At 41.6% G+C, this 144,179-nt stretch overlaps 4 protein-coding genes and 1 long non-coding RNA gene across 9 annotated transcripts; 4 read left to right on the top strand and 1 right to left on the bottom strand.

Moving 5' to 3' along the window:
- The first annotated feature begins 12,338 nt into the window (after positions 1 to 12,338).
- LOC102082537 (uncharacterized) lies at positions 12,339 to 16,163 on the top strand. The gene is made up of 3 exons (XM_013272205.3): positions 12,339 to 12,605; positions 13,702 to 13,977; positions 14,135 to 16,163. Exons 1-3 carry the CDS (start codon positions 12,476 to 12,478, stop codon positions 14,806 to 14,808), a joined length of 1,080 nt encoding a protein of 359 aa, XP_013127659.1. The 5' UTR covers positions 12,339 to 12,475; the 3' UTR covers positions 14,809 to 16,163.
- A 1,070-nt stretch (positions 16,164 to 17,233) lies between these two features.
- Positions 17,234 to 59,714, top strand: pex7 (peroxisomal biogenesis factor 7). 3 transcript variants are annotated; one of them, XM_003446676.5, is made up of 11 exons: positions 17,234 to 17,367; positions 17,870 to 18,003; positions 18,375 to 18,432; positions 19,217 to 19,367; positions 19,443 to 19,520; positions 19,597 to 19,705; positions 31,332 to 31,438; positions 31,789 to 31,902; positions 36,059 to 36,114; positions 46,397 to 46,496; positions 58,245 to 59,714. In XM_003446676.5, the coding sequence occupies exons 2-11, from the start codon at positions 17,892 to 17,894 to the stop codon at positions 58,326 to 58,328; spliced, it is 969 nt and encodes a 322-aa protein (XP_003446724.1). In that variant the 5' UTR covers positions 17,234 to 17,367; positions 17,870 to 17,891; the 3' UTR covers positions 58,329 to 59,714. The 3 variants fall into 3 exon arrangements, with proteins under 3 accessions (XP_003446724.1, XP_025754959.1, XP_005452507.1); XM_025899174.1 differs by lacking the exon at positions 36,059 to 36,114 and having other exon boundaries at positions 58,245 to 59,712; XM_005452450.4 differs by lacking the exons at positions 46,397 to 46,496; positions 58,245 to 59,714 and adding an exon at positions 37,186 to 39,442.
- LOC112842490 (uncharacterized) lies at positions 24,603 to 28,457 on the top strand. The gene is made up of 2 exons (XR_003214274.1): positions 24,603 to 25,220; positions 28,361 to 28,457. It is a non-coding gene; the product is annotated as an uncharacterized LOC112842490 (long non-coding RNA).
- A 3,583-nt stretch (positions 59,715 to 63,297) lies between the features above and the next one.
- On the top strand, positions 63,298 to 71,633 carry slc35d3 (solute carrier family 35 member D3). Its single transcript, XM_003446677.4, has 4 exons — positions 63,298 to 63,903; positions 65,647 to 65,857; positions 69,963 to 70,120; positions 70,201 to 71,633. The coding sequence occupies exons 1-4, from the start codon at positions 63,679 to 63,681 to the stop codon at positions 70,930 to 70,932; spliced, it is 1,326 nt and encodes a 441-aa protein (XP_003446725.1). The 5' UTR covers positions 63,298 to 63,678; the 3' UTR covers positions 70,933 to 71,633.
- Positions 71,634 to 98,091: 26,458 nt separating this feature from the next.
- On the bottom strand, positions 98,092 to 107,976 carry txlnba (taxilin beta a). 3 transcript variants are annotated; one of them, XM_005452451.3, is made up of 12 exons: positions 107,836 to 107,972; positions 105,209 to 105,231; positions 104,897 to 105,125; positions 104,695 to 104,776; positions 103,924 to 104,009; positions 103,646 to 103,816; positions 103,161 to 103,355; positions 102,766 to 102,885; positions 101,897 to 101,971; positions 101,208 to 101,300; positions 100,967 to 101,062; positions 98,092 to 99,708 (listed from the first exon to the last, which is right to left on the bottom strand). In XM_005452451.3, the coding sequence occupies exons 3-12, from the start codon at positions 105,107 to 105,109 to the stop codon at positions 98,455 to 98,457; spliced, it is 2,385 nt and encodes a 794-aa protein (XP_005452508.1). In that variant the 5' UTR covers positions 105,110 to 105,125; positions 105,209 to 105,231; positions 107,836 to 107,972; the 3' UTR covers positions 98,092 to 98,454. The 3 variants fall into 3 exon arrangements, with proteins under 3 accessions (XP_005452508.1, XP_005452509.1, XP_003446726.1); XM_005452452.4 differs by lacking the exon at positions 101,897 to 101,971 and adding an exon at positions 102,021 to 102,095; XM_003446678.5 differs by lacking the exon at positions 105,209 to 105,231 and having other exon boundaries at positions 107,836 to 107,976.
- Positions 107,977 to 144,179: the final 36,203 nt, after the last annotated feature.

A 144,179-nucleotide genomic window follows, 5' to 3' on the forward strand; every position in this document is an offset into this window, starting at 1 on the left:
GAAGGCTGGGGAGTCACGTCTCAAAGTATGATTCAGTGCTGATATTTCCAAATATCAGCGCCGACTTGCTCGTCTATTTTTTGAGAAAAACCTTGAAGTCACCACAGGCTGACCGTCCCTGCTGCACGGCCAATGTAACAGCATCACGTTTGATGGTTTCAGTAACATTAGATTATGTGCTGCGCATTGTTTATATTCACCATCCATTCCAATCGCATCCTTCAAGGCCTGATTTAGATTCTGAGGTGAACTTGTTGAAAGCAGTGAGTCACAGTCGTGTAGAGTAAACACATCCATCACCGACTCGTCAGCCAAGCTGTAATAAAATGTTTCATCAAACTAACACAAACTACAACTAAGGACATTTCCTCTGTTTATTTTATTTCAGTTTTTCAAGTTCACAGAATCGTTTCAATTGGCTGAAATTTTTGATTTTAGTAAGTTAAAATGTTTTTTATGTTGTTGTTTTTTATGTTCCCTGAGGTGTCGGACAACAATTCAATTCAATTCAATTTTATTTATACAGGACCAAATCAGAACAACAGTCATCTCAAGGTGCTTTATATTGTAAGGTAGACCCTGCAATAAGTATCATTACTGCTAAAGGAGGCTGAGGAGTAACTAAACATCTGACACAATGAGCAGGAAAGTGCAGGGGGGACAGGTGAAGGGGCCATGCTGCTAGTGAGTCGGCTAAGAGCTAAGCTAAGCTAGCAAATAAAGACAATAATGACACGGTGTGTGAATACTTTGACTATAAATTAGCGAGTGAGTACATGGAAAGTGTGCTTCGGATGAAGTACGTGAGGATTACACTGTGAAATAAGAATTTCTCTAAAAGTTTTTAATTAAATTGCTAGAAAAACAGCACTGTGTGTTGGAACAGGAAGTGATACTCTACTGCAGAAAGAGCGAACACCAATTGACAGTGCCACATTTGTCAGTCCTTATACTGAACTTATGATTACTTTAATTAACTGACATATGTATTGTTATTTCCTAAATGAAAACATAGCCAGAAATGCACAGGAGGAATCAATGGTACGGAACAGGCCAGTCAGAGGCAGCGTTGACCTGACGTGTAGGTGCTTTTCTGAAGCATAAATCCCCAGTTAGGCCCCAGCCTCATGGGATTACATACCTGACTCCACAGTAACCACCGGGCTATGCAGAAAAATGTATTTCTGTCAGCTGGCACCGCGTATGAAACACTGGGATACGACCACACGGTAAATATCACATAATGCACCAGCTCGAGCATTAACGCCAGCATCGTATCAGCTACTTATGTATGTTACATACACACGTATGCAACGTGTTTTAAATCAAGTCAATAACACCAGCAACCACACAACACGAGGTGCTGTAAGCGGAGATTAAGCCAACCACTCCTTTTTTTCAGCCACTTTGTAAACACTGTAATGACCGTGGACCAAACTGGACTTGGAAGCAGGGATCAAAACAACAAACTGAAGTCCAGCATTTTTAGTTCAATAAGCAAACAGTGAGTCGACACGCACGCAGGCAGCCGGGGAAGCAAAGGACAGAATCCAAAAATACACAATGCATTACAAGTCAAGCTGCAGACAACATCAGGGGTCAAGAATGAGCAGTAGCCATACACAAATAACCCCTGGAAGCACGAGCGAAGGCTGGAACATTTGGAGCAATCTGGTGTCTGAACTCGAGTCACATCTGGATTGTTTGGTTTAAAATCCTGCGGTGGTGTACGGAGGCAGAATTACAAAAATGGTTTGGTTATACAAATACGTTTGGAGCTGACTGCAAGTTTCCTTCATGTTCTGTTTAGTCTCAATCAGATTTCTGAGACCAAGTGTACAAATAAAACATCAACAAACCTTGAGGCAGATTTTAGGAAAAAGCTTTTTAATTCTGCAGATTCCTTTTACTGGACCAGGCCAAACAACAAAAAACACAAACCTGGAATTTTATATAATGGTTCGGATGTTTTGGGCTATTACAGACGATAAATGAACAGATAAGGACACAGCGACTAGATGGGCTTGATCTCTCTGCAGTTTCCTGTCGAATCCGGGAGATAATCTTGGATAAGCCTCCTCCGGCAGCTCGTGGATGTCAGGTCTGAGGGAGACTATCGGGATGTGTGATCTCTGATGACCGGTCCCACTTGTAAACTCCACTAAACAATGACCGCCTCTCAGCAGCACCAAAGAATAACAGTCTTTCACTGCAGGGACACACAATTATCCTTTTCTCTCTTCATCCACCGCACTCGCTCCCTCAAACTCTCTCAGTCTTTCTTTCGTCGGTCAAGATGTTAATTCACTTAAAGAACAACTTTTCGCACAAAGAAACCTCCTCTGTCCTCTCTGTGAGTGTTAGTCACCATCAAAGCTGTTCTCATGTTCAGTATTTATAGAAATGGATGGGAAAAAGGAAGAAATGGGCCGTTTTCTAATGCAAAAGTTCTTTTTTGTTGTTCTTTCTTTCTCAGAAGAGCTTTTTCTCTCGCCGAGTTCCAAACTAGAAGCTAAACGCATGTTGCAAAACCCAAGGCTGCCAATTTTACATATTTATAATGTAATTAATAATTCAAACTGACAAAATAGAATTTAATGAAATATTACAATACTTCCTACAGAGGTTTCTGAAGTACTGTAAGCAGAAAGGAGCCAGAGCTGCATTGTATCATATATTCAGGATATCATCACTTAATCTAACGTTGCTAATCGTTTCTGATGAGTTGCTGATGACATCATCAATAATAACCCATCATCACAACGCAAGCAAGCTGAACCTTGGTTAGCTGTTAGCATTAGCCTGTTAGTAACCTTGCTAATATACAGCAGCTCGCTCATCCAGGTCGCAGGTAAAGTACACCTCACTTTCAAATATCCTCCATGACTGATGGAGGTTTCAGTCTGAGTAAACTAGCCCGTCATTCATTCTTATTTAGCAGGTGTTATTCAGCTCGCTGTAAAACGTACTTGTGGCTTCTGATCAGTGATCTTGACACTTTGAATTCAGTCTTTTAAGTCTGACGTCATTAGCTGTTTCTGGGCCCAAACTCCGCTTCAGGTCCCAAAGTCAAAAGAACACTGCGGCATCACTGAGAGTTACGGACTGTCTAAATTCTTTCATCTTTAATAAATAATCAGTGTGGCTGCTCTACCAGGTGTAATAATTAAGTTTAACATCCAGGCATCCATGAAAAGAGAATTTATGAAGTTTAACGGAATTCGAAGTTAGCAGAGAGTTAGCTCACTAGTTTCCATCTAACGATGATATACCATGTTTTGACTGAGGGATTTCTGAAAAATTTAAACGTACAGCTCTGCTATCACTTCTGACATAAATGAAGACAAAACTAAACAGTAATGACATTTGTAGGGTTACTGAAGTTGGGCTAGGTGGTCTATAATGATGTGCTATGTGGAGGCTAGCTACACAGCTATAGTTAGCATAATATAAACACAGTGAAGCTGGAGGATGAACGCTAACTTTTTTCCACTTGATAAAAGTTAATGTGAGGGTTCCCGATGGTCAGGGACAAATGCAATCGCATGGCAGGATGCTAAATGGACCAAACTTCAGTCAGGACAACAACTGAGATAATCCAGCCATAATACGAGGTTAGTCATTAATATACTGCTGCATGGGCTGGGCTGTAGTTACATCGTAAGGTTTTAAAAACTGAACTTGAATGAAATGAATGAAAATGAATAGTGGTAATAAAAACCGAGAGAGGCCAACAGTGATAACTGACTTTTTTTAGGGGCTTGTTCAGATTAAATGGAACAAGATACAAAGAATTAAAACATGTTTAAAAAACAACAACTTTGATAAACGCAGAGTAGGAAGCAGGGTTCATACATCATCAGTTAACAACCGGATACTGATGATTGTGGAAAAGCTCTGATAAAAGCCTGATTCCAAAGCCTGATGATTTTTCACTCAAATGATCCATTTCTACGTACTGCAGAGTGATTTGATTGGATGAAGCTGATGATGTTGAATTCTTCTCAACTTTCAAACCAAAGCAGCAGATTTATAGTTCAGAGTGAGTGATTCTTCCTGGGGTCACAAATCTTTACATGTCGACCCTGCAGTAAAACAACATATACATACATATAAAATAATAATAAAATAATAATAAACAGCTCCAGACACCACAAATTAGCTCCATACCGCGATAAGCATTAATAACATAATTACTACAGCTCACACACAGTGATCCAAGTTCATATTAATAATTTATACCTGTGAACGGAAGTTATGAAAATGTAAAATAATGGAATAAAATGGAAGTTATAAAACATAGGAAATAAAATCACCAGAAAGACTTTCAGAATAAAATACTTCTACAGTTAGAATTTTTACCGAATTAGAAAGAATTTCAAACATGAATGCAGATGATGTTTCTGAGAATCTGCTCACATTAAAATATTATTGTAGACGAGGGGACTTTCCCAGCAGCTCTGCTCCGAGGCAACACACACACACACACACACACACACACACACACACACACACACACACACAGATAAAGTGCTGGGAGAGTTGGGGGAGTCAGGGATCAGCTGACCATGTGTGAGAGTGTGTGCGTCCTGGACAGTCTGAGATGGGCGAGCAGGTCTTTCCCAGACCCACTTTCTCTCTTTAGAAAGTGCCACAAATGTCAAAACATGCACACACACACACACACACACAGAGCGCGCCCAATTTCAGTGGAACGTGTGGGGTCGGGAGGTCACGCTGAGCTGGGTCACGTTCCTGAAGAGGAGAATGTCTGCCAGCAGCTGAACCAGAACACCAACAAACTGATCTGAGGTCTGCAGCTGAAAACACAACAAATTGAAATATTAAAGAATATTCATATTCACGGAACATGCAAACATGCTACATGCAACAAACATGCAATAAAATAAAGAGTAGTCGAAATGAACCCAGGCAGCAGCTGTGTTGTAGAGTTTTGAGACACTGAGAAAATTCAGCCTCTTTAGTGCAAACTCCACATTTCAGCTGTGACAAACACTGGGGGAGAGCAGTGGTGCTGGGATAGAGAAAGCGAAGCTTCAGTCGGTCAGCTCTGAAAGGCTCCACAGGTAAAGTGAATGCAGGAGGGCCGTCACACCTCACTCTGCACATCACTGCAGACACAAAAGTTTCTAATACTGTTATCAATTTGATCACAGTCAAGCAAACGGAGCTGAACTGGCATAAAAGCTTTGGTCATTTTTAAAAACAGGCTTTGTTACTATACTAGTCTGCGCACGTGGCGTGTACGCTGCATGACCATGTGACCACACCCGTTTACCAGCGTGTGCTCGCAGGTTGCACGCTGCATTCTTCTTCTGTTCTCCTCAAGTTTGCTGCATTTCAAGTATAAAGGACACACACAGCACTGCAGCTACAATGGCCTTTGCTCTGAACCACTTCCCACTGTTGTTGTAGGCGATGGCCACAACGATAGGTCTGCCACACACACACACACACACATACAGCAGCGATATGCTTTAACCCCTCCACCCTTGTTAAACACTATCAAGATAAGAAAGCACTGCCGTGTTTCCCACCATCACACACACACTCACACACATCCTCGACAGTCTGCAGACACTGCTACACCCTGCCGCACACACACACACACACGCTCACGCATATTTAAGATGCATTTACAAAGAGCACACACACACACACACCCTTCCTCTCAGGCCTCTGTGGTGACTGAAGGGAAAAACCAGCAGAACAGAGTCACACACTGCTAAAGTGAACACACACTCGTCCTCACCTGGATCACTGCACACACGGTGTGATGAGGTGTTGTGTTAAACTTCACTCTGACTTCATGAATGTAAAGATGGGCATGAGAGGAAAGCCCACAAGGCTGTCATGACTAATGGTTTACAGCCTTTGTGCAATACTTTAGATACTCTGATATTAAAATGTTTGTCCCGTTATTCGAGAATGATTTTGACTTTTATTGATTATCCTCTGTCACCATGCTTGGTTTAGTGAAAGCTAGTTTGAAAAGTCAAAGAAGAAGAAAAAACTAAAGTTGCCCCTGTTTTGTCACTCATACAAACATTTTGGTTGCAAATAAAATCACCAGCTTCAGATAGAAACCTCCAAAAGTTCCTCGGTTGTTTGCATAAGACTGAACAAATACCAGCAACTTTCCAGCAGTGACATTATCGTATAAAAGACCGACATTTCCGTTTGCAGCCATTTTAATTTGGCACAATAGCGGTTTGCTCTGGCACCTCTCCGTTAGTCCATGTGCGCACATAGAAATCAGTGGTGGGTAAAACAGAAGGAAGACCCCCTGAGAGGCACCAGCAACCGAGTCAGAGCCTGCATGAAAAGGAGGAGCTAGAGTGGAGTGGGTTGCAAAGCAGCTTGCACACATGTAGTAGCTGTACGAAGCTAAAATTTTGCACTTGAAATTAGAGTTGCTGTTTGGAGCTGTACAGAAGGGGTTCAGCTGTAACATCACATGATTCGCTGTGACTGTGACTGAGCTTGACTTTGTAACCCACTGAAAGTAACAGCATCCATTTCATAACCGACACCCCAAACTAAAGCAGTGGGAAGAGGACAGTCACTAGAGTTCAGTGTGGAATTCTTTAGCAGAGGTCACATGGACAAACAGATGATAAGACGCTTTTCTCCAGGAAAACTGCTCGCTTAAAAACATTTATGGGCTCGCAGGTTTTCATTGTTTCTCGGAATAACTGCCCAGTTCCACCCAGGGGGACGGTTCCCATTATTTACCTTTACTGCACCTTTATTTATTTGTGCTGGTATTTTCCTGTGTTGTAGCTGACGACTAAACCCTGAGCCGTGTCAGGCAGCATGACTGCAAAGACAAGAAGGCCATCGGTGCCCTGGATTAATAAAATTTGGAGAAAAACAAGTTGAGCGCCAGAGAGTGAGCAATCCTCCAGTTTACTCCAGAACAATGAGAGCAGGAGGAGGAGGAGGAGGGTCATCTGAAATGCCACAGAAGAAGGAGGGAAGTCGGAGAAAAGGAGGAAGAGAGTGAAGGACTCGTAGAAAGAAAGACTGCCCGTCGTGTTGTGACTGTTGGTGATTTATTGGTAATTAATCAGAGAGCGAGAGGCCGAGAAGCTGGGATCGAGGGCACTGCGAGGATGCTGGAGGGGCAGAAAGCGAGGAAGTGGTGCACGGCGGCTGGAGTGTGTTTGTGTTCATGCGCTGCCGTTGGCGTGTTTGTTGACTCAGGCAGCGAGCGGCTCGATATTAATTGTTTTTTTCAGTCCCTGAAGTCAAATTCTCAGGCTCAGAGTCCCAAAGTGCTTTAAATACACGCAGAGAGGCTCGACTTCTGATTGGTTTACCGACTGAAACACAGACGAAAGAGTCACACGCTGCATCCATCTTTGATATACAGTCTGTAGATGTTTCAGGATGTTTCTGTTCAATGTTTGTCACACACACACGCACACACACACACACACACACACACACACACATAGGCTGACGTATCCACTGTAGACTGTCACCTGCCACATTCCCGGCGTTCCTCACGTTCCCTGCTGTTAATCTCTGTGGGACAGTCATGTGGACACCTGACTGTGTGCGTGAGTGTGTGTCCAGTCAGCACTGCGAGTGTGTGAGTGTGTCGACTTGTCTTTCATCGCCACTTTGATCTCTTTAATTAACCTTAAAGTACATTTTAACACTTTCCTTTCTCACCTCTTTGGTCTCCTCTGGAACTTCTGGGTGAGGAACCATATTTAGTAACTTAAATAGACCCCAGATTTGGCCTCCGCGTGACTCACTGTGAGGGTGAAGAACCAGCCAATCAGCAAAGATCAGCTTACATGACATTATTGCATCTGAAGACTCAATAATAGTCCACATCATTCTAAGAATTCCAGAATTTGTAGGAGGTTTTTAGATTTTTTGCCTTTACCCACTGTTACACCTGTGCTCATAACATCAACACTCAATTTAATCAGCAGTCATGAGCTGATGAAACTCGTACATTATATACATCAGTGTTTAAGCTAACAACAGTATAAAGTATATTGGATGTATCACTACGGGCTATTAATAGTGAAATATGTGATTTTATTTTTGTTATGTCATGATAGCGTTTATTAGACTTAAATTACATATTGTTTATTTTTACTGTTAGAATTTATTGAGTAATTTCATAAATATAATGTATTTAGTTTTTATTTACATATAAGGGTAATCACCAGTAGTTACAACGCAGTTTTTAATTGTTGCTTTCTGTAGTTGTACAGCACGTGTTCATGTCTCAGTGGGTCAAAGACTCGCTGTAATGTAAATAAACCTCAGTGGGAAATGTCCCGCCTGAAGGATCGACTTTCTTCTGCTGTTCTTTGAAGAAACGTCATTGATCAAGTTGTTAAAACTCAGAGAGTTCAGAGTCCATCAGATGTTTCAGGTGTCTCTGTGTCATCCTGTTTTCGTTCAACTGTCTTCACTTTCAATTCACTTCAGTTTCACCTTCAGCCTGTTATTATAATCATGTGATTTAATTAGTAACGTGCAAACAGTTAAGCCAATACTTATAAAATCTTAAAACCATGAGCCACCACCGTCTGTGGGGAACACGGACGACTATGGGACACAAACCGGCTCTGGCATCCGCTTCGACTCTCTGCTCCAACCTGATGCAATGATTGGAACAAACAGGTCACTGGTCTCTTAACCTTTACCCCTGTAATGCTGCATCCACGTTCTCTGTAAATCACACAGCTGATTCACACAGCATGCATGTGAGTCACAGGGCATGTTACTGCAGAGTGTGGACTTTTCCTCAAGTGTTGTAAATATGCAGTATTTTGTCTTCTAAAGGAAGTAACCCTTTAAAAGAATACTACACATACTGTGTGTGTGTGTGTGTGTGTGTGTCGGTGTGTGTGTCGGTGTAATCACATCTCTTCTGGCAAAAGGTGACCCATTTCTCAGCCTTGTCTGGGGCTGCGTTACATACAGGTGTGTGCGTCTGCTCCCACTTCCTCATCACCTTACTCCCGGGACACTGCCAACATCCTGGGTTGCTCACATCACACACACACGTCGCACACACACACACACACACACACACACATATGTTCAGGCGGAAGCCTAATTGTTAGCAGTTAAAATATTTTTTTCCCTTTGTCGATAAAATAAAATTCACTGGCAGGTTTTTTTTTTGGGGGGGGGGGGGGGGGGGGGGACTATAAAAAGAGTTCAGCGTGAGTCTTTAAAGGTTCTGGTTCTATTTTTATTTCCACTTCTTTATTTAATTCTAAATAACTTCTCACTGAGGAATCATATTTCTCCTTTTAACAGCTTAAAATGAATCTTGGCCTCTCACGCCTGCTCTGCTGCCTGCTCGCTGCACCTCTGCTCACCGATCTCAGCTCAGTCATCGCTGACTCTACATCCCTGTGTTTGTCCGTGTTTTCGGGATTTCCTGCTGCTACCCAGTTTGCCTCTGTGACCTCTGGAGGCTCTATTTTTAGTCCTTGGTCACCTTTGACCCCTGCTGCTTTATTTAACAGTCTGAGAAACTGATAGGGATTTCCCCAGCTCACTGTGTGTGCTACGCTGTCTGTAACCCGAGCATAACTTCAGTTGGTGATTTTATGCTTTTCTGTGGGTGCAGCGTGCAAGCTTCTCATAGGAAACAAAAGCACACATACAGAACACTGAAGCTATCGTCCACTGTGAGGGAATACGCTGCTGACCTTTAAATATAAAGGTTGATTTTGGCCTGATCATGTTCATACAGCTGCTCATACAGCTTAAAAGTCGATTACCAGCTGGGAAAATCACTGACTTCTGGGGTCACGGGTGGTCTGCAGCCTGCTTTGTTCTGTTTCTGTGATTTATCATTATTAACACAGAATTTAACCATCTGTGAACTTACTGTTCATGAGATCATGATAGTCTCCAGATCAGAGAAAAATCTGGGTCTAACTGGGCTGCTTTTGGTACTCACAGCTCATTTATGGCCCCTGTAAAGTGTTCTGAGGGCCACATGTGTTTGGCCCTATTATCACCCACATCTGGCTGAGTTTGGCTGCACATGGCAGGTGTGTTGTTCTCTTCATGGAGGGCTGGAGGACATTCTAGCGGACACGGAGCTAATAGTATCGATGTAATAGTGTAGCATCTTATCCGAGGTCTTCTCTAAATCAAGGCACACAGACCAAATCTGGCCCGTTGCAAAATCATAACACAGCTCACATAGAACTTCAGAATTTCATTTACTTATAAATATTAATTAATTAATCTACTCTTAGTAAATTTTGGCCTCCTGGCTTTGCTCTGTCCAAACTGAACAGAACAACATGAGAGACAAAAAAAGTTCATGCTGAAGACGGACAGTTTAAAGGGACGTGGGTCCATTTTTCACGAGGACACTCTCATAAAGTACTTTCCTCTTTGTAATGAAACCTTTGAATTGTTGTGTTCATGTGGACAAGAATAAGAACAAAACACAATATTCTTTATTTTAAATGAAACTTTCTACAATGATCCGTCAGACCAAGAGCTGTGAGTCGCCTCTGTCGCAGTGTTAGAATAAGAAAACATTATTCTGCTGGACTGTTTAAGAGGCCAAACATGTTGTATGTTAACTTTGCGTCACATGGAACATGTGATGCTTCGGTAAACTCTGATGTTATGGAATCAGAATGATGTCTGGGTCTTGATGAGTACAGGGCTTCAATTTGGGAGGGATGCTGCCTCCTGGAGGCACATGTCGGTCTAACTGCAGTGATGATGACGCTTTCTGTTGTGGTCAAAGAAACAAAATCATCTAACAGGAAACAGACGGCAGATCTCCTGCTTGGGGTCAAGCTGCAGGAGGACTCAGAGCTCGCTTTTGCGTCCTGCTGCTTCTCGCAGCTCTGCAGCCGACTGTGCGAGCGGGAGACTTGTTTAAACGTACGCCACGACTCACGCAAACAACACACGAACAAAAGCTGTCAGGTTGTCAGTCAAAGCCTTACATGTAACTACAGAGATATATGCCTCTATACAGAGACACACCCTGCCTCTCTGTATCTGCTGCATCTTCAAAGGACTCTTTCATGTTTTATTCACTGACCACCAGCACTCACAATGCAAGTGCAGTCACACAGCTTTATTGTACAAATGACTTTTACTTTCCAGCTCACATGATGCTTCAGGGTTATCTTTGAAAGTGATCGTATTTCTAGTAAAAACAATTCAAGTTTAATATGATTTCTCTTCAGCAGCTCACCAAAGAAACCAAAGGAGGACACGTCAAGCTAGAAAGACTGTGGAAGGCGAAGCCGTGATGTTGACTCCGTGTCCTGTAGCTCGAGGACTGAAGGCTTTGTTTCTCATTATTAACACCAACTTGGTGTTGCAGTGGATCTGTTCCTGATCAGCAGCCAAACATGTGACTCTCCCTTCCTTTAAGTCCAGAAAAATCATGACTGTAAGTTAAAATTATGAAGATACATAGACAGAAGACAGAGACTGTCATGTGATGTATATGATTATGTGATCATGAGATGTATGTGCAGATGAAATATATGTTTTCTTTCTCACACAGAGAACTGCTAAAGATGGCACTTTTGTGTTTTGTGGCAACTGCCTGAAAATCACCTATTAACTAATAATCTCAGGTTATATACCTGATTATCTGTTGCTGTCTACATACACAGATATTCACATTAACCGCTTTCATTCACAGTCCAGCCAGAAACTCATAGACCTGAAACTGAAATTCCCTCACAAACAACACTGATGCTCAGCAGCCTCCTTTGATACAGGACTCAAACTATAATGTGGCCGTTGGCAACCAGTTGAGTGGAGTCCCCTACTTTAGAGAGATAAGTTGCAGATGAGCTGCACTTGTCTGAAGTGCTCCACTGTGTTGGAAATCTGTCTGCGTTTGTAAGTGGTAAGGATTATTTGCAAACCTTTGCCAATCAACCTGCAACTTTGTGGAGACAGGTTGCCTCCCATCCAGCAACGTAACGAGCTGGTCACTGCAACTAATTCCAATCGGTCCCTAAATGAGAAAAAAACTCACCGTGCCGTCACCGAGCTACCAGTTTCTTTTAGGTCGTTGTCCCATTTGTGAGCCAAATGGCTCCTAACGAGGACGCTGTAGGTTTTCTTTTCTTTCAGTGATTTCACATCAGGCGCCATGCTGGCTGTAGACAGGTGTGTGACACACACTCAAGGGCAGGCTGGCCAAAGAAGTATGTCAGTAAACAAACAAACAAAAACTCATTGTTTCTAAAATGTTTGAAGACAAGTTGGGACAACTATCAGTTTAAGAAGAAACTATTTATCCTGTTTAATGTGATTTTCTTTGATGGAGTGAACAAAGGACTGAAATCTGGTCACTTTTTATGCAAATGAGCTGTGACGCACCGGAAACGGAAGTAGTGTTTCCCCCCATTCGTTCTTTTATTTTCTTTCCAGCTCGGCTCCGCTCCGCCAGAGTTTTAAACACAGGAGAATGGAATACAAGCTCATCATGGCGGTCTCTGGCTTCCCGAGTCTCTACGACATGAACTCTCCGACCTATCGGGACCTGAACATGCGGAGCGACGCGTGGCGGCAGGTGGCAGAGATCGTCGGAGTCCCCGGTGAGTTTCAGCACAGCGCCGAGACCCCGGCCCGAACTTCAGCTCTCACACGGGAGCACTTTCGATGTGGGCGAGACGGAAAACTTTCAAAACATGTTAAACATTCAGATTTTCATCAAAGAGAAAAGTTCAAAACAAATACGGTCCGACCTTTATTATGTTCCGACCCTCGTCGCCTCTCGACTCCAGCACAATGGTTCCTCTTCAGAACAATCAGCACAGATTTATGAAAGTTTTACAATACTGTAAGAAAATATACGACAACTTTAATCAGCGGTTTTTACTCATATATTGTATTTACTGGGAATTAACTGGTCTTAGTGGATTTTTTTAGTAATCAGAACTGGGGGAAAAAAGGTGATGACGACCAAATATGTAAGAGTGTGTGTAAAATAAGTATGTAAGGTTTTACTCATGTAGACAGTCTTTGTTAACTGAACCTAAAATTTTTCGAATACAGTAAATTATGGTTCCCTGAAGAAAAGAAAGGAAAATAAAATACAAGAATATAGAATAAAGGAACTGTTTATACGCTTTTGTTATTTATGGGTTTATATGTTTTAACATATAAACTTAATAATAACATGATAGAAATTACTGATTTTTTAAATTTAAATTTAAAAGCCTTTAAAATAAAATTCCATGGAATTTTTATTATTTGCATTTTTTTTAAAAAACAAACAGCCTAATATAATTAATCATAAATGTATGGAAGGTTTGGTTAATTTGGTTAAAAGTCACACAGGAGTTTGGAGCTGTGAGTATTTTCACATGTGAATAATACTGTTTGTTATTTTCAGTATTTTCAGTCAAGTCAGTTGCTTCAAATGTTGAATATTGTCCAAACACAAGTTAGCTGTGAAATATGACCAAGGAAACAAAAATAGTTTGGTTGTTTGAGAGTTTGTTTTAGTTTTTGCAGAATAAACTAAATTAGAGCAAAGATTAGTTTTAGTTTTTGTATGCAGGTGAAAATAAAGCATTTAATGTGACTCTCTGTGTGTGTCTCTGGTTGTGGACACAGCAGGATGGTTTTACTGTTGGATTTTATGGTTTTATGGTTTAATTAAAGCAAACTTGTGGTTTTCCACATTAGAGTCGGAGTGCAGAAGGAAGTGGAAGACGCTGAGAGACCAGCACAGGAGGGAGAGGCAGCGCGAGAAGGAGCGGCGCGAGAGCGGCATCGGGCTCTTTAACTACCGGCCATGGAGGTACTCGTCCATTCTGTCTTTTCTGAATCCATTCATCGACGCCCGGGCAGCCGGCACCAACGGCTGGGCCCTGGACCCACAGCCCTCTCAGGTCCAGGTGGCCGAAATGGTCGGCTGCAGCACGACCACGGAGACACGGAGTGACGACGACGAGAGCTACGGTTCGTACCGACGCTTCCTTCTGATTGGCCAGCCTGCAGTAGTTCCTCATCAGCTTTTCAATGTGCAGTCCGAGCACCCGGATCTCTGACGGCCTCTGATTAATATTTTCTCGTGATTCGACATCGATTTAGTTCTGATTGTTTTGTCTGTTTTCAGGGTTCGCCGTAGCTGACGCGACCACGACGACCTCCTCGTCCTCATCCTCAGAGTTCCCGCAGAGGAAGCGGCCGCCCTCTGTTGGCTTGGACCCTTCCAGGCCCAAAGAAGCAAAGGTTGAGGTGAACTCGGGTGCCGCAGCCACTGACGATGGCGTGCAGACGCAGCAGCACGCCAACATGAAGGAGCTGTTTGAGATGATGATGCACTCGGTGACATCTCTTGCTGCGACCTTAGCTTCATCACACTCTTCCTCGCAGACCCCTCTTTTGCAGCAGGATCCGCAGAGTCATCATCGCAGCCTTCCGCCATCCTGGACGGCGGCGCGGCTGAACCAGCTGAAGACAGAAGAGCCGGAAGGTGACGTGGACGAGCTGCTCGTCCAAACGGACGATGAGGAGGAGGTGGAGGAAGAGCGCCGCCCCGCCTCTCCCAGGCCGCTCCGGCCAAAGAGGAAGAGCGTCGACGGCCTGCTGGAGGAATTCCTGAGGAAAACAGAAGCCAGGGATGCGCAGAGGGAGCGTGACATGGAGCAGAGGGACGACGTGACGCTGTTCCTGCTGAGCCTGGCTCCGGCTATGAGGAGGCTGACAGCAGAGAAACAGTCGTGGGTCAGAACCAAGATGCAGCAGTTTCTGCATGAGGCCGAGTTTGGTGCCACAAAGTTCCAGTGAGCCCACAAACGTTTTGATGGAAGCTCATTCGAAGGGGAAGCACTGAATCTTCCCTGCAGACTCCACAGGTGCTGACTCTTCTTACAGCTGCTTCAGGTAGCTCCAGATTTGATGGTCTGTCCCTGACCGATGACTCCAGATCCCGGGTTTCTGTTTTCATCGATGACTAAATGGATGTCTGCACAAAGCAGGACTTCGGGCACATCAGGGTCACTGCAGGGTTAACGCCACGCTTCAGTGTTGATGTCTGATTACTTAATGCGGACTTAAACTTCTGCACAGAGGACTCTGTGCACCTGCACATCCGTGTTCAGCTAGCAGGAGACTTTCTAAAGTTTAGATTTAGAAAGCAGTTTTTCATGACCAACTTTATTCCTGCAAGATGGCCGTCTGCAGATTTAAAACAGCTTCGTCGGCTTGTAACTCTCAAAGTGGTGATTTGATGCTAAAGTGTCTAAAATTTGAACCTTTGTAGATGAAGCCTACATCTGAATTAAGAATATTTATTCTGTCGTCTTTCTCAGACGGTCAAACAGCGCAACGGAGGACAGTAAGCAGACGCCTCTCTGACAGTCTGCGTTTGTCCACCTGTCAGTTGATCACAGAGCTAAGACGTGATTGTGATCGGGCACCATCACCGTTCATACTCACTAAAGCATTCAGAGCACACACTTTAATACTTCACTACTGTACAGCACACTGTTACACACACACAGACATGAATGGGTGCAGCTTGTATCATGTGTTTAATAAGCTGCAGGCGCCGCCTCCTTCATGTGTCCATGTAGCCTGAATCTTGATGCAAGCAGGTAAAGTGATAAAGATCTGCTCTTAAGATCTTTGTAGCACATTAATTATTGTGTTGTTAAGTTTGTGGTCCTAAAGTGTCACACGCTACGTCAGGGCAGATGGTGCACTCCAGCAGTGCAGACCCACTTTTCCTCCTCTTCTCTGTCCCTGACCTAAAATACTTCTTTACCCGACGTGAACGAGGATCTTTTATGACTTGAATGAAGCGAAGCTCAAACAGAGAGATGTTGGTTCACGTTCCTCTGAGATCATCTCAGACTGTTAAAACCACTCAATGTATTTTATGTACTTTTATTTTGAAAGGCCAGTCACACTGAGACCAAAGTGTGATCTTTGCTTTACTAATGTTAACCTCTCCTCTGAATCAGGAGTTCAGTGATGATCAATGAAATTGTAAATAATATTTGTACCTATTACCAGTAACCAGTTGCAGCTTTCTCCTGGTTTCCATGGTGATGCAGTATTTATGGAGCTGTGGTTGCAATCAAAGTTTCCTCCTGGCTGTGAGAGTGTGAGGCCACAGCGTCTTTGGTTATGTTATCTGAGCTGAACGCTCCATGTGTGATGCAGAAAAGCACATTTTGTATTACAGAAAAGTTTCTGTCTGTAATTCTAAACAATCATAAGAGCGTGATTTTTCCCAGATAGCACTGAACGCTTCAGCGAAGGATTCCTGTCACTCTGGTTAGTGTGCACGACTCAGGCTGCTCTCCCATGTTATTCAGTCCTGAGTTGGAACATTTTTTATGTTTCAGAATCCTGCAGCTGATTTTATTTTTCTGTGTTTGTGCTGTTTTTGTTCTTTGTTTAAAAAAAAAAAAAAAAACTCTTCTTGCAGTCATTTGTGTTTTTATTTCAAAGTGAATCCTGACAGCTGAGTGATGCTTAGAGTGAACTTCATATGCAAACACCTGAGCAGACTGCTGCAAATATTATTCCACCATTCATAAAGTGAGCTTCAGGAGGAGCCGATTAAAACCTGATTACTGACTGAAAAGAGCTCTTAGTGTGCTGCTGTGAGTATTTCACCTTAATGTGAAGTTTTCATGCTCATGCTGTGACCCAGATTCAGCAGGAAATTGCCGCTGTAAGGATGTTTTCTTACATATACAAACTATCATTTTCTGGTCTCTGGAATAACATGTGGATTACTGAACGTACACAGACTCTGAACAAAGTTGGAAGTCAGTTTCCATAAAATTGTTGTTTTAAAAATAAAAATAATCTTTGGTCATTTCTGAGGAAATGAAAACTAATATTTTAACTGCACGAAGCACAAAAGCACTGTGACCACTACTCCTTCCGTGAACGTGCAAATGCTCCATTTCGTTAGAAAATAATGCAAAAATCTAATTTAATAGGAAATTATAATTAATAAAATATGAAGATTTTCCTAGTTATTTATAAATCTTTCCTTAAATTTAAAAATGAAAATAGATTTTTACAAATGTAAATAACATTTCCTGTATAGCTTCATTTACCTGAATGTCGTGTTTTTAAGTAATTTATCTAGAACAATTTCTAATAAGCGCACTTGTTGGTTTTAAGGTAAAGAAATGTCGCCACCAGGTGGCGAACTGTACAACTACAAGTGTAGCACGTTCAGTCCGGAGTCAGCTGATCAAAACACGGAAGTGGAGGAGCAGTGAGTGGAGTGAGAGGAGCAGCAGGAGCAGCGGGAGCTTCTTCTGTGGGTTTCTGAAGCTTTGAAGCTTTTTTCTCTCGATTCCACGAGACGACCTGGTTTCTGTGAGTCACGTGACAGCCATGTTCAATTTAAATGTGATCAGGGTCCGTGAAGTCACTCTGTCACCTGCAGACCACACGAGAGCAGGTGCTGATCGGACACGGTCTGAGTCATAAAACGGGATTTTAGTCCTGCGGACTTCTTACGTGTGAACAGATTAACAAACTCAGCAGAGCTTCGCATCTCTGAACCCCACGGATTATTTGTAAAAACACAACAGGGCGGGTTCACAGCCTTTTACAAGTTTTGTGCACATTAATTGTCACATTTTCTAAAATATTTCGCTTGAGAGTCATAAAAAAAGCTTCAAAATAACAGTACAAGCTGAACTCTTCTTGTAATGATGATGAAGCTGTGGATAGATTTCAAGCTTCTTCTTAGTCATGTAATACTTCATGGTTTGAGTGCCAGTGTTTATTTTGTTATTGTTGTATGTTTTGAGTTGCTTATCAGTAAATAGTCAGTGTCATCTTTCCAGTCACTTTAAACCCTTCTGTCTAACAGGGTTTCCTTGTATGTGACGATAATGACGGTGAAGGTGTTTCGCAGTCCGGCCCGTCACGGCTATGCAGTGGAAGTGTCTCCGTATATCCCCAGCAGAGTGGCCTGTGCTGCTTCACAGTACTACGGGATAGCAGGTCAGTAGAGTTCAAGAGGTCACAGTGTGGAGAACACACCTGTATGAGGTTTCCACATGATAAAGAATGAATTACACAGGGTGAAGGAAAACCCCCTGGTTTCGGCTCACTGCTGGAGCCTCCTGTGGACATTAGAGGAACTCCAGTTTCTGGCTCTTCATCACTTCTAGTTTCCTGACTTTTGATCCATATAAATAATATGAAATAAAATAGTACGTGCTGTTTGTTTCTGGACGTTGACCTTGTGTTGATGGAGGAACCTCAGCAAGCTGAACAGACCCTGATGAAGACGAGCATCACGTGGTTTTTAAAGAGTCAGACAGCTTTCTCATTTCCATTCACTCTGTGTGTGTGTGTGTGTGTGTGTACAGGCTGCGGCACACTGCTGGTCCTGGATCAAACCGAGACTGGGCTCACCTTAGTGAGAAGGTAACATCTGTTTCCTCATCTCTCTCTCTCTAACATCTGTTTTTGTCCTTTATGCTTACAAATGATGGTTATAAGAAGTTGCAGGAGGTTTAGGGCTCGTTTTCATCTAATTTCGGCACAGATCAGATTATTATTGGACTGCGAGGGAAACAGAAACCCCTGCTTTTATGTGACTTTACCTTAATTTTACTAGGAGTTCCATTGAGAGAGCGACATGGCCTAAAAACTCAGAAAATAATAAAAATGCAGATGATATGTACAAATCAGTAGGAGTCACATTCCTCCTCGACTGCATTCTGAGTGATGACGTATGTGTGATTATTCTGTAGATATGAGATCTTTGTGTGAAGTGTGCCATGTCTGAGGTTGTTAACTCCACATCTGGGGAAGATTGAAACACAGAGAGGGGGCAAAACCAAAACCAGCATCGCTGGTCGTCCTGTGAGGCGTCAGTGATGATGGACCCAAAAATCATGGATGTTTGTCTCCCTCTGTTCTATCAGTTAAAGTCGCCGTTTCAGAAGAAAAGGCTTCGGGCTGACGGAGAGGACTCTGTGGCAAAATGAAAAGGAGTGAGAATAGTCTAGCTGTTTTTCAGGAAGTTTATTTTTCTGCTCTTCCTGTTGGAAGCTGCGTAGCTACGAACTGCAGGCGACTGCTTCACACCACCGTTAAAAATCCCTGAAATAAACCTTTAAAGTTGAATAAAAGAAACAAGAAATCAGTCAAGGGTCAAAACTCCAAAGTTTTTTATGTAGTCTCCGTGTGTGTGTGTGTGTCTCAGCTGGGAGTGGGGTGACGGCCTGTTCGACGTGGCATGGAGTGAAGGTAACGAGCACGTATTGGTGGCAGGCGGCGGAGATGGCAGCCTCCAGCTGTGGGATACAGCCAATCACAGCGCTCCACTGAGGGTGGCTAAAGAACACACACAGGAGGTAACGCACACATGCGTGCGTGCACACACAGACATACACGCACACACAGGTGTTCTGACTGTGACGTGTGTGCAGGTGTACGCTGTGGACTGGAGTCAGACTCGAGGAGAAAGCCTGATAGTTTCTGGATCCTGGGATCAAACGGTGAAAGTGGTAAGATGAAAGTCTCTCATTTCTTTCCCTCTCCGTCTGCGTTCTGTCTCCCTAATGTTAGTTTTATCTCCGTCAGTGGGACCCTGCTCTCAGTCCATCGCTGACCACCCTCAGAGGTCATGAAGGGGTCATCTACAGCACCATTTGGTCACCTCACATCCCAGGATGCTTTGCGTCTGCCTCAGGTGAGTCAGCCGGCCTGTTAGAGGGTTTAAAGTGGCTGCTTTCACCACTAGATGGCGTTGTTGTGATGGTTTTTGGAAGCAGGCCTGAAGATGTTTTGAACTTTGCTTCAGGCTGCTCAGATTCAGCTTCACTTTGGATTTAAAGCTACAAAGGAGGAAATGTTTGATGTCATGAAGCTTTTTCTCAGTGTCTGTCTGCGAGCACGAGTGCACCTTGAGCTCTGGAGGTTTTCGTGGTAATCACTCATGTTGTTTGTTGGAGGTTTTCCTCATCGTGTGCAGTGTAGGAAGTGAGGTGAGTCTGCATGATGGCAGTAAATATACTACTGAAGGTTTTAGTCTTAGTAGAAATTCATAGTTAGGAACGTAAATCTGTAATTTAAACACGACATGTGGAAAGCACTGTGCTTTAATAATGTAATATTTAATGTAATATTCTTGATATTTATAATTGAGCGATTTGTATATTATTGCTATTTCTTAAATTTGTAAATTCTGTAACATATTGTATTATTTAATTAGTTTAGTCTGTTACTGTTGCTGTCTTGGAGCAACTGTAACCCACATAATTTCCTTAGGGTTAGTATTCTGATTCTGATGATTCTGATTTAAACCTGTTTGGTGCTGATGCAGACACAGGGGTGTAGTTTGTAGCAGGAGGCGTGTCTCTGTCACTGTGATGTCATCGCTGGGTGCCCCAGTGATTTTTCTCTGTCGTTGTGCTTGATTGTTGAGTGGTGGGATCTTTAAAGCCGTCCTCCTGGCTCTGTCTGCTGTAGTGGTGCGCTCCACAGTGACGTCAGACTGCTGCACGTCTCATTGGGTCGTGCTGGAGACATCGCCATCCTCTGTCAGAGCAAGACTTGACAGATTCTCAGAGACTCTGCAACAGCTTGAAACTTAACTTCCTGCTCTCAGACCTACAGATGTTTGGGGTCAGTGACAGTAGAAGTGCCCCTGAAGTCTATAAAACTGCGGTGCCCCTGAAGTCTATAAAACATGTCCCACACCAGCATAAATCAAAGGCATCATCTTTGAAGGATAGGTCGAAGGTGCTGCGGTGCAGGGCTTAAAGAGTTGGTTCCTGGTTGGGTGGAGACTGTGTGGGCCTTACATGTTTCCTCCAGCAGACGTGCACTTTATGTTAACTGGCTGTGAGTGTGGATGAAGAGTGGTCAGTAAGACCAGAGAAGCATGTAAAAGTCTGAAGTGTGAGTGAGTTTGTAGCCGGAGGGAGCATTTGGATGATCTCCTGGGAGCGTGTTTAAACTTCATACAGGGGCAGCGATGCATCATCCGATCTACAGCAGCTGCCTTCAGGTTGGGCTCGGTTTGGGAGGCGCTGTCTCATGCGTCTTGGCCGATGAGTTTGGGTTAATTGGTTTGTGAGCGAGTGGAGGCCTCTGATGAGATTCTCAAAGCAGGAAGATGTTAACCCCTCGCTGCTCACAGGGTAGTCCAGGTCCAGCCATTTGACCTTAAATGAGTTTTTATTTTTGATTGAGTGTATACAGAACACACAGCTGGGACAAATAACTGTTGAATCCTGGGTTTGTGTGCTATAAAAGTTCTGTTCAGGTTGGGTTCAGTTATTAGGAGTGTGCTGCAGTGGACTCATGCATGCACCAGCAGTCCTCAGATGAGATTTTTAAGGAAGTTCTGGATGTTTTTCATCTGATTTTTGAACAAATTTCTGAGAATTTATTCTTCACGATGGCTGTGCTGAATTAAAACAAGAAAAATATTGTGTTTGTGTTCAGATCTGAGTTCTGACTATGTGTCAGTGATCCCTGTGACAGATGTGTGATTAATGGCTCCTTGAGGTTGGTTTTAACGGACCATACGATGACCGGCGCCACAGATGAATTTGGAGGCTGTAATTCTGGGGTTTGTCGTTGTGGTTGATGCTTCATATTTGTTTTCAATTGATTTGATTTTTGATTTCTCTGCTTTTTTTATTGACCTGTTTCTCAACTCGGTGAACTCATTCAATTTTCTGGTCTGTAAAATATCAGGTTATGGCTTCAAACTGCCCAGGACAGTGTCCCGCAGTCCTTTAATAACAGCTCTGCAGCTAAATGCTTTACTGAGAGCACATCTCCATAAAGAAACCTTCAGAGTGTCTGTGTCCGCCCCTTACAGCGGTTCACCTCCATGTTGGTCTTGTACATCAGCTCAACCGAACACACTGCATTTGATATTCTGCCAGTGAACTCGCCGCACGCTCACACTTAGTAAAAACACAGTGTTTCTCTTAATGTGGTCCTAAAACACATAAAAGGCTCTGCTTTTACCTACAAGACGTCCATTAGACAACAGATGGTTTGCATGTGACAGACTTTCCGTTATTAGTGTCGATATGTGAGAGAGCAGCTTTATTCTGCTCTCACTTCTTATAGGTTCATGTTATTATGATCTCTGTGAGGTTCAGCAATGCAGCAGCTCTGCTCTATAAAGACCAACATCATATTTGTGAGTCTCTGCAAAGAACCAGCCATCACTGACTCCTACAGGGGGTCCTACAGGAGGTCATAACATAGCTCCCTAAAACGTTCCAGCTCCTGCTATAGGAAACAGTCTGTAATCCCTGCAGCAGCACTGTGGCTTCAAGCTGCTGGAGCTGGAAGAGGAAACACACTTTTTACGGCACAGGGATGAGGATGTAAAGCGCTTGTCTTATCGGTCCTCCTCTGCGGTGCTGAGTGGTGTCCTCTCACCAAGAGTTAAGCTCAGAGATTTGAATGAGGACGCTCGGGCTCTTTGAAAAAGTGTCTTGATCCGAGCACATCTGCGCCAGGACCTCTCAGTCGTGCGTCTGCTGCTGAAAAGACAAAGCCGACGATACCGGCTCAAACACAGAGCCGAACACGTGCAGCTGTACCCCCTATGGTAGAAACAGTCAGTGAAGGCGCCGCTATGGTTCCTTGGTGGGCGATGCTTTTTGTCTTTACCTTTGAGCCGGAGGTCACCTGCTGATCTCAGAACTCTGAGCGAGGTGCATGGACTCCATTCTTCACGTTCAGACTTGCCTGTGAAACCCACGCTGAAAATCTGCAGCATTACTGAGCTGTGCTATCAGCATACAGCAGGCTACAGTAAAGGAGCCAGTGCAGTATTTATTTTGGCCTCAGGGTCTCATGAAGCTCTAAATGCTAAACACCTTGTCTGTACTTTTGTGTGTGCAGCTCTGCCTCCCAGAACCGAAGCAAGTATTTTAATGAAACATGTTGAACTTCAGTGCTTTTTTTAGGCTTTTTAAAGCTAATTGTGTTGGATGTGTTGCACGCATGCACAAAACCGGCAGAGAAATGTGAAGCCAAACCTGAAAGTGGCCTGAAAGCGAGAGGAGAGCAGCTTGTGTTAAAGCTTTATTTAATGCGTCCAGTTGCCAGTTTGTTTACGGCAGCAGCCGGAGGTGAAGCTCTGCTGCGCTCCGCTTTCTGACCTGCAGCAGGAGCGATAAAACTCGGCATCAAATTAGCCTCTGCGTTTATCTCTGTGTGCTCCTGCACCTGCTTCCAGCCGGCGCACTCACGCTCGATCCGGGTTTCTCGGCGTTCTGCTCGTCCTTTTTTCTTTTCTTTAACTTAAAGGCTTGGTCACAGCTCACTCCTGCGATCAGGATGTGAGGTGGGCGGTCAGTTGTGGGTTTAATGAGGAAATAATGAGCAGAACTTTGCTGCAGTTTTAAGCTTGGTTGTGTAGTTATGTAAAATACTAGTGATGAGACGACATTTTGAATGTTCGTTTAAATTAGAAATGTTAAAGTTTAGGCTGCTGTCAAAGGCTTTTGGAAGATGGTGATCCACAGGAGATGGGTGATGATTGATGCTGGATGGGTGCGGTTTATACAACCTTTATTTCCCCAAATAGTGTTGGCATCACCGTGAGCCTGGCGGGGTCCCTGTGGGGGCTCGTGAGCACTGGGCTGCTGCAGACTTTGCACAACTCATTGATCATGAAACAGGCAAGAAGGCTCTAATAGCTACAGTAAGTTATTGAAGAGACATCTGACATGCACAGGCATCAAAGACCAAAAACAACAAGGCTGTAAAGACTCATGGGCCCTTCTAGGTCACAGCAGCATGTTACCTGAACAGTCTGAGTCCTTAAAGTAAGACTGTGTGTGATGTGATGCCTCAGAGGGGAGTTTTCTTCATGCATCCATGTTGCCCACTTCCTGAAAATAATAGTCCAGCTGAGGGATCACCGTGTTTACACACTGGAGGAGATCCAGCATCCTTTGTAGAGGCACAAGTAAAACAGGCGAGCTAAAAGCTGTCTAGAGGTGCCCGAAAAGATGATCGTGAAGTTGAAATCATCATTTTTTTTGTGGACGTCTTCTCAGAAGGTTATGATCATGCCTGTACCCTCAGCACACTCTTAGCAGAGCTTGGAGCATGAAAAGGAGTCAGAATGGAAGCACTGATAAAACCTGCAAGCTCACCGCAGTTTAGGAATCAAATATCAAATCTGACATCACATTTTAAGTTCTGTCAGACGCCTTCAATGTTGGAATAAAGGTTATTAAAAACGGCCGGTGAGAGGTGAAGGAGGTGTTTAAACTCCAGGCCTCAAGGGCCGGTGTCCTGCAGGTTTTATTATAAATTACCTCCTCAACATGTCTTGAAGTTGTCCAGAGGCCTGGTAATGAACTAATCATTTGATTCAGGTGTGCTGACCCAGGGTGATATCGAAAACCTGCAGGACACCGGCCATTGAGGCCTGGAGTTCCCCATCCCCGCTTTAAAGCGTTAAAGCTGCTTCTGCTTCACATTAATCTTTACACACATGATTTTTATCCACATTTTCATTTCTGCTTCCCAATAACAGATTTCTGAGAATTTATGGTTGATTTCAGTGAGATTCATGTGTAATCACTGATGTGCCGCTGAGCCTCAGTGTTCTCCATCACTCCTCACAGAGTCACCGCTGTGCTCTCATGTTTTGTTCTCCAGCCAAATGATGTTTGGTGCAGGACGCTGAAACACACACACACACACACACGGTTTCATACTGCTCAGTGTGTGTGTGTTTGTGTGTGTTGGACTTTGTGAGCAGGTAGTGTCTGTTTAAATAACTGATAGCAGGTGTCCACCAGATACAGCAGGCTCTCTGCTGCACGCACACACACACACACACACACACACACGTGCGCGCTGAGCGGTGTTTGGTAGGTCCTGGCCTCAGGGAAACTTTGGCCACACTCGTTCTCTGTATCTGCAAACCTACATTAGGGGTTATGAGCTGTGATAACAGGCACACACACAGACAGACAGAGAGAGACACACACACACGCACACACACACCGGCTGGTGTCGATGGAGGCGTCACGTCTCGCTTCAGAGAGCGCTGCTGCAGGCCTGGTCACAACTGTAATGAGACGATGGCAACGATCAATGGCGAGAGAGGAGCGCTTGTTGTGATAACAGCATCGTTTTTTTCTGAGTCAGTAAGCTGTGAAGTTCCTGTCGCACATGCTCAGTGTGTCCTCTCTCTATTTGGGTTTACTCAGGTGAGAAAAGAGACGCGGCGTTACCGAGGTTGGAAACCCAGAGGTCTGCTCACGGTCATGTTTATGATGAGAGCAGAGGACAGATTACTCATTTTGTCATGTTTGTAACTGAACAGTGTTTGTCTGAGAGTTTCAGTCATCTCAGAAACATCTGAAGAGAAAAGGTGTGTTTGAATAAACTCTGGAGTTTGGAGCTCAACACAGTTTATTGATGGTGTGTGATGGTGTAATTGCCAGGCTGGTGGAGGAGGGCTGAAGTGGGTCCCAGTGGTGTTTCTCAATGGGTGATCTGACCTTTTACTAGTGTACTTGTGTTCCTGTGACGTCAGCGGTCTCTGTGGAGCTGGCCTGTACACACACAGAGGCTGAGCGGCAGTTTGGAGTTTTTTGTTTTTTGCTGAAGTCATAAAAATACTGTAGTTTTTTCAGTATTTGAGACTTTACAGTGTTGAAGAACTGTGTTTGTAAAATATTTTAATGGTGCTGATGTTGAAGCAAGAGAAGACTCTGCTCGTTCTCCAAAGTGTTTAAACAGACTGGTGGATGTCAGCACCCTGCCTTCATGGTGAATCACTGGTGGAGTGCTGGATGCTCATAGATCAGTGACCTGTCAGTCAGAAGCTCTGCTGTTTTTTTTAAAAGGACTTTAAACTCAACATTGAGACCATCCAACCTGCTGTTTGCAGGGATAACTAATTGAAAGACAGCTGCCTTAAAGGGGGGAGGAGCTAATACCACTTATTTGAGACAGAGGATGAACTGAGGAAAGGCAGTATGAGATCAATATGGATTATTTTGACCTGTGAATCATGCAAAGCTACCCTACAGCAGGTCGCCTTGGATCATGCTCTCTGGGCATTGTTGTTATTATTATTATTATTATTGTTGTTATTAGTATTAGTTTTTTTTATTATTATATAGTTATCATTACTTGTTATTAGGGGTTTAAATCAAGATCCATGTTTTTGTATTTTCTGTTATGACTTATGAGTCGGATAATAACTGAGAGGGATGAGTGGATGGTTGGATGGATGAGTTTTCAAGCACAGCTACCTATGATTAGTGTATGGTGGAGATTTGCCTCCTTATCTCCATGTTACGGCTTCCCCTCTGGTGGCACTTAGCGTTAGCTTGAGAGGCTACAGCCACTCATGACTTTGAAGAGAAAGGAAGTGAGAAACCGGGAGAAGCAGAGATACGGGGAAGGCGTGGTGCAGATGGCGTCTCATTCCGATAAGCTTATCTGGGTTTCCATGCTCCTCACTGCTTCTCTCGCTTGCCTCCTCTTGCCTCCTCTTTTGTTCCTTGCCTCCTCCTCATCCCTCTCCTTTCTCTTTCCACTTAGCTCGATTCAGTGGCAGACAAAGATCCCCACCTCCAGCCTGAGAACCAGATGAGGGTCTGTGTCTGTTTGTTAGGCTTCGATCTGCCCTCCAGGTCTCCTCTAGTGTCTGCAGTGCTGGTTAGTCGCTCTGAGCTCTCAGTGAATCAAAGCTTCAGTAATCAGCAGTTAAACTCTGACCTTTCAATGAACTGTGTTTAACTCAGGCTCCACCTACACGTGTCATTCCTGTTTCCTGTATTTAAAAAAAGGCCCAGAATGACTGAGGATTAATAAACAATGGTCACGTTCTGTCCATCATTTTGACAGAAAGCCTGTAAAATTACAGGTGCGATCAAAAAGTTCAGCCCTTAAAAATAGAAACTGGATTTAAACTTTGTCCGTTCGCTCCTGCTGGTGCACGCTGGATCTACTCCAGTGTATCGAACCAGTGATCCTAGAATATGAACAATTAAGTTTTTTGGGAAATGAATGAAATTGCAAATCAGTGTGCAAATGGATAATTATCTCAGCGATAAAGTAACCAATGGTTGATAACAACTTACCAATCAAGGCAATTCTTCCTTCAGTTTATTTCCTGGTTATTGCATTAAAGCTTTAGAGGTTCATATCAGCACTGAGTGCTCACGCTCACATCTCTGCCACTTTTAAACTGGATGTGCATCCAGGGAGCAGCTACCCGGACCCATCGTTACCAGAAAGGAGAGTATATCCTGTTTTCAGTGCACGCTCTGGGTCATGTCCTTCAGATGCTTCAGGATGTTAAAGTAGACCTCTGTGCTAACAGTCTGACCTGGGGAAGGAAGCCATGGTGCACAACCCTGCGAGTGCTCCTGTTATGTTCCTCACCTGATGATCCACCTTCAGGCAGCTGGCTGGATGTTTGATCTCTGCAAGTGTGAAGTCTGTGCTGAAATCCCAAAATGAATGAGTAATGGACCAAATTCAAACCAGGTGTGGTAGATTTTATGGGCTCAATCCACAAACTTGTTGAACTCTGTGCGGCATCCTTCATTTTAATGATCTGATTACATTTGATGGTTTTTACTGGAGACAAAGCTGCTGAGATACTTGGATTTGTGAGTCAGTGAAGCCCACATTTATTTGTGTATGTTGAAGGCTTTACATTCATCTAGCAGCCACCTCTCTTTGTTTTCTCCTGCACACGAGCACAGCTGTGATGAAAAGTAATCTCAGAATATAAAGAAGCTGTTCGTCTGCGTGTAATTCCTCTGCTTGTTTGCTGCTCTGCCAGCTCGCTCTGATCAAAGACGCGATGAAACTGCGCGCGTGCTCGTTTGCACCAGTGGTCGTGGTGCTGCAGATAAGCTCTGGAGGTGGTTGATCTCTGTCTGCCACTGAAAACAATCATGTAAATCTTTGTGTTTGCAGCTCTTTGGCTTCTTGTTTGAACCCTCTTTGCTACAGTCTCCCACACGCTCGCTGTGATCACATTTAGCCTGGACTCTGGAAATTCAAGTGAAACGAGAAAAAAGGTTTTTAAATGCAAATAGTAAGGCGTGAAGAGAGAGCAGCGCTCCCCCGTCCAGAGGAGGTTTAGCCAGCAGAGATGCCATCAGCAGCTGGAGCCAGTTTGGAATCAGACGGCTCTTTTTGACCTTTTTTTAAGCGAGGTTTAGATGTGAGACTTTTTGGTCCCACATCTTGTTTTGGTGTCGTTTCTTGATGCGTTTTAACCACATATTTATATTATGTGTATAATCATGCTTATATTAGTGTTGACAGGGGTGTATTCAAAAAACAGTACATGATGACTTTGTGTGTGTGTGGATCACAGGGATGTAACCACACTGGTCCACACACAGAAAAAGAAACTCTGGTGTTGAAACAAAGACTTTCCTGATGCACTGTAAAGTCTTTAAGTGAGATGAGCAGAGGAAAAAACCCCGCTTTGCTGATAAGCAGGTGAGTGTGGATGGACCAAACTCTTCAAGCTTTTATCAGCTGTTGGAGGTCCTGGCTCCTTGTTTCTTTTCTGCAGCCACAGCAGCTTTCTCTCTCTCTCTCTCTCTCTCTCTCTCTCTCTCTCCCTCAGTTGAAAAGCTGAAATTTCATCATTATAAACTATCTGTGTGCCGATAATGCGTAAATGAAACGTGGGAGTGAATGCTGATAGGTGGAGGTTTGCTGTGGTTGGAATCAAACACAGAAATCTGTTTCTCATTTATGTATTTGTGTAAATGATCCTCTGTGGTTATTCGTATGCTACGATCACTTTTGTTACATAATACGAGCTTAAAGCGCAGACTCTCTGCATTCGTGTCCAAACTGGAGGAAGGGTTTAGGAATTGTGACTCTTATATAATTATACATACCCCCCTTTTTACAAAGAGCAAACATAATTGGACAGTTGACTCCAAAAAAAAAACAGAAAAAAAAGCTTATAGAAGGTGTTAGACGCTAAAACGTGGCTGCAGGTGTGTGTCTGTGTGTATTAGCTGAACCTGCTGATACAGCAGCGATTCCAGGTGTAATAAACCGAGACCCTTTTACAGAAGTCAGCACTGCAGAACACACACACACACACACACACACACACACACATGGCTCAGAGTGTGAATGAGAAAAAGAACCAGAGAGGAAGAGGAAGATAAGGGTTAAAGGGTTAAAACGTTACTCAAAGAATCGATGAAGAGCCGTGTGGAGGGATGCTGGGGGAGGGTGTACACCCATCGCTGGGATTAAAGAGGAGGTGCAAGGAGTGAAGAAGATGTGCTGGTCAGCAAACAGGAGGTGAAGCCTGGGAGAAGCGGCTCCCCTCGGCCTGCTCTTTAATCTGTCCTGGAGCTGATTGTTCAGCCTGTCGGCCTCCGACAAGCTTCAGGTGGCGTTGTTTCAGGAGAGCCACTCACACAATCCTGTTAGCCACATTTATTCTGTTCCCAGATACGTGGCCCCAAATTTAACCCCCGTCCTTATTCTTTGGCTCTCTGACGTTATTACAAATTTAAATAAAGCTCTGCCAGAATAAATGTCGACCGAGTTTATTCCCAAGCTTCTAAAGCTTGAAACCATCACAGCTGAGAGCCAAACCCTAACCGAACTCTGACTTCACGCCTCAGTACTTCCATCATTACAGTGACTCAGGAACATGCAGACAACATGTGTGACTTCCATCACTTGTGCTGTCTGCATGTTCCTGATAAAGCTGCAGTCCTTCATCTCATGCTGGTCTGGTTGCACCTCTCAGTTCATCCTCTGTCTGAAACAAGCGTTAGGATGCAGCGTTCTTCTGATTGGACGATCCTCACAAACGGGTGGATGGCCATCATGACCAGGTTAAGGACGCCCACCCTCCTTGACATCACTCAGAGCCAACAGTGGAACACGCGGTGTGCAAACTGACTGAAACAGTAGATCTACTGTACACGACAGAAATAAGGACTCAAGCTTTCAGACTTGACTCACGGACCATCAGCACAGGGAGCCAGGATGTAGTCATAGAATTAAAACTGGTATTTCAGGGGTGAAGCTTTGTGAATGGGAGTCGGTTGGAGGTTTTAGCTCCGTCAGTTTTATTTGGAGGTTTTTCTGCTGTGGCTTCAGCCTTAGTCTGTGGCAGTGGCTGTTTCACTTACAGTCAACTTTTTTTTAAGACAGAAGTTAAAAATCTGCTGCCAGGTCGGCATGAAGCACACTGAGGTCTTCACTGCAGTTTGAATAAACCTCTGAATGAAGAGGAGGAAGAGGAGGAAGAGTAGGAGGAGGAGGAGGAGGAGGGGGGGTGTAAAAGTTCTGCTTGATGATTGTCGCAGTGTGTTGGCAAACCCTCAACCTCTGCCCAGAAACTCACACACACACATTTCTGTATGTGTGTGAGTTGACCAGTAGGAACATTCTGGTCAGTCTGAGTTTATCATGTTGGGACAGAAGTTCAGATTTAAAATCAGCTTTTAATTTGGAATTCGCATTTTGTGGAATTTTGTCAGACTGACACATACAAACACAAACACACACACACACACACACACACACACACACACACACACACACACACACACACACACACACACACAGTTGGGTGGATGCCATAATGAGTGGTCCCTGAAATGAGTCCCATAACTCATGAGAGACGATGAAATGAAGGAGCTCACGCGCTAAAATAAAAGCTGACGTCAGCAGGAACTCGAAACACTGGCAGCAGTGTTCCCCTCAATTAACCTCCTTTTTCTTTCTGTCTCCACCTGACTTCTTTTACATTTCTCTTCACGTCCTTCTCTTAAATTCTTCATCTCAGAAGTTTATTTCACTTCATAGATGATGGCGAGTGAGTTGGGATCAGAACGTGATCGATAATGGGACAAATGTAAATCCAGCAGAAGGTCATATATAAGCCCTAAATTTCCATAGTTTGTCTTCATCATTGAGCGTTTTTCAGTAGTATGTGAAGTTTCTGCCTAAATCTCAGCTGTCTGGACGCCTTTTCCTTCGTTTTCTGCAGGAAATGTGTTTTCAGTCGTTTTCAGGCGTCCTGAATTGATTTTTTTCCCCGTGTCAGCAGATATGATAAGAGAATCTCTCAGAAACTCCTGCAGGTTGAGCTGCTCTAACCAAACACTTTTATTGCTGACTCTCAAACAAATAAAGATACATTGAATTGACTGTGTGTGAAATAAAATAGAACAAATACTGAGCGAGGTAAGGCGATAAAACTGAGGAAACAGAAAAAAACAAGGCATATTTACACAAAAACACCTGAAAATATTATATAAACTCGAATACTCTTCTCTCTCTATTTGCATTCTCAGGTGATGGGACGCTCAGAATTTGGGATGTGAAGGGTGCGGTGTGCAGATTGGCCATCCCAGCGCACAAGGCAGAGATCCTCAGCTGTGATTGGTGCAAATATGACCAGGTACAGGCCCTCCAGTTGTTCAGTTGGTTAAAAGGTGCCATATTAACCCCCCCATAATAAACATTTGGCTTTATTTATTGCTATATTAATAATTTGTAAGTGTAAGTGTAAATTAAAAATGCTGTTAAAGTTAAAGTACAGATGTTTAACTGGGATTTAGTTTGGGTTAAAAGATACTTAAAAACAAACAAACAATACATTTAAAAACTTCTATGCCAGCCTTCATTTATACAGAGAAGTGTGTTTGTTTAAATGCATTTTAGTGTCTGCATCAAACACTAAAATTACATCTGATTTAGTGACCTTTGACCCGGTTAGCTTTGTAAAGATTAGCGTGTGTCTGTCTGCAGAATGTTGTGGCCACAGGTTCAGTGGACTGTACTGTGTGTGTGTGGGACCTGAGGAACATCCGGCAGCCTGTCAATCAACTGCTGGGACACACCTACGCCATCCGCAGACTCAAGGTACACACACACACACACACACACACACACACACACACACACACACACACACACACACACACACACACACACACACACACACAAGCGTGTATTCATATCTTTGTGGGGACCAAAAATTGGAAGTTTACTATATTTGTGGGGACCAACAGCCATTATGGGGACCAAAATCCTGGTCCCCACAAGTTTGGAGGCATTTTTAAGACTCAAAATGTGGTTTTAGCGACAGGGTTACAATTGGGTTATGAATTGAGGACTAGGGTTAGGCATACAGTTTTCATGGTTAGGGGTGGGGGTAAGGGGCTAGGGAAAGCTTTATGTCAATTAGATGTCTCCACAAGATATGAAAACCCAACACGTGTGTGTGTGTGTGTGTGTGTGTGTGTGTGTGTGTGTGTGCGCGCACACACACACACATCTGTACTGTACTGTACTTTGTCGTTGTCCACAAAGACTGACATACAAGTACACCTGGCCAAACTTCTTTCACATGTTTAAGTAGAAAGCTACCTTCAGCTGCTCCCTTCCTCACTGCAGGTAGCGCCGCATGTTGATTTGATTTTTCATACTGGGTGGCCGACCTGACTGAAGCAGGAATCTTAAAGCACTGCACTGTGGAACCACTGGCCCTTCGTTGAAGAATCTGAAGATAAGGCCATGTCCACACTAATACGTTTTCGTTTGAAAACGCATCTTTTTCTCTCTGTTTTGGCCTTCCGTCCACACTGAGAGGGCGTTTTTGGTCAAGGAAAACTGAGCTTTTTGAAACCGCTCTCCAAAGTGGATACATTTGAAAACGCAGTTTTTGCACCACAGTGTAGACTGCATAAATGGAGACTTTCGGAAACAATGACGTATTCTAGTCATATGATGCAGTCACGTGACCAGTTAAACTAAGATAGCGGAGGGAATTATACAGCAGATGTTTTGTTTGCTCTCAATTTTGAAGCCGTATTAAAGATTAATATCAGTCTGTACATGCTCCAGATAGCTTTTCTTCAAATTCTTTAATTCTCACTCGCTTTTGAAACTTTGTACTTTTGTGTTACTCACAGCAACAACTCCTCCTCATTGTCAGTCCATTTAAAAAACTTGGTGTTTTTCCTTGACATTTTGCCGCGACGTTTCAAAGAGCAGGAAAGTAAATAAACGGCAGACAGAAATAACGCAGGTCGAAACGTCTTAAGTTTCATGCATGCGCAATGCAGGAACGTAAGCGTTTCAGCCGTTTCAGTGTGGATGAACAGCTGTTCTGAAACGGTTGAAAAGGATAGTGTGGACGCGGAGCATTTTTATATGACAACGCCGTTTTCAAATTTATCCGGATTAGTGTAGACGTAGCCTAAGTGTGTGCCGCTGAAGCATATTCACTGTAATCAGTGCAGTGTACTCCAAGTGTGTGAGTGTGTGTGTGTGTGTGTGTGCTGGTCGAGATGTAGTGTGAAGTCTGACAGCGTCAAAACACCCACCCAAATGGTGCTAATAAGACCTCAGTCTCGTGCTAGACTCTGTGTGTGTGTGTGTGTGTGTGTGTGTGTGTGTGTGTGTGTGTGCAGTGACGTGTGCGCTGAGTAATTTGAGTAACAGGGTTCACTTCTACAGCTATCTGCTCTCTCTTGCTCTCTCTCACTCACACACACACACACTCACACACACTCTCTTGGAGGACATCACACTGATGCAGATTTCGTGCAAACTTATTGTGGCATCGTAGCTACGTCGTAACCACAGACCTCTCTAAAACACTACACCGTACCCTGACGTGCGCTTCCCTGAAACATAACCACATGTCGTGTCAACGATTGCGACTGGCCTCTTCACTACCGTCGATTCTGCCACCTTTTCTCTGTGGGTTTTACCTTTATCAGTGAGAGAACAACAATCCCTGTTTCAGTAAAAGGAAAAATAATTATAGCATCAAAATGAGGACTCACCGATGTCATCAGATTGGGTGGAATGGGCATGAGGGAATGTACGAAGAAGTGGAAAAACTAGACGGAGAGCCATTCTCCATAATAAAGCATGCATAACACACACCGGGTCACCATATCTCAAACTGAACACTGACTAAAGAATGGGATAAAAAGCAACATGCTGAGATAAAGTCTGAGAATTTCATATCTAACTAAGCAAACAGAAGCACTGCAGGTTACAGGTTAGCATGTTCACAGTATAATAACCATATACATTCTGCATTTAATCATGCGGAGTCTGCTTAGACTCATTCATTCCCAGTAACTGTGATCCTCATTAGGGATACACTAATATATTGGCCAAACATGGATATCGGCTGATATCATTCCTGTTGACTGTTGGCACATTCATGAAATTTAAATGTTCAAGAGTCAAGAAAAAAAACACAATGACCTCATCGGATCAGCCAGGCTGTTATTTTAAACGTTGGTATAAAGGTTCAGCCTGTCGAGCTGGTGCTGTGGGCTCTTTTTCAGCACAGGTGTACCCCATCGATCGTGGAGACTTGCTCTGAAACTGCTTGTCATCGTTTGCAAGTCTGTCGGCTTGTATTGATTCACTGCAGGGCGCACAAACAAGGTGATCGGCAGCAGGAGCGTAGCGAGATAAAAATAAAGCAACGAACAGAGGCGGACTGCGGTGCTTCTGTTCGGCTGTCACATCAAAAATTCACGGTGAGCAAGCGAGGTTTTTACAGACGAGTGATCAGCACATAATGAACTTCTGAGAAAAGAGGAATCCCTGTCTCTTAAGTACACAAGTCAGAGCGTGCTCAGTCCGTTTTGCGTACTGCTCTGGCTTTACAGGTGGAAGGCTCCTCACCCAACTCCGGCCAAACCAAACCTGGGGTAAACTATCGATGGATATTTCACTGTGACCTCACTCACTGGTTTGTTGAGTCCTCATTCGAAGCCTTGATTTTTATCTTGTTTTTCACTACATTGTCCCGGTTGGTCCTTAATTGGGCGCATAAAGTGTAGTCTGAACGAGATAATGAGAGAATATAAACCCAACAGACACACACATCTGCTAACTGGTGCTAAATAACAGATCAGATGGTGGAATTTCAAGCTACACCCACCTGTGTCGACTTCCACCTGTCAGGTAAAGCGGCCCCACCTCGATCTTTAAGCCATTCTACGAGGACCGACTCACTGCTGCCGGCAGCTTTAAGTGGACGTCATAGGAACTGCGGTTTTTGGTGCTTCTGTGATGCCTTTACTTTCCAGCCCTGCCAGCTGCTGCTCGGTTAGCAGTTTCTGAGCAGCTTACCTGCAAACCAAACATTTCTGCTGCATCGTCACAGCTGCCTGGGTTTTACTTTGGTAATAAATGTGTTTGCAAGTAAAGCAGCGTTAAATGAACGTGAAGTGCAGTAAAGAGAAGGATGTTAAATGAGGCCAGGACTCGATATGAAAGGTGAAACTGTCAGACGCAGAGAGAGGAACAAATGAGCGAATAAATTAATTTGGGAGTGCTTCGTCGGTGAAATCGCTCTCTGTGGACTCCTCGCAGGCTCTCCGTGTCTCTGCACAAACTGCTGAGCAGAGAAATGCTGCAAACTCTGCTCAGCCTGCCGGAAGCTGTTTTTCATTCATGATGGAGATGAAAATGTAGTTTTTTTTGTTTGGTTTATTTGAATATGGGGACAAACTGGAGCTCAGCATCAGAAACAGTGGAATGTGCATGAAGCACAAACTGAGCAGCATCTTCTGTTGTTCTGCATGTTTTGAAAGGAAAACTGCAGTTATTACTGACTTATTTGCAAAACCACACACAGTAATTGTTACTTTAAAAGCCTAAAACATTTCAGAACTTTTTAACGTTGTGGTTATTATCTTGTGTGTGCACGGCGGAGCCCGAAGTTCTGACGACACATTTTAAAATGTGTCATTTTTTTTTAATTTAAACCTGGAAACTGTCAAACATGCCCTACCTCCTCCACCTCCACCCTGATTGAAGGTTAAAGAGGTCTGCAGCATGTCCCTCTGGAGGGTTTTTGACTCCCCTTCACATTATTTCACAGAGTTAAATATTATTGTTTCTTTGTAATCATATTTTGAATATGTGAGGAAAGCAGCAGGTGTTCGTGATGGAGATTAAAGTATAACTTGGTATTCTTCATTTCATCCTTTGGAAACACAAGCTCAGTAAACCGTTTTCCATTTTGTTCCTCTTCCTGCAGTTTTCTCCCTTTGATAAGACGGTGCTGGCGTCCTGCTCGTACGACTTCACTGTCAGGTAAGATCACCTGTGGCGTTTCTCTCTTTTCCACCTGGTCACGAAGCAGCAACTGAGCTTTGTTTGTTTAAGGATCTTTAAACGAGGTTCTCTGCAGCTCAGTGCTGGTAGAACGTTAGGAGCGCTAACAGGCGAGCAAGCATGTGGAACTCATTTTGTTCCACATCATTCTGTGAAGGCCGCTCTACAAGTTTAATGTGTTTGCACAGAGACATGGAGAGAAAACATTAGAGCAAAGCAAAGCGTGAACCCCACTGAGCTCATTCTCACGTTAAACAAAGAAAATAAAGATGTGAACAAAGTTCAAGATGTTCAAAAATGATGGACCTGACGTCGCTTTGCTCTTTAGTTATTCAGCTCCAGAGATTAATGCAGAACATTATTCCCAACAGACGTATTTAGAAATGATTCATGCTGTGAGCTGCAGTGGATGCCAGAAATCGAAAGTTTAATCTGAAATTTGAAACATCTCGAAAAAATCAGACTTAAATAAATGAAGAGATCACCTGAGTTTGACGTTTGCTTAAGCTTCAACTTCACTTCAGACAAAATAGACAAAAACATGAGCAAACTCCAACCGTCTTCACAGCTTCTTGTGGTTTCCGCTCGTTTTTACCCCCCAGCTGAAAGCCCTGCGTACCAAAGGATGAGTGTGAACTTTGGATGCTGCGAACTTGCTGGATTGGTGTCTCCACACTAGCACAAATATTTTTGATTTCACATTGTCACAGAAAAAGTCCAAATTCTCAGTGAGCCAGTACATCATCTGGAAGAACAAGCATCTACTCTGGACAAATAAACTCCGAGGTCGGCTTTAAGTTACAAAGATGAATCCAGGTGCCAGCAGTTATTTCAGGGCTGGGGCATGCAGCATGTGCACGGTGTGGGTGACCTACACCTACAGAGTAATGTTAACATTTCTGCAGAAATGAGTCTCCTCTCTGGGTCTTTAAGATAACCTGACAAGTTTTTGTCATGCAAATTGGATTCTTTGAAAGGAACTTTCTTTCGAGGTTAAAGGAGCGGCGATGTGACGTGGCCTGCACAGTATTTCTGCTCCTTTCCTTTCAGTTACCACCAAAGTGAATGGATGGTGTCATCCTGGCAGAAGCAACGAGTCAGGACACTGAGGGATAATTTGCGGTAAAGTTAACCAGTGTGTGAGATCGAGGGACCGACACAGAGGAAGGATGAACTGCTCCTTTATTGAGCCGCAGAGGATGAGTTAATAAAATGTGTAATTTCAAGGGAGACTGCCTCTGTGTTTCTCATGAGAATATATCTGATCTGTCCGCTTTGGAGTCCTCTCTGTCCGCTCGGCTCTTTAAAACCACAGAGGAATCGATGTTGTTCTGCGCGTCTGTCAGGCTGTGCGGGCAGATGATGGATAAACAGATACAGTTAGATGGATGAAGGGTGAGGTTGTCCTGTTGTCCAGCCTGGAGCAAGACATTGTTGTTTAACAGTGATTAATCAGTGAAAGGGAAACGAATGAGGAAGCAGTCTGGCAGTTGATGAGTCTTTTAAGTCACTCAGTAGTTAAACATTTGATCTTTTTGGGCTTTTTTCTTCTCTAATGTGAGGAATGTGTTTGTTTTGGGGACTGTTGCTCTGACAAAATAACTCATTTGAAGATGTTGCTTCAACCTCTGAGAAATTCACCAAGTGGTTCCCAGAGCTGGCCCCAGATGCAATCTCTTTCGAATCAGGCGCATCACTCTGCCCCGAGATGACCACTTTAGGGTTACGCCCTCTCTGTGACATCATACAGTGCACCGGGTCAGATACAACTGGTTGACTTGAGTGTTTGGAGCAACCGGAAAGCTGAGGGAGTGTTTAGTTTGTAGGGATGATGTTTTAAGAAGATCCAACGTTGTAACAGTGGATGTAAGATGGAAAATGAGTGACAGCGGGTCTCTGCTAATGTTCAGAAAGTGCTTGGCTCGATGCATCTCTGTGCTGCACACGCTTAAGAAACTAACAAAAAGCATTCAAACTCTAAGTTTATCTTTAGTAAAGAGATGACGTGAGGCTTACATGTTAATTATGCAGAGCTGCCAGATGGAAGATGATCTAAAATAACTGATTTTTTAAGAGACCCAGGCTTCTTTCAGATGCTTTGCTAACAGTGTTAGCATTACATTATGACAGCCAGTGGAGAAGGTGCTGACGTGAGATCCGGTATCTCCATCCGACCAGCCGTCCCTGCAGAAGCGATGCTGCTGTGTGGCCTCCACTTATTTTCTCTTCCCTCTGTAGTTTGTGGACAACCTCAGATATGATTATAATAAATACAATGAGGATGTTGAGAGGTACAGATGCTCTTTTTGGGCCAGAACGTTGTTCTCGAGAATTTTTTTACGTCTCTGTCTGATTTTGAGTCGGAGTTTCTGCCTAATAGATAAAATCTGAAAGTATTTAAAGTGCTTGTACTGCATGGTATAATTTCACACATTGTGTTGAAGTGCTGCTGCCTGTTTGTTTTCAGAAAACCTTTCTTCCGTATACAAAGTGTTTTTCAGAATTTATTGTCCTGAATTATTTGTATTCGTCACTTTTATGCCAGAAATCTTTCTGTGCAGCCTCGGGGCTTCATTGTAAAGGACGCCAACAATAAAAACGTTTGTTTGGTGGTTTCTTAGTGTTTCTGTGGATTATTACTGCAGATGCTGACGAGCTCACAGCCGCAAGCAAAAATCTGCTGGAATCTGGCAGGTGGTAAAATCTGTGTGCGTGTGTCAGGGCAGCCCAGCACTCTAAATAGAGTATCTGAGCCAATTAAAGCTCGGATCAATAAAACAATAAAACACGGGGTCTGACACAGAGCCAGCTATTGGCACATCCTCCTTTGAGCCGTCCGTCTTCCCTTTGGCGTTTTAGCTTTTTTCCCTCAGTTTGTTTGGCATCTTAAATGTCTGCTGTTTATTTCAGCGGGCTCCCTCTTTCAGCTCGCCACCAATCTTTCCTTTCATCCTTTGTTTGGTGTCTTGTCAGCTGCAGGAGGAATTGAGTCATGCAGAGAAACGTAATTCACCAAATCGCGCAGAGCTTAAGATGAAAACACGGCGAAACCAGCAGAACGGGTCAGCTCTGAAACTGACTTAATACCTGCATGTAATAGGAAAGCAGCTGTTTGTAATCATAAACCCACAAAGAGTGATGAACGGCTCAGCAGCACAGAGCTTTTAAGCCTGTTTTAGTTTGTAGTTTTGGTATCAGGTCCTTTTTGCAACAGCAGCAGGAAGCAACTGATTGATATCACCCTAGAGCCGATTGATTGACCAAACAGGTGTGTGTGTGTGTGTCTGTGTATGTGTGTGAACGTGCATTCATATCTCTGTGGGGACCAAAAATTGGAAGTTTATTATACTTGTGGGGACCAAAATCCTGGTCCCCACAAGTTTGAAGACATTTTTGAGATTCAAAATGTGGTTTTAGTGACAGGGTTACATTTGGGTTATGGTTAGGTTTAGGCTGAGGGTTAGGGTTAGGCATTTATGTTTCATGGTCATGGTTAGGGTTAGGAGAAGGGGCTAGGGAAAGCATTATGTCAATTAAATAATAATAATAATAATAATAATAAAGGATTGGATTTATTTAGCGCTTTTCAAGGCATCCAAAGCGCTTTACAATGCCACTATTCATTCACTCTCACATTCACACACTGGTGGAGGCAAGCTACTGTTGTAGCCACAGCTGCCCTGGGGCAGACTGACAGAGTCGAGGCTGCCATATCGCGCCATTGGCCCCTCTGGCCAACACCAGTAGGCGGTAGGGTAAAGTGTCTTGCCCAAGGACACAACGACCAGGACAGAGAGCCCGGGGATCGAACCGGCGACCTTCCAGTAGCAGATACGCTTCCCAACCCCCTGAGCCACGGTCGCCCACAAGATATGAATATCCGATGTGTGCGTGTTTGTGTGTGTGTGCTTCTTCAATAGCAACGTGATGCATGTTTGGTTTGTGTTGAGTAATCCAAACACAGGATATGAAGACAATTATCACCCATTGTCAGCTGTGTGTGTGTGTGTGTGTGTGTGTGTGTGTGTGTGTGTGTGTGTGTGTGTGTGTGTGTGTGTGTGTAAGCATCCCTCAGATGTGACAGTTGTGGGCTCTAATCACCCCATTAGGAAGAAACGCCCCTCTTCACATTCAGGTCCACGAGCTCTCACACACACATCAGGGAGTGATTTTCCTCACCTGTTGGGGTCACAGTAGAACATCTGTTAGCATTGTTGCTAATGCTCGCTGCGAGACTCTTTTAGGACACAGTAAAGTGATCCCAGCCAGAAAACAAGTGTTCCAGTTTGTGTTTTTTGTGTTTTTGTGGGGTTTTTTTCTCTTCTTTGGTTCTTCAGTTGTATTTTAAAGATTCAGGGACAGGGGCAGGTTAGCTGAGAGTAAGTGCTATGCTACATTCATATCGCTCTACACATTAATGTCAAATATATTAGATTAAAGATTTGCAAGCTTAGCAAAATTAAGGCTATAAATGATCCATAATGCAGCTCTGCATTTCAAACCTGTCAGAGAACAATCGCGGTACATTTAATACATGTAATTAATCGTCTTTTCCTTTCTTTTTTAGGCTTGCTTTATATATTATACTTCATATTAAAGACTGACTTCAGCACCACAATCCAAAATATATGACTTTTAATTAAGCCTTTCTTCTCTGCGGGCTCTTTTGAAACACACAGAGTTGGTGTTTAGTTTGAAACGGAGACTCTGAGATCATGTTTTCCTTTTATAACATCTCGTGTTTGCTTTAGATAACACAATCTGCCGTGTGTGTGTGTGTGTGTGAGACCCTTAACATTAATTTCCTGTTTAAATTAAACGGATCAGAGTCATGAGCTCACCGAATAATGGGCACGCTCTCTTTACATTTCTGTCTCATTGTCATCTTATCTTTAATGTTGTTGTGTACACGTTCTGTTATTTTTACAGCCTTTGCCCTTTATTTTCGCCCTCATGACCCCCCTCCTCCACCCCTCTGCTGTGAGTTAATGAGTTTTATAGTAATGCACAAAGCTGACAGGTGAATGGATAGTTCTATAGAATGAAACACAAAAGCGGCTAAATAATCATCCATGGAAAATGCTGACAAAAGACGGCCAAGCTTCATTTCTCCAAATAACATGTTGTGTTTGTCTAAGCGAGACAGTCACTGGGTCTCACGTATGTTCACACAAACACGCAAACGCATGACCTGCTGTCATCTATAACATAATCTGAAGATCCCACTTCCTCTTCCTCACATTTAATCTGATTACTGCTGGTGTCTCGTTTTTGTTGCAGTGATGATCGATTGATTAGTAAGAATGTGCAACTTTATGATTGGATCCCAAACAAACCAGTCATCACATACAATACTGTGTAAAAGTCTTGAGCCACCCATTATTCTGTATGTCTTGCCAGGTGTATGGATGATTTATTGAAACATACATGGATATACAGCATATACAGTAAAAACAGAGCTTGTACTATTTTAATGAGCTCCAGAGTGAATATTAAGTATGAGTGCCTTTATTCTTCATCTCTCTGTCAGCTCTGTGGGGATCTTCAGGATCAGTTCTCCAGGGTTCATGAGCTCTTCTTTGGATGTTTCTGCCTTTTGTTCTGTTCTCTGTCAGGATGATCTCACAGAGATCTGGCTCTGGGGAGGCCCATCCATCACTGATAGTGTTCCCCTTAGGGCTGGGCGGTATGGCCTAAAATCCATATCACGGTATAATTTGAAGCATGTGCGGTAACGATATATATCACGATATATTCTTTCTTCTGTATAACATATTTTACACACTATAAGGCACACTAAGATCCTTTAATTTTCTCAAAAATCAACAGTGTGCCTTATGTATGAATTCTGGTTGTGCTTACTGACCTCAAACCGATTTTATGTAGTACACGGCGCGCAGAAATCTGTCAAAAAATGTTTTAGTACGACTTTGGTAAGCTATGAAGCCAAACCGCTTGATGGATTGCCGAAGCATTATGGCTGCCGTAGTCAGGAGCCTTACGGAGTAATCTGGGTCCAAAACTCCATCTGCTTCAGGTCCCAAAGTCAAACGAACACTGCGGCATTACTTTGAGTTAAAAACTGTCTAAATTTTTTCCTCTGTAATAAAATGATCGGCGTTGCTGCTTTACCAGGTGTAACAATTAAGTTTAACATCCAGGCATCGATGAAAACAGAATTTATTAAATTCAACGGAGTTAGAAGTTAGCAGGAAGTTAGCTCGCTAGTTTCCACCTAAACATGATACTGAATATATTAGTTTTCTGAAAAAATTAAAAACGTACAGCTCTGCTATCACTTCCAACATAAATGAAGACAGAAAACTAAACAGCAGTGACTTTTGTAGGGTTACTGAAGTTGGACTAGCTGGGATATAATGATGTGCTATGTGATCGCTAGCAAAACAGCTACGTTAGCATAACATTGGCACAGTGAAGCTGAAGGATGAACGCTAACTTTTTTCCACTCAGTAAAAGTTAACGTGAGGGTTTCTGGTGGTTAGGGACAAATGCAATTGCATGGCAGGATGCTGTAAACGGACCAAACTTCAGTCAGGAGAACAACTGAGATAATCCATCCACAATACGAGGTTAGTCATTAATATACTGCAACAACATGGGAATAGAGCAGCTGCGAGAGAATTCAGCATTAATGAACAATGGTACGGAAGTGGAGGAAGCGCAGTTTTTGGCTTTCCCCATATTCCAAAACTGCTTCGTCTCTTTGCTATTACTGTCGCCCAGCATAATTTGCAGATGATGTTGTTTGCAGCCGCTGTGATGCTTTCGACCAAAACAGGCGCAGCTTGATGACGCCATCAACATGCGCTATTGCGGTAGAGCGGTATAGTCAAAATCTCTACCGTTGGCCAAATTTATATCGTTTCTACCATGTCCCGTTTATACCGCCCACCCCTAGTTCCCCTATATGTTCTTCTATCCAGGTATGCTTTAATTATTATGAGATGCATTCCAGATGGTGGATCAAACTGATTGTATTTTTCTTCCTTAATAATTCATCAGTTTATCAAAGATCTCCAACATCACAGACTAACCTGCAGCTGAAACCATGACAAAGCAATCTGTCTGAGAGACTGCAGTCAGACCAAATTGGGCTGCAACTGTTTGGAGACGGGTTGCCTCCCACCAGACAATCTGCGCAGTTGCTCTGCAATCAAAAGTGGTCACTCAGAGGCTGAGGGTGTTACACACTCAACATGTGGACCTTTAGTTGGTTTAGTTGGTTGCTGGAACTACTTGCATTTTGTCATCAAGGAAAAAAGAAAATTCAGTATAATCACAGGACAACCACAGATTTATCTTTCCCTTGTCACAAGGAGGTTGTCATCCTATTTTTACTCTAGTTCAGGGGTGGGGAACTCTAAATTGCGTCCTCAACATGTCTTCAAGTTCTCCAGAGGCCTGGTAATGAACTGATCATTTGATTCTGGTGTGTTGACCCAGGGTGATATCTGAAACCTCCAGGAGACGGGGCCTTGAGGCTGGAGTTCCCCACCCCTGCTCTAGTCCAATAAGATAAAAGCTAGCTTGGCTTGTACTAACTGCTATTGGAAGTTGTTTTAGTAAATATAACCCCCAAACATCCGGCATCAAAGCAACACCAATGTGTGAATCCTCCCTGACAGAGGTAACTCTGGGCAGTGTTCAACTCCCCCAAGACAGAGAAGAGCAAGATTGTCTCTGATGTTCATCCATGCAACATTGCGTTTTTATGCTGTTTACCATTCAAAAGTGAAGGATAAACAGTTATATTAGCAGTTAGTGATAAAGTCCATGAAACATCAGTTCACTAATATCTGTATGTTTTCATTCATTTTTCATAACCGCAGTGAAACTTGAGCTTTCTGTGCTCAAACAGATTTATTCCCCCACAGTGCTTCATAGCACAGTTCTGTCACAAAGGTCCCATTCAGTCCATTAAGAGGGAGAATAATTATCCAGCAGCTATGAGCTGCTGGACAACTTGACTGGCTCCATAAGATGAGAAATAGCAGAGTTACCGGTGACTGCAGTGGCTCATGCTTTTAGACATCGATAGTGTGGAAAATGTAGAAATAAAGGTGAATTTGGTTTTTTCCCAATATTTGAGCATTAAATCATTAGATAATAATAAGAAAAATCTCATTTAACTGAGACTTTTTATTTCAGAAAGTCTCAAGTTTCGAAAAGGTCACACAATGTTTTCAAAGGATAACTAGCTCAGCACCAGTGTCCAGATGTGTCAGTTTTTTCCTGATGATGGATGAGTGTTGGGATGTTGGTTTTTCATTGAAAACAGGGTTAATAGGTTGAAGCAGCAGCAGTCCTCCTCTGCTTCATGCAGGAGTCTCTGGAAGAGATCATTGATCCTTCATTTGAAATATAAAGGCACTGGTCGCGGTTCACTGATATATAGGTACGAATTGTTTTTACTTTCCACATGAAATAATCAAAATCTCAAAATCTCGGGCGCTGGTTTAGCCCAGCGTGTTGAGCGGGCGCCCGCATGCCATGTGGCAGAACGGCCAGCCCAGGTTCAAGTCTGACCTGTCTTCCCCCTTCTCTCTCTGCCCCTGCTTTTCTGTTGTTTCTTCACTGATCTATCTAATAAAGCTGAAAAAGGCACAAAAAAAATCTCAAAATCTCTTGACTAATCTTGAGTGTTGTAAATTTAAAAGCTTGTTTTGAAAGTGCTGTTGTGTTGTTTATTTCAGGTCCTCAGAAGAGTTTTTATCTTCATGAGTTTGAATTATCAAAAAACTCTTGTTAAGCTCGTTAAGTAAATTAGTGTGTATGAGAACACACACACACACACACACACACACACACACACACACACACACACACACACACACACACACAGAAACATGTACAAGTGCAAGAAATTGAGCATGAACAGTGATTTACACCAACACACTCAGCACATAATATCACTAAATGCTTGACTGTCCCCAGACACCTATCACTCAGTGTGTGTGCGTGTGTGTGTGTCTGGCCTCTGTATTAATATGGGCCTAATGGAGCCCAGTGAGAGCTGCAGTGTTCCCTCTGAAAATGATTTAATTACATTTGCAAAGTGGATGAGTCTGGAGGGAGTGTTTGCTGCGTCAGGGCTTAAACACACACACACACACACACACACACACACACACACACACACACACACACACAGTTAAAACCAGAAAGAGAAGCAGTCTTTCAATTAGAGTGATTGGCCGCCGTGCCGGGGTCTGGATACTGTGTTTTATTTGCACTTACCTCGCTCGCTCTTTCATGTCTTTATTTTTCATAACCTCATTTTGGAGATTGCTCTCTCGCTCACATCTCCTCCTATTTAAGCCTTTAAAGCATCGACTCTGGTTCTTCCTTTTCTTTTGCTCATTGTATAATAGGATTTTAGAATCAGTGCACAATAATGATGAAGTGAACTTTGAGTTGGTTTCCGGCATTCTGTCTGCAGAGCGCATGCTGTCGGGATGCTTCTTGATCTGAGACCTGGCATTGCAAAAAACCCATTGCAAAAAAGTGCAACTGTGAGAGGATCCTCTGTGGTCATTAAGCACCTTCGTTATGCAATATGCATCTTACTGTTTTGTTTGTGTGTTATGGATGACGTCTTTCGCTGCCATGTCCACATAAGAATCACTGACTTTGGGGGCCCACTTTGGTTGTACTGTGTGGTTTCTCCTCACATCCATCCATCCATCCATCCATCCATTCATTCATTCATTCATTCATTCATCCATTCATTGATTGATTGAGTGTCTCTGTCTCTTCAAGGCCTTATGTTCACATTAAACATGACAATGGGTTTTTCCCACAGTTCGCTCTGTGTGATGTCATTGAGAGTGGACATCTTTACATTGTCATCTAACCGTATATCTGCTGTGAAGGGAGGGTGGCCTCATAAATAACAATTATTTTGAACTGTGAATCTTGCAATGCCTCTCTAGTCGCACCTGAATAATAATCATAGGTGTGTAGTGTATGGCAGAAACATGAATGAATGATGATGAAATAATGATGCACCATATCTTTCGCTATAAACAGCACAGAGAACACTTGGGGTCGTCGTTTTGGTCCCACTCTGTTACCTAAACTTCTGACATCTTTTTCTCTTTGTCCCTCTCCTCCTCCTCAGCAGTTTGTCATTGCATTATATGGAAAAATAGCAAGCTCTTAGTTTCCTTGTCTTTGACATGCTACAGCTTGAAAATGATCAAATATTTGTGTGTGTGTGTGTTTGTGTGTTTGTTTGTAGGTTTTGGGATTACAGCCAACACCAGCCTCTCCTGGATACCGTAGAGCATCATTCAGAGTTTGTCTGTGGATTAGACTTCAACCTGCATATCCCCAACCAGGTAACACCCACCCACCTGTGCTGTTTGTAATGAGCCAGCTGACTTACTGAGGTAACACTCAAAGGATGAAAGCACCGATGTTTTGTGTGTATGGCTATATGTGGGTGTTCCTGTGTCAGCATCTGCTGAACAGGTTTTAGTTCTCAGACCAAAACACGCTCCCAGACTCATATTTGTATCCTCATTCATAAATAAATGTGTACACTCAGCTGGTTTTCCAAAGGTCTCCATTTTAGAAGTTTTCATGCAAATTTCTCCCAAACTTTGAGTAATCCAGCTAAAGATAAACCAAAAGAATAATATAACCTTCCTGAGTGTACGTCAGCCTTCTTACCACCATATAAACATAAAAGTACTCCAAAATGTCTTTTAGCAGAGGTTCTGGGGATGGTCTGTGTCCCCAGAACTTAGTTTTAGCATTGTGACTCTCACACACAGGTTTAAACATTACCAGCGACGCCTGCTGAGAGTAATTAGATGCAAAGAGCGTCGAACCGAGTCGGGTTGGCCTTTAAACTTCTGCCATGAAACTGTGACTCTGGAAAAATGAATTCACTGGATTAAACTTGATTAAAATGGCAAAGAGTGAAACTTACTAACATTTTATTAATCAATTTGATTTCCATTATTCTCTGAATTTGGTATTTTTAATAGATGAAAATGTACCATCTGGATCATTCCTTATTCAGTTATTCCTGCTGACTTCCATATTCAGGCATATTCCTTCGTCCGTTCTCGCCTCACTGTGCCCACTCCGTGTTTCTGTTAGTTTTGAATTGGGGCCATAAATCAATCTGTCCGCTCGAGGCTAAGTTTTACCCACACCGTAACGCTCAGCCCAGCCCGGCATCACTGTGTGGGGTGCTCTGATGTGTCGGGGTAAGAAAGCAGTGAATTGAAAAGGCCACCAGTGTCCAGTCCTGTTTTTGGACTCATTTTGACAGGAGCTGCACCGCGTGGCTCTCAAACTGAAGGAAACATGTGACATCCAGCAGACTCCAGCGTAATGCTGCCGGATGAGTGCGTGGGGAATCCTGACAAAAGCCATATTGGGATTCTCATCAGCTGAGGTTATCACTCCTACATCAGTGCGCCATGTTGAAAGTATTCTAAAAAAAAAAAAAAAAAATTAAAAAGTTTAGCTTAGTTAGCCAAAGTTCACAATAACCCTTAAAAACGCCTTCAGCCAGTTCCCCGTCTCATATTTGATGCAGCCATGCACCTTAACCGAGCAAGCTCTGCTTTACAGGATTCAGCCCGTTAACTTTAAATGATGCAGAAATCACAGCTGAGCTTTTAACAAACCGCACCAGAAGTCCTGAGACTGATTCCTTACCCTCCGGGTGGCCATCGGATTCACTTCATTTAGGCAGCTGTTGGTTCCTTCCTGTGTCTTATGGTGGATATTTCATGGAAATGCAGCATTTGTCTTTAAGTTTATTTGTTAAAACACAATTTTTCATGGAGCTATTTTGACTCTAGATTGCCTTAACTTCAGGTCACGACTTAGATCAGCTGGTGGGGACTGAAGATGAGAAGAAGCAGTTGAAAACTAGCCTGATAACTTTAGGTCAAGAATCCTTGTTTATCCACTGTTTTTAACAAGGAAGATAAAAAGTTGAATAGTTTTAGCCGATTTGATTGGATTTTATTCTTTGCCTGCACAACCATGACCAATCGAGAGGACTACCAACACAGTTTCAGTAAGAAAGTACGAAACTCAGAAACAGAGCCACGTTTTTTTTTGTTTGTTTGTTTTCTGGAGGTTTGTGGAGGATGGAAATAATTCACCTCTCTGCCGTGAGAGCATACAAATTCATTTTGTCGGTGTGCACCATCGTCACAGTTTTCACTTGAAGCCAAAAATAGCTCAAGTGGAAAATCAGATTGAGCAGGATACAGACGGTGACGAGGTGGAAGTGCGTACGTGATAACGGCCTCACGATCCACGGCGTGACCCCACAACGTGATGGCAAACAGTCAGTTACCCACAGCAACCAATCACAGAAGGCAGGCTGTCCCGAACGCCAGAGTTCACTGTGACAGTCAGCGAGATGTGTGTGTGTGAGAGAGGTGCAGTAATGAGCTGCAGTGTGTGTGTGTGTGTGTGTGGAAGCACCAACAGTAATGAGTTGTATTGTTAGCTGCGCTGTTATCAGTCGTGTCATTGTGGAGAAGCAGGCTGTGAAAATGCGAGCCACACTCAGTGACAGTGTGGAGGACACTTGCACTGACGTCATGGATCAGATCGCCGCTCTTATTTTCCGTCTTCCTCTCGGGTCGAGTTTCTCTCCTTGGGGCGTCTCTCTGCTCGAATCACATCAGATACTCAGGAAAAAAAAAAATATTTTCAGGGATAATTTAGAAGACTTTTGTGATGCATTTCTAAATAATTTGAATGAATAACAAGAATCAACATTCATCTGTCCTGCTTTCACAGGATATTTCTGGCAAATAATCGATTAAGTAGAAAAATTAGACGCTAAAAAGTCAGAAAACTGTCTAATAGACGAGGTTAAACACTGCCGAGACAGATATTGCACATGCATTTAAAGGACATTTGAAATCACTAGTCAGTAATCAAGTCATATTTTAACTGTCAGTGAAACATTAGCTTGCTTACTGTGGCTAATGTTAGCAGAGCTAGCTAGCATTACAATATAAGACAGAAAAAGAATACTAATTCTTTTATTCACTTCCTATTTTAAAGTGTGAAAGTATTCAAATAAAGTGTTGATATCAGCAGAATTAAAGAGCAATAGTAATGAGACTGGGTAACTTAAATGGAGGTAAAAGAATATAATAACAGCTTCACCTTGTAAGTCTGCAGGAGCTGCACAACACCGTCACACAGAAAAACTGAAAAATCGCTTTTAACCACCTGTGTAAAGTCCTGGTTTTCCTCCATGTACCTGCAGTGACTTCTATCCACTGTTAGCTCTTCCGGTCATACAGACTGAGCGCTCCACTGATGCTCACCAGCTGCTAGCATCCCCTAATTTGTCGCCTTTGTTGTTTCTACCTCGAACAGTCTTCTTTAATATTCTACAAACAGCTGAGCTTCATTGAAGTAACTTCTGTTTACGTACTAAAATCATCATCGGAAGCTTACGTTTGCCTGGCTTGTCTCGTTTTTGTACTCATGATACAGCTCTGTCCTCCAGTTGATTTCCAAACCTGTTATTTGCCAGTTTCATTTCTACTACTGCAGCTGCTGCCTGGTTCTCTTTTTGCACCTTCCCATGTGACGTAAAGTCTTAGACCACAGTGTCAAACAAGTGGTCTGCATCAAAGGGTCCAGTCTGGCGTATTTTATGAACTATTTTCCTGGTGCTGTTCTCTGCACCAGGAAAATAGTTTTCAGGTAGTTCTGAAGTGGTCATACCCTGATGGTGGCTCCAACAGACCTCGAGCACTTCCTCTGTGAGTAAGGACTACACATCTCTTTGATTTTTCAACAGTTTCAGGTTCTTCTCAGCGACACGTGGATGTGGAAAAACTCTAGAAATGTGTAGAAATGAAAGTGGAAGCATCATTAAATCTTAACCTTTTAGTGGAAAGAAGGACAAATAACTTTTGAAAAAGAATAAAAAGGACTACAGGTTTCTATGTAATGGTTTTACTGGTCGAGCCAGTCGATACCATGTTGGACTTTATGACTCATAAACTAAACACTGAGTCATAAAATTCACTGCCCCCATGTTAGACCCAGCAGCTGCTGCAAATTGATAAAACATGAATAATTAATTTAACCGGCTAATATTTCTGGTGTAGTTTGTCTGCAGCTCGCGTGAGACACTGACAGCTGTGACCTGCTGCTTCCTCCACGTGATTGGCTCATTCAGATTTTTGTTCTCTGTGTCTCTGTGGGTGGTCATTTCATTCTCAATAAGACACAAGTTGAATGTAAAAGCTATAGAAGACCTATTGACGGGGTCAAAGGGGAATTCTCAAGAGGAAAACTGCCCATGTTACTCAAACGTGATTTAAAAACCAGCTCTTTGGAGTTCAGGCTTTTAAAAAATAGTGTGTGTGCAGAACTTATTTTCTGTTCTGTTGTTCGAGCTGAACAAATTGACCAAATATTTACATCAGTGCTCAGTCTCACTAGTGTCGAGCGATAATGTCCGCCTTTTGAGAGTTTGGAGGTGTGGCAGTGGGATAAATACGACAGAACAGTGTTTTGGTCTGTTTTCACTTGCTGATTAGTTTGACTCACACCGAGGGCACGGTTATGTTTAGGCACAATCTGGTCTTTGGGAGGTGAACCATCATCTTCAGGATTTTTATCAAAGCTGCAGATTCCTCTGATTATCTGTGGCATGGACATTTTATAAATCTGCCTCATAACTGGCAAAAGCACAGTTTTGTTTTTTTCCAGAGGCAGAAAGTGTGTCTGGCTCCATCCTTAAAGTGTTTTCTTTCAATCATACTGCCGCTTCTGCAGTAATGCAGTATGGCTAAGCATTAGCATGAAATGGGATTCAACTGTCCTCAGAATGTGTGCGCATACAAAACAAGGGATCTCTAATCCAGTTAGGAAATGTTTGTGCTGTTAAATTTCTCCTCGCTTTCCCAGGATTCTGTCTTCTATACCAATATCTGCTCTGTGACCAAACATGAAGACACGACTAGAAAAAAACTGTCGTAAACTGGATGTTCAGAGTCTGAAGGCCGAGCTTGTGGTCCACTGGGACTTTGGCTCTCTCTGTGTTATCTACCCTTTCCCTCACCCCCAACCTTGGAGCCCGGTTCTGCTGAAGGTTTCTTCCTTTTAAAAGGGAGTTTTTCCTTCCCACTGTCACCAAGTGCTTGCTAATAGGGGGTTGTGTGATTGTTAGGATCTTTATTACAATTATATATATCTATAACTAAAACTGAATTGAAGTGAATTACTTTTGCTTCTACAAAATCTGAACATGAAACGACATCCTGAATATGTTTCATATGAGTATGAACGCCACAGCAGGTCGTCTTCAATGGGGAATCTGTTGAAACGATCTAACAGGAAACACACAGTATTCTGAAGTAAAGGTGCTTGTTGTGTAAAGTGGAGCACACGTGCTGAGTTGTGTTGCACCGAGCGAACATGCAGACAGAGATTTGAGGGAAATGTTGTGCTGCGTTAGATTTTAGTTGTAAGCACTCAAACTGAACTCGCACATCATTTCCATAAACAAGCTGTCCACTCCGTTAATCCTCGCACGGGCTAATCTACCGGAAACCCGATAACGCTACATTATCTGTCCAACTGTCCAACGCCATTTATCATCCTGAAGTCTGCTCTTCACCACAGCTTCCATATTTTTTCCTGGTCTTTTCGTGTTTTAATTTCTTCCTCTGATAAATGTGCTAACTCGTGCTCATCACTTCTGTCTTAATCACTTTCTCTTTTGCTTTGCTTTCTCCGTCCATCACACTGCCTTACCTCCCTCACTGGTGTGGTTTTATCCTGGCGTAGCCATGTGTGTCTGATGGATCACCCGCCTTTACCGCACACACACGGACACACACTGCGCACTGTTTAAGTGGTTATCGTGTGTGTTAGAGACAGAGTAAGGCGATAGATCACACAGGACTGCAGGATGACATCTGTTCACTGGTCTGTGGATTTGTCTTTTTATTAAAACTCCATCTAATAACAGCTCAAAGCTCGTACAGCCGACCACTATTATTTTTTTCTTTTCCTTGGAAGAATTATTATTTTGTTGCAAATGCTATATCATTTCTCCCTGTTATGTGCATCGTTAAAGCACACAGTCCAATAAAGAAGCACAGACTACTAACGCGTAGTTAGGTTTGATTAAACACTGAGGAAAATTTGCAGTAAACCGAGCAAAACTAAATCTCCCACACATGCAAACAGTATATGCACATGATGGACCAGCTGGTCATAATGTTTTGCCTGATTAGTATTTAATATATCAGTAAATAAGGCAAGTTTGGCTCTTAGTGTTTATCTTAATGCTACGGTGTTCTTTTGTGGTGTAGTACAGACTGAAAATAACTGGAGGGTTATTTCTAACTCAGGATCATGCTTTATACTATGGATCTAGATCAGGGGTGGGGGAGCTCCAGGCCTCAAGGGCTGGTGTCCTGCAGGTTTTAGGTGTGTCCTTCATCCAACACGGTTGATTTAAATGGCTAAATTACCTCAACATGTCTTGAAGTTCTCCAGAGGCCATGAGCTAATCATTGGATTCCGGTGTGTTGACCCAGGGTGAAATCCAAAACCTGCAGGACACTGACACTTAAGGCCTGGAGTTCCCCACCCCTGATCTAGATGTTGGAGATATTCACCATGCTCGTGGCTCAGATCTGGGCTTATTTGTCCAAAGGAAAAAAGAAAAGGTAGCTCAGTAGCCGGTATATTTTCATTGTCAGTTATCTGACAACAATTCAGCTCCTCCATTATGCATTTGCTTTATAGATTATAGGAAAACACAATCTTGTCCAAAGCTTTCAGAGAATTGCAGTTTAAAGTGATAGAAACCAAAATTCCAGATCCATATACTTAAATAAGGAAATGTTAAATATATTAGCATAAAAAAAACAAAAAAACAAAGTGTTCTTTCTTTTTAAGTTTCTTAGTTACCAAAGCTGAAAGTAAAAAGTCTGTGAGTATTATTCAGATCAGAAATGTACACGTTTCTGTGGTTCTCACTGTGGCTGTAGCACAGGTGGCAGAGCAGCTCAGCCACTAATCAGAAGGTCGGTGGTTCGATCCCAGGCTGCCTCCTGGCTGGCAAATAACCCTGGGCAAGATACTAACCCCATGTTTGCCTACTGGTGGTGGTCAGAGGGCCCGCTGGCGCCAGTGTCCGACAATCTTGCCTCTGTCAGTGCACCCCAGGGCAGATGTGTGAATGACTGAATGTAGTGTAAAGCGCTTTGGTGTCCTTAGAGACTAAGTAAAGCGCTATACAAATACCATTTATTTACTCTTTGTCATCATAAAGTGGATGTCTTTGGTGGGAGTGGACATTTGAGGACTTTGCTGCTTTGACATGCCACAGACAAAACAGTGAACGGATTTACTGAACAACTCTTTGCACATTCATAAAGAGTGAGTACCTTGAAGCACTGCTATTCAAAGATTAAATGTGTATATTCTACTACATAAATGCTGCGTGACTTTTGCCTAAGAGTGCCACTTTGCCACCAGCTTATTAGTCTTTTAATTACTCGTTTCATTCATGTTTTTCTTATATTAAATACAAATATTTAAAGAGACATGAAATGTTCTTCAGACTTTGAACTATTTCTTCCTGTGGCCTTTTTCTTCTCTTACCTCTCCTCATCACACATCTTTTATTATTCTTGCTTTCTTTGTACATTTCTCCCTCTTTGTGCTTTGCTGCAGTCTTGGCAGCCTTTGCCTTCTTTGCCTTATGACCAGCTGTTAAAGTTGATTAAAGAAGGGCATTCCTCATCTCAGTGGCTGAGTCACTGCACGGCCACTTTGCTTACTCATTCCCTGAAAGGCCATCCAAGCTTGTTAAGTCTGATTCAGATATTCGATGGAGCAGGAGGGAAGCCCGATGGACAAAAGGATGCTGATAGTGTGGTTACTGCTAGTCAGCGACCACAGTCGAACACAAAAACAGAGTCTCAGTCAGGTTTCAGAGCTCATCACAGTACAGAAAAAACAGCTTTATTGAAGGTTACAAATGATCTTCTTACAGCCTCTGACAGTGGACTAGAGCATGCTGTAGGTATTACAGGTACTGCGCTGCAGTAGTTTGTATCATATCTATCTAATAGACTCCAATTTGTTCATGTAAATGGAGAGTCTTCTTCACACGCTGAGGTTAATTATGGAGTTCCACAGGGTTCAGTGCTAGGACCAATCTGTTTACATTATACATGCTTCTCTTAGGCAGCATCATCAGAAGGCATAGTATACATTTTCACTGCCATGCTGATGACACCCAGCTCCGCCTATACATGAAGCCAGGTAACACACACCAATTAGTTAAACTGTAGGATTGTCTTAAAGACATAAAGACCTGGATGACCTCTAATTTTCTGCTTCCAAATTCAGATAGATTTGAGCTTATTGTACTCAGCCCTAGAAATCTGGATGGATGGATGGATGCCATTACCTTGGCCTCCAGTAACACTGTCAGGAACCTTGGAGTCATTTTTGACCAGGATAAGTCCTTCAATGCACATATTAAACAAATATGTAGGACTGCTTTCTTCCATTTGTGCAATAACGCTAAAATTATAAATATCTTGTCTCAAAGTGATGCTGAGAAACTAGTTCATGCATTTATTACTTCTAAAAATTCCCTGAAAAGCCTTCAATTCTGGTTCAGCTGGTCCCTCTGCGGCATTTCATACTTTTGCTGCTATGAAATTGTTTCACAAAAGCAATTTACAGGTACTCAAGTTCAAGAGTCCATCTATGTTTTTTTTATTAAACCTGACCTCTTAAGTCCGAATGCTGAAAACCTCTTCAAGCCACTTTTTAACCAATCAGGATAAAACCTCAGCTTAGTGTCATTGGCGTTGGGTTGTCGGATGAGTCAGAGATGGCAGATGAGTGTAAAAATCAGCAGCAGCTCAAGAACGTCAAATAGATTAAATTGAACAATAAAATAATCTGAACATGTGTTAACATTTCTTTTGACCATACCCAGCTCATGGCTAAGGGTGTGTATGGGTTTTTATAACTCCAGGAAACAAACACGGCAGGTGAAAACAACCAGTTAGGGTGTTTAATTCACCCTCCATTCCTGTGATGGATTATAACAAATCAAAGGTTATGCAAGTTAAACCTGCAGCACATTTACAGAGCAGGATTTCTTCAATCAATCCTGTTTTTATAACCTCACCAGCACCCAGCAGCCTTCATCTCCCTTCTTCTTCACTGTTCAATCCAACACAAAGCTGCTTCTAACACCTGCAACAACACGAATCTTTAAGATTCACGAAAGCGAAGCAGAACCAGGGTTGTACTTTGAAAGCTGAAATCATGAGCCGCTCTGCAGCCGGGACAGATGACAGTGAGGCGGTGTGTCATTCAGCTGATAGCCTCGTCCATGCTGAGGCATGTCATTCAGATGATAGCCATGTCCCAGCTGATTATAGAGTGAAGAGAGGGAGGTGGAGCTGCAGCTGTATTTTCTCCTTCACTGGATCGGCTGAAAGCTCTGTCTGTGGAAAGACTTCAGACGACTATATTCAGTCAGAATTTTTACCTCTTGAGTTTGTTTCAAACAAAATGTTGAATTTTATTTCTTATTGATAAACTTGCACTGAATATTTGTATGACATCGTGCAAATGCTCCAAATGAAAAAGCCTGACCCCTGACATGTGGACTTACCAAAGAGTGTCAAAGAGTGCTAAATAAATATAAATCTAATGTTCAAAAAGATGAATTTACGATCTCTGTATACAGTGACACTGTGGTGAAGAGGAAACATGATGGAAATAGCAGAGAGGGAAACAGAGGGAAACAGAATTCCTGCCTTATTGGGAGTAACTGTTTTTCTTCTACTCTTGATGTATCAGGTGTCCTTGAATTGTTGTATTATGTGTTACTCTGTGAATCCTACCCCTAATTAAACCAAAATCTGAATACAGATCACCTGTTAAAAGCAGTTAAAGTCACAGACTTACAAACAATATCTGATTTTGTAAAAATGCACCAGCTAAACAATGAAAAAGTATAAAATGAGATTTAAGCTCCAAATTTAAATGTGAAGGCTTTAAAATTACAAAATGTTTTATTAGTTAGCTTCATACAAACTGCAGTAAGAAAGAAATCAGATACAGATACTCAGTTTTTTCAAAGTCTTTGGCAGGCAGGTCGTTTAAAATCATCCAGGAGGAATGGGGGAGGGGCTGCAGTGTTGGCACTTAGATGAATGAAGTGTGAGCTTTTGGCCTCTGATGTCAGAGTTCCTATATCTTTCTTCTTGAATGTGGTTCCATCACTGAGAATAAGAAGGGGGCTAAAGGCTGACACAAAGTTATCGATACCCACGTACATACGAACAAGACCTCATAGTCTGCGATGCTAAGATCAGGACTCTTGTGGATGGTGGTTGTTCTTTAAGACTGTGACTGCATATCAAGGCGATTAGATGCCTCGTTGATGACGCTGTCTGAAAGACGAGAACGAGAAAAAGGTACATGAAAGTACAGGAAACATTTGGGTATGAAGAGTTTAACATGACTGACACTGACAAACTGTCCTGTTGTGGTTCGAGTCAGTCTGAGTGAATATTCTGGTATCTGGATGGTTGAACTAAGAACTACCTCGACCTCCATCTGAGCCTGTCGGCTCAAACTTCTTAAAGCGCCGTAGTTACTTTTAACCCAATGAATGAATAAAATGACAGTCCCGGAAAAATCTAAAACACAAAAATATGACTTTAAATTTGTATGATTTGGCTCTCAGTTGATGTCGTGACTGATTTATGTGTTTGTGCTGTGAAAGTAAACCCAAATCAAATGTTATTTCTTAACAGACACGCTTTCCTCTTCATTCATACTGACGGGCTTCCGGGAAACACTCAGTATCTGTGGTTTGATGTAAAACCACCGCAGCTGAGATGAAACCTGGATGATGAAGAGAAAATACTGCAAATATAAAAGCATGTTTTTATTAATACACTGTCAGTCCTGCTCAACCTGCTGGTGAATCAGTGGAGACTGATGAAAGCTAGAGGATGAAGTGCAATAAATGGATTTATGTCGATGGACAGCTCTTAAACTAGCCTTCACAAACCTGAGAGGATGTTCTTTGCTTTGGAGGCAAACACAGGAAAGAAGAGAGAGTTTGTTGTGCAGACCTGGAGTCGGCGCGCTCTCTAAATGCCTTTGTGCCCGACCTGATAATGGAAGCTGATTCAGGTGGAACACTTTGATGTGTTTGTGAGAGGAGACAGAGACCACACTTAACCCGAACCTCTGTTGTCTCAGAGCTGCAGGTAATTTCAGCTGGAAGCTTGAGCGTGATTTAACTTTACCACAGAGAACCAGCTGTTTCCCACCCAGTCACATCATCTTCTTCTTTTGCTGCAGAAAAGAACATTCAGTTTATTCCAGATTTTCTCTGGATACACGCTTTTTTTCCACTAATCAGACTTCACGAGCTCTACCTTCTGATTTCTGAAAGTATATAAATTGTGAAAGTTTTGGTTCAGACATCATGTTTCTGTCAGTGATGTCGATGCTTGCTTTATAGTCCTGGATTAAATCTGTGTTTAACCTCGTGTGGTGGAAATGAGCCTAATTTTTCCATCTTTCAGGGACTTCAGTTTTCGGTAATATAAATATAAAAATCCAGAAATTTCTATATAATGTGGTTTTCCCGTCATCACGGAGTGAAAGCATCAGTTTCTTCTCTCGTTGTCAGTCATTCCTTACTTGAGCCATCGAGGATTGTCAGTAAATGCTGACTCAGACTTGCAGAGCCTCAGAAATCATCTTTTGTTCAAGCACCAAAAAACATGATTTTACTGTGATTGTAAGCAGTAAATCCTCATGTGTAGAGGCTGGAAACAAAATATTTGGCTTTGTGTTTTTTGTTTTTTTATGAGTGTCATTAAATAGAAATATTCCAGATGTTTCTTGCACCGTATTCTGTAAATTGTCAGCCTGACATGTTTAATACGTCTGCAGACAGGATGTTTTTTCTTCTGTTGATTTGGTTCATTTGATGCTGCAGGTTCAAATCCTGGTGTGAATGTGAGGTACTCTTGAACAGCATGTGTGTGGTTGTGTTTGTGCAGGTGGTGGACTGTTCCTGGGACGAGACGGTGAAGGTGTACACACCTGCGTGCCTGTCGGCGGGAGCGCACAGTGCAGCTCCTTAAAACGCCCACAGACGTCTGAGGACGATTTCACCTCGGTGCTGGTATTCGAGCACTTCTCCCCGATGAAGCCAGCGCCTCGTCCTGAACCATAACGACTGCTTCGCCGACCCACACCCGACTCTTCACTTCTTCCACCACGTTGTTTAAGATCCGAGCCTCAAACTTCAAACTGCGAATGGTTAAGACACACGCCACTGAGGACGTTACTGCTCTGACATTTTGGTACCAAATCGGAGCCAAAATTCTGAAGACACAAGTTTCACAGGTGGCTACTGGACCCTTGTTGCCATAGGAGCTGGAAAACAGCAGTCACCATGTTTGGGCAGATGAGCTGGACATCACTCGGTCCCACGACTGTGATCGACTCCGTCAGAATAAAGCATGCGTTGGCTCTTTGAGTGTTTGAACAGCAGATATTTTACTGTGATGACTTTTGTTCTTGGTTTTGCGATTCTGGGCATTTCACATTATCAAACAGTGGCAGCCCTGTATCCAACGCTGCCTAGCACAGTGGCACGGTGGTGCAGGGGTTAGGTTTGTTGCCTCACAGTGTGAAGGTTTCTAGTTCAAACATTTTTGTGCGTGTACTCTGGCTTCCTCCCACTGTCCAGAAACAAGCGTGTTGGGTTATTCTAAACTGACCATGGAAGTGTGGTAGATACATGCACACACACACACACACACAAACGCACACATCTGGTTTGCTTCACTCATGGGGACGTCCCATTGACATAATGCTTTCCCTAGCCGCTTACCCTAACCCTAAACCTAACCATAACCCGTTTGTAACCCTGACACTAAAACCACATTTTAAATGTGAAAAATGCCTTCAACCTGATGAGGACCTGGAATTTTGGTCCCCACAAGGGCTGTTGGTCCCCACCAGTATAGTAAATTTCAGATTTTGGTCCCCACCAAGATAGGAAGAAGCCGTACACACACACACACACACACACACACACACACACACACACACACACACACACACACACACACACACACACACACACACACACACAGCTATACTGTTTGCTCTCAGACGTGGGAACTTCAACTCAGGAGTTCAGGATGAAAGCTAACACCTCACACTGGCCTGAAACAAGTCTGCCCATCATCAGTGTGTTTAGTGTTTTTATTTTTGAATATTAATTGCTGGAAGTCAATTTATCATTAGTTTCTCAATCAGGGATATTTTCGTACGAACTTTGACCTCTGTGCTCTCTAATCAGTTTATTTGAGTTAAAACTGCAAATGTCCTTTATGTTTCACATGTGACTGAAAGGGTTACGGTGAGTTTATTTCACAGTCATTGGAGATAATATTTATCAGCCGGCACTAGCTTCAGTGTTTGGCGATGTGCCTTGAATAAAGCAAATTTTAATAGTGTGGATCATTTTTTTGTGAAACATGCACATCTGTATCACTGGAACATTTTTATTTTTATACGGGGAAAATGAAAAGTTAAAGTCTATCCCTCACTTTAGAAAAAAAATGGGGATGATCACACTGATACTGATTCATGTTTGTTTACATGAAGACGAATTCATATCCAGGAAGATGAATTATTTTACATCATCATTTTACATGCTCTGAGACTCTTCAGTGTCTTCTGGGTAAATCTCAAATATCCTTTGAGTCCTTTCAATTTTTGCAGGTTTCACTGACATAAAATGTTGATTATATATAGAAATTGTAATATTTTTAATATTGATATTTTCCATCAGTGTTGAAAAAAACTGCTCAGTTTAAGTTCAAAATGAATTGAGACATGAGACATTGTGTACGAGCCCACAGACGGGTGAAGCTGTCGTTGGCTTCAGGCGACGTGGTTTCTCATTCCTTCACCGTGATTGTGTGCTACACATTCATTTGGAAATCCATATTAAAAATGGATTCACGCCTGTTCAGTTCTGTGTTTGAAGTTAAATTACTCGGCCTAATCTATATTACCTATAGTTTCTAGAACAATGCATGCATGTATTTGCAGTTTCCCCTCCTCCCTCTCTCAGGGAGTTCCGGTCTAAATCCTCGACCCGTTTTAATCTCCCAACGTTTGAAAGCGCCTCCGTCTTCTCCTTTCTCCGCGTGTTAATTGGAAGCTAATGGTCTGAGCTCGATAAGGGCGGATCTCCTTCCCCTGTGGCCTGCAAACTGATTTTCTGATGAAATATTTCAATTAAAATATTGTCCAAGTCATTTCCACGCCTGTTACGACTGATGGTGGAGTCTCTGTTTTTCAATAAGGAGGTGGAGGAGGCTTAAAGGAATGAAAAATAAAGATGTCTGTTTCTCCAGGATCATGGCAGACTTCCAAATATAAACTTTACATTAAGAAATGATTCTCTGAGTCTGATGTGGAAGAACATGAGTTCAGCCTCATCCAGGATCTTCGGGATGAGCTGGGAGCTAGAACACAGGGATGGAAATCCCCGCAGCAGCATTACTTTCTCAGTTCAAGGCTGATAGCAGGGATGTCACAGAGTCCCCGCCCTGTTTTATACCGTTACACATGCGGCGATGTCCAGGTTTCATTGTCTGTGCATGCTGGGCAAGGGTTAAAATTGATGATCCGAATCCTCTCACACTCACATCCATTCATGAGGGGCTCAAATGCAAGAGGACACACACAAGGGTGATAAATGCTCTGTGAGTGAGAAATTATCCACCAGTTTAATGCTGATATCAGTTATTTAGATGGAATATTTTACCGCACGCCGCACACCTGCAAACATCGCGCATGCGCTTCCAACAGCCGCTGCATTTATTCAGGTGACGCATCCTCCAAAAATCCTCCACTCATTCAGCTTCCTGCAGATGCCACAGATGTGAGGTCAGGGGTGCCTTTCTCCAAAGAAGGGCTGAGGATATGTTACACGAGTATGAATGCAGGTGTATTTTCACATTCTGGCTTGTAGTTGTCCCACGATTGATCAGGTGCCCAGTGCCGTGTGCCAGGGTCTGCTGAGGTGAACAGAATGTGTCATTTCATTTCTCTACACACCTGCAGAACAAGGAACCTGAAACCTGCTCCACAGATCCGGGCCGATTCCATGAAACATGGAGTTAATAAAACTCTTTTAGTGCAAATAAATGAACAGCTCATCTCTGAGGTCTTTAATTGAGTAAACCTCTGATTTCAGCATCTTTAGTGCGAGGATTTTCTCTCTTTTTTCAGCTGCACTTTCAGATTTTTGTAGCATCTTTGTTTTTTATTTCTCATATTTTACAGATTAATTAATATATTTGAAAAGATAATACTTCCAGCCCACACTCAGACTCCGAGGCCCTGCACTGAACATGCTGAGCTGCTTCCTGTTAATATCTGTAAAATCTGTTGATTATTTCATCCTATATCCACGCTGTGCGGTTTTCAGCTTCAGCAGCGTATAAATCTATGATCTGTCACAGCAATAAATCTGATTTAGACTGAACTGCAGAAGAGGTAAACACGGCTACAGTCATCTGTACTCCTGCTGAGTCTTTACAGACGGACTCGTCGGCAGACGGAGTTTAGGAGATTATTACATCTCCAAATAAACGTTTGGCTCTCTGAATCAGTTAGAACAGTCCAGGTTTTAAGGTGGAAGAAATGACTGCTCAGATATGCCAGATACAGAGTGTACAGGTCTAGTCTTTATCAATCTACCTGGTAATGTTTCCTGCATGTATGTAAAGGCTCCCTGCTTCAGACTGGAGACCCACGCTGAATCCCACACCTGAGACAGGTTGTGGCCCCTTCATGACTCTGAGCAAACCAACAAAGTGGATGGATGCTCATGTCAGCTTTAGCTCTACAACTGTAGAGTTTATCTAGAATCTGTAGCTCAATAATAAGATCTTTTTCCACCTTTCCCATCAAATTATAATAATTGCCCCGTCACTAAAATCGTAATTCCTCTGTAATTTAATGAATTTCAATTATTTTATTTTGAAATTACAATGTAATTATACTTATGTACAAATAGGTAGCTACACTAGAGTAACAGTGATGGCAGATACCCCTTCCAGAGCCTGGTTCTGCTGGAGGTTTCGTCCTCTTAAAAGGACACCAAAGCACTTGCTCATCTAACTGTCAGGCTTTTCACTGTTTTCTGTGTATTATTTAGGTCTTTAACTTAAAATATAAAGCACCTTGAGGCAACTGTTGGTGTGATTTGGCGCTGTATAAATAAAACTGAACTAAGTAGAATAGTTAGATTTGTATAGGAAACAAAGAAATTATATATATATATGCCTATAACCTTGCCTTTACATCTTTATTTTTGTTTACTTTATTATTTGATATTTATTATGTTAATATGAATCATTGATTTTTCTATTATTTAACTGTCCTTTTTTGCTTATAGTTTACTTCAAATTTACTTACAGTATAACTTTTAAGTATTTCTACAATAACATAAATACATTGTCATTTCAAATAAATCCTGGTTAATTACTCAGAAATGAAGCCCTTAGTCTCAAGCCAAATTATAGAGTGTGTGTGGGGTCAAGTACTAACTCTGGTAAAAACAGGAAATAATCAGAAGCCACAAAAAAGCCACAAAGAAACAAACTACAGGACGCACCAAAGCATGGATAAATAATCTAGTAAATTGTTGTTGACTTAAAAATCTGATGAATGCGCTCTCACCGGTCCGATCCCTGCACACAGAAAAGCGTCTTGAGGCGACTTCTGTTGTGATTTGGCGCTATATAAATAAAATTGAATTGAATTGAATTTATCATAGTTGGAATTAATATTACGGAGTATTTAATATCTTCATCTTTTGGTTTTGGCTCGGGAGGGTTATTCTCTCTGATGAAGAGGAGGAGTTGCCGAATCAAAGTCGTGAATATTTAAACTGCCTCTCAAAACAAAGACAAAGACATTTCCACGCAGACACTCGCGGTCGTGTATCCTCCGTGACTTCATTGATGGAGCTGGTAAACACCGCCCCCTGCCCCCCACCACCCCACCCTCCACGCTTCTGAGCCAAGGGGCTCTGCAGCAAAATGTCATTACAGAGTGCGCGCTCCGAGGAGAGGTTGCTGCTGCGCTGTTTGCGCCGCGCTCACACTTCTGCGGGACTTTTTCGTCTTATTTTATTTCCTGAGCAAGAAGCAGAGGAGACTGTCCACGGGTGATGATGATTCAGTGGAAACTAAAGTTTGTGTCACGTGCAGCACCGACTCCGAGCGCGAGCTCCTGCTTCGTGTCTCCGCCTGAACGCTCCTGAACGCGGACCCGCACCGGTTACAGCGGGCTCTGTGCGGCCTCAAGTCCTTCCTCTCCCGCGCCTGGCAGCACCCAACGTGTCCACGCCGCGCCGTGACAGGGCTCCCCGGCACCGACTCCTCTCTGCCCCCCGTCATGGATGTGTTCAAGACCCGACTTTTGGGGATTTCCGTGGCCGTGGCGCACGGCGTGTTCTCGGGCTCCCTGAACATCCTGCTGAAGTTCCTCATCAGTAATTATCACTTCGGCTTCCTCACGCTTATACAGTTCCTGACCAGCAGCACCGCGATGCTCACACTGGAGACCCTCAGGCGACTGGGGAAGGTCGAGATCCCCCCGTTCAGCCTGCCGCTCGCCAAGGTAACCAGTGTGACAGGAAACTCCACAAAGTGTCTTTATTCAATTTATTCATTCAGAGGCTCGCAAAAATTTTATATTTCTGTTATTTAGATCAAAACTTCACTATTCAGAATGTATTCCGTATATAATAAATACACACGATTCAAGTATTTATACTTAAAAATTGTGAAATCAGTTTCTGGAGTATTTTAACGGATTTTTCTCTAAATCCACGATCACTCTTTTAAACTGCAGTTTGTGAAAATTACGGTTTGAAATAGAGGAAACTGCTTAATCATCGGCTCACGCATGCGTCAATAAAACTAATGACTGAATGAAATTTGTTTTAGAGTTGAACATTTTGCTTTAATTACTGGCTGATTGACGAGCTGCATTAAAGAGACTGCAGTGAATGGAACAGCATCATAATATGGAGCAAGAGCGTAAGCCTGAATATGGTACTTTTTCATTCATGTCCCCACTACAATAACTGTAATAACAGACTGTATATTCTCCATGGACTCAATCAGCTGTTATTTACACACACACACACACACACACACACACACACACACTGTATAACAAAGATGGACACAGCCACCGTGTTTTCCTTTAAAACCTGTAAGGTTTAATTCAGCAGTCTCTGGGGACGGGCTCAGTTTTTACTACTTCATCATAAAAAAATTAATTAGAATAGAATAAATAAATGACACCTGCTCAAAGCTTGTGTTTGCCAAAGCTTTTAGGAATATGAGCTTTTCAGGAATCAATGACTTTTTTGTTCACAAGATTCTTTTTACTCATTAAAAACATCCAGATATGAGAACTGAAGTTGTGATACTGGATGTTTATAATCTATTTATCTTTATTTTATCTTCACTTCAGCTGCATCTTTGAGTTTAAACACTGTATTGGAGCTGCCCTCCAAATCTCACCATTTGCTCTGCTTACAATGACAACAAAGCTCATCATTCATAATTAATGTGAATTTTTACATAGAACAGGCCTCCCATCTCTCACTCAGTGAAACAGGCATCGAGGCATCAGAACAACACAGAGACACAACTGAGGTCATTTCACCTCTGCTTGCATTTCTACGATTCACCTCCTCAACAGTGAAAAATGATGACAGTCACTGTACATTAAACAGAGGCTGTGGATTAAAGTCTGCTGAGACCCGAGGCCTGATCCATCGAACACAACGAGTGTTTCTGGATGAAAGTACAAATACTACACGTTCAGGCACAGCACATTAACTCCATCTGCACTCACTGCTGCTTTCAGACGCAGATTTAGCTGAGATTTCTGGACTTCAGTGTAAATCTGAGGCATTTCTATTTTACTGCATTTCAGGGCAAATGCTGTACTTGTAGTGTAGTTCTGAAGTGTAGCGATTTACTGACAATACTACCATAAAAGTGGAGTTCTTTAGTGTAATGCCCCCAGTGTTTTAGAGTGGTAAATACTGTGCATCTTGAAGCTTATCCAGGTATCTGAATACTGACCACACTGCATTTTCATACCTGAGCAGGTGTACATGCAAACAAGTTTCATTTTAGTCACAGAAACATGGAAACACTTAAAGTCTGTTTCAGGCCTGAGACTGTGTGTTTGCATCAGCTGGAGCAGGAAGCAGATTTCTGTTATTGCTCCAGTACGTTCAAGACTGGGATACTCATACATGAGTAAAGTGGTCAGGTCCTCCGTGAAGTGGATGTGGGTTAAGGTGTCACCATGGATGCTTGTCTTTTCCTGTCTGTGCAGGAGTTTGCCTCAGTGTGTATCCTCTCCACGCTGCAGTCCACGCTCACGCTGTGGTCTCTGCGCGGCCTCAGCCTGCCCATGTACGTCGTGTTCAAGCGCTGCCTGCCACTCTTCACGCTCAGCATCGGCGTGTGCGTGCTCAGGAACGGCGTGCCGTCTGTCGGGGTGGTGACCGCTGTGCTCATCACCACCGGGGGAGCTGCACTAGCTGGTAAGCAGGCGCGCACACACACACACACATACACACACACACACACACACACACACACACACACACACACACACACACACACACTTTAGTGTTAATTAGTCACAAACTGGTGCACTGAGGCAGTTTAAGGTGCTCTGGGTTCTGTCCTGCCTATAGTCCTCTTTATCTCTTTGTTACTAACATGCTAACAGATTTTAGCCCAAGTCCAAAAAAATACATTCCTACTAATGAAACTGAATTTTCCACATCCCATTAACGTGCTGACACACACTACCCCACCAGAGCTGCTTGTCCCATTGTCCATCTTTGCATCAAAATGATCTCCTTCTCTCTCCCTCTTACACCCTTACCTGGTTGCTTTGGACAGCTGCCCTTATTCAAGTGTGGTTCTGCCAGAGATCTCTTCCTTGTAAAAGGGATTCTTCATTGCCACTGTCACAGAGTGCTATTTGTAGTGGATTGTCTCAATTTTGCGGGGTTACAATTTTAAGGTCTTTACTTTGCAATATAAAGTGCCTTAAAACAGCTGTTGATTTGCAAAATAAAAACAAATGAAAGACTGGAGGAGACTCCAGTCCTGTCCATTAGTGGCAGACTGGTCCACCTAGCCTCCGTCTTATTACTTTAACCACCTTCTTACAAAACAGAGGTGTTAGGATAGTTGCATAAACATTTAGAATGCTTCTATAAGATTGTTTCAGAGTTTTAACATTTTTGGCTTTTCTTTAAGCACCTTGGAAGTTGGTGAAGTTGTGCCAGGAACCCGTTTTCTTCTATTTTTGAGCAGCTCCCACAGTCCTATAAGCTGTTGGCTGGTTGGCTTGTAACACCCACATAGCCAAAGCGATGTGCCGTAAACGGATTCTCAGACAGCTTTTAACTTGTGTTGTGTTTGTGGGAAACAATCCCTCACTCTCTTATTCCTAATTCAGAAAGCACAAGTGTTTCACGTCAAATCCATCTGTCCGTGGTCTAATGTCAAACGTGTAGCATGTACTTTTTAAAGAGCCTTCTCTTGCTGTTCATCCATCCCTCTGTTTACTTGTTTACGCTGCCTTTCCATCTTTTTTTAATGTTTTTGTTTTTTTCATAAAGGAGAAGAAAATATTGAAGCTGATCCTTAAAAAAACTCCAGTTAAAGCTGTTTAACCATTAAGTTATCTGCCTTATACAGATCTTTTAATCATCATTCTCAGCAGTAAATTTTGCCCTTCCATTAGCGATAACGATCCTGAAGTCATAAACAAAAACCTCCACGAACAATTCATTTCCTGGATTAATCCAGTCGGCTGGATGGCGGGTGGGGGTGGGGGGTTGCTGGAACATGGACTGTGAACTCTGCAGAATACGAATCTAATGGACAGATTCATCATCCTGGGTTTTAATCTTCATGATAATTACCGCTTCTTGCAAAAAAAAGTAAGATGTGCATCTTCCATGCGTCCCTTGTGGATTAGCCAAATCTCTGCAACATTTGGATTGTTTGTCACGTCAACAGTTTGCATATGAGGCACATCTTTCAGCCATGATTAATATTATGGGGGAGATAGCTTATGACCCCTCCCCCCACCCCAAGTTTAATAAGCCTTTGTGATGGTGGATGTCGTTGTGCAGTGAGTCTTTTGAGCCGAATTTTTCAGGGTCTACTTCCTGTTGTATGTTGGCACATACTGTACATCAGAGCCTCAGATTGTAAACTTTATTCTAAAAGTTGTAAAAAAACATCACCCATGCTTAACAAGTGGCAGATGATCACACCAGGAGCACACCTGTGTTTAGTTTACATGGGGCTTTTATTTTGAAAATTCACTCAATTCTCTCTGCTGAGCTTCTGTGAAAATTATACCTGACTGTATTTTGAATATGAACTCAAGATTTGCTTCTGAAAAGTGAGAATTTGGTGGATTTGTAAGTGCTTAGTGGGCACGATCGGCTTTGATGGCTTCCTGAGATGGAACAGGATCCCCATCCAACTTTACCAGCCCTCCTCTCATCCTTTATCAGGGATGCTACACTTGATCGTAACACCTAGGGGAACATCTACACCAATTACACTGAGTTTAAAGATAATAGACCAACTGTGGCGCCTTATACATGGTGAATTATTTTAGAAGTGGATAGTCATCTCTAAATTTGATTTAAAATAATAGAAAATGCAAATTATATATTCTCTGTGAGTTTAAAGGTGTTTTTATGATAACCCACTGAGCAATGTTTGCACATCCATGAACATATAAAGTAGCTTCTAATGGTTGTTTTATGCGCTTTTAGTGACATCAATTTAATGAACAGCTAAACATTTTAATAAAAAAGGCAGATTTTACTCAATCAGCTGGTTTTTACAGCTGTTATAATATAACAATAAAAAATGCCTATAAAAAGCAACTGTTGTTGTGATTTGGTCCTGTTTAAATAAAACTGAACTGAATTGAAATGAATTGGAAAACTGGTCACATTCACTCTATCCTGGATTAACATCACTGAGGTGAGGAGGTAAATCCTTCCGCCTACCTGCAGGAATAAATCGTGCACATATGGAGCTTTAAAGGTGCAAATTCTACAAATGGTTGGTTTTCACTGCTGCTGATCAGAGCTCATTCTGCACCATCAGCAGTACTGAAGAATGTCTAAAAGGCTCACATAGAAAATGGGCCGTGTGGAAGAAGAGCAACATTGTATTGCTGCAGATGATGATGATGATGTTGGGCCAACAGAAGCATGCGACTGGAACAGTGGAGGTCATTATGAGTCAGCACCTGATTCATTAAAGTTTATGTGTTTTTTTAAAATAATTTTAATACAAGCTTTATCAAGTTCCTAATGAGTTTAGTTGTAGTTTTTAGTCTTTTCCTGATTTCTACCAACAAGAAATGTTTCTAAGTAACAACTTCTGACATGCCAGCCCAAAGCCAATTACATTAAAAATATCCACAGTCACATGTATTATTGTGTACTTTGAAAATCCAGCAGTTTTCTAAAAGCACTGAGCACTGCTTTCTCAAACAGGAGGAACTCGTGCATTTGTAAGGGACAGTCAGAAGCAGCAGATTAATCCAAAGTTTTGCTCTAGCAGGGAGCAGGACGGAATATGTAAAAAAATGGAAGTGACTGCTGTGTGTTTGCCAAATCTGATGGGCAAGTTGACCAAGTGTATTGGTTGGTTTTCACTGACAACACGAACTGATCACGTTGGCAGACGAGGCTTCAGTTTGTGTAGTTTGTTTTCAGTATGAAAAGCTTCCTTGTCAAGCTTCCAGCATACAGGCTCAGCACAGGATTAATTCCATCTTTCCTTCTTTATCATCTGTCCTCATTCCTCGGCTTTCCCACCTACAAACTCCCACAATCTCCCATCTTTTGATATCACAGATATGCTAAACCACAAGGAAACCTCTCAAACACAGAAGAAGCTGCCTGAGAAATGCTGCTCAACATTTCACAGCAACGTTGAAGCTCTAGAACCCAATGCTGCAATGGTACAGACAAAGTCCAGATCTCAACACGATCGAAATGCTGTGGAATGAATGAATGAATGCCCACAAACCAAAATTCCTTCACAATCATGTGAGAAAATAATGAATTCTTCAAGTTTTTGCTCCTGAAGTTCTTTTTATAAGCAATTTATTTAAGTACTTAAGTTTTCCCAGGACCATGTGTGGTTTCAGGTTTCAATAGCAAATTACTCATCAAATAAACAGACGTCTTGATTAAAAAAACAAAAAAAATCATCCATTTAACAAAACACAAAGCTGCTGAGAATTGCTGTTGTGAAGGGACTGGACCCAGTCTACCAACTGTTCCTGACCTGAAGTTGTTTTGACTTCCTAAACTGATCCAACAAGCCACCCCCCCTTCAATGTTGGAACATGGACTTAGCGGGCATCTGAAATAAGGTGCAGTTGGCATTTGACAGGGTACTATTGTTTGTTGACTTGTTACGAAAAGTTGTATTAATAATGATGTAGGCTTTGGATAAAATGTACCATATCCCAGTTATACTGATATAAAGTTCAGAAAAATGTCAGGTAAATAAAATTGAGAGAAACTTCACAGATGTTGGAATTAAAAAATATGTGAAAACTTGATATAAATTCTTTCCCCGCAGGTGCCGGTGATCTCACAGGTGATCCCTTTGGTTACGTCACCGGTGTTTTAGCCGTCATCATCCATGCCTCCTACTTGGTTCTGATCCAGAAAACCAGTCTGGACAGCGAGTATGGACCGCTTACTGCACAGTACGCCATCGCCATCATGGCCTCACCGGTATGAACTGGTGTATTTTCAAACTTTACTGCCATCGTTATTCTCGCTTCTCATTTTGTATTTTTATTGTCTTCTCTCAGGTGCTGCTGGTGTGCTCCTTCATTTCTATGGATGCCATCAACATTTGGTCATACAAAGGCTGGACGGACCCTCACATCACGGTCATCTTCATCTTCTGCATCTTCATCGGCTGTGCCATGAACTTCACCACGCTGCATTGCACCTACATCAACTCGGCTGTCACCACCAGCTTCGTTGGTGTGGTCAAGAGCATCGCCACCATCACCGTCGGTATGTTGGCCTTCAGTGACGTTGCACCTACCAGTCTGTTCATTGGCGGTGTGGTGGTGAACACCATCGGCTCCATCACCTACTGTGTGGTCAAATACTACGAGACAAAGAAGAAGAGCTCGTATGAGGACCTGGAGGAGGCGGGGAAGGACAACGGGCTGCCGGGCAAGCCTTACAGAGAGAAACCTCCGCTGGACGGGAGCGGTCCCACTACAGGATCTGATCCAGAGCAGCCAGAGTCAGAAGGAGTGCCGAGCAGTGACGAGAAGGAGGAGTCAGCAGCCACGGCCCATTTGGCTAACGGACAGTTGTGGACGGGAGAAGGTGAGAAAGGTGTCAATTTTCATGTCATGACAGAAAAAGAGGCGCTGGAGATGCAGAGGGAGCACCTCCAAAAGGAGAACACCACTGCTGCCACGTCGCTCAGTGATAGCTATGTCGGAGTGTGGAGGTCCATCAGACATCTGCAGTTCCTAAAGAAAGACCCCTTGATTGAAAACATGGAGCAGCAAAGTCCGTGAGGGTGGGACTAAGAGCCGAACTAAAAAAAAAGAAAAAAAAAAAAAAAAAAGGAAATTAATGAAACGTCAAGGAAACCAGAGAAGAAGAAAATGACTGAACCTCTACTGTATGTACGCCAGGAACCTCTTAGTGCTTACTGAATGCTCGTTGGTCATGTTCACCGCTGTTGCTTCAATTACCTCGACAAGATCTTTTGTGCCAAAAACTCTGTTTCATTACACAGAAGTCTGAGTGCTTTATTTCTCTGTTGTTTATGAGTGAAAAGAGGTTTCTGGTGGAGAAAAGTGGATGAAGAGCTTTGGGCAGAGCTGCCCGTCAGTGATAAATCCTGCCTCTCGTGTCCCTCGGCTCAGTGGTGGGGTGGTTGGGGCTAGGCAGCGTGATGTGGATTGCGTCTTTGCTGATTCTCCAGCTTGCCGAACAAGAGCAGGCCTTGTAGAAAAAGAGTGCATCTTGTGCAAACTTGAAAATCACACCCATCAGGGAGGAGCTGAACACAACAAAGGTTTCTGTTTTGTGCTTTGATCTTGTTTCTGATTGGCTGTGGGCATGCGAGCGACTCTATGGCTGTGATCACTCCAGGTTTCTTTGAGTTTGTCCAGCTCAAACTCTGCAGGTCTACAGTCACATTTTACTGCTGGTTTCCTGTTTCTGTGTTTACTTTAGCAACATTAAGTGAAATAATAATCACGTCATTTCACGCTCCGCTTCTGTCTCATTTTCTTTTCTGTGTCTTTTCCTTAATTTTATATATGCGCTGTTCTACTGACCAAAGTTTCAGAACTAATGTTGGTGTATGTAAAGGTGATCTCTGTGAGAGAAGAGCTCAGACTTCATACCTTTTTTTTCTATCCTTGGATGTTTATGATGTCAGTGAGCACAGATATTCCTTGTATGGTCATCTCAGCCTTTCAGTTCAGGCTTTGAGCACAGAAGCCCAACTAGCTATGCTTACGCATTTAACGACAGGGACAGAGAGAGAACTAAAAACACTCCAACAGCTTCTTCAAACAGGATCAACTGAAAAACAACACCATGGCCCAAAAGGAAACACAAGAGCGTAATGGCCATTTTAAACACTTGTATTTATTTTTCATTTTATGCTTTTTTTTTGTCAGCTAGGTACATTAAAAAAGTTGTTTTTTTTGCCTTATATATTATAAAACAAGATGCTTTCAAATACAAATACTTACAAGTATACACAGTATGAATACAATTAAATACAGCAGCAAAAAACAAGACATTATAATGTGAAGCCTTATAGTTCTGATTTCCACTTATTTCACTTTTGAGTCGTTCTTCAGTGACACAATGATTTTGAGTTCTGGTTGCACTAAACAAGCTTTGTGAAGTTCTCATTGTTTCCAGAATTTTTATTTGACGGTTCAAAGTCCGCTGGAGAAATAATTAACATGATTTTAATGCTGATTTCAGTTCACGTCAAGGCTTGATATAATTATGGACTGTGATTCAGTTAGCACGCAGCACACAGCATAACATGCTTAAGTGAAAGTATCTTTTCTTCGCTTGTTATCACACCAGTGTTATAACCATGACTGGACCGAGCAAGGATGCTGTAGTAGTTCTTCTATCAGGCTAGCTTAAGAAGACTTGAAGCTAAGTTTCCCAGAGATGTATCTAAGACTATCTAAGACTTATTTATGAGGCTTTTTGTGCCATTTGACTACGACTGGGTGCAGGGTCGGGTGGCTGTAATATTCTTCATCCATATTCTTCATCCATAAGGACGTGTATTTACCAGCAGAGCAGAATAAAGATGAGCAGTTTAGTACACCTAACAATCTGAGATTGATTATCTTGACAGGACACCTGTAATTTGATGACAGCACTTAGTTTTACTGCAACGCTTCCCCTAAAAAGCGTCTTGGCTCCAAAGATCGCACTGTGAATACTTTTTTATTATTTCTACCTCCAGTAGAAATTCGTGCCAACAGGGAGGTCTGTGCAGAGGCATCGGGCACAAAGAAGCATGCATATAAATCCCTTAACGCACACCTTGCTGGAGATTATGTTATTCTTCATGCCTTCCTAATATGTTATTTTGGGACGGGATTACAAATAGCTCGGGAAAAGATTTGTAGGAGGTGGAAGAAAACGTGGCTTCATGATCAACTGTTGTTTCGCCAGATTGGCGTGATTGGATTTGAAGAGAATACTGGTTACAAAGAATTTAATATAATCTGCTTTAAAAACACAAACTGCTCCTCTGACAGCCTCAATAACATCATGGGAGCTACAAAGCAACAGTGACATGTGCCCCACCGGTGAGGTATACAGTGTCTGCGTGTGGGTTATGGATAATCAGTGAGTTAAAGACAGTGAAATCATTTGAAGAAAGCTCATTTTTGCAGTCAGTGACTGTCGTGGTGTAATTAGCCTATCTTTGCAGAGTAAAACAACAAACCCAACCTTCTACTGGTCAAAGGTTCAGAAAAGAAACTAAGGAAGCAAAACTATCTGGTCTTGGTGCACCAGTAAACTGGAGAGGCTCGCTGCTCTCCTCCAGGCGATTCACCGACAGTTTCTAATGAAATCGGTGAAAATCAGCCTCTCTAAGGGAGATGTGTGGGCCACTGAGCCGACCACACGTCTCAAGGAATTATTCAAGCGTCCTCCACATGTGGGCTGAGCCGTCGTGGGCAGACATTTTAAATTAGGGCTTGGTGCTAATGATCACATCTGTTCCACTGAATATAACAGCAGATACCAAAGTTTAGGTAAATAACCTTGCATAATCTTTTTTTATATTTACTATTTTATGAAAACTTGTAGAAATATTAACAGGAACTCAAAGAAATAGTTTTGGAAGCTCTGTGGATCTAGTCCAGTATCAGTCTCTGTCACGAGCTGCTCAGCGTAGCTTATTATTAATATTGGAAGCAGATGGAAACAGCTATCATCTGCTAAAGCACAGCTCACTGACACGACCGTTTGAGAGTGACTGTGCTCAACTTTTTGACATCAACTTGAAGAAACTTTGCCAAAGCAATTTTAATTCCCTGTAAAAATATAGCTTCTGTTTTATTTGTTTATGCTTGTTTAGTAATATAAACGATAAGATGGTTGTAGAACTGAAACTAATATTATTATTAATAGAAATCCAAAATCATAACTTCTGTTGACGTCTTGTTGTGTTGAAGATAAAAGAGGCAAATCTTTAAACAACAAGACACTAAAGGAAGAGAAAATCTGAATTTTTGTGTAAAAGCTTTATGATACAGTGAACTTTTTCAACACTTTTCGATTATTCTTCCACAAATTGACTGATAAATCCTAATGTTTTTAAACCATTTGGTTCAAAGGCTGGAAGAATTTTATAAATCCACTAACAACATGGAGGTGACCTCTTAAAACGACTGACGCCTTTAGAAAGGCATCAGCACGTCTGAGGCACAGGAACGAAGGAAGGATAAAGCTCTGAGCTTTCATCCGCATGTTTACTGTTGTGAAAGCTTCACAATCCTTTGCTAAATTCAGCTACATTAAACACAAACCTGATACTTCTGGTTGAAAGTTTTGTGTTTCTCCTTATCTTCTCTTTTGAGCGTTCCCAGCCTGGAAAACGTCTCTTTTCCTCCCTCTGTTGGGAAACAACAGAGGCAGGAAAGGACTCATAGAAAATGTCTCTGGTGTTTTTCAGCACCACTAGAGCTGAAAAATTGCAAAGGTTAGCTTTAATGGTGTCCCTGCAGCCTCAAAGCTGAGCTACAACAGAGACACAAAGACTATTAACACAAACGGGGAGCATTCATCTGCTCTCCTCCAATCTTAGGCTCCTTCTCAAAGGAGGAGCTTCAGGCATGGTGAATTGTGTGAAGAGAAGAAGCTGTCAACCTCTGGTATAGATCGATATTGATTTCCTCCTCACACTCTGCAAACTTCATTTAATGCTACATAAGATGTGATGTACCCCGGAGCTGCAGAGAGCCGAGTGTGGGCTCTCTGAAGGAGCCTCGCTGAGGCGCCTTGTCCAGATTTAACACTTCAGAAAAGATAAATATGGTTGAAAAAGCAGGACGTGGATTATTTGTTGGTTTAAAGGTGTCTAGGGGTGATAATGACACAAAAGCATGAACAATTAGAAGCCACAAAGTGCATAAAGGTATTTGCTATGTAGACTTTTCATGTCTTACATTTGAAAGTAAAATCTGAAAAACAACCTGAGACCAAATTAGCACAATCGGCTTATTATTGGTCTTAGCAGGTTAGTTTCATGTACTAAAGTATGTAAATTGTTACCTATGAAAGGTGAAACAGAGTTGGTTTGCTTCCTACTGATTTCTGTCTCAGCATGTAAATCAGGACAGAGCAGGTCAGCCGAACATGGGAATCCTAAATTCTGGCCGAGTTGAATTTAATATGTGGAAAGTAAATCTTCCAGTCATTAAAAATCTCTTATGTTTCATTTAACTAGAGCTGGATCACTGAAAGATTGTTAGTGAATCTGAGTGGATGCAGTAAATCCAGAACAGCTGAAACATCTGTATGGGTGTCTTTTTGTCACTGTTAGTCTTGTATTATTGTCTGTGAAAGTACTGTGTGCAACCCCTCACCATCACCATCACAGGTGGATGGATTAGCGAGTAGGTCTCCTGTCTATCCCGGGTAAGAGCATTTATTAAAAAAAAAAAAGAAGTAATCAACAGAACCATAAAGAGATAAGCCCATGCACTGCACCTGAACTGTTCCAGAAATGACCAACACAGAGCAGTTCTGTCAGACGCCTCGTGACCCTCTCCACTCTGTGGATACGGTGGTGGTCTGTGGTGTTTGTGCCCTGAAGCCATGAAAATAAGAGCCCAGGCTAGGTGACAGGCCCCTTTAGAGGAAAACCAGGAAGTCTGAACAGTGATGGAGACATTAAGACTGTAGTTCTGAGTCTTTGCACTTTATTCAGTATTTTCTGATTTATTTACAGTTTCTTTCTACTAATGCTTCACTTCCTGAGTAGGTTTAAGGCATTGCTGGCACATGAGAAGTCTGTCTCTGGCATCAGATAAGTGTTCCGCAATGTGTTTTTAACATCTGTCCTGAACCTTTTGCTCAACTGAAAGAATTCCAAAGCAAAAAGAGTTACAACATTTTCAACAAAAAGTCTGACCTAAAACCAATCGGTTAATGCCTTATTGCCTTAAGGCACAATGTTCCAGTCTGACGCTCCCACAACACTGAAACGCCTCACAATACCATCTGTGTCTGGTTCCTGGAGCTTTGTGGGAGTTACCTTTCCTGAAGAGCCAGTTTATTCATAATCCATCCAAGATCATGTCACATCTTTTAGTTTTAAACCACAGTGTGTTTCAGAAACAAACCATCAGGTGTGAAGTGGGACACAGCAGCATGTTGGAGTTGTGGCAAACAGCCCGATGTCATGAATATTGTGAAAAGAGCAGATGTCTTTAAAAAAGAGATGTGATGTGTGTTGTGCATGAAAAGTGAGAAATATTTTCTGTCTTTCTATAAAAGAGCTGTCATGTTTTTTCTGACCGAAATAAAGTCTGATATTTCAAAAGATCGTGACTGGTTCAGGAGGGGTTTGGTATCAGGGGCAGCTGTAACTCTTTTCCTGCAGACGTCGGTGTGGCTCTTAGTGCACCTACACAAGCCTTTGTCCACTCCACTCCTTGTGAACCTCCGGTTTTCTAGAAACTCCTCTCACACGTTTCCCTTCCACTCAACTTTCCTTTAACAAGCTTTAAGACAGCTTTCTTGTGGTTACGTACACCAAACTAGACCCAAATATTCTGTTTTGGGAGATACTGGATTAAATAAAATATTACAAATACAGTATTAACTAAAGTGTAGGAGAAACAAACTTCCTTATTATGTTGAATCTTTTGAGATGCACTAATATGTGTAACTGTAGATGTAGATAAAAGTTCCCAGTTCTAAACAAATATTCAATTAAAAACCTAAAATTAAGTCCTTGCAGGTTTTAGGTAACTTATTTGACATTAGTGTGAAACTGGGAACATGTTTGTCTGTTGCATTAATTTCCTTCCACTCATGGAAAGACTCCATGATTAATTTACTTACAAATCCCCTGTTTAATTAATTTGAGTTATTGGAGTTTGCTGCTTAGGCTGACACTCTTTGGTTTTTAATTTAAACAGAGCGTAAAGGTGAAAACATAAGCAGCACATGTACAGGATGGAGTTGGGAGTATATTAACGTCTCTTACAAGCTGGCAGATTCAGCTGAAATAATCCATTCAGAAGACAAAATCACGTCAAACCAACTTTAACCTGGAAGAGTTCCTTAAATGGTCCTTGTAAATATAGTCCAAGAGCACACAAACATGGAGGCAATGCACGCTGGGTGGAAAATTATATTTCAGCCATGGTCAGATAGGAACACATGCAGAGGCGCAGCTTTTTTTTGTATCATGTTCATATTTCCTTCTTTATTTGAACACGATTTTCATTTTTGTGTGCGATGAGGTGAAAGAACCATCAACGTTTCAATTTCAACGTTCACTCCAAAGAACTGAACTGAAAATCTTTTTTGCACACCAACAAATCTCCCCAGTGGGATGAAACCCTGTTCACAGAGGCATGTCCACAGTAGTGTTTCCATTAGGAGACCTCAGCGAGGAACGAGGTCCACCACGCAGGAAACTGATGCACAGATTCGCATGGAAGCACAGGGACAGGATCATATGGTTTTATTATTTGGTGTGAACCATTATGTAGCTTGAGCTGTTGTATGTTTGTATGTGCTATCAGTGGTTAAAGCATGATGTTTGAATCATGTTAGAAAAACAAAACTTTCAGGGATCTTTGCTGGAATCTTGTGACTCGTTATCTGTTGACTGATCCTTTTCCCCAACCCCTCATTTAACTTCCAGTTCTCTAACCTCACCTGACCATTGAAGGGATGAATCAGGCAAAACCATCCCTGGGTTGTGATGACTCATCCTTCACCTGCGACCCAGCATTCCTTTTTTATGGGCAAAAATCACTCGATCTTATTTCATGAGGAAGACAGAATAGAAACGGCAGACTCAACTCCAAGTTTGTAGAAATAATTGTAATTTATTCAATGTCGGTACAAGAACGTGGCAGAAAAGATCAAACTGTCCGGTCCAGAAACGACGATCTGTCACTGAAAACGTGACCTCCACTTACCTGGGAGCAACCCATTATCTACGTCATGGACCCCCTAGTTGACCCCAACCAGTCAAAGTTCAACTTTCAACAGGCAACAAAAGCAGAGATGATTGAGCCTGAGTCACTGTGCTGTCATCTTTATGCTAACGCTTAATCTTTATGCTAAGACATCCAAAACAAAGAAATACTACATTTGATTTAGTGTTACATTGTTAGCTAAAATTTATACAGACCATATTATTCAGTAACACAAAAAATAATGTAATAAGTAGGGGTTACTGTACTGGTTTGATGCTGATGTTGAACGGCTTGTTCAACACAGCATATGCAGTGACTAAAAAAAACCCAGACTGGGAGCCAAAACAAGGTGCTGGGCGGCTGGACCAGCTGCATACGTGAAACTAAACACTGACTTCCACATGAATAAATGCTGCTGCCGTCATCAAGCTGAGATGAAATGAATGCATGGATCACCTCCTCAGCATCAAATAAATGAAGGAAAGGCTTCAGCTTTGCAAGCACTACAAATCAGAAAGTGTTCTTAAAGTTGGAAGTGAGGGTAAAAAAATATTAAGCGAGCTAAATTAGATGGCAGGCAGTCCAAAAAAATACAACCAAAATGTACACTGCAAAAACTCAAAATCTTACCAAGATTATTTGTCTTATTTCTAGTCAAAATCATCTCATTACACTTAAAATAAGACAGAATCAGCTAAAGGGCAACATTTCAGTAAGCAAAAGGAACTTATTTCAAGACAGTAAATCTTAAAACTAGAAAAAAACTAGACAATTTTCACTTGTTTCATTGGCAGATTTTTCACTTAATTCAAGCTAAAATATCTTGTATTAAGTAAAAAAATCTGCCAATGAAACAAGTGAAAATTGTCTATTTTTTTTCTAGTTTTAAGATTTACTGTCTTGAAATAAGTTCCTTTTGCTTACTGAAATGTTGCCCTTTAGCTGATTCTGTCTTATTTTAAGTGTAATGAGATGATTTTGACTAGAAATAAGACAATCTTGGTAAGATTTTGAGTTTTTGCAGTGTAATGTGAGTTAGTGCTGCTGCTGCTAACTCAGGAGGAAGAGGAGGAGAGATGAAGGGCTGGAAGACAAGTGAAGAATAAGGAGACAATTGGTTAAGAGCGCCACTCAGCACTTTACTGCTGAAAAATCCATCTGAAAACTGTCCTTCAAACACTTAAGTAGGACACACACACACACACACACACACACACACACACACACACACACACACACACACACACGTAACGGTATAATTTGCAGGTTGTCTGTTGATAATGGGTGATTTGCAGTGACTGAACTTCTTTGTTTGAAGAGGAGGAAGACTTTGAATGAGAGAATGAAACCAGGTGTGAAGGCTACATTACAGAGGAGGAGGAGGACGTTTTTGACAGCCTGTTTTTATCTTTTCGGTAAAACTGAATCTGGCTCACATTCAGGCAGAAACCAACAGGCAGTGATTTTACTTGTGCAGTGGCTTCCAGACTCATTTTGGGATTAGTTTCTTGGCTCTGTGATCACTGCCCTGTGAACCGTTTTTTTTTTTGGTTTTTTTTAAAAAAAGTACTCTTCTTGAAAGGTTATTCATAATAAGCAGAAATAGCTGAAGCATATTACTGTATTACATGGCAGAAGAGTCAGGATACAAGTCTTTTTTGGATGTAATGTTCAAAGAAAACCGTCAAATCTGGAAGCTGAGAGTTTTTAATGTGACTTATTTAGAAATAAAATGCTGGAAACTAAAAATCTTTCAAAACAAAGCAGCCAAACGTCCCAGTTTAAACATAAGTTTAGTCGTCACACAGCAGCAGGACGAGGACCTTCAGCACTGTTTGTTGTTTATACATGAAGAATAATGAGGAAATTGATGTAATGTGGCTTTTAAGCTTCCTGTTCAACTCCATGTGTTTGCAGAAAAAAAATACTAAAATATGTAATGACAGAATAAAGAGCAACACACACACACACACACACACACACACACACACACCTCGACTGGACTGGGTGACAAAATGAATAAAAGTTTGTTACATAAGTGATGTTTATTCAAATTCTTGACTCCACGAACATAAAAAGGCTTCTGCATTTTACAAAGCTCTTTGTAGCCAATGACCCTTAAAATATATTCTCATAAAAACAAACAAAAATGTTCTTAAATGTGTTTTAAAAATGAGAAACGCATAAACTAATAAAGAATTTATCTAATTTATATATATAAACTTTTTCAGGAAGTCAAAAACAAGAGTTGTTGTTAAGAAATTTGTTTCCAACACATTTTTGAGAACGTAGTTTAGGATCCGGTTACGCAGGCCTAGAGGATGGTAGGTGACTGCCTGGCAACCATTGGTATCTAAGGAAAAATGTGTTTTCCTGACTGGTGAGGGGTTGGTGGCAGTCTTTTAATGAAATTGATTTCAAAGTGGTACACAGTGCTGCACTAAAAACCTGCTTGTGATTGCTTTGATCATGGCCTCTGAATACTAGGTTGTGAAAAAAATATCAAAACAAGACATCATGACTTCAACAACGGTAAACCTTGTAGAGATTCTGTGACCATGATTAAACATTATTGCACGGTACTGATGGACTCTTACAGTGTGCAGGTACCCTAACCAAACCAAATCCACCTGAGCTGGTATTTGGTCTTAAACAAATGTAATTTGAAAGCTTTAGGTTTAATCTGAAGATGACGCCATATTCTGAATGCCTGCCAGAAATGAAGCCAATCCATCCAGTACTTAAAGAGACAATAAATTCAACTGCGGACCCTCACCCTCCTTATCCTCTGGGAACGATGAATGCCTGTCCAAAAAGAATCACATCTGAGCGATAACTTTATGCCAGAATTAATAATAAAATAAAAACAAGGAAGAATTTTCAAGTAAAGGTTCTGGCGTGAAAACCAAGATCAGTGGCGGGTAACTGTGAGCGTCTCCTCTCCAGCAGCCTGCAGGTGACCTGAGGTAAAGTATTGATTAAGTGGAGAGCGTTCAACATCAGCAGTAATGTTTCGCAGCTGGCGAGCTGCAGCAGCACTATTCACGCTGAATGATTTCACACAGTTAGCAGCTCCAACACGAAGACATCGTCATTTAGCTGACTCGACTCCGAGCCGCTGTTTGTTCCAGAGACTGAAGCCCAAAGAAAAAGCTTCACACTGCACAAGTTTGACGTTCAGGGAGACACTTCAAAGGGATCTGCACCAAACACCGAGCAATATTAATGCTCAGTGCTCAATTTAGAGGACTTCTTTTTTTTTTTTAGATTTATGATGATGTTTCAGCTCTCATCCAAAAGGCTTCTTCGTTTCTAGAAGCTGTGGAAGTCTCAGGTATTTAACCTCCGGAGGATAAATATGCAACATTCCCTTTCACATGTTTGCCAAAAAGAGAATCTATTAAGTGGAGCTTCAAGAAAGTTGCCATTAGTGAGTTTGTCCCTATTCGAGGGGTTATCCTGGCGAGTCAGTTAGTGGAATTATAGTCCGATTCTGTCATTTCTCCCTTTTTTTCCTTTTATGCTTCAACTAAATTAATCAGGATGGTAATGCTGGAGCAGGTCACACAGAACAAACTCTATGGTGTCCTGCTGCAGCTCGAGACAGTGGGCATACTCCACGTCTGCAAGTATTTCATTTAAGAAAGTTTGGGTGGATCTTCTCCTGTGGCCGTCTGTGCATGAGTGTACACGTGTCCACACATGAAACACTCTGTGGACTAAAAGGAGGGAGACACAGCTGAAGGGTCTGACACCAGTGCGGACAAACTCAGCTGGCGCGATCACGACTGAGCAGCATGTCAGACTGCCTTGAGCTGAAGGTCTGAAAGGCAGAATTACAGCCACAGTGAGCGGCTCGATCCGGTCACGACCACTTTAAAAATAAAATCTTACATTATAAGAAAAAAACCTAATCAATGCCCACAGTGTGCTGCACAGCTCTGTGTGTAAAGCTTAGCTGTGTTGTGTGTTCATCACAGGCAGCAGCAGCATCCAGCAGATAATGTCTCCATCAGTCTAGGCACACATCATCAGCAGCGCGCTGTGCTGTACAGAGCTCAATACAGCCAACACCATTACACACTGCATCAATAATGACAGGACACCACAATACAGAGACACACAAACACAGGAGGAGCACAAAGACATAAACACCACCCCCACACTGCCTTCAGAGAAATGAGACAACCGACCTGGACTAGAAAACATTACTACAAAGAAAGAAGTGTCGAAGCTTTGGGTGGTCATAGTGACTTCTTTACAGGTGCTCATATTAATTGGTTACATCCATCTATACTCATTTAGCATTTACCTTGAATCATTGTGTTTCTTGTGTTTTTGGTTTTGCCTTTTTTGCATCTTTTAAGATCAGTTGTTACCATTTTTATTTGCATTGTTTTGTGTCTTTGTTTTTCTTAACGGTCTTTTTCTTTTTCTTTTTTTTTTGATGAGCTTCTCTCTTTGGTATTTTTGTGTTCCCATTTTTTTTCATTTAATCCAGATTTTTAAATGGTGCCATTTTAGCTTCTTTGGTAACTCGTTAGCTTCTGCCAACTTCTACTGATAGATGATGCGCTCTGCTTTCTTTACGTGGTTGGTTGACTGCAGATCTGGTTAGCTATAGTTTGACCCATAGTAAACTACCTGCTGTCAACTTTGAGATATTCTTTGATGGTTTTTGGAGTAATTTGTTTAACGGAAATTCCAAGTACTGATAAAGTAAATTAATGTATTCAATTCAATTTTATTTATACAGCGACAAACACAACAACAGTTGCCTCAAGATGCTTTACATTGTAAGGAAGGCCCTACAATAATACATAGAGAGAAAAACCCAACAATCATATGACCCCCTGTGAGCAAGCACTTTGGCAACAGTGGGAAGGAAAAACTCCCTTTTAACAGGAAGAAACCTCCGGCAGAACCAGGCTCAGGGAGGGGCGGGGCCATCTGCCATGACCAGTTGGGGTGAGAGAAGGAAGACAGGATAAAAGCCATGCTGTGGAAGAGAGACAGAGATTAATAACAAGTAATGATTCAGTGCAGAGAGGTCTATTAACACATAGTGAGTGAAGAAGAAACACCCAGTGCATCATGGGACTCACCCAACAGCCTGTTGCAGGCATAACTAAGGGAGAATTCAGAGTCACCTGATCCCGCCCTAAATATATGCTTTGGAGAAAGTTTGAAGCCTAATCCTAAAAGTAGAGATTGCGTCTGTGTCCTGATTCAAAACTGGAAGCTGGTTCCATAGAAGAGGGGCCTGAAAACTGAAGGCTCTGCCTCCCATTCTACTTTTAAATACTCTAGGAAAAACAAGTAAGCTTGCAATCTGAGAGCGAAGTGCTCTGATGGGGTGATATTCAATTCAATTCAATTCAATTTTATTTATATAGCGCCAAATCACAACAAAAGTCGCCTCAAGGCGCTTCATGGTACTGGTGACTGATATGGTACTGTAAGGTCATTAAGATAAGATGGGGCCTGATTATTTAAGACCTTTTATGTGAGGAGCAGGATTTTGAATTCAATTCTGGATTTGAAAGGGAGCCAAGGATGGGAAGCCAGTATCAGAGAAATATGCTCTCTGTTTCTAGTCCCAAACTCATAACTTTTTGAGTAGTTGTATGGTAAATGGCCTGCATTTGTATAGCGCTTTACTCAGTCCCTAAGGACCCCAAAGCGCTTTACACTACATTCAGTCATTCACCCATTCACACACACATTCACACACTGGCAATGGCAAGCTACATTGTAGCCACAGCTGCCCTGGGGCGCACTGACAGAGGCGAGGCTGCCGGACACTGGCGCCACCGGGCCCTCTGACCACCACCAGTAGTTGTATAATACAGTAACAGCCACTGGGGAAACCTGTGTGAACGAAGGTGTAACAGAAGCTCCAGGAAGTACAGGTCATGAAGGGGGACCTGCAGTCCTACTCAGACTATAAACACAAGAAATCGTCCAGGATCAAAAATCTTGCCTTTTGTTTAAAGAGATACAGATTTTACTTTGGTTATAGGCTCAATAACCTCTACCAACTTTAAATAGAGACCTGATCCCCAATACCAAGTCTTAACCATCAAACAGCTCTTTGGAAAAGCAGAGATTAAAGTGCAATCCGGTTTTTTAGAAAGATAGAAAAATTAGACGAGGATACACTGATCTGTAGCTCACCTGCTGTGGTGAGGATTTCCTCTGAGAGCGGGAGCTGTCACACAGAATGAGTCTGACAGAGGCGAACAGACACGTTAACTCGAACTAATCTTCCGCTCTGAAGCACTCTTCAAAAGCAGTTATACCGTCATCTGTAGATGGAGGTGCTTTACTGTTTCAAAGATTGATGTAAATCCCGAACAGATGAAACAGATTAATTTAGGATTTAAAGAAACAACAACAACAAAAAAATCTGCCTTAAGTTTTGAAGATATTTGGACAGAATTTGACTTCTTTAAAGGGGTTTTTACTGGCCCGGGGTTCCATCAGACGACGCAAGGATATGACCAAACAAAGGGAGCAGTCAGATAGAGAAACAGATCCCCTCGAGTCTCAGCTATGGTTAAACTGTGAGCTCTGGAGAAAGATCGCAGACTGAGAGTCACGCACAGGCTCGTGATTCACTGCTGGAATATTGTTCACTAGCTCTCCTTAGATAAAAGAAAAGGACACGATGGAAGGACGAACAATGGAGGAGTTACTGCTTTCTTATCAAAATGATGGTTCAGAGTTTGGAGCTTAAACAAGTTCTTTATTTGCACACCGATTTTACTAACTGAAAGTCTGGGCTGACACCACTATCAGACTTTTATACTTGAAGAAGAGTTTGAACTCTTTAGATTTTCATCATCTCTTCATCAGATTGTTAACCTTTAGATTAACGTGACACCAGATAAACATTAAGATAAGTGTTCACAAATGTCATCTTAAAATGCCAATGGCGGTCAGCAAGGCTGATTTTGGCAGACATGTGCGGCATTACATTTTACAGAACAAAGAGCCAATTGAATGCCTTTTGTATAACTTCAAAATATGATTAACAGGCGTAGGTTTTTGTTGAAACATTTTTTTAAATACTGAATGATTTACTAATAAATCATTACTACATATTCACTTCATGAAATAAACCATTTATCAATTAATCATTACTAATAAACTAAAAGATAAAATTATTATCAAATATGTCTAATGTATGTGTACATCTTATGTACGACAAAACCAGCAGGTCTTCCAAAAGATTTAGTTAAAACTGTTAAATAACTCTTATACCAATGTGTTGAATCACTGTAAGCAATGCTTATTCAGTAAAATGTTGTTCTATAGTAATAATTATTTAAAATAAAGTTCTCTTCTTTTCCAAAGGTCAGTAAATGCTCTTTGACAAACGACAAATTCATGGAATAACGTGACTGGGATTTATTCCCAGAGCTTCTGAAGCCAAACTGCTGACACAACCTCAGTCCTACAGCAAAATACTCATCTGTGATCTTATCAACAAATCACTATCCACTTGTTCCCCATGCTGGAAAAAAAAAAAACCTGAACTTTGCGAGATAAAAAGCAAGATATTTTTTTAACGTTGCTCTCCTGCTGATCAGGTGATTTATGGTCAAATGTAACCATTGACGCCGCCTGTATGTCTGTGCCTTCAGGAGATTTGGCAAAGGAGCAGCTGATCCAATCACAACTTTTTAAAAGATCATATTTATCGTCATTTCTCTTTTAATTGAGTGAAATATTCACAAGGAATAGCTCAAAGGACAATCTGTGCTGATGAAATGTCTTAGTTCGCTAGTTTAGGCTTTAAGACAAAGTTTCATTTTCAACCCTAAAATGGTATAAACCTTTTAGTAGTAACTAAATGTCAGATTGCATTTACTGGAAAATTATGTCTTTGAAAAATTGGGTACCGTCTCATATTTTACATAAAATGCTGAATTTAGTATTCAAATCTGCACAAAACGCATATGAACCTTGGTCGTTCGTAGGATTAACCTTGGTTGTCTGTCAAACTTCAGTCCATTTACAGTCACTCTTTCCAAAATTCTCTTATAACAGTGCATTAAATACTTCCACTGACCTCCAACCCGTAGGAGATTCCCAAAGCTCCTGTAATGTATTTTGGTGCTACTGAGGAAATACATTTATAAAACCTGAAAACAAGTCAAAAACTTCAGGAGACTGAATGAAAGAAGTAAAAGGCAGAGTGAAAAGCAACACATTATTGATACTGTCAGATTTATTCTGAGTTTCAGGAGACAGTGACAGCAGATTTAGTAATAACCAACATTAGTGTGTTTCAGTCTTCAGTGATGAGGACTCCTTTCTCTTTATCTCAGCCAATCAAGTGCTAAAGTGTTTCCCATGCTTAAAAATATTTTTCTAAAGAAGTTCATTAAGTTCCATAAAAGCTTTGTGTATAAACAGAAGTTGTTGTTGCTAAGCCCACTTCACCACCATTGATAAAAGCTGATTATGCAGACTTAATGGTGCCACTGGTACCAATGGGGTCCAAATTGGAGTTTGCGTCCCTTAATCGTTTTGACGGATGTGCCAGACAATAGTGTGCTTACATCTTTATTTCAGCACTCAGGGGAAGGCCCCTTCCTGTTTAAGCATGGCGGTGACTCAGTTACCAAATCCTGGGCCATCAAGGAAAATGTGGATTTCCATTTGGTGTGGAAGAAACTGCTGTCCATCCAGCACCTCTGCAGGGAGCTGGCTCAGTGCTGGACCTCACTGTTACTCAAATGTATGTAATATGAACGAGGGTTGATCCCAGCAGCAGGTTCAACAGCTGCTGGACAGACTGAAAGCAGATGAGTGCAGGTTAATGTTACACACTTGTGTTGGGTCCCAATTTTATGGCATGATTTATTAATGAAGGCCCCCGGCAGCAGGAGTCAGGAAGGCTTTCATTCATGAGGATTAAGAGGAGGTCAGCAGGTAAAACATTAATGTCTCCTTGTTCTCTTTCTGTCTGTCAGTGTAATTTCACACACATCCATGTGTTTCAGGCTCATGACTCTGAAAAAGCAGCTCAGTTTGATTAGCCACACAGAGAAACCCCCATCCTGCATGTTTATTGCAGATAGGCACGAGTGTGTGCTGCTTTACTTTTCCACCTGCAGTTTCTCTGCTTAAATCCTATCTAAGCATCCAAATACTCCCTCTTCATATGAAATGAAGGTCTAACTGCTGCAGAAACTGACCTTTAGTTTACCTCAATGATCACATTAAGGCAATATATATGTACTGGAATACTTGAAATCAACTTACAGGAAAACAGCATCAGGACGACAAAAGTCAGGTCGTCTGAATCTTTTCTTTCTGGGAATGTCAAGATTTTAACTAGATTGTACATCAAATTTAAAGGTTAAGTCTTATAAGAATATCCAAAGCTCTGACTCTCAATTCTAGAAAATGGTAATATGAAACACCTCTACAATTTGTAAAATCTGTTTTTATATCACTATCTGTCTGTCTAACGTGACAGCTATCGATTAAAACACACACACACACACACACACACACACACACACACACACAAAACCTCAGTCACACTCACAGTGTCACCAAAGACATCCTACAAACACTTAGGACCCTTAAACATGAATGTCTCCAAAAAAGTCTTCAGTCTTCAAGTACAGAGAGGTTCTTCACAGATACAGCAAACCTTTCAGGGCAAATACAAAGGTACAAATCAGCTGTCTCTGTTTACATCTGTGTGAACTGTCAGTACCACAACATGCATTTAAATTAATGATCACTGCAGACAAACAAAGGACAGGTAATCCCAGCCAGCCTCTCTAACAGTCTAGCTTCTTTGTTAAGCAGGTGAGATGATGAAGCTGGAGCAGGGAGTGGGACACTGGTCCAATCAGGCAGGAGATAGGTGGGACTGAGGAATGACAAGTGAAAGCACCCATTCTGGATCCTCGCTGGCACGTAGCATTCTGCACAGAAAGCGAAAGGAAGAATGTCTTTATGAGCCTAACCTTTTTCTGTGGACGGTTTCATGTGGAACAGGATATTCAGCAGCATTCTTCAGCAGCAAGATACCTTCATATATGATTCATGTTGAACGCTGTTACTGGGAGCAAAGTAATTAGCAAGATATTCAAAGACAGTTATAAGCAGAATATTTAATAAAATTTGCAGGCAAACAAAAACTTAAATGTCAAAATGGTTCAAATTCTTTCAGCTCCAATAAAATAATCAGTTTGTAACATCCAGGCATGAAAAACATGATTGTTGTCTGCAGTATTCAATTAAATGGTGCCGGGGACACGGAGAGCCCGTGGGCTCCATTTTTATAAGAATTGAGCTTAAAGACATGGAGCGCATGAAGAGTCCTAATGAAAAGCTGAGAATGACTCAATAGTTTTGGGAGCTTGTATCTATTTAAAAACCAAACTACAAAGAGTGTTAAAGCAGGAAGAACCTCATCAAATATGGAAATAAGTTAATTATATCATAATTTAAATAGACAGAGACTCTGAAGGCCCCCCCTCCCAGCACTTGGATAACGCCCACTGTGATGAACTATATTCAAGGAGATGATTATTACTTAACTAACCTCTAACGTGATGATGAGAATGTCTTTCGTACAGATCCGCAAACTCCTTAATCCAGCTCTTATCTTCTGCCACAAGGTCAAAAATCTTCAAAAACACTTCACTTCTGCCAAGAATCAAATCCCTCTCTCCCATATCTGCCCTCCTTTTAAGCTCCTATCTTTAATTTTATAAAACCCTTTGTTCTCTAGTGTTTTTGCTTTTTAATTATCAATAATTCTTTTCATGCACAAAATATGGCAATAAAGTGAGGCTTGGAGGTAGGAATCTCTCCCTCTTATCTTGTAATCCAACTTCCACATCATGAGGTTTCTGTGTTCTCTGATGTATTTCATTAGAGACACGACATTGCATGCATTTATGTTTAAAGGATTTCGATTACTCCATTATCAAATTTGATTGAAGTCATTTTAGATCAATAATAGGTGGTTCAAATGTTCATGCAAAGCTTTTGACTTGAACTCATGCTCAGAAGGATAAATAATGATTGTTCAGCCCACAGCACAGAATTTAAATCAAGTGCTTTGTAGAGAAAAGGACATATATCTGCAGGAAATGTCTCTGATTAAACAACTGTAGAAATGTATTTGGACCCTCAAGTAAATATCGAATAACTGGACTAATTTAAATGTATTCATAATTACATAATCACACAGTTACACTAAGTAAAGTAAAAACGTCACCTGTAGTACTGATTTTCTTTTTTCAATATTCTTTTCTTCAATTAAGAATTTGAAGACCTCTGTCTCCATCTACTGGCTGTAACTTTGAACTGCATTCTGATTATATTAAGACATGTATAACCTTTCACATCTGAATATTTTTGAAGCACTGCAACTGTAGAAGTGTATTACTGAATGTTTCTCAGTGCAGGAAGCTGTACTTGCTAAAATGAGGACATAAAGGCTGATTTCATGGTTAAGTCAGGTGGTTTAGCCTGAACTATGCTTTTCCAGCTGCACAAGTGGACACATTTCTCTCAAAATTGCATTTTTGTTGCTGTATTTTTTAAAAGAAAGGACCATATTTGTAGAATGTGTGTGCATTTTATTTAAAAACAAACCTCATGGGGCTGTTTGTATAAATACTTTTGTATAAAAGGCTCTGGGATTTTATGTCTATGTTCTGCAATATTGTGTGGGGTGGAGCCGTAGGAAATGACATAGGCAGAAGTTGGGGGTAGTGCGCTGCTACTCGGGAAAGGGGAGATTGCTTCCGTGAAATCTCTTTTTACCTTGTAAACTGTGTTCCTGGTTGCCATCCTTCGTTGCTCCGAGTGTTAACTTCGTGACTGCAAGTAAGTTTCCTTAAATATGTTTATTTTCCGATCCTGATGTTTGCCGCGGCTTTAGTTACTTTCTACCGCGTTATGGCAGCGAGTTTTCATCTCGTGACTAGAGGCATGTGCCGCTGGCCGCCGCCATTATGTAGTAATTTTATTCGGCCACACGATGGCGCCAAAGTCCTTATGTTCACAGTTAGAGTGGCTGTTTCGGCTATGTATGACATTTTCACTGTGTTTAACTGTGTCCCTTCTGTGTTTGGAGCAAGAGATGTAAGATTGGGGTAGTTCAAGTCATATATGTTATGTTATGTGTATATTCAGATGAATGTGTTGGTTTATTTCATTTAATATTTATGTTTATCTTAGTGAAGTTGTTGCTGTATATTTATATACTCATGGCAACTTGTTTGTTACTACAGACTGCTGGCAACACTGAGCGTCTAGGTGGCAATAAAACAGCTGGCGGTGACAATCCAGCAAAGTGGAAGTCTCTTGTCCTCCTTCCTGTATCCTGACCGATACACCATCTTGTTAGCTGCTGAACCTAAAAGAACTAGCCCGCACCAAGTACTCCTCAATATTGGTCCTTCGAGCCGGATAGCAGTTATCAAGATGGAGTCAGATGGAGCGACATGTCCTGATGTAAGGCCTAAACGCCACACACGGCGACCAAGCCGGTTTGAGGACTTTGATGTTAACTACACAGGCCACCCCTATAGGGAAATGCTGCAGTGGGACACCCCACAGCCTCACACAAGAAGCGGGAGAGTTCAGCCTCAGTATAGTCATACACCACCCCTCTACAGCGACAGGAATGGGACGTATTACAATACACCCCCTCCACTGGGAAGAACTGAACAAGATGTGGACCTTAATAGGAGCCTCTCACCTGAGTTTGCACCTTCCAATTGGCCAGGGTCTTCAATACACCCAGTCCATACAGAATTCAGAGCCTTGCAGGCCGAAAGAGAGAAGCTACTCCAGTCACAGCAAGTTTTACAGGAGGGCCTCAGAGAACTGAAGGAGGCAAAGAGTGACCTCAGAGAGCTGATTGAAGTGGCTCACCTGCTGAGGAGGGATATGGCTCAGCTGACTGCCTCACAGTATAGCACCAGTCAGCCCCCCAAGTGCGGTTCAGGAGAGGTATACACCACCCCTCAGACAATGCCACAGGAGGAGGATGAGGAGGTGTGGCCCGACCCACCACCATGGCCTGAACCAGTGGAACAGTTGCACATAGGATTCTCCCAAATGAAGGCTGACGACCAATTCTTCGATGATGGTGTACAGTACCGCCCTCTACCCCGCACAGCGTATTTCGCTGGTGAGCCTTCGCTGCCAAGTCAACGCTGCACCCCATATCAGGACCCTGTGGTTAAGGATGGAAACACGTTTCATGCACCTCCACAACAATCTGTGCCACCCTCCTGCTGGGCACCAAGTAAGACAGGTTTTCTCCCAACGAAGCCTGTTCCAGCCAGTTCCCCCTGTCCAGTCACTGGAGTAACCAGTGGGCACTGTAATAACTTATCTGCTCCTCTTTCAGCTGAGCTAGTGTACAGGGGGCCCAAACCAACCATTCCAAGGTTCATTCATTCTGATCCCTCTGAGTTTGCTAGGCTCCGCATGGTGTTAGAGAACCTACTCCCTCCTAATGCTACTGAGCTCTTCAAGTATCAGATACTTGTGGACCACCTCAAGCTAGATGAAGCTCGACTTATCGCCGATGCTTACCTGAACTCACCCAAGCCATATACTGACACCATGGCAGCCCTCCACGACAAATTTGGACAACCTCATCAGCTCGCCTTGAGAAAGATAGCAAGTGTCCTGGATGGTCCTGAAATAAGGCGAGGTGACACAGTAGCCTTCCAAAGGTTCTCCCTTCAGGTGCAGTCACTAGTTGGGCTGTTACAAACATTAGGACTGGAAGGAGAAGTGGAGTTGAACTGTGGGTCCCATGTTGCCCGACTAATAAGTAAGCTTCCTGCCGAACAGAGAGCTGATTTTCGTCGACACCAGTTCAAGCAGCCTGGGAGCACCTATACTCTGTACAACCTATCTGCATGGCTTCGTCAGGAGTCCTGGTGTCAAGGCTTTGACAGCCAAGCAGGCGTAAGAAGCAGTAGAGAAAGGACCAGTGTAAAGGCTGAGGCCTGTCCAGGCCGACAAACCGTGACAGTCCTACATAACCTAAAGGGGCCATCAGAACACACCTTTCCACCAACGAAGGAGAGCCGAGCTAGAGGGAAGGTCAAGAGCAAAGCCTACTGTGCCTACTGTGAGAGCACAGAACACTATTTTAGCCAATGTGATGATGTAGCCAAGCTCTCCAAAGAGGAAATAAATGACTGGATCCAGGTCAATAAATGATGCTGGCGCTGTGCCCGAACTCATTTAGCTGCTCAGTGCACACTAAAAAAACCCTGCAGCCTCTGCCAGGGCAAACATCTGCTGGCTCTTCACGAGGTAAATGCCAGGACAGAAGGAAACAACGCTGGCATGGCTGCAAAGGAGGAAAGCTGCCTAACCAGTTCAGCTTCGGGCTCACTCTACCTTGATCGCCATGGGGCTGGCAATCGTGTCATGCTAAAGATTGTACCTGTGCTTTTGAGCCATGGAGAGCGGACTCTAGACACCTTTGCTATACTTGACGACGGTTCAGAGAGGACCATGCTGCTCCCCGCTGCTGCAAAGACTCTTGGTCTGACAGGCATCCCGGAGGACCTGCCATTACGAACCGTCCGCCAAGATATTCAAATGCTTCACGGACATACTGTATCCTTCAGCGTCTCTGCTGCTACCAACCCTGGATCCTACTACAAAATTGACGGAGCGTTCACAGCTGATCGTCTCAACTTAGCTCACCATACCTATCCTATCGATCAGCTGAGAAGGAAGTACAAATACCTGCATGGGATCCCAGTCCCTGCCCTGAAGGAAGCCAAGCCTCTGCTCCTTATTGGTTCAGACCAGCCACACCTGATCACCCCCATAGAACCAGTCCGCCTCGGCCCACCGGGGGGCCCAGCAGCAGTCCACACCCGGCTTGGCTGGACCCTTCAAGAGCCAAGTCTTTTCATGGGGCGGTAGACCCAGCCTGTCCTATCCCTGTATACAGCCGCCCAATCAGACGAGTTGCTCAAGCATGTGGAGCGGCTCTGGTAGGTGGATGTGGTGCCTTACCGATCCGAGAAGGAGGTCACTCGGTCGAAACAGGATCAGCAGGCTGTGGCCATGCTCGAGGCAAGAACAACTCGCAGGATGGTCGATGGAGTCTTCAGGTATGCTACACCTCTACTCCATCACCCACAGATGCCGCCATTGAATGCACCAAAGGAATCAGTCATGCCCATGCTCCGAAGTACAGAAAGGCGCTTGTTAAAGGATCCCGGTCGGACTGATGCCTACAGGGCAGAAATGCAGAAGCTGATCCAATCAGGAGCCGTGAAGGAAGTTACACATGAGACTTCGCCCAAGGAAAACTGGTACATACCACATCATCTTGTCAGTCATAACGGGAAGAATCGCCTGGTGTTTAACTGTTCCCATAAATACCTTGGACAGTCCCTGAACCAGTTCCTGTTGCCTGGCCCTACTCTTGGAGCTTCCCTGTTGGGGGTACTGGTCAGGTTTCGTGAACACCTCATAGCTGTGAGTGGAGACATCAAGGGGATGTTCCATCAGGTACTTCTCCTCCCTGAAAACCGGCCCCTGTTGAAGTTCCTTTGGCGGGACTTAAAGGTGAATGAACCCCCTAGAATCTTCGAGTGGCAGGTCCTGCCATTTGGGACAACTTCAAGCCCCTGCTGCGCCACATTTGCCCTGCAGCGTCATGTGATGGAGCATACACAGCCTGATGACAGCCTGAGATTCTCCATCAAGAGGTGTTTCTACGTAGACAACTGCCTACAGAGTGTTGGCTCACCGGAAGAAGCTAGAGAGCTGGTGGATCGGCTAAGAGAGTTGCTGAAATCAGGTGGCTTCGAGCTACGTCAGTGGGCTTGTAATGATCCAAGTGTCCTGAGCCATTTGCCTCCAGAAGCTAGATCACAGAGTCTGGATCTGTGGCTAGCCGAGGACAAATCCAACCCGCTAGAGACCACGCTCGGGCTCAGCTGGGACTGGAATACCGACTCCTTGGGTTATAAGCACAGGCCCGTGTCCTATGAGATGCCAACCCTCAGAAACATCTATAGAGTCCTAGCTTCACAGTACGACCCTTTGGGCTATCTGTTACACTTCACCACGCGGGCCAAGCTCCTTCTCAGGCAGCTATGGGATAAGAAGCATGGTTGGGACGACTCGAATCTCCCTTCCACCCTCCTGCAAGCTTGGTCTGACTGGGAAGCGGAGCTTCAGTTTTTACCTCACCTTACCTTCCCACGTGCCTATGTTCCTGCCAGTGCTAACTGAAAGGGGGCCATCCGTGAGGTGAACATTTTTGCAGATGCTTCTGAGAAAGCTTACGGAGCAGTGTCTTATATGAGGACTGTAGAACAGGATGGGCAAGTTCACCTCACCTTCATCCTAGCTCGCTCCCGTGTAGCCCCCAAACGCGCTCTCTCTATTCCCCGCCTCGAGCTCTGTGGAGCTTTGCTGGCAGCACAGCTGGCCAGTACCCTGAATAGGGAACTCACCTCAGCGATTGAAAGAACAGTCCTATGGTCTGATTCGACCACTGTTCTCACCTGGTTGAGCTCACAGTCCTGCCGCTACAAGGTTTTTGTAGGAGCCAGGGTAGCTGAGATACAGGAGTTGACGGAACACTGTACCTGGCGCTACATAGACTCAGAGAGTAATCCAGCAGATGACCTGACAAGAGGGAAGGCTCTGGCCAAGCTCAAAGAGCCTAATCGGTGGTCTAATGGACCCCCCTTTCTGCTCAACAGTCCTGATACCTGGCCAGAGAACCCGAGCTCCGAGCCCAGTAATGACGAACTTGAGCTCCGAAAGACGGTCTTCTGTGGAACCTCTATCACCTCCACACCTACCTGTCAGGATGGAATGGCATGCAAGACTTGGCAGGAGCTCTTGGATGTTACTGTTAAAGAGCGTTGTGGTCAGGGGCTCTCGAATGCGCCACCTAGTGCCGAGGACTATCAGAATGCTGAACAGGCCATCCTTCGGTTGGCTCAACAGGAGTCATTTCCAGAGGAGTACACATTGCTTTCAGAAAGGAAACCTGTCTCATCCAGAAGCCGCTTGCTTACCCTGGCACCTGAACTGGATACCTCAGCGGGCCTCATCAGAGTAGGGGGTCGGTTGCGACGCCTAGAAGGTCTTGACGGACCTATATTGCATCCGATTGTCCTGGATCCTTCACACCCTTTCACACGTCTGCTTATCCAGAAATACGACGTTGATCTGCATCATCCAGGGCCAGAACGGGTCTTCGCGGAGCTGAGGAGATCTTATTGGATACTGCGTGGAAGAGAGGCAATTCGCAAGTTACAGCGAATCTGTCCTGAGTGCCAGCGTTGGAGGGCACAGCCCTCTGTTCCCAAGATGGCTGACCTTCCAGCTGCTCGGCTTAGACTGTACAAACCAGCCTTTTACTCAACCGGTGTTGACTGTTTCGGGCCTATGTTTGTGAAGGTAGGAAGACGGCACGAGAAACGCTGGGGAATCATTTTCAAGTGTATGACGACGAGGGCGGTACATCTGGATCTCCTAAGTAGCTTAGACGCAGATGCGTTCCTCATGGCCCTGAGGCGATTCATAGCCAGAAGAGGGACACCGGCAGAGTTATGGTCTGACTGTGGGACCAATTTCAAAGGGGGAGAACGAGAACTCTGAGAAGCCTTTGCCAACATGTCAGAGACATTGCAAAGGAAGCTCGCCTGTCAGAAGATCAGATTCCAGTTCAACCCCCCGGCAGCCCCACATTTCGGAGGTGTATGGGAGAGAGAGATCCGTTCAGTGAAGGCAGCTCTCCGCACCTGTGTGGGTTCCCAACCTCTTCATGAGGAGGTACTCCTTACAGTTCTGCTGGAGGTAGAATTGATCCTTAACGCAAAGCCCTTAGGCTACGTTTCCATCGATGTGGCCGATGTGGACCCTGTGACACCTAATAGTCTCCTCATGGGGCGGCCTGATGGATCACTACCCCAGGTGGTCTACCCAGAGACAGAGAACCTCATTCGACGATGCTGGAGGCACTCACAGATTCTTGCTGATCAGTTCTGGGCAAGATTCATCAAGGAATATTTACCTGGTTTACAGGTGAGGCAGAAGTGGCAGTCAACTCCTCCTGAACTCCTGGAGAAGGCAGTTGTTATGGTTGCAGATCCGCAGCTGCCTCGAGCCTTGTGGCCAATAGGCCATGTGATCAAGATTCATCGTAGTGATGATGGACTTGTCAGATCTGCTGATGTGAAAGTTAATGGACGTGTTTACACCAGACCAGTTGCTCGGTTGGTAGTTTTGCCTGCCGTGCCAGCGGAAGACAGAGATACTGAGAAGAACAGCAAGTCACCTCCTGAAACTGATTAGGGAGCCTTTTTTGGGGAGCAAATGTGTGACCACATTTGGGGGCGGCTGTATAAAAGGCTCTGGGATTTTATGTCTATGTTCTGCAATATTGTGTGTGGTGGAGCCGTAGGAAATGACGTAGGCAGAAGTTGGGGGTAGTGCGCTGCTACTCGGGAAAGGGGAGATTGCTTCCGTGAAATCTCTTTTTACCTTGTAAACTGTGTTCCTGGTTGCCATCCTTCGTTGCTCCGAGTGTTAACTTCGTGACTGCAAGTAAGTTTACTTAAATATGTTTATTTTCCTATCCTGATGTTTGCCGCGGCTTTAGTTACTTTCTACCGCGTTATGGCAGCGAGTTTTCATCTCGTGACTAGAGGCATGTGCCGCTGGCCGCCGCCATTATGTAGTAATTTTATTCGGCCACACGATGGCGCCAAAGTCCTTATGTTCACAGTTAGAGTGGATGTTTCGGCTATGTATGACATTTTCACTGTGTTTAACCGTGTCCCTTCTGTGTTTGGAGCAAGAGATGTAAGATTGGGGTAGTTCAATCATATATGTTATGTTATGTGTATATTCAGATGAATGTGTTGGTTTATTTCATTTAATATTTATGTTTATCTTAGTGAAGTTGTTGCTGTATATTTATATACTCATGGCAACTTGTTTGTTACTACAGACTGCTGGCAACACTGAGCATCTAGGTGGCAATAAAACAGCTGGCGGTGACAATCCAGCAAAGTGGAAGCCTCTTGTCCTCCTTCCTGTATCCTGACCGATACACCATCTTGTTAGCTGCTGAACCTAAAAGAACTAGCCCGCACCAAGTACTCCTCAATAACTTTATTACTTCGAGCATTATTTTAATCAGCAACAGTTGCGGAGACCATTTCACTGCAGGGTGGATGTCAGGGTGGATGGGTGGGTCCAAACAAACCAAACTTTGACACAATAGTGAGCAGTTTGTTTCCTGTTTCAGCACTCTGGCACTCCTGTGCTGAAAAGCAGTCATGCTTTGTGAGGACCTCTTAATAACACATCATCACACAGTGGTACCTATGTAGTGTAATTTTTTAGTGTGCACCTGACCAGGATTAAGGATTTTCACCCATAAGATGGATTCTCCAATACACAGGGGACCCTTAATTTTTGACTTTATTATTCAGGTTTTTATTTATCTTCATTTTCAGATGCTCTTTGGTGAGGTTTGGGAAAAGCTCCAGATATGTTGTTAACAACACGTTAGAAGGTAAAATTCTGCAACAACTTCTGCAATAACTTGGTTCTTGGTTATAAAGTCGATGCCTCCTACCCCAGTCTATTGGCATACCCTGTGGGGATCATTGTCGATAAGACATAACAGGCCCTTTATTTGAATTCAAATCCACTTATGACCCCCCACCATCCATAAATCTCAACAAACAAAAGTGTATATTTTAAGAAAGATGGAGAAAAAATACTCGGTATGAAGCAAAAAGGAAAAAAAAAAGAAAAAGGCAATTCTCCTTGATGGAAATTTAAATACTAACCCTGCAGTGGCCAAATAACACAAAATGCCTTCTCACATGTACCATAAAATGTACACTGTGGCTATAGAAGAAGATATGACAGCTGATATTGAAGCTTTAAAAGGATAAAGACTTTCATAAAGTTAAAGTAAATGAGACCAGAGAAATGTCAGATTATCATTTTTATTATTCGAGTCATTTTAGCACACGGTACTCTTTGGTTAGGAGAGAAATACTTTTTACTGACCTCCAGCGAGTGGCTATATTTTCCTTGCCTTACATAAGGCACTTTTAGCTTTTCATTGCAGTTAGTTACCAGAAAATATTCCACTCATGAAGACATGTCAGGCCTAATTAAATCTTTATTCTAACAAACTGTGAAATACATTTGTTGATGTTTGGTGAGACTGAATAACAGTAAAGAGAGAACACTTTAGCTGATACTACCATTTAAATGAATTAATTGCAAAAGTACATATTAACACCAAATAACAGCACACACACACACACACACCTTCTACACACTCTAACTTTAGCTGGCATTCTTGCCACTCTTCTTCTTCTTTTTCTTTGGGACCTGCTTCTTGGGGTCTGCGTCAGAGGATGGAGCTGATTTAGTGTTCACAGAAGACGAGGCTGACTCTGAGGGTTTTAAGACTGCTTCTGGTGCCTGAACGGGTTCGGCTATCTGCTGCTGATCCTTCTCGTCTTGTAGAAGCACCACTGGCTTGCCCTCACCGGTCTCCTCCTTGAGCTCGGCCTTCATTTCTTCTGCATCCATTGCGGGAGAGACCCTAGTTTTCTCAGTCTCTGGTGTTAGTAGAGATTCAGTGGGCTGTTGCTGATCCTTATCATCTTGCGGAGCCACTTGTGGTTTGCCCTCACTAGACTCCTCCTGGATCTCAGCCTTCATTGCGTCTGTTTGTGGATCAAACTTGGCTTTCTCAGGGTCTGATTCTGATGTAGGTTCAATGGACTGCTCCTGGTCTTTCACATCTTTCACTGTTGCCCCTGGTGTGATCTCACCGGTCCCCTCCAGGACCTCAGCCTTCATCGCCTCCATTCCTATTTCAGCTTTGGCTTGTTCTGGTTCTAGTTTTGGTACAGGTGTGATAGTCTGCTGGATCTCTGCGTCTGGCTCCGCTTGCTGCACCTCTTCAGCCTCAACTTGTGTCTGAACCTTTATCGCCTCTGTATTCGGATCTAATGCTGTTTCTAAAGTTGTCTCCTGAGTGGTTGTGGCTTCTGCAGAAGGCACAACCTGATCTAGAACCTCCTCCACCTTCACTGGCTGTGACAGCTCTGAATCTGGTGCTTTTGACTTTACATCTTCCACCTGCTCAGGGACTGAATCCAGACCCTCTTTGACTTGAGGTTTTGCTTTGAAATGGAAAAATGCAGATGAAACTAGATCTTCTTCAAGGTCTAACTCATTATTTTCCTCTTCCTCATTGTCAACAGTTGTTGTCAACAGGGAGGCAGCAAACTCTTGCAGCTTGGTCTGCTCCTCCTTCAGGCGGGACATGCCCTCTGTCAGAACCGGGTCCTCCTCCTCGATTTCCTGCATCTCATCAGGAGTCAGTAGGGCAGATTCGTCAGCACCCTCAGGCTTGTTATTGAGGTTGGAGATGCCAAAGACCTTTGTTGGAATGTTGGCATTAGAGTAGCGAACATCCTTGATTTTTTCATAGAGCACTTTCCTTTCATCCTGGAGGGCACGGCAAAGCTTCTCCAGCTTCTGAATCTTCAGGACGAACAGATCGTACTCTCTACCTTTCTCTGTTCTCTGAAGAACAAGAAGGGATGAAAAAAATGAGACAAAATGACACCATAAAAAGAGGATGCTATTAGAGTAGGGTATTTAAGAATCACTTAAGACTTTTGGTTTGGTGATGCCTTGGTGTCATCAGCAAAATTAGGTCACTGGTGCAACATGACCCAAGACCCCATTTGTACCAGGACCAATTGAAAAATGGATTAGCTTGTCTGCTGGAAGCAATCAGTTTGATTGCATCTTTTTTTATCAGCTAATATGTTGGACACATGAAAAACAGTTCTCTAAATATTTAAATGTATAGATGGGATTATTTCATGATCTCCAATTTTCTGCTTCTAAATTCAGATAAAACTGAGGTTATTGTACTCTGCCCTGAAAATCTTAGAAATGTGGTATCTAACCAGATTCAGGATGTGAGGCAGAGCCTTCAGTTTTCAGGCCCCTCTTCCGTGGAACCAGCTTCCAGTTTGGATTCAGGACACATATGCTATCTCTACTTTTAGGATTAGGATTCAAACTTTCTCCAAAGCATATAGTTAGGTGACCCTGAATCCTCCCTTAGTTATGCCTGCAATAGGTGTAGACTGTTGGGTGAGTCCCATGATGCACTGGGTGTTTCTCCTTCACTCACTATGTGTTAGGAGACCTCTCTGCACTGAATCATAGCTGTTATTAATCTCTGGCTCTCTTCCACAGCATGTCTTTTATCCTGTCTTTCTTTTCTCTCTGCAACCGTTCATGGTAGATGGCCGCCCCTCCCTGAGCTTGGTTCTGCCGGAGGTTTCTTCCTGTTAAAAGGGAGTTTTTCCTTCCCACTGTCGCCAAAGTTCTTGCTCATAGGGGGTCATATGATTGTTGGGTTTTCCTCTGTATGTATTATTGTAGGGTCTACCTTACAATATAAAGCATCTTGAGGCAACTGTTGTTGTGATTTGGTGCTGTATAAATAAAATGGAATTTAATTCATGGATTTGGAGCAGGCATCTATACTGTGGCCCTAAATCTGACAGGCTAGGAATTAGCTAATAAATTGGAAGAGTGTCTACCCATTGACCACTTTGTGAAATACAGAGTAACTGAATCTAAGGAAATACTATACATGCATCCAGCATCCATTCGGTCCCGTGCTGGGGCCAAAAAATTGGTACCAAGAACAATCATGTTTTTATCGATAAGGCACTGGCACCACATGGACTCAAAAAGGATTAACCAAGGTCTCTCTCCAATCGTGACTAAATTCTCCAGCTAGTGCATCGTAAACATTTACCTCTTCAATCATATCAGTCAAAGCCTTGTTGCAGTTCTCAAACCTCGTCTTCCACAGATTGGACTCTTTCTCCACTTTCTTCATCTTGTCTGACATCTAAAAAAACAAAAAAAACCCAAAAAACCAAAACAAAATAAAAGCTATGAATCAGATTTGTGTCAGATCCATCCAAAGTCAGGAAAACGTGTTAGAGCAACAACCATCCATTTACATGGACACACACACACAGGTCAAAACTCACATTTTCCATCTCCTTTTTGAAGCGGACGTAGATTTCATTGCTTTTGGCCAGAGTTGCCTGGAACTCATCAAACTTCTGACCATACAGGGTCAGCTGTGGTTGGAGAGGAAGGTTGATAAGTCAGAGTCATAAGACAGATACGTTAACAGATCCCTCATATTTCTATTTAAATAATATGATGACAAACTAAAATCAAGCTTTATTTGCTGCTCCTGCAAGAAAACCTCCAAAAAAACCTCAAATAGATCTTGGTTAGACAAGTTTAGAACAAATTAAACTTAACTGCAGTCATTTTTTCCCATGTACTGATTTTTGAGGCCCAGACTAAATCTCCATGTTCAAGTAAGATGCAGTATTCTAAGTATACTCTAAGTATCTTTGCACTAGACGGAAAGATGTGAATGAGACTTACATATATGCATTTCTCTGTAAAATTGTTTTTTTTTTCAAATGCATTTAACAAATTCAGATTTTCCACATAGCTTATTTTTGTTTTATATAATTAATAAAGAGAACAGCAGTTTTCTGATATTATTCCTCACAGTGTGGAGACGTTTTAAGCCGTCATGCACAAAATAAGTGCATTCAGCTCATTTGTGGTCTTATGTGACACCTGCAGTAATCTGCCTGACTCAGCCTCAGCTCCCTGTCCTGCGGTCAGCGTGTTAGTTTAGTCAGTGAATATTCACCTGCGCCTGCATGACAGTCCCCTGCTCTCTGAGTGTCTGAGCCTGCAGTTTCCATTCAGCAGCCTGAACCAGTAACTGGTTAGAAGAGAACAGACAGAGCCAGACGTTAAAGACGTTTCTTTACCTTCTTCTTCATGGCCAGCTCCTGCTCCTTCATAGCGAAGCATTTCTTTGTTTTGTCAATAGCCTCCCTAAGCAACTAAGGTGACAGAGACAGTATACAGTTAATCTGCGTGGCCTTCAAAACAGATTTAGAGAAAATTCATCTTGATTATCAAGCTAACAGTAAGCAGCCCGTTCTCATCCCCTGACCGTCAAAGCCTTTATGCACAAAGTGTCGTGGTTATTGCATTAGTGAGACAGGTCTGTGACACTCAATTCATTACTTTTCAGCTTGTAGGGTTACTGGTGAAAAAAAAAAGCACCATTTACTTCAAATCACCAGTTTTCCCAGAACCTTGCAGAGTAGCTTTTAGTGCTGAGGGACTTGAACCTCATAACTTTCTAGTTCTCTGAAATGGGATCATTAAAGTCTTGATGGATAATTTTGCCAGTGTCAGTGCATCACTTATGTAAAAGGAAAGGTCGGACCAAACTGGAGCAGCTGACACACGGGGATGAGAATATGTTGCAATAAGACTGCCGTGCTGACAGTCACATTAAATGTGTTTAAATGGAATTTCTAAAACAGACACATAATACTGTTAATGATATTCATTGATATGACCTTTTAGAATTGACATGCCAAAGTTTGTTGATAAACTGACATAACTGATATCCGGAGAGCTTTGGGTGAATTCTCAGCTGCTGGGACAAACGCGTATCCTTTATTTCTTCACTGGTTACAATGGAAGCAATGGCACACTCACGTATTCCTTCTCTCTCTTGTGTTTCTCCTCAGCTTCGGTCAGCAGAGCGTTGGCCTGCTGTAGTTTGGCTTCAATCAGTTTCTGCTGCAGGTCACGATGCTTGTTGATCTTCTCCAAACTCTGCAGGAAGGAGGAGGAGCATCTTTAACAGGAAAGAATTTACCTTCATATCATTTTCTCAAGCCTTTCGCCCTATGAAAGCTGGGAAAGGCTCCAGCCCCCCTACGACCCTGAATTGGATAAGCTAAAGAGAATAGATGGGTGGATCGATGGATCAATTTACCAATGAATCAAAAAGAAAAAAACGTCTCTGAAGTAACTCTAAAGTTTTGTTTTCTATTCAAAGATATCTGAAAATACATTTTAATGTGTAATGTTGACCTGTGACCTCTCACCTCCTCCCTCCGTTCACACTGGGTCATGAGGTTCTCCAACTTGTCGGTCAGGTTGACGTTTTCACGGCACAGCTTCTCATTTCGTGCGCTGTGCAGCTCAATCTGGCTCTGGATCTCACCGAGCATGCTCTGGAAGTGGGTGGTGATCTCCGTTCTCTTCTCCTCGTCCTCCTTGCAGCGCTGCAGAGTCTCCTCCTGGAGGAGGTAGCGGTGGCAGTCGGGGAGAAGTGAATGGAAGAAGGGGGAAGGTGAAAGAAAAAGAGTTCAGTTAGGCTTCAACTTTCCTTCTTCCTGTACAAGTGAATCAGTTCTTGCAGATAATAACCACCATCTAATTTCTACTTCACATGTTTAGAATGCTACAAAAAACTGAGATGTTTAAATCGTGTTTTTATACGGTTTGTGCTTATCATGAAAGTGGATTAAAAATTATGTCTCAATAGTTTCTGCTGCTGTGCCAAAGTAAATGCAAACATCCTTCACACCCTCAGAACATTGTAGAATGACTGCTGCTCTCTGCACAGACTCTCCAGTTTGCTGCGAGCTGCGATGCTGCTGCGATACTCGGCCTGCAGCTGCTGCCGCTCCTCCAGCACAACGGACAACTTCTGCTGCAGAGCACTCAACGTCTGCAGATCGCAGCGCCGCAAGGCCGCCTGCGAACACAAGGAGAGGCACTTACTATGAATTTTAAAGATGCAGTGCCAGAAACAGTATAAATACTTCCAGCTATCAACATTAAAAACTTCAGCTGCTTCCTTACCAGCTCAGCATACTTCCTGACCAGAGCTTCCAGTTTCTCCTCTGGAGAAGAGAGTTCATTCAGGGCCTGCATGATGAGAGAGGCCTCTGCAGAGAAGAATACAGTTATTAGCATTTTGATAATACACACAGGATATAGTGTGCATTATTTAAGCTTTCATATGCTGTGACAAAAACAATTTCCCTTTGTTTTTTTAAATTAATTATACTTTGTATTAATAACGAGATGGTTCACCCTCTCATGTTTCTGGCTTTTTAAATTTTATTTTTCTAAAGAAAAGGTGTTGCTGCTCATCAAAGGCGCTATAAGCTAAACAAAAAAAGAATGAGACTCCTGTCAGTGATACAAAGTATTAAAAGTGCAAGATAAAAAAGAAGATAAAAGCTCAAGTAACTTGCATATAAACTAAGCTAAGAGCTAATAGTGTAAATAATAAATAAATAAATGCAGTTCATCCTCAGCATGAGCAGGATAATATTACAACAATAGACAATGTAAGTTTCATTTTAGAGTTCAGTTCTTTTAAGGTGCATGGGTTAAAAATTGTTTCTATTGTGGGGCTAATAAGACTGTACCTGACACCTGTCAGTGCGATCAGGTCAAAAGCACCAAAAATTAGTTGAATCAGAAACAAAACTTCAACATGCAGATACATTTCAGATTCATTTGGGTTTTTGTGGGGTTGACTGATGGTTGGATGGTTGCAGTATTTACTGGGAACTGGGATCAGTGGTAAAGGAATAAAACCATCCTGCTCTCTGGCTGCCTCACCTGTGTCACCTGTGTCCACAGCGCTTGTGATGTCATCTTTTGCCTCCTCCTTCACCTTTTCCACCTCCGCCTCCACCCCACTCTACATCCAAAACAGTATAAAACATTGGGGTTTTTTTTTTTGGTTTTTTTTTTACATTTGTTTGGCACACATCACCAGCAGCCAGACATCAAGGAGCAGGTGTTGTTAACTTTTTTAAACCTGTTTGTCGAGGACGCTGGCTGCAGAGCTATACGTGTAGATGATGTCATTCAGCTGTCGACTGAACTGCTCCACAGGGTCCAGATTGTCAGGAGAGGAGGCGGAGCAAGCCGCACCTGCCGTCTCACCCTCGCTGCTCTCAGGCTCCAGGGAAGACACCTTGTCAGATGTGGGAGGCACCAACACCTCAGCTGCTTCCACCGACGTCTCCATTGTCAGTGTTCTGGAACTAATGCGCATGGATTTTCTTTTTTTTACAGCAGGCAGATTCAGAGATTTACAGAGAACCTAACAAGACGAAGTAAAACTTACCTGTTAGACGTCACTCATTCAAACTGCAGGAGGAAAAAAAACTTTGATTTCACTCTATTCATATACCCGTTAATATTTAATTGAGCTATATGACAAAAAGCAATTGTTTCTGAAAGCTGAGCATTTAGATCTGGGAGCTATGTCCTGATCCAAGTGTAACAGAAGGATTCCTCTATGGACTCAATTCTTTAAAAATGTACAAGTTTAATTTTGGAGGTCAGTGAGTTTGAAAAACCTACTGAAAAACTTTAACAACTACACAGCTCATAAACAGCTCACACCAATGACAAACATGCTTTCCATTGTTTAGCACATGTTAATCCAATGTAAAGTATCTGGCAGCTGTAACTTTAAATTTAGCTCACTGATAGCTGTGACAGATCACAGCAGCCTCACAGCCACTTTAATGTTCCATAGATTCACTCGAGTGTCTCCCGTTGCCTCCCACACGCCTATGTCATACAGTGAAGGCAGCATTGGTTGGTTTCTGTCATGTTTTGTCTCATGTTTAACCACAAAATATCGACCTGCACCACAACAAAAAACAGATGTAGCTACGAACCAAGATATCATCCACTGACTGGAAAACTGCAGTTTCATACCACAAATAATACTAATTGCACATAGTAATTTACTAAATATTAAGCCTATATTTATAATAAACTCAGGAGGAAAATGTTTGCAGAGATCAAATCAAAAAGCCTTTTCTGAATAGACTTCTGTAGACTGAAGTGTTTTTGCAACCACATCCAATGTCACTTTAAGCACATCAGCACTGGCTTCTTTTTTCTGACCAGGAAGTTACATCCATGTCTTGTACTGTCTCCGGTCTCCGGTAAGCTTCAGTTTAGGGTGCAAGTCAAAAGACAAAGTACAACTATTAAAGGAAACAAGCTCAGACTCCAAAAGTCTCTCTTGAACCAGATGTTCCAAGAACCAGGACTCTATAAGTTATAAGGTTGTGTTTCATTACATTTCTTTAATTTTCCATCATCCATTCACCTTTATCTTTAAAGTGTATCCAGAAAATGATTTAAAAAACAAACAAACAAAAAACTGACAATGTGAATATGGTCCCATGAAAAAACACAACATGTTAACACCCAGAATGTATAAAATGCAAAGATTTACAGTTTGTCTAATCAATAAATCGACCGGTGACTTCACGGTAGGTTTGATGTCTTTGAAACTGATAAAACTGCCTTGTACAGTGAGGGGAAGGAACCTTTAATCAGCAACCAACATTACTTTTATTTTCCCATCAGGCTTCATCGAGCTCATCGCCTCTTCTTCTGTGTGTGTGTGTGTGTGTGTGTGTGTGTGTGTGTGTGTGTGTGCATGTGTGTGTCCACACAGCTCTGTTGCAACATGACGGCTGCCACCGTTATTGTATCTGTCAAGTTAAAATTAGCCATCACAGTGAGATAGCCAACTCTGCCCACACACACACACACACACACACACTGCAGGCTACAGCTGTTGTTGTCTCATCTATTCTGAGAGCGTCCAAATATGGTTCCAGGCAAACAGTCACAGATTTTAAGGCTCAACATTAATATAAACTTGTTTTTTTTGTTTGTTTGTTTTGTTTGTCTGTTTCATGTTTCCACTGTTATGCCCCCCCACCACCCCCACTGCAAAAAGACACTAAGCCCCTCCCCTCTATATTACGCAACCAATCACAGCCCCTCCCCCTGAATCACAAACTGTTGACCACGACTAAATAAACTGCTCATGGTAATGTTTTTACTTGATGACTGTGCTCGAGCTGGATGATGGAAAAACCACATGAACACAATCTTGACTTTAAATAACTGCATTCTTTGTTCTTGATCATCAGCTAAATCTTAAAATATCACCGTTACGCTTGTTTCATTTTTGTGTTTTTTAAGGACATTCTTAGTTTTGGACAAATGATCCTACACCTGGCCTCACTTTATGCCTCCAAAATAAAATCTATTTGCAAAAGTAGAAGAAAGACATTACTGTCAGAATGAGCCAGAACAGCCAAACAGAAAACCTTTGGAAAAAGGAGACAACCAAAAACAGCACAAGCGAGGCCAAAAAATTAGTAATTGTTTACATGTGACAAAGCGAACAGTCCACCAACTAAACTGAAGTAAAAGGAGGCACGAGAAGAGAAAGGAGAGTTTCTTCCCAAATAAAACACCTGCATACCTTTAAAATTATCACATATATCACATTTTTCACTGTACTGAATTATCAAAATGATCCTTAAAGAATAAGACGCTGCTTTCTTCAAATGCAGGTATTTTTTTTATATTCCAGTCATGCTGTGTATGAAAGTGCTGAAGGGCTGAATATAGACACACTGACAGTGACACAGCCCTTTATTGTGTCATGGCTGCCATTACAAAGCTCTTCATGTCTTTTCCATGTTGTACATTAAAGTTTTTTAACAAAATGAAAACACACCAGCAAAAACATTTTTTCATCTTTAAAAATGACCAACAGGCCCCATTTATGCCTGAAACAGGAGGAAAAATACATATTCAGTTTGTTCCACTAAGTAGTCCACTTTTGGAAGTGTACCCAAACGCAGCAGTAAGAACGGTGAACACAAGTAAGTAAGATTTCTGAGGAAGGGAGGAATGAAAAAGTCTTACCAGGATCAGCAGAGTGAAGGAGGTGAAGAAGAGACAGCAACAGACGGAAGAAGAACGGGAGGAGGAGGAGGGTCCTGTTCACGGGACAGCTGACCCCCAAAATAACACGAGAGGATCAGCTCAGGGACACACCAGTGACTGCACCAGAGTGTGCTGCGATTCTGGATAAGGGGACAAAATCTGCTGGGGAGGTGGGTTCCTGAGAGTCTTTTGTGATTTTAGAAATAACTTCATCACCAATATTAACAGGTCACCTAAAAACTCCTGGGTCTTAAAAGTTTTTAGGCTAAATGTGTTAAAAAGAAGCACCTGCAGCTTAAACTTGTTGATAAAACTTAAACACTAAATTGTATCTGAAGGGCTCGGAAGTGAATTTGAAATAGATCAGAAAAGAAACTAACAGTAATGATGACGTTGGGTCAAAGGAATCATCAGACTCAGAATCAGCACAGTAACAAGTAGTGTTTAGGGCATTTCAGCTACAACAGCGGAAGACAATTCAATACAATCACACACACAAAACACTGTTACCGGATCCTGTGGTGTTTCTAATCTCCAACCTTCCTTTAATCTCAAAACTTCTTGAAAGAGTAGTTGTCAAATACCTAACAGATTATCCTAATAGTTTCAGTCAGGTTTCAGAGCTCATCGCAGGACAGAAACAGCTTTAGTGAAGGTTACAAATGATCTTCTTATGGCCTCTGACAGTGGACTCATCTCTGTGCTTGTCCTGCTAGACCTCAGTGCAGCGTTTCATACTGTTTGAACTTCTGCAATCAGGCAGAAGGTTCCACACTATCAGGTCAAAAACAGAGAGACTCAAGAGGAGCTTCTATCCTCAGGCTGTCCGAGTCCTAAATCAGAATGTGCTCCCACTCCCCTCATAGCATCAGCATAAGTGACTGAAACAGGACCTTATATCATGTTCTTGTCACATTCCAGAACTTTCCCTGTCTTATTTCATATCATATCTGATTTATTATTACATCACACATTGCTACACTGATCATGCTGCTTCACTACTGTTTATATTACTGTGGTCACTCTGGTCACTCTGTTTACTTGGATTGCTCTGTCAATATCTGTCAATTTACTTATTGTTTATTGTTTATAATGCCTTGCACTTTTATGACTACACTTGTGACAAATAAAGAATCTTGAATCTTGTTGAGCATAATATCCTATTAGAACGATTAGAGCATGCTGTAGGTCTTACAGGTACTGTGCTGCAGTGGTTTGTATCATATCTATCTAATAGACTGCAATTTGTTCATGTGAATGGAGAGTGCTTGTCACACACTAAGGTTAATTATGGGGTTCCACAGGGTTCAGTGCTAGGACCAATTCTGTTTACATTAGTGTTAGATCCAGCAATGACAAAAGTCATTTTTAATGAAAGACAAGATGATTTATAATAAAGAGGATGACTTTTGGATTAAGTTTACATTACATAAGTTAAAGTTTACATTTTTCCATTTAGTATTTTGTTTTCTTTACATGCAACGTATTTTTTTTAATTTTTATGTACTTAATTATAAATCTTTCCATTTTTTGGCTTATGGTCTTTTGGAAAACTGTAAATAACACCCAAAGAGAAATCAATAACAACATTATTTAACAGAAAAAGGAAACCAATTATCACACTGGAAAAAGAAGTTTAAATACAGAAGACAAAGTAATATTGTGAACACCACTATGAGCAATAAAGCTTTGAGTAATGCCACCAAGCCGAAAATATGACAGGATATATAGAAATATACTGTATATAAGTAAATATTACAGTAATATATATACAGTAAATATTAGTAAGCATATACAGTAAATATTACAGTAAGTGAGTATTCTGTAGTTGACCAGCTGATGGCAGCAATGAGCCACCAGGCTGCTTCAGGGAACTCCATTAAACAGCACCGTGTGTGTGTTCGTTTGTGTGTTTGTATTACATGTTGTGGAGACATAAATCTGTTTTCACATGGACATTATGGCCCTCTGTGGGTACAGTGTGGACCCGATTTCCTTGCGAGGACATAAAGTCCCCACAAGTCCTTAGAAAATTCTGGTAAGAGGGGTTTTCTTTAATCGTCACACATTCATTTCTGTGCTCATTGTGTCTGACATAAAAGATGAGAGTGACTGTCCCCATTTACCTTACACACACACAGGCACACACACACACACACACACACACACACACACGAGACTGGGATCACACTGAGCCACAGCTGCCCTTAAATTTGTCTCTATTGCTAAAGGAACATAAGACCGAGGTACGAGTGGTTTTCACAACTATCGCTGTTATCTCCTTAAAGTCAGCCTGACCAACAGGGCTACAAATGCATTAATAAGAAATATGTCAGGCTGAAATAGGCCTGAATTATTCTTTGAAGCTGCCCTGCTCAATATGTCCTTTCAGTATCCAACACCTTGAACACAACCTTCCTTTGTTTTTAAATCGATTATTTATTACAGTTGATACCTAAATGCACTGAACTGTTTCCTGTTTCTCTACACCACACAGTACATCACTGCAGAGCATCTCTCGGGCACACAGTGGCTGCTGACTGATAAACTTTTGAAGCTTTGTCTGATTTTTACTTTTTGCTGTCAGAACTCAACATTTTTACTAATTGTGGCCTATTTCAAGGTGCACAGATGGAGAAAGCCCATCTGAACTACAGTGAGGGATTCTCCAAAAGGAAGACCCAAGACATGAAATGGTTTCAACTTTTACTTTGAAGAGAAAACAGCTAGTTTTACTTCCTGCATAAAACATGTCTGGCACTGAGCATTCAGGTATTAACCCATCAGCGACTCTCTGACAGGCTTTTGGCTCTAATCTTGTCTCAAAGTCAAAGTCCCTCTGAGCCCTCTGTGATTTTATTTCCAAATAAGTGAATGATGCTTCACTGGTGTAAGCAGCAGTTTAAGGATGTCCGACACTCTTAAATAAAGGTCTCCTGACCAATGTTCCCTCTAATTTTTCACGTGTCTGAGCGAACACACAAACTCCCTGAGCGGTCCCTTGGACCACTGTGAGCGACATCAGACGTGTGCACTGTGGTCGCGCCGGCATCTAATCCATCCAAGTTACATGGTTTATTAAAATAATCATATTACAGCATTTACATTTATGTTAGACTACTTTTAATTAACTGCTTTATCCCACTTACAATGAAAATGTAAAAAAAATCTAGTCATTGACCTGTGTAGTATGTTAACACTATTGGAAGTAAAAATAACTTGAACTCCAATTTTGAAAACACAACTTTCTTTCTTTTTAAAAAAAGCTCTGACTTGTATTATGAGTCTGTGGTCTGTGGTCTGGGAGAGAGTCCTGTAACTCTCTGTCTGCAAAATACAGTATATAATGACCAATGCTGGGCAATTAATTATATAGTCACTTCTTCAAAAAAGCAACTCAGTTTGGCAAACAACAAAGATTTTTGCAGCTATTTTTTTTTAAATGCAGCCAAGGCATTTTTAAATAAACATTTCAAACTATTTACAGAACAATCAGCTGTTCTGCATCAAATCTGATGCCACACAAATTATTTGTGCCACTCCAAAAAATAATTTCTGTCCCCTATGAGATAAAGGAGAACAACAGCCTGATACCTGCAGGCCTGACAACAGGAGATGTATCACTCCTGTAACACCTGTAACATTCAGTACTCGCCTCATTGTTCTGACACACACAACAAAACTACACTACACACTAACTACACAAGATTTGCGCTAAACGTCGCAAATCTCTCACATATCAAAGCACCGCCGTCACTCCTAAAACTTCCCCCCGTTTCTTAACAACTAGATGCCACGTTGCCATATCATTTTTTGATTGGTCGACATGGTACTTTTTTGGACGAATAGGAAAGGGAGAGGGGGGTGGAGTTTGTTTTTGCTCACAGGCGGAGAGCGCTTTCGAGCCTTTTTTCTTATAAAACGCCGTTTTTATCGTTTCTTCCCGCAGTAAATATAAACAACGACAGTATTCAGGAAGAAAACCAAACATTGCATTTTTTTTTTAATCACAACTCTGGTTTTACGTGGCCTATCAACACAATTTAAAAACTGGTATAAAGTCCACACTTTTTCCGTCAATTGTTCCGTCTGTCCTGCTCACATCTCCAATGGTTGTACACGTTGTCATTAACGTGGCTTCACTCCACATCAGCCATGCCGCTTTGCCAGTTAAAAGACCGGTGTCGGCACATAAGGACGCTGTCATAGCCTGTCAACCACGTTGATTAGCTGCGTGTATACGAATGTAAATCGCATTATTGGCTGGACTATAGGATAAGATGGCATCGTTCTAATACAATATGGGAGCAGCCAGTCACTCACTGACTAACACTGCAAAACAGAATTGTTAAAGTATTAATTTTAATTTCAATTCAGGTTAATTTTTTTTGTGCGCAACACAGATTTTCTGTGCGCAGAGACCGTGCCAGCAGTGCGCAATTGCGCACGTGCGCAGCTTAGAGGGAACATTGCTCCTGACTGACTGCATGTTTCTTCTCCATCAAAGAGCTAGCTCACTGTGTCACTTAATCCCATTTTTCACTTAATTTAAATGTTCACATCCTTTTACCCCGTCATTTTCTCATTTAATAGACATTGTCTCCCATTGTAAGTGATTTAATAACTGAGAAAATAACAAATAACGGATCTATAATTGAAGGCACCATTTAGTTACCTAACCTCAGATACGACTTACCAAACAGAGCGAACTTTCACATTCAGGTTTTTAAAGATTCATTTAATATAACATTTTAAATACTATAAAACTTTAAATAGCAAAGTGACCACCTCACTAGCTCAGTACTTCACAGAATTGCACTGCTCAGTATCCTGCCAACCCTGGAAATGTGGGTGGATGCGAGACCAATAAAAGACGAATGAACAGAGAAAAATAAATTAACCAAAATCTCTCCAGGACTAAGTAAAGACAGAAGTCTATATGTGATTTTTTGAGAAATGTGTGAATATTTGACCAGTGTGTGAACTTATTCTTCCCAAAATGGAAACCAGTTTGTTAATACTTAAAAAATGAAAATGAATGCAAAGTTTATCAGCAGCAGTATCAAACAGGAAAAAATGTCTCTCTTTAAAAAAAAAAAGCAGAACAAAAAACATTTAAGAGGGATAGCACCTTTTAATAAACAACAATATACCAAACATGTAAAGTGTAAACATGCCAGATTATAGGAAAACTGCTTATTTACACCTGTAGTCCCAGGGTAGGTCACTCAAAACTTAATAATTAATAAAACTACACATATATACAACAAAAGACAAACATAAGATAAGATAAGATAAGATAAAAGATAAGATAAAACTTTATTAATCCCTCGGGTGGGTTCCTCTGGGAAATTCGGTTTCCAAAAGCACAGCACCGACAGAAGTTACAGAACATGAGCAGAATATTATATATATATACACATATATAAATACAGAGACATATATAAATAAAATATACGAAAGGGTTAAATAGAATAAATAGGAATAAGAATACAAGGGAATTGCACATTTCAAGTATTGTAAAATAAACATCACACAGGAATTATCCAAGTGTGATCACAGACCAGTCACTGTTTAAGATGTGCCATTAACACCTGGTATGTGGACATTCTTGTCCGCTGGAGAGCAACCCAATGATGTGATGTCAGTCACAGAAGTGATATCCACGAAATTAATGTTTACCTATTACTAGTTTGACCTATAATGCATGGAGTTCAATAAAACAACAACTGTTAATTGGTTCTCAAGGTCTGAAGGATGTTTTGTGTGGTTTTGACTTCACCTCGCTCACCAGGGCGGAGCTGGACCAAGCGCCCTGCCTCTTAACCTACCTTCTACGCGCACCTGTTGCTCATCCACACTGGCGTGCACAGATAGAGACGAGGTGGTGCTGAAGCACTTGCCCTTTTGCCCTCAGTCCAAAAAAGTGCCCTTTTGAAAGACGTGATTTTTTTTTTTTTTTTTTAAAGCTGCGCGATTTAAAAAGGTGTGAAAATAATGGCTTGATTTGTGCCCCTTCTTCAAAGACACCCGAACCCTGTCGCTTTTTCACTGTCACCGTGTCACGTGAACACGCTTGCAGTTCATTTGTTGTGAGGCGTGTAGCAGCGGCATGACATAGGACTACTTGGAGTAGGCATAGTAGGCTAACTATAGCGACTGGCAGCCACGGCGGACAACACGGCAGCTCTTTCCCTTCCCAACCAGTCAGGTAACCCATGAATCGAGTGAAATTATTCTGTTTGCCCTCTAAGACCAACCTGCAATTGTTTTGTTGTGAAGTAGCCTGTCAGAAACTGCACATGACAAACTTTGCCAGCTTGCCCCCTCCATCCATCCATATCGATAAACAAAAAAACGACACATTTAAAATGTAACCTAAACCATTTAGGCAACCCCACTCTCCATCAATTCCGACCTTTTTGCATACACTATTGAAAATATCACGTTATGCTATAGGCTACATGCCGTTAGGCAGAGGGCTCTTTTGAGCCCATTTTTCGTTACAAATTTTAGGATGATCTCACGGAAATCTGTGAATAAATACAAAGTTTTCAAACTGAAGTCAGTGACGGGAAGACATCACACTTTTTAGAGATGGAACTGCAGAAAAACCTAAAACCTTGACATGATTATGAATAATAGAATTATGGACGTTTCTCCGTTTTTGTGGATTAGCCTTTCCATAACTAACGTCAACTACTGTCCTACTTTGGTAAGATTGAAATTAATGTCTTTGACTGTCTTTAGTAGGTGTCTCCTGTGAGAAAGTTAGAACACCGTCCAACTGTCTAAAGATGCAGTCTTTAGCCTAACTGGTTGTTACTGACTCAGCGATGCTCGCAGACATTTACGCACTGTGTTGTGACCTGATTGTGACAGAACAGTGACGTTGTTATTGGTAGTTTGAAGGGTACGGTGTTGGGGGTGGTGCATGTTAAAAGTTTTGAGAAGCACTGGTTAGACATGTTAATTTTTTTTGGTGTAACATATTGGCAACATTAACACATTAATTTGCTAAAGGAAAAATAGGCAGTTCCCAATTGCCTGTGAAAACGACCATTCTGCCCTGTTCTTGTAATGACCACAGTCAGTCTTATTCGTTCTCATACATTTTGGTCTATTTATTTACTAATTTCAGCAAGCATAATGCCTAGGAAAGAGAGGCTGAGAAAGGAGAAAGAAAGGGATCTACAACAGGCAGCCCAGGGAAGCAGTTCTCTGCTCTCCTGGATGAAAGCAAAGGAAAATGAAGATGAAAGGTCAGAGTCAAGGGCAGAGTCAGGTTCTATTTTAATGTTTTAATGTAACCTGCTCCTTGCAGTTAATTCTATTGAAAAATCTTAAAAGCTGTTCACACTTAGTTTTTAATGAACTTAATCAGCAGGCATTGAGCTAACTATTATTTTGTACCTACGAAAGTTATTTCTATGTTACAAGACTTGCAGTATGGGTTATTATTAAAACTATCTGTTTAAGCTTATTATTATGATAAATAATAATACTATTATTATTATTATTGTTCCATTGTAGTCAGTCACAGCAGGGAAGCAGCTCTATGCCATCTACCAGCATAGCAGAAGAGGGAGATATAGAAACAGATGAAGCCCCGACCAATGCAGCAACAGGTTCAGTTAGGCCTACAGACACTGATGTAGTGCTCTCTGAAGACCACAATGAGGAAGAACAGATCGATCACATAATGTCAAAGTTAGCAGCTTTACAATACCCAACAGATCCAACACACATCCATACATTTAAAATAAAGCGCAATGACAGATACGTTTCAATGTGCTGCAATGTGGGCCCATGTCAGCCTGATATACCTTACCCAAAAACTGAGGGTAGATCATTCCAGAAACAGTGGTTTTCTGCTAATGTGTGGCTGGAATACTCACCCACTGCTAATTCAATGCATTGTTTTAGTTGTCGGCTTTTCCTCTCGGATGAAAAATATAAAAGCAGAACAGCCTGGACAACTGATGGCATCAGAAAGTGGAGTACTGCTCTTGAAAAAATCAAACAACACTCCAGCGCAGAGATGCACATGACAAGCATGGTTAGATGGATCAATTTCCAGAAAAAGGCCCTTCAGTCTGCATTTGATGTTTCAGACGTAAAAGGGGTGGAAGTTAGAGAGCGAGAGAGGCAGACAAACAAAGAAATCCTGACAAGATTAATTGACCTAACAGTGTATCTTGCACGTCAGGGACAAGCATTCCGAGGTCATGATGAGAGTGAGTCCAGTGATAACCGTGGCAATTTTCGTGAATTAGTCAATGTATTTTCCCGCTACGATAGTGTGCTGAAAATGCATTTGGAAAAAATTGCCACAGTTAAAGCCACCAAGACAAGGCCCCAGGTGTCACTGCTTTCCAACAGAAGTCAAAATGACATCATTGCAGCACTAGGAACTTACATCAGGAAGGAGATACAACGTGAAAAAAAAGAGGCTGAAATGTATTCCATTCTACTTGATGAAACCTCTGATGTTTCACACAAAGAGCAAGTGTCATTTGTTGTGCGATATTTTCATCATATGCAAATAAAGGAGAGATTCATCGGAGTGTGCAATGTTGATACAACTACAGGCCAGGAGCTGGAGAATACAGTGTTCTTGCTTCTGCAAAAGAATGGCCTAGAGATGAAGAACATGTATGGTCAAGGCTATGATGGAGCAGCCAACATGAGTGGCATGTATAAAGGTCTCCAAGCTAGAATCCGTGCACACAATGAGAAGGCCCTCTATGTGCACTGCAAAGCCCATTGCCTCAATTTGGTACTAGTGGAGGCATCAAAGTCCAGCAAGCATTTTGTGACATTTTTCAACTTGGTGGAGAAATTGTATGCCTTTTGCTCAGGCTCCCCAAAGCGTCATGCTGCCTTGGTCAAATTTCAGGAGTCTCTCTTTCCTGGACAACGTGTTATGGAGCTCCAGCAGCTGTCAGATACTTGATGGGCTTGCAGGGAAAAAGCACTGAAGGCACTTCAGAGAAATTTGAAAGCCATTTTGATGCTCCTTGATGACATCAGTGACAGTGACCCACCTAACCTGGCCCAAGGTGATGCTCAGATGTACAGAAATGCCATTAATTTTATGTTCATTCTCTGCATGGAAATCACCACACCAGTATTCGAAGTCACTGCTTTGGCATCAGATTCTCTGCAGGAAGAAGGGTTGGACCATTCCACTGCCTACAAGGTAATTGATGGTGTGCTTCACACATTGCAAACCATGAGGTCTGAGGAGAAATTTGGAGAGATATTTAGATGTGCATCAGAGAAGGCAGAGAGTTTCAACATTCCAGTACCTACCGTGGTGCCTGGTCAGGAGAGAAAGCGGAAAGTTCCAGTGCGTTTCCAACACAGCACCACAGTGTCTCAAGTAGGTGCTCAGTTTGAGTCAGTGGAGGCATATTTCAGGAGTGGTGTATATTTCACCTTTCTGGACATCATGACTGGGGAACTGAACAGGAGGTTCAAAGGGGACAATACTGGAAGCCCAACGGCCAGAATCATTCAGTCCTTCCAGCCCTTAACTGTGCATGCTAACTGGGTAGGCCCACCAAACCCAGAAGCCATTGAAGCTGTCCACATCCTCTGTGAATTCTATGGAGAAGATGAGGACCAGCTCAAAACAGAATTAAAGGTCTTGCACTCCAGCTTTAGTTCAAAAGACCTCAGAGAAATATTTCTGATACTGAGGGAAAACAATGGCCAGCTGATCTTTCCTGCCTTTGTCAAAATGATTCAGATCTACGCAACACTACCAGTGACAACTGCGACAGTTGAAAGATCCTTTTCAAAGCTAAAAATAATCAAAAATAAACTAAGAAGTTTGTGTGGAGAAGAAAGGTTGTCTGATCTCCTCTTGTTGGCCATTGAGAAAGATGTGGAGATCAATTACAACGAGGTCATCAACATCTACAAAGACATGGCACCAAGAAGGATGCTTCTTTAGAGCAGTACACTCCATTTAATGGACACTTGAGAATATGTATGTATATAGTTTAGAGTTGGATACAGATTTTATCTTTTTGTGGTGTGATTTTTGATTTTTAGAGAATGTTTTGAAATAAAAGTCAAATTGCATTTAACCTGTGCGATTTTTTTATTATAAAAAGAAAAGGTTTTCCACATATGCAAAAAGTGCCCTTTTTTCCCCCTGGAGCACTTGCCCCCCAAAATGTCTGTGCACGCCACAGCTCATCCACATAATCATACGCTGGCTTCTCATCGTGAAAATTCAGACTCCTCAGACTAATTACGATGGCAAGAGGCTCTGCTTCTTTGCTGGATCGTTGTGCTAAGAAGTGTCAGTGCAGCTCCGGCTTCTTGAGTATTTCCTTGTGATTTTTTTTTTAGTGTTCTCCGCTAACGACCTTCTTTGTACAGACTTCCCGGACCCCCAGCCTGTCTTCCCTGCCTTTGAACCCCAGTGGATATGAGTGAACGTGAGTGAGCATATTGGATTGGACTGCTTTAGTTTTTGAGTCACGGATGCAGTGAAGAGCATTGTAAGTGTGTAGCTGCCCTGGAACCACCCCCCCGGATTCCCTGGAGCCCCGTGTTTCCCCATTCACTGTGTAAATGTATATGTCTTCACTCAGTGTGACACTATGAATAAACCTTTCACTTTTCATTAGGTCTGAGTCCTGCAACTGAGCCCTACACCAAACGTACTGTGACAACAACGTTCTCCCCTTTCCTTATATTGAAAGTCATTTTAATCCATAAGTTATCTGTAGGAAGAGGATGGATGGATATTTGTTATCTATAGCCAACTATATTGTTTATTTGTTGTAAAAGTGAAATTACCACAGATATATCTCACCCCAACTGGTTGCAGCTTGCAGATGGCCGCCCCTCCCTGAGCCTGGTTCTCAATTCAATTCAATTCAATTTTATTTATATAGCGCCAAATCACAACAAAAGTCGCCTCAAGGCGCTTTATATTGTACAGTAGATAGCACAATAATAAATACAGAGAAAAACCCAACAATCATATGACCCCCTATGAGCAAGCACTTTGGCGACAGTGGGAAGGAAAAACTCCCTTTTAACAGGAAGAAACCTCCGGCAGAACCAGGCTCAGGGAGGGGCGGCCATCTGCTGCGACCGGTTGGGGTGAAAGAAGGAAAACAGGATGAAAGACATGCTGTGGAAGAGAGACAGAGATTAATAACAGATATGATTCGATGCAGAGAGGTCTATTAGCACATAGTGAGTGAGAAAGGTGACTGGAAGGGAAAAACTCAATGCATCATGGGAATCCCCGGCAGCCTACGTCTATTGCAGCATAACTAAGGGAGGATTCAGGGTCACCTGGTCCAGCCCTAACTATATGCTTTAGCAAAAAGGAAAGTTTTAAGCCTAATCTTGAAAGTAGAGATAGTGTCTGTCTCCCGAATCCAAACTGGAAGTTGGTTCCACAGAAGAGGGGCCTGAAAACTGAAGGCTCTGCCTCCCATTCTACTTTTAAATACTCTAGGAACAACAAGTAGGCCTGCAGTGCAAGAGCGAAGTGCTCTAATAGGGTGATATGGTACTACAAGGTCATTAAGATAAGATGGGGCCTGATTATTTAAGACCTTGTATGTGAGGAGCAGGATTTTGAATTCAATTCTGGATTTAACAGGAAGCCAATGAAGGGAAGCCAAAACAGGAGAAATATGCTCTCTCTTTCTAGTCCCTGTCAGTACTCTTGCTGCAGCATTTTGGATTAGCTGAAGGCTTTTCAGCGAGTTTTTAGGACATCCTGATAATAGTGAATTACAGTAGTCCAGCCTGGAAGTAATAAATGCATGAACTAGTTTTTCAGCATCACTCTGAGACAGGATATTTCTAATTTTAGAGATGTTGCTCAAATGGAAGAAAGCAGTCTTACATATTTGTTTAATATGTGCGTTGAAGGACATGTCCTGGTCAAAAATGACTCCAAGGTTTCTCACAGTGTTACTGGAGGCCAAGGTAATGCCATCCAGAGTAAGAATCTGCTTAGATACCATATTTCTAAGATTTTCAGGGCCGAGTACAATAACCTCAGTTTTATCTGAATTAAGAAGCAGAAAGTTAGCGGCCATCCAGGTCTTTATGTCTTTAAGACATTCCTGCAGTTTAACTAATTGGTGTGTGTTACCTGGCTTCATGGATAGATAGAGCTGCGTGTCATCTGCATAGCAGTGGAAATTTATGCTATGTCTTCTAATGATGTTGCCTAGGGGAAGCATGTATAATGTAAATAGAATTGGTCCTAGCACTGAACCCTGTGGAACACCATAATTGACCTTAGTGTCTGAAGAGGACTCTCCATTTACATGTACAAATTGGAGTCTATTAGAAAGATATGATACAAACCACTGCAGTGCAGTACCTGTAATACCTACAGCATGTTCTAATCGCTCTAATAGGATATTATGGTCAACAGTATCGAATGCAGCACTGAGATCTAGCAGGACAAGCACAGAGATGAGTCCACTGTCAGAGGCCATAAGAAGATCATTTGTAACCTTCACTAAAGCTGTTTCTGTGGTGTGCTGAGCTCTGAAACCTGACTGAAACGCTTCAAATAAGCCATTCCTCTGCAGATGATCAGTTAGCTGTTTGACAACTACTCTTTCAAGGATTTTTGATATGAAAGGAAGGTTGGAGATTGGCCTATAATTAGCTAAGACAGCTGGGCCTAGAGATGGCTTTTTGAGTAAAGGTTTAACTACAGCCACCTTGAAGGCCTGTGGTACATAGCCGATTATTAGAGATAGGTTGATCATATTTAAGATTGAAGCATTAATTAATGGCAGGACTTCTTTGAGCAGTTTTGTAGGAATGGGGTCTAAAAGACACGTTGATGGTTTGGAGGAATTAATTATTGAAGTTAACTCAGAAAGATCAATTGGAGAAAAAGAGTCTAACTTAACATTGATGGTACTAAGAGTAGCTGTAGATGATATTACATCTGTGGGATGATTATTGGTAATTTTTTCTCTAATGATAAAAATTTTATTTGTGAAGAAGTTCATGAAGTCATTACTAGTTAACGTTAAAGGGATGGTTGGCTCAGTAGAGCTCTGACTTTTTGTCAGCCTGGCTACAGTGCTGAAGAGAAACCTGGGGTTGTTCTTATTTTCTTCAATCAGTGACGAATAGTAAGATGTTCTGGCTTTGCGGAGGGCTTTCTTATAAAGCAGCAAACTATTTCTCCAGGCTAAATGATGATCCTCTAAATTTGTGACACGCCATTTCCTCTCCAGCTTACGAGTTATCTGCTTTAGGCTACGTGTTTGAGAATTATACCACGGAGTCAGGGACTTTGGATTTGAGGCCTTAGTTTTCACAGGAGCTACAGTATCCAGAGTCGTACGTAGTGAGGAGGTAAAATTATTAACAAGATAATCGACCTCTGTTGGAGTAGCGTTCAGATAGCTGCTCTGCTCTATGTTGGTACAGGGCATTGAAGATGATAACAGTGGGTGGATTATATTCTTAAACTTAGTTACAGCACTTTCAGAAAGACATCTACTTTGATAAAGTCTACTCTCCACTGCTGTGTAATCAATTATTGTAAATGTAAATGTTATCAGGAAATGATCAGACAGCAGAGGGTTTTCAGGAAACACTGTTAAATGTTCAGTTTCTATGCCATATGTTAAAACAAGATCTAGAGTGTGATTAAAGTGGTGGGTGGGTTCTTTTACATTTTGAGAGAAGCCAATTGAGTCTAATAACAGATTAAATGCCATGTTGAGGCTGTCATTTTTAGCATCTACATGGATGTTAAAATCACCCACAATAATTATTTTATCTGAGCTGAGCACTAAATCAGATAAAAAGTTTGAGAAATCAGAGAGAAACTCTGTGTAAGGCCCAGGTGGACGATAGATGATAACAAGTAAGACTGGTTTCTGAGTTTTACAGCTGGGGTGGACAAGGTTAAGCATCAGGCTTTCAAATGAATTAAAAGTCTGTCTTGGTCTTTCGTTAATTAATAGGCTGGTGTGAAAAATTGCTGCCACACCGCCCCCTCGGCCTGTGCTTCGAGATTTCTGGTAGTTAGAATGACTCGGGGGTGTTGATTCATTTAAACTAACATACTCATCCGGCTGCAACCAGGTTTCTGTAAGGCAGAGTAAATCGATTTGTTGATCAATTATTAAGTCATGTACTAACAGAGACTTGGAGGAGAGAGACCTAATATTTAATAATCCACATTTCACTGTTTTACTCTTTGGTTCAGATGTGGATACTGTATTGTTCTTTCTTTGTGATTTTTTATGTTTAAGTTGTTTATTGCTGGTTTTTGGTTTGTTTTTTGTCTTTTTGGGAGCTGACACAGTCTCAATGGAGATGGGCTTTTGGGGGGGTAGCAGGAGGAGAGAAGCTGCAGAGAGGCGTGTAAGACTGCAACTCTGCTTCCTGGTCCCAACTCTGGATAGTCATATTTTGGGGGGTTTAATAAATTTGTCCATATTTCTAGAAATGAGAGCTGCTCCATCCAAAGTGGGATGGATGCCGTCTCTCCTAACAAGACCAGGTTTCCTCCAGAAGGTTTGCCAATTATCTATGAAGCCCACATCGTTTCTGGGACACCACTCAGACAGCCAGCAATTTAAGGAGAACATGCGGCTAAACATGTCACTCCTGGTCTGATTGGGGAGGGGACCAGAGAAAACTACAGAGTCCGACATTGTTTTGGCAAAGTTACACACCGATTCAATATTGATTTTAGTGACCTCCGATTGGCGTAACCGGGTGTCATTACTGCCGACGTGAATTATGATCTTACTGTATTTACGTTTACCCTTAGCCAGCAGTTTTAAATTTCCTTCAATGTCGCCTGCTCTGGCCCCTGGAAGACAATTGACTATGGTTGCCGGTGTCTCTAGCTTCACATGTCTGAGAACAGAATCACCAATTACCAGAGTTTGACCCCCGGCGGGTGTGTCGCCGAGTGGGGAAAAACGGTTAGACACATGAACAGGTTGGTGGTGTACCTGGGGCTTCAGTTTAAGACTATGCTTCCTCCTCACCGTCACCCAGCCGCCCTCTTTCCCCAGCTGCTTGGGGTCTGCCGGGGAACAGCTAGCGGGGCCTACGCTATCTTCGGCTGCACCAGCTACAGGGGCCTGGCTAGCTACGGGTGAATGAAGGGTGCGAAGCCGAGTCTCCAATTCAGTAATCCTGGCCTCCAGAGCTGCAAATATGCTACATTTATTACAGGTATCATTACTGCTAAAGGAGGCCGAGGAGTAACTAAACATCTGACACAATGAGCAGGAAAGTGCAGGAGGGACAGGTGAAGTAGCCATGGTGCTAACGAGTCGGCTACGAGCTAAGCTAAGCTAGCGAAACAGTAAAGAGACAGTGAGTGAATACTTTGGCTATAAATTAGGTAGTGAGTACACAGAAAGGGTGATTCAGATGAAGCACGTTAAGATTATACTATGAAAAAGGGATGTATCAAAAGATTTAAATTAAATTGCTAAGCAGAAAAGCTACTCAGAAACACCACTGTGTTTGAGCAGGAACAGGAAGTGATACTCTACCACAAAGCGAGCGAACACCAAGTGACAGCGCCACCTCCCTGAGCCTGGTTCTGCCAGAGGTTTCATACTGTTAAGAGTTTTTCCTTCCCACTGTCATCGAAGTGCTTGCTCATAGGGGGTCATTTTATTTCTATGGTTTTTCTCTATATGTATAATTGTAGGGTCTACCTTGCAATATAAAGCGGCTTGAGGCGACTGTTGTTGTGATTTGGTGCTGTATAAATAAAATTGAATTTAATCCATAGTGAGGAATTTGTACTGTGATATTGTGCAAACATTATACATTTTCAACAGTGATTAAAAAAACAAATAATGAAGCTAGTTAAAACAGTAAAAGTAAAACTGACATTGTGCAGGAAAGTAGTGCAAATGATATTAATAAATGTAACGTAATAAATAGAATGTACACTATAAATAAAAAAAAGGTCACCCAAAGAATTATAATTAATAAAAACATACATATATACAACAAAAACAAACATAAACATCACACAGGAATGATCAAAGTGTAATCACAGACCAGTTACTGCCTGGTATGTGGACGTTCCTGTCCGCTGGAGAGCAATCCAATGATGGGATATCAGTCACAGAAGTGATATCCATGAAATTAATGTTTACCTATTACTAGGTTAATCTGTTATGCATGAGTTCAATAAAACCACATCGTTCTCTTCTTTCCTTATATTGAAACTCCTTTTAATCTATAAGTTATCTGTAGGAAGAAGATGGCTGGATGGATATCTAGCTGGTAAAAACAGAAATTTTAGTCTCTGTTTTTGTTAGCAATCATATGTCTTTTACCGAGTTCCCCTTTGATCGAGCCATGCTTAACAAAACCCCACCGAGTTCATGAGAGGAAAGTGAAATTAATGGTTGATTCAGGTTTTTATCATTTTATGTATAATTGTTGAATACATTTTCCTTGATCATGTCTAAAGAGTTTCTTTATATCGACATATATAAAATGGATTTTTGAAACTCACTGAATAGAGCAGATAACCTCCAGTTGAAGTAAACCTCTCTTGTAGTATGTTCAACTCAAAGGTGGGCAGACAGTAACCTCTCTTCAGTGATGTGACAAGAAACTGAATAAGGACCTGGATGAAACGCACAAAGTTTCTGGCCTCCTTACCAGTAAAAGGGTACTTATAGCTTAAAAACTATTCAACATTCAGTGTTACATTAAAAAAAAGAAAGAGCTGCTTTAACCAAAGTGATTTCATAAGTATTCTTCGACTGGGTACAAGTATTCATAAAAAAGTAACAGGGGTAGCTTTGGGAAGTATAGGCAGAAGCTGCATGAGTCTCCTTTGACTTCGCCTTTTATAAATTGATTAGAAATGTGCACTGTTGAGTTGTCAGGCTCAGCCTGTACAACATTTTAATGTGAAGGCTGAGCTGGACCCTGTGGTGCCTGGATAAGAACTTTTAATTTCTTAATTGCAAGCTATCTGTCAGCAAAAAAGCCTGAAAAGATACAAATTCAGAGACATGCCATACTTCATTGAGGTAAGGTGTCTACGGCCAAGGAGCCATGCTGATGGGTTTCTTTGATTTACTATAGTGGGGTTTCCTTATAACGGACTGAATGTGGAAAAACTGAGACTGATTGTTGAAACTGTCAGAATTTGTAGGACATTTCAGGCAGTTTAAAAATGATTAAAGGTATAGTCAGCAATTCTTTGAGGTTATTTTATAGAAAAAAAGGCAACATATCGATAGACAGAGCTATCTATAGCCAGCTATATTGTTTATTTGTTGTTAAAGTGAAATTAGCACAGATATATCTCACCCCAACCGTTCGCAGCAGATGGCCGCCCCTCCCTGAGCCTGGTTCTGCTGGAGGTTTCTTCCTGTTAAAAAAAAGGGAGTTTTTCTTTCCCACTGTCGCCAAAGTGCTTGCTCATAGGGGGTCGTCGGGTTTTTCTCTGTATGTATTATTGCAGGGTCTACCTTACAATAAAAAGCACCTTGAGGCGACTGTTGTTGTGATTTGGTGCTGTATAAATAAAATTGAATTGAATATATAGTGAAGGTTTTGTACTGTGATATTGTGCAAACATTTTAGATGTTCAACACTGATTAAAAAACAAAGAAAAAACAATGAAGCTAGTTAAAACAGTGAAAGTAAAACTGACATGTGCAGGAGAGTAGTGCATATTATTTTAATAAATAATAAATGTAATGTAATAAATAAAATGTACACTATAAATCAAAGAAACAAAGTGCAAGCAGATCTAATAAATATATATACATTTAATAAACTAATAATAATAATACATTTTATTTATAGGCACTTTTATAGACCCTCAAGGGTCTTTAAAGGTCCTTAAAGGAACTTACAATAGTTCAACAACATAAAAAAAATAAGGTAAAGGAAAATAAAAACAAGAATTACAGTATGAAAGCTAAACAAGGTAAAAATAACCTTAGACAGAATCATGATGAAGGGTTTGCAATTCTGAATAGATGGGTTTTAAGACACGATTTAAAAGTACAGTGTCATGGCTGTGTGAAGGCAGGCAGGAAATGGTGGACCCAAGAGCTGGACTCACGGAGGCAAACTGAACTCAAAACACACTGCTTTATTGCGGGATTGCAGACAGAACAGAAAACTAGCTAAACTGGGAAAGCAAAAACTAACAGACAAGTTGGCAAACGGATCACACATAGTATGAGGGACGACGTGACATTGAACTAAGGGAGACTCTGACACAGAAGGCTAACGAGGGACGTAGGAGCACACGGGGAACACAGCTGATACTACTAATAATAATGAGCCTGGGAAAAGAGCAAACACAACATGACGCACACAGATGAGAGCCTGTCAAAGTAAAACAGGAAGTACATGACAGACACAGAGATCCAGACTAGACACTGAACTTTACAGACACAGACACATGAGCAGACACTATGACATCATGGATAGACAGAGGGAACCCAGAGAAGTGGGACCAGGGCAGGCACAGAACAGAAACATAACTAATAGCAAATCTTAACAAAAGACATAACCACAATAAACAAGAACATAAAATATTATAAAGAAACACAAAACAATGAGTTGTCAGACTCAGGACCATGACATACAGAGAGAGTTTGTAGTCCGGAGAACTGGTGGAAGTGCTTTCCAAAGTCAACTAAAGGCGAACAAGTGGAACAGACAGAAGGGAAGCTGAAGAAGAGTGGAGTGTACGAGGGGGTGAGTATGTATGGAAAGATCAGGTATATATGGGGGAGCGAGGTTATGAAGAGCTTTGACAGTAAGAAGCAGGATCTTGAAATTAACACAGAGGTGAACTGGAAGCCAATAGAGCTGTTTAAGAACAGGTGTTACATGTTCAGCGGATTTAACTCTGAATATAATACGAGCAGCTGTATTTTTAACTAACTGCAACAATGCACTAATTTATATACATTTCTGATTTTTGTTTTTCTACATGTTATTAGGCAATATTTAAATTTAATTTGAAATTTCTGTCATATACACATCCCTTTTTTTTAAAGAATCTTCTTCGATTTCTTTACAGTGACTTTCTATTCCAATTTTGCTTTTATTCATCTTTAACCTTTTCTTCTCTTCTTCCATTCTCAGTCATTCTATTTCTGTTTTGCAAATATTTCTCTATCAAGCTCATTCTCACAGAAACTAATAATAAGAGGATCTGTTATCAGTTCGCAGCACAAATGTGTTTGTGTGTGTGGAATGTGAATGACTCAGTTTGCACAAGTGAAGAACAGAGGTTGTTTGATTATTAAATACCTGCAGTGAAGCAGAATGTAAAATACCACCAGACGTCTTGTAGAAGAAAAGATTAAGACGCAGAAACAGAAAAATGAGAAGGAAGACATAAACAGAACTGAAAATCAAAAAAGTGCATTTTAGGAAACGTGACAAATTGATAACCAGCAATGTGGAGTAATGGTTGGTACTGTGGCCTCCCAGCAAGATGGTCCAAGGTTCAATTCCACCATGAGACTGGGGTCTTTCTGCATTGCATATTCTCCCTGTTTTTGCATGGGTACTCTGGCTTCCTTGGCCACTGTGGCCCTAAATTGGATAAGCAGAAGAGAATAGACAACAAATTGATTATATCTCTTCTTCATGTGAACAATAAAGTACATTAAATACACCATCATTTTCTTTACTTTCAGGCATTAAAAAGCCTGCTATAGAATGTCCAAGGAAGCAGTTCAATCATAAAATAAAGCTCCGTTTTGCTCCAACTGCTGCCGCTCAAGGCTCAGTTCTCTGTCACACAGAGGAATCTCAACATACTTTGGTGTACTGGCAGGAAAAAATTTGCATCTCTTTATCTGTTTGATTGCTTTGCTTTATCTCCCAGCTAAAGTCTCATTATTAATCACACTTTGGGTGTGAAATCATGCTGCATGGTGGCACTGACTGAATGACACATTCTGGTCAAACAAGCTGATGTGAATTAGAAACCACTTGAACGAATCAATACAGACCAGCTTCTCAAAAGATGGTCTGTATTTATTTGTTGCATAAATTGTAAATGAGCAAGTAAGAATACAACAATCTGGAAAATATGTCTATTCTGTATTTACTGAACAAATTAAAAAAATGTAAAAAAGAAAAACCTGCTCATTTTTATTTTGATGCCAGCAAAAGTTGGGGCAGAGGGATGAGTCCTCCTGTGCAACACCTTCAACTCTCCGTAAGGGTCTCAGTTGCTGTAGCTTTGAAAGTCAATTCAATTCAATTTATACAGCGCCAAATCACAACAACAATCACCTCAAGGTCCTTTATATTGTAAGGTAGACCCTGCAATAATACATACTGAGAAAAACTCAACAATCATATGACTCCCTATGAGCAAACACCATCTGCCACGACCGGTTGGGGTGAGAGTTCAGATTCTCCTTTGTTGCATTTGTTGTTTCTTTAAGCCATAAACAGTTTTTTAGTAGGTGACAAAATTACATTTCTTTTTCATTATGGATCTATCGTCTTTGAATATAAGCACAATGACGTTTCACCATAATGCTTAAATTACTCCATTGCTGATGACACCACCATCATAGGACTGATTGAGTACAACAATGATTCAGCCTACAGAGAGGAGGTTTGGCATCTGAAGCGATGGCATGACAACTACCTCGATTTAAAAACCGTATTTATTATAATAGCAGCCAACATTCCTACCTCTTACTCAATGTGCACTACCACCGATCACATTGCACCTTATATTGCATGCTGAGGTGGCAACCACTAACCCTACTCGAGTAACTTTAAATAAATGTAAGTGTTTGGAAAACTCTCAAAGTAATTTTATTGCGCTATGTTCATTTGTTCACGAGCTGCTGTGACATGAATAAAATGGCTAAATTGCCACCCTAGTATGCAGTCTATCGAGTCTTGCTAATGACCTGCTAATTTTTCAGGTGTGTTGCAGAAGGGAGACATGCAAAAGTTTCAGGACATCGGCCCTCGAGGACTTGAGTTTGACACCTCTGGCCTGGCGTTATCAATGGGGACTTGCTGTTGATGGTTTTCTTGGTCAGCACAAATGTTGTGTAGAAGTGACATTTGGTGTCACCTGGCCTCAGATCCAGAACTCATGAACTGACCTTCTGAAATATTTTGGAAGACAACTGTTACCAAATGACTTTATATTACCTCACAGCAGAGAGGCCTGAGTGTGAGCCAGCGTGAGCCCCGTCTCCCTGCTTCTTTCTGGCATTAAAGACATGCACGGAAGAACTTACTTAAAGCAGATGTTAGTCCTTGGGCACTAGACAATCCCCCCGCTCCCAATACTCAGGATCTGAGAAATACAGAGATTGAACTACACAAGTTTTCTCTCTTGTTTCTTCCTGTTGGTTCCACCTTTAACTGTAGTCTGTTCTTATTCCAAGGATCTTCAATTCTCTCTCTTCGTCCCAGCCACTTACAGATATGCTTGTTCTCAACCTGCTGGCATGTCTTTGGCAAGGTGTCCTTTGGAAAGTATTGGTGAGATGGAGCCACCCATGTCATACTCTTTCAGTATCCTTGGTCAGTGTTGTGGTGTATTTTAAGCCAAATACTGATCTTTCCCAAAACCTAACCATTACTTTTTTGTGACCAAACCTAACCAGCAACTAAACCTCTCCAACGTCATACCTCAGAGTTTGTCAGTCTGTAAAATACTGCCAGTGCGTAAAGGCACTAAAGATAAAAGAAGTTGTACCTAATGATGAGGCACATACAACATCTGACAAATCTGCATTTGCTGACACTCTTGGATGGAAAATACGGTAGTAGTGAAAATTTTTTGGCATTACATTTGATCAGACTGGGTATGTTTTATTCTTCAGAATGCAGAGTTGGTGATGTGAGATTGTGATTTAGGCTGACATGCACTACCTTTTGTTTTAAATGAGCCAAGCTGGAAAAGCAAATGTAAAAAAAAGTGAAAGAAAAGAGAGAAAAACAAAGACAAAATGTACAATGGGGTGCAGGTACTCTCTCCTGGACAGTAAATCTGTGACTATATGTGCCGTCAACTCTTATTTGAAAATCACTCCTGTGAGAGAAAGAAAAAAGTGCAGCAGAAAGTACTATAATTGACAACTCCCTCCATAACAGCTTCACCTATTACATAAAATAGTAATATTTAAAAAAAAAAATGGTCAGAGGCCTGAAGCACAAAGTAATGATTTTCATCTAAATGAGTTTCCCCTTGCAGACAGAAGACTGATCTTTCAAGCCCTGCATACAGTGCAAATAACAGAGCCCCATCTGCCACAGGGAGGGAAGGTTTGACAAACTGCACATACGGCAATAATGGTGCGCACTAAATAAAGTGATCATGAAATAACGTCAATCATCTCTCAAAGCCACACACATCGCCTACCAGTCCCTGATGAATCTCTGATTATTTCTTCAAGCAAAGAAGATGGGGCTGGGAAGGAGTAACAAAAGGCACTCATTGGCTTTCATTATATAAAGTGAGACTGAGTTTGTTTAAAACCCATTTTAAACTGCAACCGCATTGCTTATGTAAAATAATCAAGCTATACAAATCAAGCATAAACATTTTGGATAGAAAATAATGCAAACTGACATCACTGAAAGTCAGAAAAGACTCTCAATCTCAGGTTAAATGAAGGTAAAACAAAAATGTAATGGAAGTTATGTGACTCAGAAGAACAAACGAAACAAAGAGGAGAAAAACTGGAATAGGAGAGTAGGAAAGGAACAGGAAATAATGAAACCAAAAGAAGGACATAAGGGGCAATGATGAGCAATAAAACAAAGGTAAAAATGAATGATGGCTCTGAGGGCATACACGGTTTTCAGTAGGCCAAGGCAGGGCCATCTCATCAGCAGTAATACCACTGACCCATTCAGAGGTTTGATTAAGGAGCCATTTGCAGAAGCAATCAAAGAAATGCAACATTGTGGATGTTCCCTCATAACTCTACTGACTTCACTTCAGTGATGGATTATTTCCAACGCTGCTCATTTATTTGTGCTTGTGGAAATTGCTTTTGATGAAATTATCATTTAGAATAAAGCTGGGATGTCAGCATTGACCCCAGAACACAGTGTCCTAGTCTTCATGTTGTCTGTGTTTAAATAAAAGAATCAACCACAAACTCATTCTTATGTGTTTTTATGTGATTTGTTGTGTTCGCATGGCTTTTGAGTCTAGAATAAAGATTGATTCATTTATCCAATGAACCCACTTCAATGCCAAGTACAGTGCACTCACATGCTCATTTTGGTTTGTATCTTCAAAGAAAAATTTTCCTCATCTCACAGGTGTTTATATTCGGCTCTAAATTTGAACATCTTTGCCAAAGGCAAAAGTCAACATTTAAATCCAGGATTTTCACAGACTGCAGCCTACAGAACCAAGAACGCAGCAGGACCCTGTTTGCTGAAAAGTTTGTGTTCCAGCCTTAAAAGAAACAGTCAGCTGTGATCACTGGTTGGGATTAGATGAGCAACACCAACCTTGTTTATTCTTCCTTTCATGTTATTTCTCGGTGTCTTGAATGTTCCAATAATCATTTGATGTTCTAATGTTTTAAATAAATTAAATTGAAAAAATTTGAAACCTAAGAGAAAAACCAGAATATCAAAATAATTACAGGACAACAGGGTTAGTGTGACGGAAGAGGATGCTTAGAACGGGGTGAGATGGAGGAAAAAGAAGAATAAGAGATTAATTTGTATTGTATTTAGTGGTAAAGGCCAGGATTTCAAGTTTACACAGTGAGATTTTCGGTGTGTCTCTGCAGATTTGCACTTTATGAACTATGGAAAACACTGATGTTCAAAGAAGTGCATGCTGTCTCAAAAACACCAACAGTAAATTCAAAACTGAGAGACAGAATTCGATATTTTAAACATTGGGTAATTAACATTTCTGGTTTTATAAATTTGTACTTTTATAAATTCAGTATTTTATTATTCTGACATGTGTCTGCAGCCCTGTGCTCCAGGTCAGCTGCCACATTCAAAGCAAATTTGGTGCACCAAGAGTGCAACAAAACAGCAATCAGTCCACTATCAGACTGCTATCACTTGGAAAGTTGGAAATTATGTGTAAACTGTTTAATTACCTGATAAAATCCACAAAAATGTCAAATATATTGCTGTATATATACACAGAAATTCACATGGACACCACACATTCAGAGTCCAGTCCAGTCACAATCTCAGATTTGAAGACGAAACAACTCCACAATTGTGTAACTGCTGCAGAAAAGCAACAGGTGCTTGGCAACCTTGCTGTAGTATAGGCATGTAAGCAGAATACAACTACTGCAAAGATCCTACTACAAAGACATCAGTGAAGACTGACTCATATTGATTGTGATGTTGCTAATTTGTCTGGACTGAAAAACTGATTATTTGCAAGTCTTCTATCCCTGCTCTTCTCACAAAGGATGGGAGACAACTTTCTTAAATGTGAAAAGCATAAAATCCAGCTAACCAAGAAAGGATTTGTCGCATAACAAATTATGCCCAGAACTGTGAGAAAAAAAAAAGTCTTTCAGTATGAATATTATCACTGTTTAGATCATCCAGGTGATCTGAGCACAACATTAGAGACACGCAGTGCATGTCCATCTATTGAGCTATCTAGTTTAAACATGATGCAGTCAGTTAAACGGAAAGGAGTGTATGACAAAAAAATGGCCTTAATTAGAGTAGAGGCAGAGCAGAATGGGGGGATAAAGTGAAAGTGAAGTGCTTTTTTTCCCCTGCTCCCTTGCGGATCTGAGGCTTTTAATTTTCTTCTTAACACCTGCTTCACAGCTTTAATGCAGATTGTAGATCTGGGGCATTGGTTATGTCATGAAGGGAATTAATTTTCTCATTCTTCTTCCCCACCTCAGGGGCCTTCTCTCTAGACTCTTCACCATGACTTTATTTTCTCCACTAAGCTGAAGTGTTAAATAAATTAGGAGCTGTTGTCCCTTGACAGCAGCTCCTGCATCTGGCTGGTGAACTACAGTAAACCAACTTGTGCTTTGTCCATGCTCTCACAGTAACACCTTACCTGTTGACTGGGATAGATTTACTTCAGTCATTTCCTGATTATCCATATAAAAGATGGCTATGGTCGCTAAATTAGCTTGTTTTGCTTTTGCTACAGGAGAAGATAACGAGGAGCCTGACAGATTTGTGAATGATGAAGAAGGACGCTTTTGATACGCTAACTAAACAGCTTACCTGCTAAAACAAAGACATTGACAAAAGACAGGTAGACAAAGAGTGGCCAACACGGAGAGGCAACCATTCACAATCAGAATCACACCAACAGCTAATTTAGAATTTGCCAATTAACCTAACCCCATGTATGTCTTTGAACTTTGGGTGAACATGTAAACCCACACAGAAAGACAAATGTAGTTCTCTTAAGGTAAACCAGATTCCAAGAATATGAGAAGCAAACACAGAAAGCACTGTCCACAGATTAAAAAAATAATAACCACTTTGTTTTATTGCCTTGTGCCTTAACTGAACTCTGACACCGAAAAAGACAAAGATTGCTCTTTACTTAAGTGCAGGAGTACAGCATGGATGATATGTGCGCCATTATGTTGTCTTGCAGAAAACTAAGGTGATTAAACTAAAAGCAAACAGCTATTGTAAAAGATACAAGTGATTTCAAGTTATTAAAAGGCTGGCGCAACTACAAATAAATCAGAACTAACTGATCAGAATCTGATTTCAGGCATCATTCCAAATACTGCAGGGCAGTAAAAAGAGTGCTATCATAACAAGGTGCGACATATTTGCTCTGACAGCTGATTGTAAAAAGTATCTGCTAATAAAAACGTATCACCTAAATGATGAAAACACTCACCAGGTAATTGGGGTGCATAGAAGGGCACCAGTGAGTAGACACTGCAGTGTCACATTGTTTGCAGGTGCAGATTGGAGGTTTATAGAAAGGTACGAACACTTGCTGTTAATTCCATTGTGCACAGGCTTTTAGATTTGGCAAAAACAAAAAAAGTGCCCAGACCGACAGGCAGACAGCTTTTTAATTAAACACAATCACATCCAATCATTCAGGTCTGTCTTGTAATCCAGACAAACACCAGCCCCAAAGGCACATTTCTTCTAGCCACCATCTGAAATGAAAGTTTTCCCATCAGTCAAACAACTTTGTTCTATTTGGGATCAGAGTCCACGGCTTACATATTAGTGGAGAATCGTACTGAAACTCCAGACGAAATGCAGCAGTAGGTGTAAGTATCAGCCAGCACCTCTGTGAAAGTGAATCACAAAACACAATGATGTCATGTCTGGTTTGCTTATGGGACATATAAAACTGAAAATCTTAATAAAGCCTTTTCTTTGGTGATCTGGACGGATGATGATTAGAGGCCGAACCAGAAATGGTGGAAGCTTTGCTAGGCGGGTGGATGAATGAAAGATAGAACAGCAACAGCTGGTTGATGGTGACTCGGGAAAAGAGAAAGGGTGTACGATTGGGGATGGACTCCCTTTAAGTAGGAGAAGACCTCTCTACAGAGATCAACAATGCTGACATGCATTTGTGGCATATAAAAACATGGAATGAAAACGGAGAAACTGAGTTTTTAGCACATCAATTAGCTTAGAGGCTGGAGAAATGTGGCTGAGGAGGGTACTGTGTGGTAATGGGATGATGACCCGCTGGTGAGACATCAGAGGAGATTCAGGGTGGAGCCCAAAATGTAAAGAGGGAGAGAGACATGCTCATTGCTTGATGTGCACCACTGTGATGAAACTCATACTTTGTCATTAATTGTGCATGGCAATAGTTCTGGCAGGCCACAAAGTCAGGCTCTGCCAACGAGCTGATCTCAGTGCCAGCCCACATCAGATTTTGGCTCAGCATATGATTTACAATGGACCTACACCCAGCTCTTCTATTTCATGTCAGTTATTCATCATTAATAGAGCAGTATGGTGGTTAACACAGTTGCCTCACAGCAAGAAGGTCCTGAATTTACATCCATCCCCTGGCCAGGGCCTTTCTCTGGGGAGTTTGTACATTCTCCCTGTATCTGTGTGGGCTCTTTCTGGGTACTCCGGCTTCCCCCCAAAGTCCAAAGATATTCGATTAGTCGGGCTCGGTTAATTGGTAATTCTAAATAGGTGTGAATATGAGTGTGAATGGTTAGCTATCTCTCGTTTAGCCCTGTGGCCTGTCCAGGATGAACCCTTCCTGTGGATGGATGGATTTTCCCAGCTGTCATAAAGGAAGAGGTGGGGGACACCCTGGACAGATCACTAATCTAATGCAGGGCTAATGCATATAGACAGTCATGGCATCAGTCATGCTCACAAACACACCAGTTAACCTAATTGGCTTACTCCCACAAAGCATCTCAAACTTTACACAGAAAAAAAACAGTAAAACTGGACCCATGTGGAAGAGCCAACATCACCGTGATCCCATTTTGAGTGAAAATGACCGAAAAGTCTGACAAATCTAGCTTTAATCATCTGATTTTAATATTTACAGAGACAAAGACAAGATTAAAAGAGCACTGTGATGGGACCATGAACTTGAAATTAAGACTATATCCAGGTAAAGATAAATTAATTGTAGAGCTTTTTTTTTGCCTTCCAAATAATTTCCAAGGTGAGAAACTAAAAGAGGAGGGGGGACCTTCATGAAGTTTGAGTTTTTTAAAGGCAATGACATGGACAAGGAGTAGTGCTGCTTGAGTTTTTTTAGAACAGCCCTCAACCACTTTTCCACCAAATGGGGAAATATATTCACAGTTTGCATGTTGCCCTCCTATTTTTTTCAGATAATATTTAAATAAATAATGGATCTGTATCAGGTCCCATCCTATACAAAGATTTAATCCTGATGAGAACATTTTAACAAGGACTTAGAATTATGACAATTTCCAAAATAAATTCTTGTAATGATGAAAGTTAATTATAGAGCATTTTTGCCCTTCAGGAGAATTTCCAAGGTGAAAAACTGTCAGGAGTATGAAAGAGGACCTTTAAGAGGTTTAAGAGTTTAAGGAGAGGAGAAAATGTCAGAATGACAGAGTTGCTTCTAGAATCAATTAGAAACATTAATTTTTCCTCCAAATAAGAACATTATTTTAGAGTTTGAACAATCTGGTTTATTTCATTTTTTATTGTAAGCCAGATGATTTATTTATTTAAATATTATTCAGATTCACTTAGAGATGTTCATCACATGAAATGGTACTCATACTGATTATCCTCATGCCTTAATAGAGACTAAATACCATGATTAGGTCCATCACTGGAGATTTCAGCTTAATGGAGATTACTGCTATTTTTGATTCACTCATTTCAGTCACACATTTTTAAAGATTTTTTAAAGAACGTGTCATAACCACATCCAAAATGAGACTCAGTCCTTTCCTAGTTTAGTGCAATTTAATTTCCCAAATCATTTATAAGCTGGGAGTCCTTGTTAGAAAGTTTTAGGCAAAGTTAGAGCGCTCTTAATATCCATGGATATGTCCTCTCCCATGTTTCGTTTGTATCAAAGAATGAAAAGCCAACCCAAATTCAAAGCAACAGCAGAGCTGGTTTCTTTTCCACCTGTTAACACCACTCTCACGCTGGCCTGTGAAAGTTATGGCACATCACTTCTGTTTTACGGTCTTGAAAAGAAATGAGGATCTTTCCAAACACATGACACAGTCTTGACTTCCTGGACTTACTAGGTGAGTCTGTTAGCAGCTTCTGGCCTAATGACCTGCTGCATCCACAGTGCACACCGGAGCGTTATCGCATGTCCTTCCTCTCAGCAGCTCTTAGACTTTATAACAATTAAAAAAAAAAAATCCTACTCAGTTGCACATTTCTTTGAATCTGAGTATGGTATTTTTAATAAATGTACAGCACTTTTTTATGTTGTAAATTTGCCCTGTACAGTCTCTTATTTGTGGCTTTTTTTTTTTTTTTTACATTTTCCCAATGAGGGACAATAAATGATATTTCTATTCTATTCTATTGAGTCCACGTCTTCTTTAAAAGTTTTGAGCTTCTGTCAAAATACTGTGCCAACCTTTCCTGCTTATTTAACTTTTCTTTCTCTAACTACATAAAATCTCTCTCTCGCTTCTCAGAGTTTTTGCCCCAAGTTTTTCTGTCTGAGTCTTCATAGCTGCATGTAAACTAGTGGAGGTTATAGCAGCAGACCAGCTGACACAGTTCAGGATGTCTTCAAGGTCTGCTGCATGAATAAAAGATGGAGAGAGGTAAACACAGACTTATTTAAATTGGAACTTGGAGATCGGCTGACAAGAGAGAAAGTGGCATAAACCTTGAGAAGTCGTATGGCTGAAAACACCCTCCCCCCCCAGCACCAAGGGTGGTGACAGCAGCTTTTTGTGCCAATATTTAATAAAAGGTTAAATGGATGAACTTTCTGAGTCTCATAAACCTATGAGACAAAATAACAGTTTGTTTATTTTTCCATTGAAAACCGGAGATGGAGCTGAAACTAGTTCACAGCCAGCTGTTCAAACCTCTAGTCCCTGAAAGCATTGAGCTTACTCTGACTTTTCCATTGTGGTGTTGAAATTTCAGGTGTCCTTTTCGGAGCCAAGTCAGTTTCCATTTAGCAAGATTTAAATGAGCACTGAGGTTGTTTGTAGGCTGATTTTGTTTGCATCGGTTAAATCATTACCTTTTCCCAGTATTAGTTCAATTCAGTTTTCAGTCAGCTCAAGGCTCTTTATATTGTAAGGTAGACCGTACAATAATACATACAGAGAAAAACCCAACAATCATATGACCCCCTATGAGCAAGCACTTTGGTGACAGTGAGAAGGAAAAACTCCATTTTAAGAGGAAGAAACCTCCAGCAGAACCAGGCTCAGGGAGGGGCGGGGCCATCTGCTGTGATTGGTTGGGGTGAGAGAAGGAAGACAGAATGAAGGACATGCTGTGGAAGAGAGACAGAGATTAATAACAAGTATGATCCAGTGCAGAGAGGTCTATTAACAGTTAAAAATATAACATTTACATTAGTGTTATCACATATCTGATTCTTAGATATATCTTCACTCAGCACAGGATTACGTAATGTTTCATAAAAGCACTTCAGCTCTCCAAATTCACTTTGTTATTGTAAAATTCAAAGAACATAGATGTTTATACATTTGCCGTTTGAACTCTAGTCCAAGTAATATAAAGAGATTGCTACTTACTGTACCTGTCAATCTTTTAAATCCTACTTTAAATAAGGTACAAAGTATAAAGTCTTACAGATCATTTTAAAAATCATCCTAAAAATTTAGACATAATTGGCATCTTTGAACAAACTTTGGAGATTTCAAGTAAAGTTTTGAATGTAAATAAAGTCTGACCTGCAAACAGCTCACATCTCTACAGTGAAGTTTTTCACGGCGAAAAACACAGCAATGGTCTCAGTAACTAAGACAAATGTGATCTTCATTAACAACCCATAAAACTTTACATCTGACACATCTGACTTCAGAATTTATCGCCAGTCAGACATTTCACAAATCAAGGCCACCTCCGCAGCACAAGTGGGGTGTCAAGTCTCTTTTTACCTCAGTGTAGCTGGTCATGTTTCAGTTATTTGCCGTTCTCCATCTAAGACAGTGACATCTAAAAATATGATGATATACTGCAGTTATGTGCTATGCTTTTTTGTACTTTTTCTCTTCTTTCTCGCTTCTGCACATGCTACTCCTTCCTGGGTAATACCTTCCTAAACTTAAACTCAGGACACAGTTCATCCTGTGGCAGTCAGCATTTTAGCAGCATACGAGCTGTGTGTGATTCTTCTAGTAAACTAAACTCTGAAGACTTTGTTTTGCTTTGGTTATTATTTAATCATTTATTATTTTTAAGCGTGGTGTGTCAGGAGCAATTTCAACTTTAAATAAATTCTAAATAATTGTATAGTCCCAGTTACTTTTACATGGAAAACTTTATCTCCTTACCGATTTTTGGGACCATAATGTTTTTTTTAAAAATATATATTTCAAAAAAGACTAGAACTTTCCCCCATATTTGAGTTGTCCTCTTGACTAACTCAACCTCCACTTCACCTGGCTTGGTTTTATTCCACAGAGTCATGAACAGCTGAAGTGAAAGCAGTTGTTACATGGATTGATTACACTTCAGCTGTTTCATGTCAAAAAATTTTTTTAAGCTTTTTTCAAGCTCAAGGGCACATCTTCAAATAGACAATGATAGCAATTTAATCTCAATATTAAATATTTTCCATTGATACAAGCTGCCTTAGGCATTTGACAGTTGGCATCTGTCTACCACTGACTGTTTCTGTTAGTCATTTTTCCAGCAAGAGAACAAATTTAATGGGAGTAAAGGGTTTTGTAGAAGGTGTTAACAATAATGAAAAAAGAAAATATAGTGAATTAAGGGGAAGGATAAATGAAAACAGAAGTAGTAAAAAAAATTGTGGCCACTATGGCTGTTTGAGCCACAAGGATGAGGAGAAGATGAACAGTAACAATGTGATTATGATAGAAACAGGAAACATATATATTTATATACGTATATATATATATATATATATATATATATATATATATATATATATATATATATATATATATATATATACACATATATACGTGTATATATATATATACGTATATATATATATATATATATATATATATATATACGTATATATATATATATATACGTATATATATATATATATACGTGTGTGTGTGTGTGTGTGTAAAAAATAGGCTGCCATAGGTTAATGGCTCCCACTCAGGCAGCAAGATAGTGGGCGGAATGAATTTGTGCTCTTTTTAACCCAACCTCTCCAGGCTGATAGCCTACTCTGCTCTGCTGAGCACTGACCAGCAGCACAAGGGAAAGAATTACATTAAAAATACACAAAAGGTGTAAATCTATAGCTGTGAAAGGTTTAAGGAAAAGTCGTTTACTCCTGCTCCCATAAACTTTACAATAATGGCACACAGATTTTAAAAATAATTCAGTGACAATTATTGATAGACACTGACCATAACCTGCATCTATGGCACCTGCTACACAGATTTTAATACCAAATTTCAGGGTTTTCTGTCAATGTCTTGAAATCAAGGAAGTGTATATTTCTAGAGCTGATGTCATGGACCAACATGCAGAGTAACAGAATAGCCACAACACTGATTGTAAGAGTCGCAGCTGTAACCAGATAAGCCGACTAACTCATTTCACTTTGTTTTGATTGCCACACCAGTTTAATATGTGAACTTCCCTCAGTATGTGAATGAAGGTGAAAGGAGGTTGAACTCTTCTTAGACTCACTGTCTTTATACTGCCAACTGTCACAACTGCTGAATATTTACTACAAGACAAAATCCAATTCAGCCAGCAGAGTTTGTTTGACAACAGACCACAGATGTATTTATATTGTGGCGAAGTCAAACAAACAACTCCAAACTGCTTCACACTAAAACTCAACAGCCCTGAAGTCTCATCTTCTCATCAGTCTGAAGGATTTCCTATGTTGACTCTCAATCAGCTGTATGACACACAGCTGTGTGCCTTCTGTTACACCAGCTGGAGGCACTTAGATCTTTTTTACTTTGTTTTAGCAAGGTGTACTTGATCAGTCTCCCTCTTTTACAAGCCCTCTGATTGTGAAATCCACAGAGGTCTGAGATACTTTAGCTTTCATGCACGATGTCTAATTTAGATACTAAAACCAGCCTGCCATTCATGCTCCAACAAGGAGTCCAAACTTTATTTGCTTAGAAATATCAGTGCTTTGTTATTAACAAGGAATGATTTTTAATTAAAGTGGGAATAAAGATGCACTGGTACCGATTTTCTAGAACAAAGGTGATGTGCAGAGCTGCAGTAACTACAACGGGATAAAACTGTGGTACTGCATGAGGAACTCCTGGAGCTGGACATGGATGAAGACATCCATGGGACAGCGGGTGAAGTAGGAGCAACAGATGGGTTCAAGGTGCAGGTGAGATTACAACAGGGATAAACTCTGACATCTGACGGATCAGGTGAGACAGGAGACTGTGTGGATTGTGACGTTTGCAGACATTGTGATTTGTAGTGAGAGTACGGAGCGGGTGAAGGAGAGGTAGAGGTATGCTCGGGAGAGAAGAGAAATGAAAGTCAGTAGAAACTGTAAGTAGACAAGTTTCAAATACCTGGGGTCAACCACCCAAAGCTACAAGCAGTGCACAAAAAAGGTGAAGAAGAGAGTGGAGGCAGGGCAGAGACGGGTGTCAGGAGTGATTTTTTTTTTTTTTGACAGACTGCAAGAGTGAAAGGAAAGGCTTACAAGATGGTAGTGAGGCCTGCTGTGATGTATGGAGGTAGCAGAGCTGAAGATGTTAAGATTTTCAGTGACCAGGATGGACAGGGTCGTCAATGAGTACATCAGGGGGACCGCTCAGGTTGAGCCGTTATGAAGGCGAGCATTAAAAAAAAAAGAAAAGAAAAAAAAGATGATTTTATTGACCTCAAAAAATTAAGTGACGCCCATTTTGAATCCTTGTCAGTACATCTTAGACTGGTTGTTGACACAATTTCAGCTGCAATTGGAGTCATGTGCTACAGAATCTCCCTGCACAGAAGAGATTATTTTATTGGACTATCAGTAAGCTCTCACATGTCCTGGGGGAAACAAAAACCATCTTAGACCATCAAAGGTAAACTTTTAAACGGTGCAATAGAGGAAAAAAGATCATGTTTGATCTTGAAAGAGGAAGAAGATGAAGAACCGATAAGAGGTTGAAAAAACAATCAAGTTAAAGGAATTTTCATTGGGTCTGGTCTTTTTCATTCTCTTGAAATTAATAAGTTTTAAATAATAGGAAAAAAGGGTTACTTTCAGAAAAGGAGAAAAAAAGAGCTTGCAATGCACAGTACACCTGAAAAATAAAGCAGGTGGGGTTTGTTTTGTTTTTTCAGCATTTAGCCTTTGCTGCGGGGACTGTCTGAGCTGATATCTTATAAGACTTAACTGAACAAGTTAAACGCATACTTGTATACCTTTTTTTTGTTTCATTTTATGACTTAGTAACCTCTTGCTATTTTTATTCCTTACAGTAATAAAAGTACATTACACATGGTTAGCAGTAACCCTGAACCTTGTTTTTACAGCAGAGTAGCTGAGTGTTGCAATAAATTATTAAAGTTAAAACGTTACACACATTTGCACCTATAACATGACGATATCTTGTCAAAGGACGAAATACATCTGAACACCCCACACGCTTCAGAAGTATATGAGAAGCATAGTTAAAACAGGAGCTCAAGATTCAGTTGTAGATGTAGTAAGTAAACTTTAGCTCAAATGCCTTAGAAAAGATGGGTCTGCTGTAATTTCACCTGTCAAAAATAAAAGCAAGTACACACTGTTTTCGTATTTAAAGAAAAGCCCGACGGTCCCACGTTGCTTCTTTTCTAAAGTAGATAGACTGTCTGATATTTTAATGATCCCAGAGGGAAACCATTGTTTCCACTGCAACTGAAAAACAGATCTACCTTTGATTTTCTGTTAAGACATCAAATAAAAACCAGGTAAAAAAAAAAAACTAATGGATGGTGACTGTCTTCACTGGCTGTCAAATCAAACAATAGACTAGAAGAATAATACTACAGACTTTACATTAGTGCCACAAAAGATGCTGTACTGATTATTAGGGAGGGGATAAAAGTATGCCCTAATGTGTCTATTTTCTGTTTTGTTATACGTGGTGCAAAAGCATCTTTTTTGAGCAAAACTGTTGGTAAAAAGCAAAAGGTCATCAAAGATGGCTCAAGACTTGTATCCTGGCTTTCCTGACCTATACCAAAGTTTAGTGTTGTAGCTTAAATCTAACTATGTTAATATATAGGCGTATATTCATTCACATGCTCAGACCTCATTAACAAATCACCAGACACCCTTGCTCTGTGTCACATTAATTGGTAGTGCTATACCCACATACACATTTGGCTGCCAGCTTTTCTTTCATGACAGATTTATGTGCAAGTAGAAGAATCTATTGTGGAACAAGGGAACCATTATGTCCAAACCGGAAACCGGTAAAAACCTGGAAAGAACAACAATTAAAAAAAACTGGCACTGACAAAGAAGAAAAAATAAAACCTGGGATGGGAGAGGTCAGCAATAAGAACAATGGAGGGAAGTACTGCAACATGTGTGTTGATATATGATAAACCAAATACTGATACATAATCCCAATACAGACATTCACTCTGAGTTGTGACTTTGGAGATTAATACACAGTGTTATCTGTGATCAAAATATTTCTCCAACTCATTTAAGATAAGATTTTTTTAAGATAAGATTAAATCAGACATCATTCCCTCTAGTCTGTTTAAACAAGTTTTTCATCATTGGGATATCAGCTCTAACAATTATATCATTGCGTATTTAGTATTTACCAGTGGATCTTACTGGTGCTTGAGCTCTCATCTTGAGCACTGTATTGGTAGTTGTTATACTGCCTTAAACAGCTCTATTTGAATAAGAGGTCCCTTTCCATTATTGGAAATTCCAGGTATTCTTCCAACACTGGCCCCTTAATGTGTAATGTTAGGGTTAAGCTCCATAGTGCACACTACCACTTGGGTCTATATTCAAATAACACATTGCTTACCACTTTTTTTGAAGATAACACCCAGATTAACCTCTCTCAAATTCTTTAAGCTGCCATCCAGCCGGAAATTTTGTCTCTCACAAAATTTCCACAACCTAATTAAAAATAAAAAAATGAAAATTAAAAATTGTGATTTACCCCCCTTTAAGCAGTTAAGTTTCCCTTCCGATCTGGCCCTGGCATCATTTCTTAAATGTCAGTCAAATCCCTTTACTCTGTTAAATTCAACTCACAGATCATCTTGCTTGAATTACTGCAACCTGTTATGTTAGACTGAGTAAAACAGTTTGTGGTGGAGGTGTGGTCCCTGGCTCAGCTGCAGGGGAGGAGTGGTGCAGTGAGCTCAAGGGGGCGGTACCGGGAAGCAGGTGAGCCACAGGTGGTGGCGATTGACTGATGACGGTGTTTCTTTCCGTTTCTCTATATAGCGACGGCAGAGTCGAGCGGTGAGAGAGAGAGCTGGACTGGAACGTACTGTTTCCCTTGAGCACAGAGCTGTCAATAGTCAAGTCAAGTCAAGTTTATTTATAAAGCACATTTAAAAACAACCAAGGCTGACCAAAGTGCTGTACAATAAAATACAAATATAAAATACTATAAAACACAGGTACATAAAATACCTCACTGATAAAACAATAAATTAAAACAATAGGTTAAACCTTGCTAAAA

Source organism: Oreochromis niloticus, linkage group LG15, assembly GCF_001858045.2.
Source record: "Oreochromis niloticus isolate F11D_XX linkage group LG15, O_niloticus_UMD_NMBU, whole genome shotgun sequence".
Lineage (NCBI taxonomy): Eukaryota > Metazoa > Chordata > Actinopteri > Cichliformes > Cichlidae > Oreochromis > Oreochromis niloticus.

Bases quoted from the DNA above. Each gene is read 5' to 3' on its own strand.
- LOC102082537 (XM_013272205.3), top strand. From the start codon at position 12,476: ATGGAATACAAGCTCATCATGGCGGTCTCTGGCTTCCCGAGTCTCTAC. The intron at 12,606-13,701 runs GTGAGTTTCAGC...TTTCCACATTAG, and splicing joins AGAGATCGTCGGAGTCCCCG to AGTCGGAGTGCAGAAGGAAG. The intron at 13,978-14,134 runs GTTCGTACCGAC...GTCTGTTTTCAG, and splicing joins TGACGACGACGAGAGCTACG to GGTTCGCCGTAGCTGACGCG.
- pex7 (XM_025899174.1), top strand. From the start codon at position 17,892: ATGACGGTGAAGGTGTTTCGCAGTCCGGCCCGTCACGGCTATGCAGTG. The intron at 18,004-18,374 runs GTCAGTAGAGTT...GTGTGTGTACAG, and splicing joins ACAGTACTACGGGATAGCAG to GCTGCGGCACACTGCTGGTC. The intron at 31,903-46,396 runs GTACACACACAC...GTTTGTTTGTAG, and splicing joins ACGCCATCCGCAGACTCAAG to GTTTTGGGATTACAGCCAAC.
- slc35d3 (XM_003446677.4), top strand. From the start codon at position 63,679: ATGGATGTGTTCAAGACCCGACTTTTGGGGATTTCCGTGGCCGTGGCG. The intron at 63,904-65,646 runs GTAACCAGTGTG...CTGTCTGTGCAG, and splicing joins TCAGCCTGCCGCTCGCCAAG to GAGTTTGCCTCAGTGTGTAT. The intron at 70,121-70,200 runs GTATGAACTGGT...GTCTTCTCTCAG, and splicing joins TCGCCATCATGGCCTCACCG to GTGCTGCTGGTGTGCTCCTT.
- txlnba (XM_003446678.5), bottom strand. From the start codon at position 105,109: ATGGAGACGTCGGTGGAAGCAGCTGAGGTGTTGGTGCCTCCCACATCT. The intron at 101,972-102,765 runs GTGAGTGTGCCA...TCTTCTAACCAG, and splicing joins ACAAGAGAGAGAAGGAATAC to TTACTGGTTCAGGCTGCTGA. The intron at 99,709-100,966 runs GTAAATGTTTAC...CTTGTTCTTCAG, and splicing joins TGACTGATATGATTGAAGAG to AGAACAGAGAAAGGTAGAGA.